We start from the raw sequence: 101,650 nt of genomic DNA, 5'->3' as shown, positions 1-101,650 counted from the left end.
GTAGAGGTTTCACTATGTTGCCAGGCTGATCTTGAACTCCTGAGCTCAAGCAATCCCCCTCAACATTGGCCTCCCAGAGTGCTGGGGTTACAGGTGTGAGCCACCACACCCAGCCAACTGTAGTAAGTCTTGACGGCAGAGGTAGCTGGCAGTCAGAGGGCTTTTCATATCTTTTCACATGGGGGATTTAATGTAGAAAAGAGAAGGTGAGGCCTGGGTGGAGGGGAGTTCAGCAGGTGGAGAGGATTCTAGACAGGATGAACAGTGTGCAAAGGTCCTGTGGCAGGAGGGGCAGAGCCCCACGGCTACAAAGGACCCCCTGAGGCTGGAGTGCTGGGGGTGAGGGGTACATCTCCTGAGGGTAAAGAAGGGGCACCAGGCAGATCCTCTGCTGGGCCTCTGCCCCCTCCCAGGACCCTCGACCTGGCTCCCGTACATCTGTGTCATCCCAGATGCAATTAGTGCTTCCTAAGTGCTACACCTGGACACGAGGCCCCCGCCTTCTGCAAATGGTTCGCTCTTTCCCTTTGCTCTGGCTCATGGCTAAATCAGATTTATCAGGCTACAGCCCAATGCAAGGGACCCATGAGGTGGCACTAGGGTAGCCAGGGCACAACTGATTGGCTGCCAACTAAGGTGTCAGGTAGAATCTGCCCAAGATGCCCGTTTTCAGCCATGCTGGTTGCAAGTTGTGCCGCTGATTCCCAGTGGCAGGGAATGAAGCTGGAGAGGAGCTTCATCAAACCGGTGGGAAATGCCCAGCTCCCCTCAATTCACTTGAACCAAGCAGGGCTTCTTTCTGTGGTTGATCTCCGGCACCCCAGGCAGCCCTGGCATTGAGGGGAGTCAAGAAAGGAAGACCCGGCCCCCAAGGAAGGGTAGAGCCTCGTGTGGGATGGAGGTGAGGGGCTGGGTCTCCCTGAGTCTTTCTAAGCCTCACAGTGCACCCCCCAGGAGGAGAGGGCTGAGTCCTCCTAATAATTGGCAGCTAAGATTCTATGCATATGTTTGTTCCAACCACTTACTGTATGCTGAGGCTTTGCACAAGTATCTCTTTTAATCCTAAAACCATCTGGAGGGGTTCATGCTATTACTATTTTACTGATGAGAGTTGGTGAGTGAAGGAGCTCTCCCAAGTGTTCACTGCTAATAGAGCCAGAATTTGAACTTTGGCTGCATTAACCCTATTCTGCCGGGCCCTGTCCCCTCCAGCTGCCTCTCGGATGAGGACTTACATCCCAGAAGGGCTCCTCAGCAGAGCGCAGACGGATCAGTTCATCTCAGTGTTTGACTAATCGCCCTTGAGGAGTCTTATGCAGTCCCGCCCCATCTCCGCAACATCTCTCTGGACCACGAGAGATCTCCGCTGAATTCCAGAGGCTATAATCTGGGTCTCCTCTGAGACATTCCACATTCTCACCTTTGCATTACGGTAATTTGTGGGAGGTCTGTAGGGACTGTGGCTGCTCCTGGACCACATTTCCCAGTGTCCAGCACACTGTTGTTGTCTGTTAAGCAAACGAACAGATAAATATATAAAAATTCACAGAGCAACAGCTGCCCATGGAAGACGCTACCCTGCTGTGCCGGCCAATATGGCAGCCACAGGCCACATGTATTTACTCAAATTATGAATTAAAATTAAATTAGAATTTAAAACTCCATTCTTCAGTCACACTAGCCATATTTCAGGTGTTCTATAGCTACATGTGGCTAGTGGGTGGCTGCTGTACCAGACAGCACAGATACAGAACATCCTCTTTGTCACAGAAAGTTCCACTGAACTGTGCTGCCTCATAGCATCCAGAGGGAATTGAGTTTATTATACAAGCCCTGCCCTCAAGAAACTTCCAATCTGGCTAACGAGGAAAAAAAAATAAGGTTGCAGGAAAACATAAATAGAAAAACAAAAGACCGTAGGGCGGGTAGAATTTCTATATGAGCCAGTGATATAGTTCGAATATTTGTCCCTGCCCAAATCTCATGTAGAATTGTAATCCCCACTGTTGGAGGTGAGGTCTGGTGGGAAGTGATTGGATCATGGAGGCCAATTTCTTTTTCTTTTTTTTTTTTTTTTTGAGATGGAGTCTCGCTCTGTTGCCCAGACTGGAGTGCAGTGGCATGATCTCGGCTCACTGCAAGCTCCACATGGAGGCCAATTTCTAATGAGTGGTTTAGCACCATCCTCTTGGTGCTAGCCTTGTGACAGTGAGTGAGTTCTCACGAGATCTGGTTGTTGTAAATGCTGGCATCTTCTTCCTACTTTCTCTGTCTTGCTCCTGCTTTTACCATGTAATGCACAATACATGGTAAAAGCAGGAGCAAGAGAGAGAAAGTAGGAAGAAGGCATCTTCTTTTGCCTTCCACCATGATTGGAAGCTTCTTGAGGCCTCCCTAGAAGGGGATGCTGGCACCATGCTTCCCGTATAGCCTGCAGAACCATGAGCCAATTAGACTTCTTTTCTTATAAGTTACCCAGTGTCAGGGATTTCTTTATAGCAATGCAAGAATGGCCTAATACAGCCAGTGACCAGTGACTGAAACCCCACTCAAAGAATGGTTTGCAAATACAGTAAATGGGAATGAAGCGGCATATGTAAAGAACACTCAAGGTCAACAGCTGGCTTTGGACACAGCTGGCGCCAGGGTGTCCGATGATGCTTTCGAGACACTCAGCCTTCTTCACCTCTTGGGTTTGCTGTCGTTTATACCAGTTAATTCTCAGACAGATTGTCCCCATTTGTTGGCAAAATGGTCACAAGACAAACACTGTCTCAGCCAGCAACCCCTGCACAAGAGAGACCCTCTCGCCAGGCGGTTCTAGCAAAGTCTCAGGGTGGAATCCCATTGGCTTGGATAGGATTGCAAACTCACCAAGGGTGGAGGCAGCCCACCCGGGCTTATGGCCTGAGGACACAATGCACGCACGGATTTTCCGCTCTTAAGAGGTGAGAGAACAGCAGCCCAAGAGCGCCCTGCGGCTCTTAGGACGTGCGAAGCCAGTGGATCCTCTCAAGTGGCCCGGCAGGGGCCTCCTCTTTCCCAACACAGGCTTCCTCTCCCCTGCAGGTGGGGCTGGGCAGGCAGACTCCAGGGGAGAGGAGCCCCCTGATATTCAGACAGGAGAAAAAACTTAAGACCAAGCACCCAGCAGCTCACATAAGTGCCAGAAACAGAACTGAGAATTCAGGGACATCCAACCTTGAAATGGGGACTAATAAGCACCAATGCTGATTGGACCATCACACTGTCTTTTACGCCAGCATTTCTCAGTGAGCACTACTGACATTCTGGGCCAGTTTTTGTTTTGTTTTGTTTTAATTTTTGTAGAGACAGGATCTCTCTTTGTTGCCCAGGTTGGTCTTGAATTCCTGCGCTCAGGCAATCCTCCCACCTTGGCCTCCCAAAGTGCTGGGATTACAGGCATGAGCCACCGCACCAAGCCCAGATCATTCTTATAGGATGTTTAGCAGTATCCCTGGCCTCTACTCACTAGATGCCAGTAACAACATCTGTCTACCTAGTCAGGACAACTCAAAATCTCTCCAGACATTGCCAAATGTCCCCGGGGGAACTAAATCATCCCTGATTGAGAATCACAGCTGTATGTGTTTTTGCTCATTTAGTCTCCACAACAATCTCGGGTAAGCATTGTTTTCCTCATTGGTCAGATGGGAAACTGAGGCACGGAGTGTTCCATAGATTTCCCAGTGTCCCACCCTAGTGAGTGGCAGCTAGGACCTCAGCCTCAGCAGACTGGCTGTCTGCGGAGTCTGGGCTCGAACCCACTGGGCCATTACAGCCTTGGCCCTAAAGCTGGCTGGTCACACCCAGCTGTTTACAGTAAAATTTCCTGAAGCCAGATGTCCCCAGGGCGGAAAAGACCTCCTCATTATTAAGTACTGCACGGTTGGAAGCTGGATCCACCCCCTCTGCCTGGAAGAATATTGCTCTGTAAATTATAGGCTTAAAGGGTAAAGACAGCCCCATCAGCCCCGTGAGCTCCTGACTTAAAACAAGGTAATAATTTAGGGACTTAGAAAGGTCTGGTTCAGTGAGTACTTATAATAGCTAATCTTGCACCACACCTGCATCATCACCACCTTTTTTAAATTTTTAAATTTTATTTATTTATTTTTATTTATTTATTTTCTTGAGACAGAGTCTTGTTCTGGCGCCCAGGCTGGAGTGCAGTGGTGCAATCTCGGCTCACTGCAACCTCCGCCTCCCAGGTTCAAGCAATTCTCCAGTCTCAGCTTTCCAAGTAGCTGTGACTACAAACACGCGATACCACGCCCAGCTAGTTTTTGTATTTTTAGTAGAGACGGGGTTTCACCATATTGATCAGGCTGGTCTTGAACTCCTGACCTCAGGTGATCTACCCACCTCAGCCTCCCAAAGTGCTGGGATTACAGGCCATCATTTTTTAAAAATAGACAATAGGAAACAACCAGGACATTTTGGAAACTTGCCCACGTCCAAATTGGGCAAGTGATTCGGGCCCGGCCACTAATACAGCACATTAGCGGCGGTGCCTGGCAGCAGCTGGGTGTGCCAGCCTTCCTCCCCTTCTAACCAAGGTTGGAGCTGAAAGACCTGGTGGGGCTGACTGTCTGTCACCCAGGCTCTGCCACATACACCAGGCTGTGTGACGTGGGGCCAACTCCTTACCCTGTCTGAGCCTCGTGGAGTCGAAGCGGATGTTCTCTGAGGTCTTTTCCCGGCTCTGAAGTGGTAGGTTGGGTGAGGAATGGAGGTGTGGGCCGGGTGGACAAACCAGGAGGGGTCCCTGTTCTTCCATGTCCCACCTCAAATCCTAGATAAGGAAGAAAAAGAATGGACACCCTCCCATCACCATGACGCCACATGGCCGTCGCCAGCCACCACCACTCCACACACTCACAGGGACCCGCCTGCCTGCGCCCCAGGAGCGGCCCGGGACCTCCCAGTGGGGGTCCGCCTCGAGCCTTGTGGTTTGGATTTCATGGGAAATTCCTGGGTGGGAACCAATCAGGATGGAGAGGGGAAAGCATCTCTGCTGAGACCTCTGATTGATTGGCTGGCCTCAGGGAACTGCTCCGCCCCCACTCCGTGAAGTTCTTGGAGGCGGGGGTGCTGCTGATCTTAGTGCCCTTAGGATCCTGCTGCCCCCACCTCACCCCCAACCCCGCCTTCAGGGAAGTCTCAGGATCCTGGCTGGACCAATCCAGCCCTGCAGCCCTGGCCCATGATGAAAGGCCCGGGAGTAGACTCCAAACCTGAGAGGTGAAAATCAGAACCCTTTCCGACAGGGCTCAGAATTGCAGGTGGCGGTGAGCTGCCGCTTTTTTTTTGGATCTTAAGCTGTACGACGAGTCCCAGAGCTGCAGGCTGCCCCATCCCACCCACAAGGAGATGCCTAGAGAACGGGGCCCAGCCAGAGTCGGATGCCTAGATGGGGGAGGGGGGCAAGGACAACTGATCTATTCTCAGATCCAGTTGTCTCCAAGGCCACGTCCACCCCTGCTTTCTGAGGTTTGGTTGTGACGCACTAAGCACCACCACCCTACCATTCCCATTTCTCTGTGTCTTAGTTTGCTAGGGCTGCCATAATCAAGAGCCACAGGCCACGGTGTTTGCACGACAGACATGGACCCGCCTATGGTCCTGGAGGCTGGAAATCCAACCTCAGGGTGCCAGCAGGGTTGGCTTCTTCTGAGGCCCCTCTCCTTGTCTTGCAAACGGCCATCTTCTCCTTGTGGTCCATCCACGGTTGCCTCTCTATGTATGTGTGTGTCCAAATCGCCTCTTCTTATAAGGCAGTAGTCATGTTGGATTAGGGCCCACCCATCTGACCTCATTTGAACTTAATTACCTCTTTAAAGATCTGATCTCCAAATACACCCTTAGGTACTCCACATCTGAATTTTGAGGGTATGCAATTCAGCGCGTAAGAGTCTCACACACTACCCCCATCACCAGCTAAAGACAACTAGAATTGGATTCCACATGCTTGACTGGAGAAGATTCCCAGGTAAATGACCTACTGTCCACTGGCCTTGACACTGAGGTGACTCCCACCCTTTCTCCCAGCAACTACATACCACACACATGCACACACACAACTCTCGCCTGCATTTTAAGGACTCTATCTGCATTACACAGAACAACTTGGAAGCATGAAAGAATCCTAAATGCTTCTGTTTTTTTAATTGACCCAGTCTTGCTGCTAGAGATGAGTAACCAAGTGCCCCCATTTTTCCTGGAAAAAGACAAGGAGTTACTATTATTCTTTATTATTTTCTCTTCTTTTCTCCATTTCTCCCTGTTCTTCACTTCCTACTTAGCTCTTTAGAAATGCAGTTATAGCCTTTTACCTCCTCTTCCCCACACACTCCCTACAGGGCAAGTTCACCTAATCATGTGCTTAGAAGCTCCAAAGCAAAACTCTCACCCACCAGGAGGTTTCCTCGATAGATAACAGTTGATTGATGACCCAAAGTATGCCCATGAAGATGCCAACTCGAGTCCCAGTAAATAAGGCATCAAGATAGCATGTGAAACCCCCCTGCTCACTTCCACCCCTGTGTAGGCCCCTTTTAAAAACACTCCCCTTCTGCTCCAAAGGCAAGGCGGAACCCTTAAGGCAGGAAGCCTGTACTTCTTTCCCTATGTTAGCTTTGGAATAAAAAGTCACTTTCTTTATACCAAACCTAGCTCTTGTTAATTAGACTCTGCAAGTGGCGAGGAACTGAGTCTGCATTTTGGTTACAATGTCGTCCCCTTGAGCCTGTGAGAGTTGCAGAGTCAGAAGCCAGGCTGCTTTTGTGGGCAAGTTATGGCTCTGTGTCTCCTCACTGCCATGCCACCATCTGGACACCCCAGGACCATTGCCCCTCTTTTGGTTTCTTCACAGGGTTTCCACGTGGCTCTTTTCTGGCCAGGTTCCTCTCCAGGACAACGCCGGTTCTAGCTCAGGATAGAGATCAACCCAGCGCCAAGAGGATGGAGCCAACACCACCCTGACAGCACAGAGCCCTGGTACACTTGCTGCAAGATGCTCTTCCAGGAGCCTCTCAGAGATAGATGGGCATGCAACTGGCGTCCCCAAACAACTAGAGCAAGTCTTATCAAAGTTGCTTCCATCATTTATTCACTCAACAAACACTTGCTGGGTGTGTGTGCCTTATGCCAGCACTATGTGAAATAGATCTACTGACAAAACAGTCTCTGGCCTAAAATAATGCACACATACATATATATCATGTCAGCAGGTGCTGTGAAGAAAAGAAACACAAAGCAAGAGTGAAAGACTCCAGGAGACACGTGTTAGGTGGGCAGGTTCATTTGGTTTTGTGGTCACTTAACCCAACAAACTCCAGCATCGAGGTCACCAGAGGCTTCAGACTGGCTTGCTAAAAATGGCAACTTTGCTGACACCGTCTTGGTGACACAAGAGTGAAGGCCCTGGGGTGGAGTCCTCACTCACAGGAAAGCCAGTCCATGTCACTGACATCAGTCTCCAAACCCAAGCAGAAAGTTCCTCTGTGGCTGGGTTCCCCAAGACCACCCTGACTATTCCAACCACATCCACAACCAGCTCTACTATTATTGGCATAATAGCTGCCTATTTTAAATCGGGCCAGACCTGACATCACTGCCTGTGTCTGTGTAACCACAGGCCTAAGACGCTGGCTCTTTTTTCTAATACATAGATGTGGGTACAGATATGTGTGCCTCTATGTGCCAAGTATGCACATAAATATACAAATAAATATTCCTGCAAATGCTCACCTGCATGTCCCCCAAATCAGGTCACACTTCATGAGGGACATAAGTGCCACAGTTGGGAACCACTGCTTTATGGCACCCAACAGATTCCTCATGCAGCATCGGCCTGCAGGCTCCTGTGGCTGTGAGCTCACTGTACCATGAGTCTGCCTGTGCCCTTCTTAGTTCCAATTGCTCATGGGGACTTCCTATCACTCTGCTTCCTGGTCCCTCTTCCACGTTGACCCTCTGTTATTTGTTTTGTTTTGGGGAGACAGAGTCTTGCTCTGTCACCCAGGCTGGAGTGCAGTGGCACGATCTTGGCTCACTGCAACCTCCGCCTCCTGGGTTCAAGTGATTCTCATGCCTCAGCCTCCTGAGTAGCTGGGATGACAGGCATGAGCCACCACACCCGGCTAATTTTTGTATTTTTAGTAGAGACAGGGTTTCGCCATGTTGGCCAGACTGGGCTCGAACTCCTGACTTCAGGTGATCTGCCCGCCTCGGCCTCCCAAAGTGCTGGGATTACAGGTGTGAGCCACCGCGCCCGGCCTGTTATTTTTTTTAAGCAGCGTAAATGCCTCCCTCCCAAAACATCTTCTTCCCCCAACCCCATTACAGACCCTCAAGCCTTCTCCATGCCCCTTGTCCTTCTTCCATGGTCTCCCCTTCCATCTCTTCCTTCTCTGGACAATCCTCTCATAAATACATCCCTGAATAAGGACACCATGCTCCCAAATAGACCCAAGCAGTGGAATTGTAATGAAGGGCCCAATTCCCAAGGGTCAGGCCCTGTGCCCTTTACCTGAGATCTAATTGAGTCCTTGCTGTAATCCTGGCAGACAGGTACTCTTATCCCCACTTTACAGAGGCAGGAAAAAGTTAAGACACTGGCCCCGGGTCACATAACTAGTAGTATCAAAAGTAGGGATTCGAACCCAGATGTTTTTAACTGCTATCCTCCCTTAACCTGGACTTTATGCTCCTAGTAATACGATCGAATATTGTATCAGCTTTTAAAATAATCTACATCCCACAGTTGCCTCATTTATCTTGTGGGCAGCTGAATGGGTGGTGTTCAAGTCAAGCTGCTCATGAGAGTCATTGGAGTACTCTTGTTAAAAGTTCCGATTTCTAGGTCCTTCTCCAAAGCCAATAATTTAGGGTTTTGAGATAGGGCCTAGGGAATCTACACGCTAAAGCTAAAATGCTTATTTCCAGGCCTCGGGATTTCTGATTCACTAGGTGTGGGGTGAGTCTGGAGCCTACGTAGTTTTTAAACTTCCTTTGGTGATTCTGTGGCATGACCAGGGGCCTGGGACCAACCGCCCTGGTATATATGGCTCCACTATAGGCAGCGCCTGGGCCATTATAGCTCGCAGTCCCAGAACTCGCCACTAGATGGCAGGACAATACGCCCCTCACCAGCCTAGCCCAGCTCAGCTCAAGAAGGACCAAAGCAGCCTAGGCCACTCAGAGATCCAGGCCCAGTAGACAAAGTTTCAGGTGGGCAGGACCCCCCACCATCCCTGCCAGCTGTCTGCAATCCCAAAGGGTGGCTTTTGGTGGGGAAATGGCTTTTGTTTTCTTTCCTCCACAGGATGCCAGAAACATCAGTGGGGTCGGCAAAATTTGAAAGCTGGCCTCAGGACAAATAAAACCTGTTAAGCCACCCAGATTCCCTTCCAGCCAGGAGGCCCAGATCCTGAGCCCAGCACGCTGTGAGGATGATAGACCACCCAGCAGGAGATGAGCTGAGGAATGGCGTGATGCCACGCATGAGGTCTTCCTCTGTGCATGCAGCTCCAACGTGAAACGGCAGCTTTTTCCCTTCCTCTGAGGGGTGGCAGGCAGGTGGCCTCCTGGAGTAAAACCACGGGACCACAGGACCACGTGGGCAGCCCCAGGGAGTCAGACACACACGTGGGAACCTCGAAGCAAGACCCTGAACATCACTTTGTCCAGCTGCCTGCCTCCTCTTCATGTTCCTACACGATTAATGAGCCTTCCTCCTGGCCCCTGGGCATATGGGGAGTGCCTCCTCCTCTGGGTGCCAGGACCCCCCCTGCCAGGGACAATCAGGCAGCCAGGTGTGGCCTGTGAGAAAGGGGAGGCCCTTGGGTCACATGAAAACTGATTCAAGGAAGGACTCCATGGTCACCAGAATGATGGGTCCCCAGAGGCCCACACTCTGGTTCCTAGAACCCATGATTGTGATACTTTACATGGCAGAGGGAGCTAAGGTTGCAGGTGAGATGAGTGCTGCTCATCAGTTGACCTAAAAATAGGAAGAATATCTAGATTAGATTATCCAGGGGGCCCTATGTAGCCACAGGGATCCTTAACGCTGGGTGAAGGAGGAGAAAGAAGTGGGTCAGAGGTAAGTGTGGCTACTGAAAAGGTCAGAACGATGCAACGTGAGAAAGACTCAACTTCCATTCCTGGCTGTGGAGATGGAGGAAGGCGCCACAGACCAAGGAGTGCCGGTGGCCTCTCAGTGCTGGAAAGGACAAGAAATCGGATTCTCCCTAGAGCCTCCCGAAAGGGACACAGCCCTGCTGACACCTTGATTTTAGCCCAGTGAGTCCCATGTCATATTTCTGGCCACAGAACCGTGCAAGAATAAGCCACCAAGTTTGTGGCAATCTCCTACAGCAGCCACGGGAAACTCACACACTGGGCAAGGTGGCTCATCAAGGTAGGTAACATTTGATCCTCAGGGAAGAGGCTGGGCGAGATAGAGCAATGTGTGGGACTCACACTGCTGGTGTTAAAAGATAAATGGTGGCACGTTAAAAAGTTAAAGAGTTTATTTGAGCAAACAGCAATTCATGAACCGGGCAGCACCAAATCGAAGGTGGTTCAGGGCTCCTCCAGAGGAGTTTGAAGGAAGGGCTTTGATAGAGTAAATGAGGAAAATCAGATAAATTAAATAAGGAATGTGGAAAATAAAGAAATTATTTGATTGGTTAAGGTTTGGGCAGTTGCCTTATTTAGATGATCCTGGTGGAAAGTTCCTGATTATGTAATTAATGCTTAGCTGGTCTTTTATGATTGGCTAAGGTTAAGCTTCACCTTGTTTATATAGAATTCCAGGGCATGGGAGCCACCTCAGCCTAATGGCTCCCATTTTATTTTAACACTAGGTAAGAGAAACAGCTCACATTAGGCCAGACATGGCAGTTCATGCTTGTAATCCCAGCACTTTGGGAGGCCAAGGCAGGAGGATCACTTGAGGCTAGGAATTCAAGATCCAATAATAAAATTTTTTAAAAGTTGGCATCAAACTTGGTTCTTTCTAATGCCCATGATCTCAAGGTGTTGTGCCCCCAACAGACCAGGCAGCTTCTAAATGGCTCCCAATGACCCCACCTTTTGTGAAGTCTTCTCTCCTTGATCATGTCTTGCTTCTAAGAATAGAATCCAGTAAAAATGATGGGCTGTCACTCCTGAGATTAGGTTATGAAAGACTGTGACCTCCATCTTGCTTGTGTATGTGTGGGCATGCTTGCTCTCTGTCTCTCTCACTGTGTGTGTGTGTGTGTGTGTGTGTGTGTGTGTGTGTGTGTCTCCTTATTTGCTTGCATTGATAAGGCCAGCTGCTAAGTTGTAAGCCATCCCATAAAGAGACCCATTTGACCAGGAACTAAAGTGGTCTCTGGCCAACAGCCTGCAAGGAGCTGAGTTCTACCAACAACCACGTGGGTGAGCCTGGAAGCAGGTCCCTCCCCAGTTGACCCTCAGGATAATGCAGCCTGTCTGGCATCTTGACTACAGCCTGTGCCAGACCTTGAACCAGGAGCACCAGCTTTCATCCTGACTCACAGAACCTATGAAATAATACATACTGTTTTTCACAGAACCACTACGTTTTGGCATAATTTGTAACATGGGAATAGATAACTAATATGCCAAGGGAACAACAATTTGCAGAAACATTGCCCTTCCTCCCCCAGAGTGTGCAGTTGGCTCTTAAGAGTGTGTTGAAAACCAGAGTAGGGGCCACCCCCATGCAACTGATTCCAGACAACTAGTAAGTTAATGAGATGAATAATAGTGACAACATTGATAATAGTAATAGTTAACCTTGTGTAGTGCTTACTAGGTGACAGGCATTATTCTAAGTTCATTAAATATAATGAAATGTATTCAGTCCTCACAGCAACCCTACAAGGCAGGTGTTGCTATTTTCACTCTTTTACAGACGCAGAAACTGAGGCACAGAAGGGTTAAGCTGTATATAATAAAGCAAATCGTTTTGGTTTGGTTTTTCTAGAAACAAGGTCTTACTATGTTGCCCAGGCTAGATTTGAACTCCTGGGCTCAAGCAATCCTCCCGCCTCAGCCTCCCGAGTAGCTAGGACTATAGGCGTGTGCCACTGTGCCCCGCAAATGTGAGAGTTTTGTTGGGTAGAATGCAAAGGTGGCATGAATTTGTTCAAGATAAAATGCAATATCTCAAAGCAAGTCTGTGCCTGCCAGGGTGCAGCCCCAGCTAAGCACATCCCTGCTCTCAACTGCATCTCCCAAGGGCACCTGTCCCCTCTCTTTTCCCTGCTTTGGTCTGGGCAGGGACCAGATTGAGAAACAGCAGCTGGTTGGCTGCTGGGGCCTCTGGCCTGTCTGAGCAGGTGTCTGCACGAAGCCATTGCCCAGGATGGTGACCCCCAGCCCTCACAGCACAGCGCCCAGACACAGACACTCCGGGCCAACATTTGGGTTAAGAGGGAGATGTGAACATTTTTCCAACAACACAAGTTCTATTAACTCTGGAATCAGTTTTTACATTTTCCCATCTAAAATCTTAGATGAGTTACATAAGTGAAAACTTATTCATGTTGTGATAGTACTTTTTTTTTTTTTTCAAGACAGAGTCTTGCTCTGTCACCCAGGCTGGAGAGCAGTGATGAGATCTCGGCTCACTGCAACCTCTGCCTCCCGGGTTCAAGCGATACTCCTGCCTCAGCCTCCCGAGTAGCTGGGATTACAGGCACAGGCCACCACGTCCAGCTAATTTTTGTATTTTTAGTAGCGACGGGTTTTCACCATGTTGGCCAGGCTGGTTTCGAACTCCTGACCTCAGATGATCCACTGCTTTGGCCTCCCAAAGTGCTGAGATTACAGGCGTAAGCCACTGCACCCAGGCTACTTTCTACAATTATATGAGTTGAATAGATATTTGTGGGCTAAGTTGGAAAACCACCTTGGTTTTGATAACAGTGTCACTATAAGAAGAAGAAAAAAAAAATATATATATATATATATATATACACACACACACACATTTGTAGAGATGGGGTCTTTCTATGCCCAGGCTGGTCTCAAACTCCTGGCCTCAAGCTATCCTCCCCTCTCGGCCTCCCAAAGTGTGAGGTTACAGGCGTGACCAGCCACACCAGGCCAAGAAAATATATTTTAATTCCCAGGCACCCACCTATCAAGAAACTTTTGAAATGTAACCAGCTCCGGTGTGGACTGGCCAGCACCCACAAAACATCCCTGAATATTACAATCAGGGCATTCGCGTGCATTGTCAATTGAAATGCCATTGGGTAAATAAGGCCAGAATAACTTTTTCTCCCCCAGGCAGCCCTACTGTTAAAGAATCTCCATTTGTCTGTAGAACTGCATACCTGAGAGGAGAGAAATAATTTTTAACACAAGGGGCAAGGACTAGTTTTTTCCTCCAGGAATGAAAGATACTACTAATTTCATAGGAAAATGAGAACATCAAGAAATAAAACTGGGGTCCTTCTAAAGCGATCAGGGCAATTTTAAAGATTCTTAGACTCATACAAGAGACCTTGCATCAAGCTCCCCCTGCAGAATGGTCACGAGGTGCCTGAGATGTTTATTCTTTCAGCCCTCAGGTGACTAGCAGGTGATCTCAGGTGACCAGCAGGTCACTTCTGGTCAGGACCAGCCTTATCTGTTGACCTCAGGGTGCCAAGCAATTATGGGAAGTAAGGCCCTTGTGCAGAGACCCTCAAGCTATAAATGAGCAGGAGAATCACCTGGGTGGTGGCTGAAACTGCAGATAGCACACCCCAGCCCCAGTGAGCTAGCTGGTTTTTAGTACCAGAGTGATATGGTTTGGCTGTGTCCCCACCCAAATCTCAACTAGAATTGTAGTTTCCATAATCCCCACGTGCCATGGGAGGGACCCAGTGGGAGGTAATTGAATCATGGGAGCAGTTTCCCCCATACCGTTCTTATGATAGTAAATTTTCATGAGATCTGATGGTTTTATAAGGGTCTTTTCCCTTCGCTCGACTCTCATTCTCCTTCCTGCTGCCCTGTGAAGAAGGACGTGTTTGTTTCCCCTTCTGCCATGATTGTAAGTTTCCTAAGGCCTCCCCAGCCATGCTGTACTGTGAGTCAATTAAACCTCTTTCCTTTATAAATTACGCAGTCTTGGGTATGTCCTTATAGCAGCGTGAGAACGGACTAATATACAGAGCCAAGGCATGTTTGAAGTACCTGGAGAGTTTAAAAACCCTAATGTTAGAGTTCCTCTCCACCCCAGAAGGTTCCTATTCAATTGGTTTGAGGTGGGTCCCACAGTTATTCTTTAAAAGAAGCTCCTAACATGTGGACAAGATTGGATATCACTGCTTTCTCAGACCAACTGCTCACCCAAGGTAAGAGTTTCCTAAGACACCTTGACAGGTGCATCTGGCCCAGGTCTCAGATGTTTTCCCACCTTCCTGCTGCTGAGACCGGAGCAAGCACTGTGTTAATGCTGGCTGCCATTACTATTATTGTTGTTATCATTTTTATTGTCACCATTAGTATTGGATCATAGCTGCAAGTTCAGCCCACCTGTTCCCTCCCCGTATCCCACGTGGAACCCTGTGGTTTCAGTGAAGCATGGGAGCTTAGTGTTCCATTCTCCTGCCTGTCCCTGGAGATTGGGTCAGCAATGAGCATGTGACCTCATCAGAGCCAACACGATTCCATTCCAGGACTTATACTGAACTATTGGCCAAGAGAAATACTCTCTTTTCCCCTTGGCGGATGACAGCCTGGAGGAGCCAGAACCACCACAGTGAAAAAGAGAGGCTGCCTAAGAATAAGACAGTACAGAAGAGGCGAAGACAAGAGCTGGAGAGAGATCTCATCTAAGATGACACTGTTTGATGTCCCATTCTGGGCAGAGGGAACAGCAAATGCAAAGGCCCTGGGGTCAGAGGCCACTGGGGTCTGGGCTGAAGAACATTGAGGAGGACCTTTTGGCTGGAGTGAGGTGAGTGGGAGGGTGGTAGGAGCTGAGGTCAGAGAAGTGAGGCAGGCAGAGGGCATCAGTAGGGCATTATAGATTACCATAAGGACATTGACTTTTTTTTTTTTTTTTTGAGACGGAGTCTTGCTCTGTCCCCCAGGCTGGAGTGCAGTGGTACAATCTCAGCTCGCTGCAGCCTCTGCTTCCTGGGTTTAAGTGACTCTCCTGCCTCAGCCTCCCGAGTAGCTAGGATTACAGGCGCCTGCCACCACACCTGGCTAATTTTTTGTATTTTTAGTAGACACAGTGTTTCACCATGTTGGCCAGACTGGTCTTGAACTCCTGACCTCAAGTGATCTGCCCGCCCACCTTGGCCTCCCAAAGTGCTGGGATTACAGGCATGAGCCACTGTGCCCGGCCTCAAAATGGTCTCTTGAATGTTGAATAGAGTAAATATGACATCTGGCATCTACACATGGGCATAAAGATGGGAACAACAGACACTGGAGGCTATGAGGGAGGAGAGAGGGATGGGGGGCAAGGGTTGAAACCGACCTGTTAGGTACCATGCTCACTACCTGGGTGACGGGTTCGATCAAACCCCAAACCTCAGCATCACGCAATATACCTTTGTAACAAACCTGCACATGTACCTGCTGAATCTAAAAGTTGAAAAAAAGAATAAATTAAAAAAATAAAAGCTTGCATCCAAAAACCATGGAAGAATGGTTACTAGAAAACCCTAAACATTGAGGACAATGGCTCCAGTGCAGCCCAATTATTTCTGGGGAAGATCAATGCATCTAATTGTTCCTCCCAATTTACAGACAAAGCTGAAGGGGTGGGTTGCCCCTCCACACCTGTGGGTGGGGTGTTTCTCGTTAGGTGGAACGAGAGACTTGGAGAAGAAAGAGCCACAGAGACAAAGTATAGAGAAAGAATAAAGGGGGCCCAGGGGACCGGTGTTCAGCAGCCGGAGGATCCCCGCCGACCTCTGAGTTCCCTTAGTATTTATTCATCATTCTTGGGTGTTTCTCAGAGAGGGGGACGTGGCAGGGTCATAGGATAATAGTGGAGAGAAGTCAGCAGGTAAACACGTGAACAAAGGTCTCTGCATCATAGAGAAGGTAAAGAATTAAGTGCTGTGCTTTAGATATGTATACACATAAACACCTCAATGCCTTGAAGAGCAGTATTGCTGCCTGCCTGTCCCACCTCCAGCCCTAAGGCGGTTTTCCCCTATCTCAGTAGATGGAACATACAATCAGGTTTTATACTGAGACATTCCATTGCCCAGGGACGGGCAGGAGACAGATGCCTTCCTCTTGTCTCAACTGCAAAGAAGCGTTCCTTCCTCTTTTACTAATCCGCCTCAGCACAGACCCTTTACGGGTGTCGGGCTGGGGGACAGTCAGGTCTTTCCCTTCCCAGGAGGCCATATTTCAGACTATCACATGGGGAGAAACCTTGGACAATACCTGGCTTTCCTAGGCAGAGGTCCCTGCGGCCTTCCGCAGTGTTTTGTGTCCCTGGGTACCTGAGATTAGGGAGTGGTGATGACTCTTAACGAGCATGCTGCCTTCAAGCATCTGTTGAACAAAGCACATCTTGCACAGCCCTTAATCCATTTAACCCTGAGTTGACACAGCACATGTCTCAGGGAGCACAGGGTTGGGGGTAAGGTTACAGATTAACAGCATCTCAAGGCAGAAGAATTTCTCTTAGTACAGAACAAAATGGAGTCTCCTATGTCTACTTCTTTCTACACAGACACAGTAACAATCTGATCTCTCTTTCTTTTCCCCACACAAAGCCACTGGAAGCTAAGGCACTTGGTGTTCCTGACCCTGTCATTTACCAGCTGTGTGGCTTTGGAAGCATCACTTCCCTTCCCTGGACACCAGTTCCTACCTGTAAAATGGGAAGATTAGACTAGATCATCTCAGGTCAACAGGCACCATCGGGAAGGGAACCTTCTCCCAAGGCTCAGAAAACCTCTCATGCACATTTCCAGCAAAAGACCATATGACCTTTTTAAAAGGGGAAGTGCTGTTGGCAAGAGGGTTTGTTTGTTTATTTGTTTGTTTGTTTGTTTTTAAGATGGAGTCTCACTGTGTCGCCCAGGCTGGAGTGCAACAGGGCAATCTTGGCTCACTGCAACCTCCGCCTCGCAGGTTCAAGTGATTCTCCTGCCTCAGCCTCCCAAGTAGCTGGGATTACAGGCGCCTGCCACTGCGCCCAGCTGATTTTTGTATTTTTGGTGGAGACAGGCTTTCTCCATGTTGGCCAGACTGGTCTTGAACTCCTGACCTCAGGTGACCCACCCACCTTGGCCTACCAAAGTGTTGGAGTTACTGGCGTGAGCCACCACACCCACCTGGCAAGAGGGGTTTTTACATCTTCTGAATGTGGCTGCTGCAGCGTGGTGCCCTCTCTCTTCTTTCTGCCTCTCGGCTCCCATGCCTGGAGCCCAGAGCCTGGTCTAGAGTGGGTATGGGGTGGGGAGGTGAGGGACACACACTAGGTCCCTTTTCCCTCATCTTGGAGCATTTTCAAGTAGAATGACTACAAGGCTTGGAAACACTCCCGTGTGCATGCCTGGCAGAAATGAATGCTCCTGGGTGCCAAAGCCATGTGCACAAATGATCATAGCTGTTTTATTCATAATAGCCCCAAACTAGAAACAACCCTAAAGCTCATCAATGGGAGAATGAAACTATAAATTATGGTATATTCATACAATGGAGTATTACACAGCAACGAAGAAGAAGAATACAGCTATACACAACACCCTGGCTGGATCTCCCAGACTCAATGATGATGAAAGAAGCTAGACACAAAAGAATACATACTGCATGATTTCTGTTTATTTGAAGTTCAAAAATAGGCAAAATTAATTTATGGTGATGAAGGTTCAAGTTGAGGTTATTTTTAGGGGTTTTGACTGGAAGAGGATACAAGGGGAACCTTCTTTGGGTCAGGGAATGTTCTTGATTTTGATCCAGGCAGTGGCTATATGAGTATATACACATGTAAAAATTCATTGGCTGGGCACGGTGGTTCACGCCTGTAATCCCAGCACTTTGGGAGGCCAAGGTGGGTGGATCACCTGGGGTCAGGGGTTCCAGACCAGCCTGGCCAACATGGTGAAACCCTGTATCTACTAAAAATACAAAAATTAGGCAGGCTTGGTGGCACAGGCCTGTAATTCCAGCTACTCAGAAGGCTGAGGCAGAAGAATCGCTTGAAACTGGGAGGCAGAAGTTGCAGTGAGCCAAGATTGCGCCATTACACTCTAGCCTGGGCAACAAGAGCGAAACTCCATCTCAAAAAAAAAAAAAAAAATGATCAAGCCGTCCACCTGAGAGTTTTGCACCTCACTGAACATAAATTATGCATCAAGAAAAAGAAGAAACAAAAAATAAGAAAAAGGCCTAGAACCAGAGGACGGTTCCAGTGCACAGAGGTTCTCAGCCACCCATCATCAGGGAATTTCCACAAGACTGGGTGGCGGCTCCCACCTCCCCTGGCAGCCCACAAGGTCATTAACTCAGCACATCTGGCCATGGCTTCCTCCTCCTGAGCGACTGGGGCCCCAGCAGCCAGGAGGACACAGGGCAGAGCTGCTTGGGCTCCCCACTCATCTTCTACCTCTCCCCATCTTCCCACCCCCTTCCCGAGAGCCAAGGCCTCTAAGTAGCCTCCTCCTTCATCCTTTGCCCATCTCCTCCCACAGTTCATAATCCAAGGAGGGATGGAGAGGAAGTCTCAGCCTGGTGCCCTCCTCTTGGCCTTTACGCCTCTCTGGGTGAATCCCACAGAGCCTCCATGGTTGGTTCTCCAGCATCTGCAGAGACAGCGGAGAGTCTAGTTCAACTACCAGGACTGTGTCCTTGCCATTCAAACCACAGGTCTGCTGAGACCAACAACCCAATCCCTCACTCAAGAGCAGCAACCTCACCACTCCAACCTCTCCCTGACTCAGAACAGTCTCGCTTACGTTAGGAGCGTTTCTCCAATAACAACAATAAAAGCTTCCATCTATCTGTCTGTCTGTCTATCTATCTATCTATCTATCTATCTACCTACCTACCTACCTACCTACCTACCTACCTACCTACCTATTTATTTATTTGACACAGAGTCTTGTTCTGTCGCCGAGGCTGGAGTGCAGTGGTGTGATTTTGGCTCACTGCAACCTCTGTCTCCCGGGTTCAAATGATTCTCCTGCCTCAGCCTCCCAAGTGACTGGGATTACAGGTGCCCACCACCACGCCCAGCTAATTTTTGTATTTTTAGTAGAGACAAGTAGCTGGGATTACAGGCACCCGCCACCATGCCCGGCTAATTTTTGCATTTTTAGTAGAGACAGGGTTCACCATGTTGGCCAGCTGGTCTCGAACTCCTGACTTCAACTGATTCACCCACCTCGGCCTCCCAAAGTGCTGGGATTACAGGCATGAGCCACTCTGCCCAGCCGAAAGCTTCTTTTTAGAGAGCAACTTTTCATGAGCCAAGCATTGCTTTCTACATTTCACAGACATCTACTTGGTCAGGACTATTACTAACCCAATTTACAGATGAGGAAGTTGAGGCTCCAAAAGGTTAACTAACTCACCCAAGGGCCCACGGTCAGCAACCAGCAGAGCTGGGATGTGAACCCAGGCAGCTGAGCCACAGGACCGTGCACTTCAGCACCAAGCTGGGCTACCTCATATATGCAGGACTCAAAATGTAAGTACCAGCACTATCAATGGTGACCAGTATTAGCTAAAAGGTGATATAAGGTGAAATAAACAGTGACACTTCTAACAGGACAATATCATAATCCCAATTAGTGCAAATTTTTAAACTTTGAATTACATTGAATTAAAAACAAAAAAATTCTGGCTGGGCACTGTGGCTCATGCCTGTAATCCCAGCACTTTGGGAGGCCGAGACGGGTGGATCACCTGAGCTCAGGAGTTCGAGACCAGCCTGGCCAATATGATGGAACCTTGTCTCTACTAAAAATATAAAAATTAGCTGGGTGTGGTGGTACATGCCTGTAATCCCAGCTACTTGGGAAGCTGAGGCAGGAGAATTGCTTGAATCCAGGAGGCAAAGGTTGCAGTGAGCCGAGGTTGTACTACTGCACTCCAACCTAGGTGACAGAAAGACTCCATCTCAAAAAAAAAAAAACAAAAAAACAAAAAACCAAAACCAAAATAAAACAAAACAAAAAACCATTCTCCTTTCTGGTCAAATAAAGGGTCAGTAGGTCAATAGCGCCATCCAAATCAGTCCCAGGTGTAAGTGTCCAACAATATCACCCATAAGAGAACCTGAAAACATCAGACTGTGTCGGTCTGTGCCTGGGGCTGCACTGACTCAGCCACTGATCCCAGCCCCGCAGGCTGCACAGGGCCTGGAATACCAGCCTCCAAGCAAAGCCCGCTGGTGCACAGAGGTCTGGCCAGACAGATGGCTTATCAGGTGTTCCTGCCTACCAGGGGTGACAAAGGAATGCCTTCCTGCCGAGTACAAAGAGACAGCAGCTGTCAGGGGGCCCACTGACTAACAAGTTCATCTGTTGCTATCAGGGCCCTCTGATGTGGGATGGCCCAAGGGCCAGCTGGGCCAGGCTCTGCAGGTTGCTGAGCAGCAGAAAATCCAGGGTGGCCCTCAAGGCTCTGAATTCTAATTGGATTTTCCGAGAAATGGCTTTGTCCAGGTTGCAGGGAGGACTGCTGATTTACAAACTGACGGCCGCCAGCCTCTCCCCCGACCCTGTAACTAGATTTTCCAAGGCTGTGACTCAGCCTCTGGTCTTGTCCTTCCATTTTGAACCCTGCCCTTCTCCGGGGAGCTGATCTATCTGCTCCGGCTGGCTGGACTCTCCTGCTGGGGTTGAGGGAGGGCTGTCAAGGGTCAGGCTATTTCACAGTGTCAGTAACTGGAACCCTATCCACCCCAATCAGCTGGGGATGAGTGAGCCACCCTCAGAGGTAGACTTTAGGAAAAGCTCGACCAGTAAGTAGCCTTTCACTGTCACCTAGGTAAGGATTCCCACCAGTCCCTGCCCTGTGGAGATGCATAGGGACCTGGATTGTGGGAAGCAAGAAGGGGGGCTGTGAAACAAAGCCACGCCTTTGTGGGAAGTGAGTGGTGAAGAGGATGGGCTCCAGGTTCAAGTACCAGCTCTGCCCCCTCACTAGCTGTCAACTTCGGGCCAACAGCTAATCTCCCTGAGCCCCATTTCCTCTTTGACGTGGAAATGGGAGAGAATGGGTGTAAGTGCTTAGTGCAGTGTCCGGCGTGGGAAGAAAGATGATGAGGGTGATATATTTGAATTAATCAATGCGTTTTTCATTCCCAGTTTTCTCTATTGCCCCAACATCCTAAAATTCTGGCAGCTGTTAGCTTACTGCCTCCAGGAAGGGGTGAACAGCAGGAAAAGGGAAACAGAGAGTCCTGGTTTTTGATTTTAAACAGTCTAGAAGAGGAGGAGAAACAGAAAGGACTGGTGTAGGTAGACGATGGAACAGATGTGGCACTGCGGGGAAGGGGACACAGATGCCAGACCGGCAAGGCTTCAGCCTCTTGAGATCAAATAAAAGTTCCCGTATCAGGAGGATGAGGTCTGAAAGCAAGCAAGGCAAACCGAGAACGAGGTCCCTGGGCCGTGTCCCACGGTGACCCATTCCTGTGTGGAGCCCGGGGTGGGCATAGGAGGCAGCAAGACCCTAGACGGAAGGGCTATCCCTCGGCAGGTGGGTCTGAGATAGCATGGCAAAGTTTTTCTGTACCCCAGCAAGGAGCAGCAGGAGAAAAATGATCCCCAGAGACCCCAAAATGGGACAGAAGTGAGGAAGAGTGAGGGCTGCCACCTCAAGCTTCCATGTTGCCAGGTAGGTTTTGTAAAAGAGTGAATCCAGGCCGGGTGTGGTGGCTCACGCCTGTAATCCCAGTACTTTGGGAGGCCGAGCCTGGCGGATCACAAGGTCAGGAGTTCAAGACAAGCCTGACCAACATGGTGAAACCCCATCTCTACTAATAATACAAAAATTAGCTGGGTGTGGTGGCGCGTGCCTGTAGTCCCAGCTACTCAGGAGGCTGCAGCAGGAGAATCACTGAACCCGGGAAACAGTGGTTGCAGTGAGCCGAGATCGTGCCACTGCACTCCAGCCTGGGCGACAGAGTGAGACTCCATCTCAAAACATAACAAAAAAAGAGTGAATCCAGCCAAATGAAGGGGTCAGAAATGGTGGGGACTGTGATGAACCCACAAGGAGGCATGCCCAGGTTCAAGGGGCAGCTGCCACACAGTGAGGTCCAGCCGATTGCTGCCCCAGGGGACGTGTGCAAAGAGGACTAGCCCAGATATCTACACTCGTATGTGAAAATGCCCCATTTCAAATATTGGCAAGTAGTGATTTAAAATACTCTATGGGCCGAACAAAACACACGAGGACTGCATTTGAATTGCAGGACACCAAGTAGTGGCTTGTCTTCCTGCCAGGTTTCCGTCGAGCACAGCATGGTGTTGGGTTTGGGGTGATGGACAGCTTGGCAGGGGCTTGCACAGACCGAAGGCTGACAGCCAGCCTGGGAACAGGGACCAGGTGTCCCCCTGGGGGGGCCTTTGGCACTGCATAAGGCCCTCGGAACTTAGATGCCATTCCAGCCAAAGGAGGAGGGGAATATTTCCACCACCTGGCAGAATGGAGGCTTGTAAGATAAATTAGACTGAGTCATGGAAAACTAGTTCTATTTCCTGCCAGCTTGATTTGTGGTCTGAGTCTCAAACGTCCTCTGGTAATTTGGGGAATTTAACTTTTTCAACACTGCACATGCTTTTGATAATTTTTTGCCCATCTCCCTATGTATGATTTATTATGTGGGTTAAAAGTCTTTATTTTAAGGTAATTACAGATGCTAAGGAAACTGAAAAAGTTATATAGGGAGATCTTCTGTGCCCTTCACCCAGCCTCCCCCAGTGGTAACATCTTGTATAGCTATAGTGCAATATCACAGCCAGGAAACTGACATTGGTATAATCCACAGAGCTTATTCTATAACATTGGGTTCATGCTTCACCTATATTCATGTGTGTGTGATGCTATGCAGTTTATCATTTCTGCAGATCACATTCCTGTATGTGTGTGAGATTCTATACAGTTTTATCATTTGTGTAGGTTTGTGTAACCAGCATCACAGTCAAAACACAGAACTGGGCCAGGTGTGATGGCTCACGCCTGTAATCCCAGCATTTTGGGAGACCAAGGTGGGAGGACCACTTGAGGTCAGGAATTCAAGACCAGCCTGGCCAACATGGCAAAACCCTGTCTCTACTAAAAATACAAAAATTAGCTGGGCATGGTGGCAGGCGCCTGTAATCCCAGCTACTCGGGAGGCTGAGGCATGAGAATCACTTGAATCCGGGAGGCAGAGGTTGCAGTGAGCCGAGATTGCACCACTGCACTCCAGCCTGGGGGATAGAGCAGGACTCTGTCCCCATCCGCCCAAAAAAACAACACAAAACTAAGGAGAGAATATGGAGAATATGGAGAAAAGGGAACCCTCGTACACTGTTGGTAGGTATGTAAATTAGTATAGCCACAATGGAGAACAGTTTGCAGGTTCCTCAAAGAACTAAAATTAGAGCTACCACACGATCCAGCAATTCCACTCCTAGGTATATACACAAAAGAAAGGAAGTCAGTAGATTAAAGAGATATCTGCACTCCCTTGTTTTTGGAGGCACTATTCACAATAGCCAAGATTTAGAATCAACCTAAGTGTCCATCAACAGATGAATGGATAAAGAAAATGTGGTACATATACACAATGGAGTACTACTCAGCCATAAAAGAGGATGAGATCCTGGCCTTTGCCTGTTTTTGGATGGAACTGGAAGTCATTATGTTAAGTGAAATAAGTGAGGCACAGAAAGACAAACTTCACCTGTTCTCACTCATTTGTGGGAGCTAAAAATTAAAACAATTGAACTCATAGAGACAGAGAGCAGAATGATGGTTACCAGAGACTGGGCTGGGTAATGGGGAGTGAAGGGGAAGTGGGGTGGGTAATGGGTACAAAAATATAGTTAGAATGATTAAGATGAATGAATGAATAAGATCTAGTATTTGATAGCACAACAGGGTGACTACAGTCAACAATAATTTATAGTACATTTTAAAATAACTAAAAGATTAGAATTAGAATGTTCATAACACAAAGAAATGATACATGCTTGAGGTGGAGACCCCATTTACCCTGTGATTATTACACATTGTATGCATGTATCAACATATCTCATGTACCCCATAAATATATACACCTATTATATAACCATAAAATTAAAAATAAGACATTTTCAAAAAATATAGAACTGTTCCATCAACATGAGCTTCCTCAGGTGACCCCATTGTGGCCACCTCCATCCCCAACCCCTGGCAATGTTCTTCATCTATATAATTTATTCCAAGAATATTATATAAGTGGAATCATAGCGTATATAACCTTTTGAGATTGGTGTTTTTTTACTTAGCATAATTCCCTTCAAATCCATCCAGGTTGTTGCATATATCAATGATTTGGGGGTTTTGTCTTATTTTTTGAGACAGAGTCTTCCTCTGTTGCCCAGGCTGGAGTAGAGCGTCACGATCTCGGCTTACTGCAACCTCCACCTCCCAGGCTCAAGTGATTCTCAAGCCTCAGCCTCTCAAGAAGCTGGGATTACAGGTGTGCACCACCACTCCCAGCTAATTTTTTTGTATTTTTAGTAGAGATGGGGTTTTGCCATGTTGGCCAGGCTGGTCTTGAACTCCTGACCTCAAGTCATCCACTCCGTCCTCCATCTCCCCAAACGTTGGGATTACAGGCATGAGCCACCCTGCCCGGCTGATTTGGGGTTTTTTTTCCTGTGTAGTATTCCATGGTATAGATGCACTACAGTTTAACCATTTACCATTGAAAGACATTTGGTTTGTTCCCAGTTTTTGGCTATTACGAATCTTTATGATTTATAAAATTAATTTAGAAAATGTCAGCTAGTGGCTGTTGTTTTCTGAGTTTGAATGGGGTGCAATATTTCCTGTGACCCCTCAGTCATGGAAGTTCTTAGACTTTCTCATTTGAACCCTGCAGAAGCCCTGGGTGTGGGGGAGGCGGAGCGGAGATAGAGTTCTTCAGTCAACCCATCTGTATAGAGTACTTCCTATGTGCCCTGCGCTATTCTAGGTATTGGGGGTACTGCAGGGAGCAAAACAAATGAAAATCCCTCTCCTCATTTATTATTCCCCAATATACGTATAGGGAAACTGAAGCTCAGAAAAGCTATATGATTTGCTCAAAATCACACAAGACAGAAGTGATGGAACTAAAGCTTGAACCTAGGTCTTCTGACCTCGAGGCCACCGATTTTCTGACTAAATTTTGCTCTCTATCCTCCTAGACATCAATTCCAGAGCAAAAGCCGTATGCCGGGGATCCTGTGTTCAATGTTTTAAGCAACAGTTCTTTTGTTTGGTTGGTTGGTTTTTATTTTTTAGACAGGGTGTCACTCTGTCACCCAGGCTGGAGTGCAGCGGCGCCATCTCAGCTCACTACAGCCTCGACCTCCCGACTTCAAGCCATCCTCTCACCTCAGTTTTCCAAGTAGCTGAGACTACAGGCACCTGCTACCACACCCAGCTAGTTTTTGTTATTTTTTGTAGAGACTAGGTTTCACCATGCCCATGCTAGTCTTCAACCCCTGGCCTCAAGTGATCTGCCTGCCTCAGCCTCCCAAAGTGCTGGGATTACAGGCGTGAGCCACTGCACCCAGCTAAGCAACCATTATTAACTGGGGCTGATTCCTCTGCCACCAGGGGAAACAGTTGGCAATGTCTGGAGACATTTTGATTGTCACAGCTGGGGAAAGGGGTGCTACTGGCATCTGGAGAGTAGAGCCAGGGAAGCTGTTTGGCATCCTGCAATGCACCAGTCTCCCACGACAAAGAATTCCCAGCCCGAATGTCAATAGTGCCAAAACTGCAAAACTCTAATCTAAAGATCTCAGAGTCACAACGAAGACAACTGCTACCCAGACAACATTGTGTAATACTGAACTTCCACCCAAGTACACACAATGACAGGTAGGGTAAGAGCAGGTACACTATTGGTTGAGGGCTTATGGTCGTTATGAAGTAGGTACAAAGAACCATCCACTCTGCTGTGTCAATACTGGGAGGCTTTTCTGCAGAGGAGGGGATTGGGACAGTTTGGATGGTAGGAAGGAGAGACTGGTGGGCTGCTCACAAGAGGATGCAGAAAGGGCAGGAGGAATATTGTGACCTCCACTCTATGACTCTGCCACATCTGTTTCTCCTAAAGAACCCTGGTAACCTCCTCCTTTGTGTAGAAATGAGCAAGAAAGCAGAGCAGGACATGCAAAGCCCTTTGAGGAACAGCAGGGAAACCAGAAGGACCTTCGGTCACATCCTAAATGTGCAAGAAACACAACTTCCACTCTCAAAACTAGATTGAATTTCTATTTCAAGTCCCCATTTGGCTGGTAGAAAGACATCTAGCCATAATTAATCAGGGCCTCCCTACCTCTTGCCCTGGGTTGTGTCTAGATTTGTTTTTGGGGTAGAGGAGGCTCAGAAAGTGCCAAGGCCTGGGCAGAGGGCAGTGTCTGGTGTCCCCTGACATCTGCTGTGTTGGCCTCACTTCCATCTTCCTGATGGCAGATGCAGCTGCCTAGGCCTCCTGGAAGTCTCTGTGCCTGGCTTCTTTCTCCTCCTCTCAGCTTCTTCCTCCCTCCTCTGGGGCACACGGGAGATGTTGGCAGAGCTTGGTAAACCTCTGCAAGGCTGCGTCACCCCTCTGCCAATTACTCCCTCCCCCACTGCATCTGTGCCTTGGGAGGGGCGGAGCAGGCACTCTCCTGAGCTTGCCCGAAAGCCACACTTATGAAGCTAGTGTGGGACCGCTGCTTGGGCGCCACCCACCTCCCTAGCCCCACATCATCATGGCTCATCCACTCTCCTTAGATCCTCTGCCCAGACCCCTGGCCCAGGGCACTTGACCTCATCTCGGTCATGGGGAAACGACTTTTGCATCGTGCTCAGTCTTCAGGATGTCTTGTTAATGACACAAATTTTATTCCTAGAAGGCTCTGGGACTTCTGCTTTTGAAACTCAAAGCCCAGGCTCTTGTAATGCCAAAGTATTGGTTCTTGAAACTCAAAAGTGTCTCTGCTTTTCTGCTGGATGAGGCTTCCCCTAAAGGAAGAAGAGCCACTGTCTGGAAAGAACAAAAGGGGGGAAAAAAAACTTTCATCAAGTGAAATATTATCCCACTACAGCAGCATGGCGGAGTACGTGGGCAACCAGGACCATGGCAGGTGTGGAAGATACTGTCATTGCTTCTCCCTTTGGGCCCCTCTGTCCCCAGGTTTATGACCCATTCTCCAAACCTGGATCAAGGAGTCCCATCTGAAGGGTGTCACAAGCAACCAGTTCTATGAGAGCCAGGGTAGAGAAGCTGCAAGAACACAGCATCCAGGCAGCCTGGGTCCATGCCCAGACCCCAGCTTTGCCAGCTCGGTGTTCATGGTCAGGTCATTTAACCTCTCTGTTTCAGTTTCCCCATCTGTGAAAAGGGGAAATATAGTACCTTCCTCATGTGGTGACGAGCCTGATCAAATGCAGCAGGCCTTGTACAGTGTGTAGCAGACTGCCTGGCCCTGGTCAGCACTGTATGACGGTTGGCTGCTATTATTGTTGTCATTGGCTTATCCAAGGGGTGAGTGGATTTCCTTGGAATCCCATCACACAGGGCCCTTGAGCAGTTAGTTAACTAGCAGAAGGTCAGGGCACCCATGCCTGGCCTCTGGCATTACTCCTCAGCTGCTTGTCAAAGCTTCAAAGGGACTCTCTTAGTGTCCTTTTATTTCAAGAAACAGAAACTCATCAGGAAAGGAAATTCCTGGGAAAAACAGAACTGGAGGGCCAGCAGTAATCCAGGCCTCCTGGATTACACATTAAGAGTAAGTGGGGACTGGCGCGGTGGCTCACACCAGTGATCCTAGCACTTTGGGAGGCCAAGGCAGGTAGATCACTTAGGCCCAGGATTTTGAGACCAGCCTAGGTAACGTAGCAAGAACCCCATCTCTACAAAAATAAAAATAAAAATTAGCCAGGTGAGGTGGTGCATGCCTGTAGTCCCAGCTACTCAGGAGGCTGAGATGGAAGAATCACTTGAGCCCAGCAAGTGGAGGCTTGCTTCTTTCTCCTGCTCCCTCTGCAGTTGGCTTTCCTGCTTCAGTGTGTGCCAGTCCAACGTGGCAGGTTCCCTGGGCTTGAGGTTACCTGCTGCAGGGACCCACTGGGGTCTTCTGACAGCCATTGGCATTGTTTCTGTTGTCAAAGCCTCCATTTGGTTCAGGTGTCTTCACCAAACCCCAGGTGACTCCAGGTGAATCCTGAGAGTCTACGCCCATTTTGAGAGTCCTTGCCAGTGACAGGCATATGACCCAGTTCCGGCAAAGGAGGTATCAAGGAAGTTTACTGGGAGCTTCTGGGAAAGGTTTCGTCGCTGATGAAAAAGAGACCCACGGGAAGATGAGAGAGCATGGAGCCCAAGGGATGATGAGTAATGAGGCTGAGCTTGTGAGAAGGGCCCACCTCCTTAGGAAGTCCCACATGTCCTTGCAGAGAAGGCTGGACTGCATGAGGGGACAACGGGGACCCACTGAATTGCTGACTTTACAATACAGAGAATGGATTAAAGGGGGAGGGTTTGGGAGCAGGACACCAGTTAGGAAGCAGCCAGATGAACTGCAATCATGCTGAGGCTTAGAGGGAAGTTTCTACAAGCTGGAGCACAAGAGGAGATGGGGTGATAGGGAGGTAGAATTGCTAGCTGGCTGTTCTCAGGGGTCTCAAGAACTTGTACCCCAATGCTACGATGTCCTCAGAAGCTCCATTCTGGGCTGTCTACACAGGTCCAGTTACACTGGTAACTCAGATAGAAACACATTTCCAGAATCAACATTTTTCAGCAAACGGGACAAAACTGTTTTATTTAAACTAATGGTCCAACTATCCAATTTTGCTTTGTGCTATGTGAGCACAATTTGTCTGCCACACAGACCTGATTCAGCCTTCAGTGGGGCTGGGCCAGTATATCACCAGTGAAACCTACACGCAAGACACATCCCTTCCCGGTGGCTAAGTGCACCGTTTCAGGAAAAGGCCAGGTTGAAAGTGCACATACGTGATTTACTGCTGACTTTGGCAAGAGTTGTACAGCAGAGACACTGCTCAGCTCCTCACAGGTTTAGAAATAAGCCCACATTAAGAGTAAGTGGGGGCTGGGCGCGGTGGCTGACACCTGTGATCCTAGCAATTTGGGAGGCCAAGGCAGGTGGATCACTTAAGCCCAGGATTTTGAGACCAGCCTGGGTAACGCAGCAAGACCCTCATCTCTACAAAAAAAAATTTAAAAATTAGCCAGGTGTGGTGGTGCATGCCTGTAGTCCCAGCTACTCAGGAGGCTGAGATGGAAGAATCACTTGAGTCCGGGAAGTGGAGGCTGCAGTAAGCAGAGATTATGCCATTGCACCCCAGCCTGGGTGACAGAGAAAGATTCTGTCTCAAAAAAAAAGTCAGTGGGAAGAGAGAGTGACCTGCTCAGAACCAAGCAAGGGTAAAGAGTGACAGATGGCAGAGAACAGAGCAAGCAAGGGAGGATACAGGGACAGATAATAGGAGGATTTGCTCCTGGTGGACAATACAGGTGGTTCCCAGCCAACTTTATTATTAACACATTCTCACTGAAAAATAAAATTACCTCCCCAACACACACACACACCCCTCAGTTTCTAAGGGTAACCTGTTTGGATTGATTCCTCCCATAGTCTTTCTGTACATAATCAAATATATGTATGTGTGTCTACATCTTTTTAAAAAGTCATTTGTGAGCCAGGCATGGTGGCTCATGCCTGTAATCCCAGCACTTTGGGAGGCTGAGGCGGGTAGATCACTTGAGGTCAGGAGTTCAAGACCAGCCTGGCCAACATTGTGAAACCCCATCTCTACTAAAAATACAAAAAATTAGCTGGGCTTGGTGGTGTACGCCTGTAATCTCAGCTACTCGAGAGGCTGAGGCAGGAAAATTGCTTGAACCCAGAAGTCGGAGGTTGCAGTGCAACCTCTGCACCACTGCATTCCAGCCTAGGTGACAGACACTCTGTCTCAAAAAAAATAAAAAATAAAAAAAGTGGTTTGTGTAGTATCATCATATTTAGTGCCTTTCTCGGTGAATGATACAACTTGGACATTCTTCCATGTCAGATAGCTCTACCTCATTCTTTCTGGTGACTTCATAGTGTGCCAGCATGAGTCTATGCCACAATTTACTTAGCATAGCTCCTAGTGCTGGGCATTGAGGTTGGTGACCATTTTTCACCATTACAATTAATCAGCAATGAAAACCCTTGGACTTTCTGTTCCTGAGCACATGTGTGAGTTGTTCTGCATGATGATCTATTTCTATAAGCTGATTTTCCAGCCTCACTTTCATTGATGTGCCTGGAAAGTCAGTAGCATGACAGACTGGGGTCTTGGTCACTGACCAGGGACAGTCGAATATTTTTAAACTGTCGTTATTTACCCATTCAGCCAGAAAGAATAAAAATGTAATGCCACGGGAATTCTCAGAACAGTATCCTCTCCTCTTTGAATTCAGGCTTTCAGAACTAGACAGGCTAATGCTCCCACAACTCAGGTTCAGGCCACACTGGGTACTTTGTCACATACTAGTTCACCTGATCCCCGAGTTGGTCCTGGAAAATAGGTATTATTAGCATAGAAATGCTAATAATTTTTTTGACACATGAGGAAACTGAGGCTCAGAGAAGACAAGACATCTGCCCAGGGTCACACAACTCATAAATGGCAGAGGATTCAGAAACCAAAGACAAAGGTGATGGAATCCTGCCTTCTTTCTAAATCCGTGATGTAGGCTAGATCATGGTGCCTCTTCAGAAGTTTACAGTGGACAGTTAGCCAAAAAAGCAGGTGAAGTGAACATCTGCCTAGGTGACTGAGTTTTCAGGATATATTAGTTTTCTCCCGCTGCTGTGACAAATTGTCCCAAACTTCATGGCTTAGAACAACACAGTGAACTATCTTCTTACAGTTCTGGAGGTCAGATGTCCAAAACAGATCTGCAAATGCCTTCCCACCTCCAAATCATAAGGCAGACCCAAACTTGCCTTTTTGTGGATGCCAAGAGCTCCTTCTGGATGCTCTGGCTGAGACTCCATTCCTTTCCTTTTATAGCTCCTAGAGGCTGCCCACATTCCTTGGCTACTGACCCTTGTCCAGCAACTGTATCATTCTGATCTCTACTTCTATCATCACATCTCCCTCTCTAACTCTGACCCTCCCGCTTCCCTCTTGTAGGAACCCTTTTGACAACATTGGACCCACCAGGAAAATCAAGGATAACCTCCCCGTCCCAACATCTTTAACTTGATCCCATCTGCAAAGTCCCTTTTGCCACGTAAAGTAACCAGTTCTGGGGATCAGGTTGTGAACATCTTTGGGCAGCCATTATTCTGCCTATCACAGAAGGGGGTTCCTAGCTTAGTGATTTAGAGCAAGGGCCCTGCAAAGACCCCAGATTCAAATACTTTGTCACTTGCTAGCAGATCCAGGTACCTAACTTCTCGGAGTTTTAACAGCCTCATCTGAAAAACTAGAATAATAGAATCTTCCTTCTAGGGCTGTTTTGAAAACCAAATAACACAATGTATGCAGTGCACGTGAAACACAGGGTTCAATAAATGGTAGGGAAGATTCAGAGAAACTAACCATGTAGAGGGAGAGGGCTGTGGAGGAGAGGAGGATAAGGAGAGACATGCTTCCTTTGGTAGCTTCTTCAGTTTTGCCTGGGCCTCAGCTTTGCCTGAGAATTTCGTCAGTCTCTCCCCAGATCAGCCAGGGTGAGCCTGCTTAAATGGAACACTCTGAAGATGATATCCTGTGATAAACAAGACCTGCCCAGTTGGGTCTGCAGCAGAGTGGGGCGGGTCTGGGATGATCCTGGCATGGAAAAGTACAGCAGCTCTTTGCCTTCAGATTACGAGCTGGGACAGCTGTTCTGACATGATCACCCCCCCCCCGCCCCCACCCCAGGTCTCTCCAAAGTCCATCTTGCAGAGTCAAATGAAAACCAGATTCCTGGTCTTATCTGAGAGCTACGTGACTGTTTCCTGTCACTCCTTTGGAGCCTGGGAAGGTCCCCACATGCATTGTCTAAACTTTGGGATGAATACACACAGCTCTTAAATGGGAGCATATTATTATAGGTACCTGCCTACACAAAGGGTCCTCCCCATTCACTAAAATCATGGGTTATTATTTAGGGCTTTCATTCATCCAACAAATATTTATTCAGCATTTGCAGGTGGCCAGGCAAGGTGAACATTCTCTCAGGGTGGAGAGTATGTGCAGACAGGAGGAATTATGCTATGGGAGGGAGAGCAGAAGCTCTGGAGTGGATCATCTTGGGTCTAGATCCTGATACTTCCCAGCTGTGTTTTCAGTGGGCAAAATGACCTCACCTCCTTAAGCCTCAGCCTTCTCTTCTATAAAGTGGGCATAACAAATAACCGCCTCCTAGGTTATGAGGATTAAATGAGATGGTTCAGGGGATGTGGGTGGTAACCCCGCGCCTGGTTCATAGCAAGGATGAGGAATAGCAGTTGCTGTCATAGACATGGAGACTGTTTCCCCAAATGCCTTCCCACCCCCAAATCATAAGGCAGACCCAAACTTGCCTTTTTGTGGACGCCAAGGTTCTGTCGAGCTGTTAGGGTGCAAGTAAAGAAGCCAGAATGGCGGGGTGGGGGGAGAAATTTCCGCATGTTACAACTCTGCAGGTATACACACGTGGACACCATATGTACCCATGAATTCCGCCTTTGGAAGTGAACTTGATTGCAGCCTATTTTCGTCTGGAGGCGGTGGATTCCCGGTAGGAGGCGCCTTCAGTCCTCGGCTCGATCCTGTGACGCCAGCCAGCTGCCTATCGGCTTCTCAGTGTTTGAACTTCAAAGGGCTGGACGCTCACCCAAGAAGGGGACCCCGGCCTGACCTCTCTCGGAATTCAAAAAAATCTAAGGCTGAGAGAGGGAATGGGAGCTGGCTCTTCTCTCTGTGTTTAGCATCCACGTTTTTTGGCGGTCTGGCTGTAACCAGCCCACCCTAGTTCGGGCGCCAGAGCAACGCGGTTCCGAGGGCAAATCTCCAAGGGGCGGAGGCAGAGCCGCGGGTAAGAGGCGTCCGCGCCGACTTCGGGTTTGCACTCCCCGGAGCCAGGACTCGGCGGCGGCTCCGGGCCTCCGTGGATCCGAGCAGAGACTGGCTGCCCGCCTGCCACTCGCAGGCTGGGAAAACGCCAGCCGGTGCCTCGCCGGGAAAGTTCTCGGCAAAGCTGGGGATGAGCCCTCAGCAGGGCAGGCTCCCGGTGCAGCGCGCCCCCATCCATTGCCCGGCGCAAGAACCCGGAATGGGCCCCACCTGGGCCGGGACTCGGGCGTGCGATCCCGAGGGTGCCTTGGGGACCAGGCATCGGGTGGGGACCCTGGCCGAGGGCGTGAGCTGACTCAGTTTTTAAAAACTCGCTTCCTCCTTCCCTACTTGTGCCGGTCACTCACCTCGCTGGGAACCAGCCCCCGGCAGAAGGGGGAGAGGGAGGCGGTGGCCTCCCCAGGAAGGAGGAGAGGTGAGTGTCCCGCCAGGTAAAGGCGGGGCGGCTGGCGGAACTGTGCCTCGGCGTCTGCGCCTGGTGTGGGAGGAAAGCGGGTCTCCCAGCTCCACTTAAACCCCTAAAACCTGGGACTTCTGGCTTGAGACATTCCCCGACCACCACCCGTCACACACACGCGCGCGCGCGCACACGCATGCACACCGATTCTCTGGGCCCTAGGCAGGAGGGGGGATCAGGGCTCTATTTTCTCCCGACCCCCTCTTATCCAACTCGGCTGGCAAGGGTTGGGGAGAACTTAGGCCCAGCCCCCGGCACACACTCAGCGCACTCCAGCGGCTTACGCTGGGGAGTGGGTGCCCGCCCCGCTCAGCTGCGATCCCTCGCCTCGGGCCCGGGGGTGGTGCCGAGGGCCGGGAGGGAGGGTCGGCCGGTGGGCGGTGCTTCTCCGGACTGGAGGCCGCTCCTGGCCGGCGCCGCCCTCCGCCTCCCGCGGTCCCTCCCTCCCGCACGCCGGCGCTCCCAGGCCGCGCTTCCTGCGTCCCCAACCCGGTCCCTGAGAGGGCAGTGCGCCCTCTCCACCACTGCGTTCCCTCGGCTGAGAATCCCCCGAACCCCAGCCCCGCGATCGCGGCGCCCCCCGAGGAGGCCGCCCGGGTGGGGCGCGGGGGTCGCGAAGCCCGCAGCCCCGGACCGCCCAGCCGAGACGGAGCCGGACCCGCCGCCTCCCGGGTGAGTCTCAGCCGCCGCGCCTTGCGCCCGCTGCTTCCCGCGGAGCGCTGTGGGTTCCCCACAGGGCCGTGTAAGGGGGCTGAGGCCCGTCTGGGTCTCCTGTCCGTCCGTCTGTCCGCCGAGCGCTTCCCGCCTGGGGTCGACCACCGGGAGGACTCCGCACCCCGCACCCTCTGCGGCCGCGCCCCGCCGGTGCGGGACGCTCCCGCCTCCCGGGCACCGCGCCTGGCCAGCTGGCCTCGGCTGGGGAAGGCAGCTGGCCTTGGGGGCCCCCTGTTGGCAGGAACAGGTGCTATCCGCCCGGCGGGCTTCGAACCCTTGGCTTCGCCAGAAGCGCTTTCAGCGCGTGGTTAGAAGCAGAACTTCTCAGTAGGTCCCAGGAAACCACCTTGGCGCTTTGCTCGCGCATCCCTTACTCTATGGAAGTCGGGGCCTTTTAGGGACTTAGATTCGTGTGTCTGTGTGTGTGTGTGTGTGTGTGTGTGTGTGTGTGTGTGTGTCGCTCTACAAGCAAACACGGGGGTAAAGAATCGGGCATGAGCAAAGTGGATTGAAACTCGAGTCCTTCCCTGAGCGCATCGGTTTCTTCATCTGTGAAACTGACATGACAACGTCCCAGGGTGCGGCGGGGCATTCATGCCCAGCACCCAGCAAGCACTCAGCGGTAAGTTAGGTTACCGGGCCTAGGGGAGAGCAGAGTACAAATCAGATCTCAAATCAGCGCACAAACGGGAGGCGCTTGGCCCGGCGCGCCAGGTCTGCATTACAGGATAATGGTCTCTTTCCCAACCAGGGGTGGGGGCGAGAGACCTGGCCCCTCCCCCACGGTTTCCCCAGGGAGCAGCCCGTGGGGTGTCCTGCGCAGCGCTCCGAGGTGCCTGTGACGGTGCATGGGACTGCGGGTCCTTCCCAACAGCAGGGGAGGTCTGGCTGCTGGGAACCCGGGAGCTGCCGGAGTGGGGTGGGCGGGGATGAGGTGGGCGGGGCAGGGACCCGAAGCGGGAGGTAAGGCAGCGGGTGGAAGGCTTGCCCCTCTAGGACCGGCCGGCTTCTGGCTTTCCTTTTGAACGGGTTACCCGGAGAACAGCTTGTCTAGGGAACTGTTGGCCCTGGGACCGTGAACAGCTTTCACACCCCGGAAACCTGTCACAAGAGGATCCTGACCTATTGGGACAGAGCCCCTGCCCCTCCAAATATCTCACTCCACCAATTGAGAGGTACCCCCAGACTAGGAGAAAAGGCCAAAGAAAGAGAGAGGAGGCTGGTGGTGAACCTGCTCCTCATGGCTTCGGAGCTGACAGCTCTCTGATGGGGTGTCTGGGGCCTGCCCCAGTGACCCAGAGCCCAGAAGCCTCAGGGAGCCCCCAGCCTAGTGAGGGAGTCAGGGATACTCATGACAAGTGTTGCAGAATTGGCGATACAGTCAGGCCACACCACTTGCTGGCTGTGTGACCTGACCTCTCTGAGCCTCAGCTTCTTCATCTGTAAAATGGGATGATGATCTCCAAGGGTGAGGTGGGGTATTTATGCCTAGCACATGAAGTATTCTATAGTAAGTTATGTCACAGGGCTTAGACAAGAACAGAAGAAAGGAAATAACTCAGGAGGTCCTTCTAAGAAAAGAGTATTGGAATATTCATCAGGGAACTGGAGTCCCCCCAGGGAACAGGGGAGGAAGGGTGTCTGGGCAAATCGAACAGCACAGGCAAAGGCACAGCGACAGGAGAGTGCCTGGGGTGTGCTGGGCTGGGGAAGGTGCTCAGGCAGTGGAGGGTGTGGAAAAGTAAGGGGAATGGAAGGTCCGGAGTGAGCTGGACTGGACAGGTGGGGGCTTTCTTGGAATCATTCAACATATGTTGGCTGAGCACCTTCTGTGGGCCAGGCGCTGTTCTAGGTGCTCAACAAAGATGAACAACATGGAGAAAGATGTCCCTTTCATTCAAGTTCTCTAAGCAGGGAAGTCGTCTGATCCCATCCATATGTTAAGAAGATAATCCTGGCTGCCTGGAAGTTGGCGAGGATCCTAGAGAAGACTCCTAGGAGAGAGAGGCTGGCCTGTGGGTTGGTGGGGGCAGTGGGAATGAATGGGGGAGCTGGATGAGAGGCCCATACAGGAAGCAGAGAGTAATGTGTGGCCTTCACTCATGACTGTTGGTCAAGGGTAAGATTCTGGGGTTCTACATGAGGCCCAAACTGCCAGCCTGGTCTTCTGCCACAGAAAAGTAGTGAGTGAGTGTCTGGGATATTGGCAGGACCCAAGCCCCTCCAGCTGCGACTCTCCGGCTCTCTGGCTCCAGATGTCACGAGGCCTGGGAGTTTCTCTGTCTGCGTGAGGGATGGGAAAGCTGGAGGCAGAGGCCAGCTGGAGCTTCTGGGGCTCCCGTTTTAATAGGTTGTGTTTCTGGTCAACGTTCCTCCCTCCCTCTGCAGGCCTGGCTGTAAACCCCTCAGACTTCTTGGGCTGGAAGAGGCCAGAGTGTGAGGAGCTTTAGTGTGGATTCTCTTCCCCCAGCCCCAAATTAAGGTGGGAGTCATGCAAAAGAGAAGCATTGTCTCCCTGGGTGCTGGGAAAGTTTCAGAAGCTCAGGTGTCTTCTGACCTGGGATGTGGTATGGGGGCTGCTGACTTTGCTTTCACTTTTGTTTCTGCTCTGAAGCTGGGAGGAATCCTCCTCTTGCAGCGAAAGCTGTGAGAATATCCTTCTCCATGCTTCAAGTCTCCCTTTGCTTGGAGGGAAAAGGAAGGTCCTAGAATGTCTCAGGTGGAGGGGACCTTCAGGTCATCAGAGACATCATTCTCATTTGACAAACAAAACTCAGAGAGGGGATGGGACTTACCCAAGGACACACAACAGTTCAGCAGAACTGGGACTGGAACCCAGCCCTCCTGACTCCCTTCTAGGGCCCTTTACTTTAACCCAGGAGACCTGGCCACATTCGGGACCAAGACTGTTTTGGGCCCCAGGTTTCTCAACCTCTCAGTCTTTCAAGCGGCTTCATAGAGTTGAGCTCCTCCCCAGCCTGGACAGGTGGTGCAGCCTCCCCTGCCAATGTTTTATTCTCCCTTCCTCTGGATTGAGCCCTCGCTGCCATGGCCACCCCTCCTGGGAGCTCTTGCTCCTGAGAAAGAAAACAGGCCGTTTGTCTGGAAGAAACAAGCCACCTGTTTGGTTTCCCAATACCAGGCCACACAGCCCTGTCCCTCCCAGACAGCCCCAAGATGCTGACCAGAGATAGCCCTCTGAGGGTCTCTGCTGAGCTCCCCTGACTCTCGACTCCTCCCCTCAGCTCCCGTCTCAAGACTGCTGGTTGGTCCTCACCTTCTATCTGTAGTGTTTACTTGGGCGGAGCAACCTAAAGTCTCCACATTCTCTCTTGCCCTGGATTTATCAGACTTAGCAGCCCTTAAACCTGAATGCGTAGCTTCAGATCTTAGAATATCGGGGCCAGAGGGATCTTAGCCATCAGAAAATCCACTCTGCTTATTTGACAACTGGGAAGACCAAGACCCAGGGAAGAGGAGATTTGCCTGAGATCACAGCCAGGACCAGAACCCGAGGTTCCAGAGTTTGTCTTGAATGATTTTGAGGATGATTCTTGAAAAACAAAACAGGGCACCCTCCCCCTCCAAGATCCCCTTTCTGTCTGCACTTCACACTACCAGGTGTTTTTGTGGCATCCGTGGTGACATGGTCAGGAGGAGTGAGGGCCAAGGGTCCTGAAAGATGAGGTGTGCACATTGAGGAGTGTGTCTGCGCATTTCCAGGTCCTGTCTGTTCAAACTCGCATTAACACCACGGCATGAGCTAGTGAGTGCATTTATCTGGCACTCCCTTAGCCAGACTTGATAATGTGTCTTTGGATGGCAGGCTTTTAAAGTTGTCTTCGTCCACAGATTACAAAAGAAGTATGTGCTCCTTGTAAAAATGAGCAGATGACATCGTGAAGGCTGGCGACCACTGTTAATATGGTGGCGTTTTATTCAGGTTTTTGTTTGCTGAGCTGTTTCATGTCCTGGTTTGCTGTTGCTGCTTTTGAAAAAATAGAGACAAGGTCTCTGTGTGTTGCCCAGGTTAGTCTTGAACTCCTGGGCTCAAGTGATCCTCCCACCTCAGCCTCCCAAAGTGCTGGGATTCCAGGCAAGAGCCACTATGCCCAGCCCGTATCCTGGTTTTTCAACTCGTCATTACAGTGCCTGTTATCTTCATGAGATAATGTGAGTGACTTCACGCAGGATCTAACCTGTGGGTCTCACGTGCTTCCACCCCTTGATGGCTAGCAGGTATTCCCTTGGCCAAAACCCTGTGACGCTGTGCAAAGTGCAAAGACGTTTCCAATTCACCACTGTGGGAGTCCAGAGGGCCGTTTTTCTGCATCGCCGTGGGGTTTGGGAAAGCAATTCTCTCTGAACTCTTAGAAATGGAAGCCACGGGCCATCTGGGCGTGATGCGTGTGACCCAAATTCATACAGAGGGAGGGAGACAGCTTTGTTTCTTCTGACTTTTATGTGTTTATTTTTGCTGTGTTTGTTTTAACCCATCCAAGTGCCGCCACCCCACCATCACTGCCCCTTGCCCCAAATCTCCCTGGGATTAGGCATGGGGTTAGGCAAGTTGCAGGTCTCTAGAAAAATCGGTATTTGGCATGCTCATCTCCAAACCCTGGCTCTTGCAGAGTAGGCGTTTCAATAGCAAAGATGTGCAGAGAATTTGTTTCCTAATCGGTGATTCAGGTAAGACACCCCACCCTGGGAACAGGATGGGGCGGGGTCTCTGTCTCTCTCTACCAGGATCACAGCTTTGTTAATGCCATAAATCATCAGTACTGGAAGTACTTGTATCTTGGGGATTTTCTAAGCTCATGTTCACAGAATGGACAGCCACTTACTAGTGGATTTGATCATCGTTGAGTGGTTTTCCGCTGGATTTTTAAAAGTGAAGTAGAAGACAGTGGACTAGAAAATAGCATGCATTTCCTGTCGCGAGAAATATTCCTTAGTAAAACTTTCAGTTATCTGTTTGTGGATGTGCACTGAGTCACTAGGTAAAAACGTCTCTCCTCCTGCATGGTAAGAACCTTGCGCAATGTAGCTCCGGTTCACTGGCTTTTATACTGTGATCCTGGGAAACCTTGGATGGGTCCTAGAAGCAACTCAGGGGTTTGCAGGGACAGAGCTGAGTGGTGGAGGCAGGGCCGACAGGAAGGAAGCTCGGCTTATGCTAAGGATACAAAACATCCACTTTTAAAACTCTGTGACTTTAAAAATAAAACAGAAAGTTGGAAGCCGTTGTTCGTCTAGCCTCCTCAATTCCTAGAAGAAACTGAGGCCACAAAACAGAGAGGCTGGGGCCTTTGCTGCAGGGGAGGTAGCACTCAGGCCTCACATTGAGGAGAATCTGCAGATGTGGACCCTTGACCCCTCCACAAATGAGCGACTCAAAACACACGTTCACGGTGCAGCCTGTGACCCCCATAGGACACACTGTTGCGTGCACTAGGAATTCATGTTTATCCTAAAGCCTGTCACTCTCGTGCCAACAACCCAATTTATATTGCTGAGATGCACAAAGCATTAATTTTTTCAATGCCACATTTCAAACAAAGAAGAGTTAATAACCCTGTTCTGGCATTTCTTTTTTTGTTTTGTTTTGTTTTTTGAGACAGAGTCTCGCTCTGTTGCTAGGCTGGAGGGCAGTGGTGCAATCTTGGCTCACAGCAACCTACACCTCCCAGGTTCAAGCGATTCTCCTACCTCAGCCTCCCTAGTAGCTGGGACTACAGGCATGCGCCACCACACCCAGCTAATTTTTGTATTTTTAGTAGCGATGGGATTTCACCATGTTGGCCAGGATGGTCTCGATCTCTTGACCTCGTGATCCGCCCGCCTCGGCCTAGGCATGAACCACCACACCTAGCCTTCTTCTTTTTTTAATGTCCCCAGAGCTTTACCAATGGAAGCTTCCCAGGCCCATCCCCTGGCCTGAGAGGCCTTTGGGATGATAAGCCCAGGGTCACCAAATCCTGGCAGAACCTGGCAGAACGAGAACTCACCACAGGGGGCAAGTTCTTTTTTTTAAGATCGTGGACTCACATGATATGCAGTTCTAGATGTCTCCAGGAGGTTTTGCTATTTCCTCAACAGGTAAAATTAGGTGGCTCTAAATCTTGGGCAATTTTATGTCTTTTCCATGTTTTTCTCCTCACATGTGGTCTAGGGAGGGGTGTAGAGAAGCAGGTGGAATTTACTTGCCTTACCTTATCCTACCTTTTCCTGGAACCCACAGGTTGGGCCTGTGCTGGTTAGGGTGTGGGGCATGATTTGTTGATATTTGGTGAGGGAAAATGACTTGATTTTATTTTATTTATTTATTTTGAGACAGAGTCTCACTCTGTTGCCCAGGCTGGAGTGCAGTGGTGCAATCTTGGCTCACTGCAACCTCTGCCTCCTGGATTCAAGCGATTCTCTTGCCTCAGCCTCCTGAGTAGCTGGGATTACAGGCGCATGCCACCACGCCCGGCCAATTTTTGTATTTTTAATAGAGATAGGGTTTCACCATGTTGGCCAAGCTGGTCTTGAACTCCTGACCTCAAGTGATCCACCTGCCTCGGCCTCTCAAAGTGCTAAGATTACAGGCGTGAGCCACCACTCCCAGCCAGAACATGATTTTAAAAAACAAAACAAACACTCAAACTTTCTTAAGTTACCATAAGAGACCTCACATACAGCTTCCTTAAAACTGCCTGCAATTTGGAGAGAAGCAGTTAGGTACTGGAACTGCCTGTGGGTAATTATTGTTTTCAAACAGTGACAGATGCAAATTCTCTTCTTTTGGGGGAAATTGCCTGTAGCTAAACACAGGCGCCATCACTTTAAACAAATCTCCTGATACAATGGTGTGCCAGGCGCTGAGCCCAGGAACGAGGGAGAGTCAGCCCCCGCCCCCCGCCCCGATGGAGCTGATCCCCCACGGGAGGCAGCAGGGATTGTACCTTAACAACATGTGAATAAAGATGAGGAAGCACAGCCCGTGAAGGAGGAGGCTTAACCCAAACTTGGAGAGTCAGGAAGGATTTTCAGAAAGAGTGCAGTCTGAGCTGAAATGGGGAGCGGGGAGGGCAGGTGCAGCCGCCGCCGCCAAAGGTCTTCCTGGTGGAGGCAACTGCCTGTGCAAAGGCCTCAAGGTGTAAAAGAGCTTCGTTAACACAGGCCAATACTGAGTGTAGAAACGCTGCACTCAGGGCAGATGCTGAAGGCAGAGGTGGAAAAAGTATTTTATATAGTTTCTTCTTAAAAGTCATTTTGGGGGCTGGGCATGGTGGCTCATACCTGTAATCCCAGCACTTTGGGAGGCCAAGGCAGGTGGATTACTTGAGGTCAGGAGTTCACGACTAGCCTGGCCAACATGGTGAAACCCCGTCTCTACTAAAAATAGAAAAATTACCCGGTATGGTGGCAGGTGCCTGTAATCCCAGCTACTCAGGAGGCTGACCACAAGAATCGCTTGAACCTGGAAAGCAGAGGTTGCAGTGAGCCGAGATCGTGCCACTGCACTCCAGCCTGGGCAACAGAGTGAGACTCATCTCAAAAAAACAAAAGTCATTTTTCTCAAAAAATTAAAATCGAATAACCGTAGGATCCAGCAGTTTCACTTCTGGGTGCATACTTGTCTTAGTCCATTTGTGTTGCTGTAAAGAAATACCTGAGATTGGGTAATTTATAAAGAAAAGAGATTTATTGGCCGGGTGCAGTGGCTCACGCCGGTAATCCCAGCACTTTGGGAAACCGAGGCAGGCAGATCACGAGATCGAGACCATCCTGGCCAACATGGTGAAACCCAGTCTTTACTAAAAATACAAAAATTAGCCAGGCATGGTGGCGGGCACCTGTAGTCCCAGCTACTCAGGAGGCTGAGGCAGAAGAATGGCTTGAATCCGGGAGGCGGAGGTTGCAGTGAGCCGAGATGGAGCCACTGCACTCCAGCCTAGCGACAGAGCAAGACTCCATCTCAAAAAAGAGAGAAAGAGGTTTATTTAGCCCATGGATATACAGGGCTGTACAAGAAGCATGGCATCAGCATCTGCTTCTAGTGAGGGCCTCAGGCAGAAGGACAGCAGGCGTCATGTGGTGAGAGAGAAGAGGAGAGAAGGAGTGGGGAGCAGACTCTTTAACAACCAGATCTTTGGGCACCAAGCCATTCAAGAGGGATCCACTCCCAACAACCAAACACCCACTAGGCCCCACCTCCAACATTGGGGATCAAATTTCTCTTCTTTTTTTGAGATAGAGTCTTACTCTGTTGCCCAGACTGGAGTGCAGTGGCACAATCTTGGCTCACTGCAAACTCTGCCTCCTGGGTTCATGCGATTCTCATGCCTCAGCTTCCCGAGTAGCTGGGATTACAGGCATGTGCCACCATGTCCAGCTAATTTTTGTATTTTTAGTAGAGATGGGGTTTCACCATGTTGGCCAGGCTGGTCTTGAACTCCTGGCCTCGAGTGATCCACCTGCCTCGGCTTCCCAAATTGCTGGGATTACAGGCGTGGCCACCGCATCCAGCCTGGGGATCAAATTTCAACATGAGATTTGGAGAGGACCAATATCCAAACTATATCAATGCTCAAAAGAATTGAAAACAGGTTTTTGAAGCGATATTTGTACCCCCATGTTTATATGAGCATTCCTCATAATAGCTAAAATATGAAAACAACCCCAGTATCCATCAAAGGATGAGTGAATAAACAAAATGTGGTCTATCCATACAGTGGAATATTATTCAGCCTCCATGTGGAAGGAAATTCTACCACCATGCTGCAACATGGACGAACCTTGAGGACATCATGCTAAGTGAAATAAGCCAGTCACAAAAAGACAAATACTATATGACTCTACTTGTATGAGGAATCTAGACATCATAGAAATGGAAAGTAGAATGTTGGTTGCCAGGGGCTGGGGGAAGAGGAATGGGGAGTTAGGGTTTAATGGGTAAGGAGTTTCAGTTTTGTAAAATGAAAGCGTTCTGTGAATGCATGATGGTGATGGTTGCACAGCAGTATGAATGTACTTAATGCCACTGAACTGTTCATGGAAAAATGGTTAAGATAGTCAACTTAATGTTATGTGCATTTTATCACACTAAAAAGTTGGTGGGTGGGGCAGTCATTTTGGAAACAAGACTCAGATAGTCATTCGGCCATATCATTGCGTTCTCTCTACAGACCAGGTGTTCTTCCAGGCTTCGGGGGGAAACGGTGCCTAAGACAGGCTCAGTTCCTGCCCTCTTGGAGCTTACACCTTATTAGGCAGCAGGGAGGAGTCAGTCAAGTAGGAAACCAACAAGTAAAATAACAAATCAGTAACATGTCAAATGCACTGATCTGAAATCTTTGCCACTTCCCTATGCTGGCGAGATCAAGCCAAGGCTAAGCTCTTTAACTTTCAACACTATAAAGCCCGGACTTCTTAGAGTCGGCCTCGGTTAATCTTTCCAGACCTATTACTGCTGCCTTACCCCCACTTCAACTGCATCAGTCACAAGGAACTACTTTCCACCCCCACCTACCTCGTACCCCTGCTCAAAGCCAGGAACTTTGGCGGCTTTTTTCCTTCCTGTTCTTTCTGCTTTTCTTTCTAGACTGCCCAGAGGCTTTAGAAAACACCATAATTTCAATTCCAGAAGTTTATCCTAAGAAAACAATTAATGAGTATAAGGAGTTCGTTTCGAGACTGTCATTTTTTGTAATAATAGCAACAAAATTAGAAACCCGTTTTGTTTTTAATCTGTCCAGAGATGGTCCTAGCCACGACCCTTTAAATAAATTTTTGTTTAATTTTTGAATAATTTTAGATTTATAGAAAAGTTGCAAAGGTAATATGGGGCATTTTTGTCTACCCTTCACCCAACTTCTCCTAATGTTGGCTTTTTTTTGGGGGGGGGGGAGGGGGGAGGGGACAGAGTCTCACTCTGTTACCCAGGCTGGAGTACAGTGGCGCGGTCTCGGCTCACTGCAACCTCCACCTCCCGGGGTCAAGCGATTCTCCTGCCTCAGCCTCCCGAGTAGCTGGGATTACAGGAATGCACCACCATGCCTGGCTAATTTTTGTATTTTTAGTGGAGACAGGGTTTCACCATGTTGGCCAGGCTGGTCTTGAACTCCTGACCTCAGGTGATCCGCCCACCTCGGCCTCCCAAAGTGCTGGGATTACAGGCGTGAGCCACCACGCCCGGCCTAATGTTGGCATCTTACATAATCGTATTATACTTATCAAAGCTAAGAAATTGACATCACAACTAACTAAACTACAGACTTTATTTTGATTTCGCTGGATTTCCCACTGCATTTTTATTCACCAGGATCCAATTCAAGATGCCACATTGCATTTGGTCATCTTGTCTCCTTAGTATCTTCCGAACTGTGACACTTTCTCAGTCTTTTCTTAAATTTCATGACCTTGAGAACTTTGAAGAGTACTGGTTAGTGTTTTGTAGAACTTCCCTGAATTTGGGTTTGCCTGATGTCTTCTCGTGACTGGACTGGGCCTTTGGGTTTTGGGAAAGAATCCTACAAAGGTGAAGTGTGCTTCTCACTGAATCATGTTAGGATGGAGATAATATCAGTGTAACTTCTTATTGATGACATCAGCCTTGGTCACTTGGTTAAGGTGGTGTCTGCCACATTTCTCCGCTGTAAAGTTACTACAGCCCCTTTTTGGAAGGGCCTTTTTTAACATGAGAGTGAAAGGCAACATTATAAAAGATTATTGAAATGATTTTTAGATTAGGCTCCTAAAATTTAAAAACTTTGATATGTCAAATGATAAACTGGGGACAATATTTGCAACACAGAACAGACAAAGAGTTGTGTTCTGAATACATGCGGGAGCTTTGCTTTTTTTTTTTTTTTTTCCTTTTTTTTTTTTTTTGAGACGGAGTCTCCCTCTGTCACCAGGTCAGAGTGCAGTGGCACAATCTCGGCTCACTGCAACCTCTGCCTCCTGGGTTCAAGCGATTCTTCTGCCTCAGCCTCCCGAGTAGCTGGGACTACAGGTGCGCGCCACCACACCCAGCTAATTTTTGTATTTATAGTAGAGACGAGGTTTCACCATGTTGGCCAGGATGGTTTCCACCTCTTGACCTTGTGATCCGCCCACCTCGACCTCCCAAAGTGCCGGGATTACAGGCATGAGCCACCACGCCCAGCCTGCTTTTCTAGTTAGTAAGGAAAAGCTGAGTGCCCTAGTTGAGAAATGGGCTAAAGAAGAAATGCTGAGGCCGGGCACAGTGGCTGACACCTGCAATCCCAACGTTTTGGGAGGCTGAGGTGGGAGGATTACAGGAGCCCAGGAGGTAGAGGCTACAGTGAGCCGTGACTATGCCACTGCAGTCCAGCCTGGGTGACCCTGTCTCAAAAAAAAGAAGAAGAAATGCTGGTGGCCAATTAGTACATGGGAAAAAAAAGAATCAGTATTCAGCCTCATTGTATTAAAGGAAATGCCAATTAAAACAATGCCATCTTTCACACAGGAAATCTAAAATGTTTTAAAAGTTTTAAAATTTTAATTTAAATAATGCTAACTGGGAGGTAGTGCTTTCAGGAGCTCAGCGTAGAAGTGTAAACTGGAGAACAGTCTGAAAACGCAGGCCCAAACCTTTAAAGCACTTAGCTTTAAAACACTTTTAATTCCAAGATTTTAACCTTGTTATTAATATCTTCAATACCAAGATTTTATCCCAAGGTAACAATTTATGGTTGTATACGGAGTTAATTTCAACAGTATTTTTTATAATAGCAATAAAACTAAAAATCAAATATATTTGCAGCAACAGGGAATTGGTGACATAAATTGCAGCTCTTTCATATACTGAAGTGGTCCTCAACCACTAAAAATTCCAGTACTGATGAATACTGATGATATGAAAGATTGTTCATTATACATCAACTTTTTCAAAATTAAGGTTATACCGGGAGGTGGAGGTTGCGGTGAGCCGAGATTGCGCCACTGCACTCCAGCCTGGGTGACAGAGTGAGATTTCGTCTCAAAAAAAAAGTTAGGGTTATAAAACATATTGCAGCAATATCCCATTTTTGTAAAAAACAAAAAAGTATTTTGTTTACACAGCACACAAGAAAGCATGGAGACCATCATAGATATTTATCAGCAGTTATGGATGGGGGTAGCCATGGGGGGTTTCAACATTCTTTCTGCTAATCTATATTTAAGTAATTTTTATTTCTTAAACAAGCATTGTTTTCATAACAAAACTGTTATTGATAACACCTTCTCCTCCCATCTGGAACTTTAATGACCTGTGCTGAAGACCCATAGGCTTGTTATGCATCCCACAGGGATTACTGCCAGGCAAGGTGCTTTGGGAACTGTAGAGAGCTTTGAAGACATCGGCTGCCACTCCTGGTGGTTGGTTTACCCTTCAAACTTCGAGTATCTGGGCCTCCCTTCTTAGACTTAGGAAGCTGAGATAGGAGCATGGTGGAAGCCACAGCAGCCGACTCATAGGCAACTGTGAGAAAATACTCACCCAAGGCTGGGCGCGGTGGCTCACGCTGTAATCCCAGCACTTTGGGAGGCCAAGGCAGGCGGATCACTTGAGGAAGGAATTTGAGACCAGCCTGACCAACGTGGTGAAACCCCGTCTCTACTAAAAATACAAAATTAGCTGGGCGTGGTGGCAGGTACCTGTAATCCCAGATACTCGGGAGGCTAAGGCAGGAGAACCCCTTGAACCCAGGAGGCGGAGGTTGTAGTGAGCCAAGATCAGAGCACTACACTCTAGTCTGGATGACAGAGTGAGACTCTGTCTCAAAAAAAAAAAAAAAGAAAAGAAAATACTCGCCCAGCATTGTATTTTATATGTACGTACGTAATTTTCAATTTGAACACAGTTTGATGAGTTTTGACACACAAGCAGTCATGTAACCCCCAGCACAATCAAGATGTAGCAAAGTTCCATCACCCCCCAAAATTCTCTCCTGCTGCTTCTTTGTAGTCTTTCCTGTCTCCACCCAGCAGCCCACTGATCTTTTTTCTGTCCTTATAGTTTTGCCCTTTCCAGGATATCACGTAAATAGAATCATACAGTATGGTGCCTTTGGAGTCTGGCTGCTTCTACTCAGTAGAATACATTTGAGATGGCTGGGTGCGGTGGCTCACGCCTGTAATCCCAGCACTTTGGGAGGCCGAGGCGGGTGGATCACGAGGTCAGGAGATTGAGACCATCCTGGCTAACACGGTTAAACCCCGTCTCTCCTAAAAATACAAAAAATTAGCCGGGCATGGTGGCGGGCGCCTGTAGTCCCAGCTACTCGGGAAGCTGAGGCAGGAGAATGGCATGAACCCGGGAAGCGCAGCTTGCAGTGAGCCGAGATGACGCCACTGCACTCCAGCCTGGGCGACAGAGCGAGACTCCATCTCAAAAAAAAAAAAAAAAAAAAAAAGAATACATTTGAGATTTCCCCATACTGCATTTATTCCATGGTATGAATGTGCAGGACCACAGTTTACTTATCTCTTCACCTGTTAAAAGGATATTTGGATTGTGTCTACTTTTTTGTGATTACGATTAAAGCCGCTATAAACATTCAGAGGTTTTAGTATCAACATATGTTTTCATTTCTCTTGGGGAAATACCTAGGAGTGGAATTATTGGGTTTGTATGTGAGTGTATGTTTATCTTTATATGAAATGACTAAACTTAGGAGGTTAGGGCCAGTTCCTCCAGCCAGCACCAGGGCTATGCAGGGACCTAATGAAACATTGATAATATCCTCCCCTCCCATTTGGAACTTCAGTGACCTATGTTGAAGACCCGGTGAAACCATCTGTCTTTTCTGGAGTGATGCTTTCACTTTGCCAGCTGATGTGGGTTTCACCCTGCCGGTAGGAGGTTGACCACCTCCCCATTGATGACTCTCCCTTTCCCATATCACAGGCATGGAAATGATAATGAGTAGTGATAGTTCTTAACTTAAATAACTTTTTCATTAACTCTTTTTCTTTAATTAGGAAACTAATATATGCACATGGTATAAAAAAATCAAATGGTGTAAAAGGATGTCCAATGAAAAAATATACATCTCCCTCTCATTCCAGGCTCCCAGTCCCTTATACGAGAGTAGCCACCATCTGCTATTTCTTGTATATACTTCTAGAAATTGTCTCTGCATATAATGATGCTTTTAGATGCTGCTTTTAGATGTTTGCCTGGTCATCAAAGCAATAAAGTATTATAGTGGTCAGGATCATTATGAAATTGTTGGGTAATTTCAAACTTGTAATAACTCCTATGAGGGTCCTCAATCACCTTTAAGGACCCACTAACCACCTGAAATGGTCTGTCAAGCATTCTCTGTCAAGTATTCTATCTCTGCATTTTTCTGTGGCAGGTCAGTAGCTTTCATCAGATTCTCAAAGGGGTCTATGCACCAAAAGAAAGAAGGGGAATGGGGAAGAAAAGAAGGAAGGAAGGACTGTAGAGGCAATCTTTTACAGACAAATGGTAGATAAATGTATAATGAGCTTGGATACATCTGCAATTAGCTGTAACTCAGAATGTATAAGTTCCAATTTTATGTATTATTGCCCCTTGGTTTTATGATTGGAAGCTGGTAGAACCACTGATTTAACAGCATAGGCTGTTTTATCTTGGGCTAAGAGGCACTGTGCCTGGCTGAGCCAAGAGAGACGAAGGCCATGGAGTTCTTCAACCTTGCCTGTGTGTTTGTACTGACTCACTGCATCTGAGGAAGTCTGTTTGTAGCTTAGAACACGCGTACTGTCTCTCCCAGGGTGAGCCAGTGACTGGGAACGTCTCACAGAAAGGAGCAGACAAACTTGCTTCCCACAAGAGGGCTTCAGGCTGAAAAATATTCAAAAAGAGTTTAGGGGAATTCCTGGGAGTCAGAGCCATATCCGGCTCATGATAAAAGTTACAGATATTTGGGGACTACCCTTATTAGAGTCAATATCTGGAGGTGGAGTGGGGAGCAACTAAGCTTTCCCATCACTCTTAAGTCATTTGATGCTCAAAATAGTTCTATGTTGGGGAAACCGAGGCAGGAGTATGCTAGCTACATACAGTGCAAACTACCCCACATCTGAAGGACTTAAGGCACTCCAGTTACATTTTCATATATTGTGTGGGAAGGTGGGGTCTTGGCTCCACACAGTCATTCAGGGACCCAGGCTTCTATCTTCAGCACTTCCTCTCCAAGGGTTTAGTGAGCTAATAACAGGGCCCACAGCTAGAAAGTGAGGGAGTCGGGATTTGAACCCAGCCAGTCTCATTCTGAACTATGATGCTATGGTGAGAAACAATAGTACTGGCATCTAACTAGATCTACCTGGCATGTAACTTCAGAACTGGGAAGTGGGAGATAACTTGGGATTCTGAGAACATTTGTTCCTTGTTGCCAAGGAATCAAGCTCTTCTTTTTAAGGAGTGAGATGGGTAAATCTGAGAGACTTTTTTTTTACTTTGTCTTCAGGTGAGAATTTTCAGATTCAACACATAAAAATGAGAGCCTTTTCCCCCCAAAAGTTTGCCCCTGAAATAAACGTGCATGAGACTATGTTGCCTGGTGCTTGGGTCCTTTCATTAGCAAATATCAACCCCCAAAAGCTGATCGCCCTTCCACCATGTTACTGCTCATTGCAGGGAGGAAGTTTGAGACATTTCAGCAACCTGATTAAAAGATTTTTTCCCAGTTGAAATGTCTTCTTGTAGAAACAACCCAAATGTCCCATATAAAAGCCTGTGGTTTCTACAAGGTTATACAAGGGGAACACCACATGGCCATTCAACATGGCAATGACACAGAAGGCTCTGAAAGACATAGAAAGATGAGTCTAATTTGCTAATGTAAAAAGGCAGATTACGAAGCTGTCCATTTTTTATTTCAAAATTCCCTAATACACAAAGAATAAAAATTTGACTATTTACTATAATGTTTCCAATGTTTATTCCTAACAGATTACAAGTAATTTTTATTCCCTCTCTCCCTGTCTTCTCTTTTCTAACCTGTACTTTCTGAGTTTCCCACAGAGAAACATGTATGACTTTGTATTAAAGTAACCGCTTTAAGTTCAAATGGTCCTAATAATCTGGGTGACCTTGAGCCATGGCTCACTTTCTCAAAATGGGGAGAATAGTTTTAGGATTTTGTGAAGATTCAACTATAAATGTACTTAAAACAGTACATGCTCAATACATTTTTAGGTGTTACTGTCATAATTATTTTTGAAAATCTTTCCATTCTAGTAAGTCCATTCCAAATCCAAGCCAAGCACACCTGAGAGTCGTGGGGCTTTATCTCAGAATGCCTGGGAGTACAGACCCATGAACAAGCCAACTTCCTCCTTTCCCTCCTCTCCCCCAGCCCTCTGCTGCAGGGCAAGGTAAAGCTAGGTGCCTGGGATACTGCTGGGTTTTTTTTTATCTTTTTTTTTTTTGAGATGGAGTCACTGCAACCTCCGCCTTCCAGTTTCAAGCGATTCTCCTGCCTCAGCCTCCTGAGTAGCTGGGATTACAGGTGCGCGCCACCACGCCCGGCTAATTTTTGTATTTTTTGGTAGAAACGGGGTTTTGCCATGTTGCCCAGACTGGTATCAAACTCCCAGGCTCAAGTGATCTGCCCACCTCAGGCTCCCAAAGTGCTGGGATTATAGGCGTGAGTCACCACCACACCTGGCCTATTTTAACCAATTTTAAGTGTACAATTCTGGGACATTAAGCATATTTACAGTGCTGTGTGACCATCGCCACTGTCTTTTTCCAGAACTACTACATCATCCCAAACTGAAATGGAGGCAGGTTTTCTTTTTTTGAGACGGAGTCTCGCTCTGTCGCCCAGGCTGGAGTGCAGTGTTGCGATCTCGGCTCACTGCAAGCTCCGCCTCCCGGGTTCATGCCATTCTCCTGCCTCAGCCTCCCAAGTAGCTGGGACTACAGGCGCCCGCCACCACGCCTGGCTAATTTTTTGTATTTTTAGTAGAGACGGGGTTTAACCGTGTTAATCAGGATGGTCTCGATCTCCTGACCTCGTGATCCGCCCGCCTCGGCCTCCCTAGAGGCAGGTTTTCTAAATGCTTGCATGAGTGTTTCTCCATCTTCAGCTTGTGTTAGAATCCTCTGGGGTGGGGGGCTTGTTAAAACATAGATTGCTGGGTCTTCCCTCCTCCTCCACCCCCTGCCACATCCCCCACCCCCAACTGCTGATTCAGTAGGTCTGAGTGGGTCCCCAGGATTTGCATTTCTAACCAGCTCCTGGGTGACGCTGATGCTGTTGATCTGGGGCCACGCCTGGAAGACCGCTGTTTTAGATCAAAAGGTTTGCAGGTCAGAGTGGATGACGGCATCCTTCCAGGTCAATGAGAGAAGCCAAACTTCTATGACCTATGGGATAAGGGGTTTGTTATAGGAATTAGATCTTATGCATTCATAGGGGGGCAGAAGAAAGGAAGGTGGAAGAGTTGCCGGGGACCAGGGGCATCGCCACCTGGCCCTGGGTACACGGGTAAACTGGTGGAGAAGTCTACAGCCAGCCGTTGTCTGGTCCATCCCCAGCCAAGTGTCCGCGGGGGGGCCTCGGCTGCTGTTGGTTAACAGGACCAGCAGTCAGGAGAAAGATCTGGATGCAGAATGGAGGACACGCTCGAATGTGCTGGAACCCACGGGGCTGTCTCTCACCTCATCCAATCATGATGACCTCTAAAGTGTAATGGCCGCTGCTTCACTTCCATCTCCCAGCTTTCCACAGATTCCTCTTTTGACCAATTATAACCCAGAACCAGTCAGAGAAGGGTATTCTGGGAAAAGTAGTTCCAGCATAACAGAGCCGGCACAGCAGGAACTACCACAGCTGATGAATCAGTCCTTGCCGCGGAACCTCCTCCTTGAACCCACAGGTGGTTTCTGGGGCTTTGCTGGGTGTTCCCTGACTCTCTTGACAGGACCTTCTAGTAGAAACAGATGTGGTCCATCCCAACAACCCCTTGCTCAGATCATCAGCTGAGAACTTAATAAAAACAGATTCCCAGGCCCCAGCCCAGGCCTGCCGAGTCAGACTTCAGCAGTGGGACTCAGGAATCAGATTTTCAAACAAGCTCTCTAGCTGGTTAAGATACCTAGCCAGGTTTGGAACTTCTGATGTATGGAAAAGAAAGTGGACTCTGTCCAGGCACAGTGGCTCACACCTGTAATCCCAGCACTTTGGGAGGCTGAGGCAGGTGGATCGCTTGAGCCCAGGAGTGCAAGACCAGCCTGGGCAACATGGCAAAACTCCATTTCTGCAAAAAAGAAAAAAATACCAAAATTAGTGGAGCATGGTGACACGTGCCTGTAGTCCCAGCTACTTGGAAGGCTGAGGTGGTAGGGTCACCTGACCCTGGGAGGTCAAGGCTGCAGTGAGCCAAGATTGTGCCACTGCACTCCAGCCTGGGCAACAGAGTGAGTGAGACCCTGTTTCAAAAAAAAAAGGAAGGAAGGAGGAGGGAGGGAGGAAGGAAAAGAAAGGAAAGGAAGGAAGGAGAGAGAGAAAGAAGAAAAAAAGAAAAAAGAGAAGAAGGAGAGAGAGAGAGACAGAGACAGAAGAAAAAGGAAAAGAGAAAGTAAGTGAACTCTGGGGCTAGACAGCCATGGGTTAGAATTCTGGTTCCACCAAGTGCCAGCTTTGTGATCTTGAGCAAGTGACTTAACCCTTTATGATCCTATATTGTCTACAAGAGTTCCTCCTTTTCTATCATTTCACTCTCCACTGTTTCAGTTACCCATAGCCAACTACAATCTGAAAATATTAAATGGAAAATTCCGGAAAGATATGATTCATAAGTTTTAAATTGCATGCCATTCTGAGTAGTGTGATGAAATCTCACACTGTCCCACTCTGTCCTGCTCCAGACGTGAATCGTCTCTTTGTTCAGCAGATCGGTGCTGTCGACACTACCTGCTCATTGGTCACTTAGGAGCGGTCTGGGTTAGCAGATCAGAAAACGTCGTATGTGTAAGGTCGGGTGCTGTCTGTTGTTTCAGGCATCCACTGCGGGTCTTGGAACGTATCCCCGAGGATATGTACTCAGCTATTAAATGGGCTCAATGCCTACCTTTTTCATGGAGGGTTGTGGGAACCAAATGAGGCCATGTGTAACAAACTTCTGGCAGGTGAAATATTGTTGTGCTTAATCCAGTTAATAGTTGTGCCTAGACATGCCTAGGGAGTAGGTCAGATGGGCCCAGCATCTCCTCTTTCTGCTTAGGAATCTGGGGTTTAACCTGATCATATTCTTTTTTTGAGCGAAACGGAGTTTCGCTCTTTTGCCTAGGCTGGAGTGCAGTGGCGCAATCTCGGCTCACTACAACCTCTGCCTCCCAGGTTCAAGCGATTCTCCCACCTCAGCCTTCCGAGTAGCTGGGATTACAAGCGCACACCACCACACACGGCTAATTTTTTGTATTTTCAGTAGAGACGGGGTTTCACCATGTTGGCCAGGCTGGTCTCGAACTCCTGACCTCAAATGATCCACCCACCTCAGCCTCCCAAAGTGCTGGGATTACAGGCGTGAGCTACTGCGCCTGGCCAAACTGATAGTATTCTTAACACAGATTGTTTTCCTGCCATCATGAAAACTAGACTTGCTTTAAAGTCTTTAGAGTCTCAGTTCATATTCCAGGCATTGTTTTATATAAATATCATCTGTTTATTTTTTCTTTAAGCAAATTTCACAAACTCCATCTAAAAAAAAACACACACAAACAAAATTCATCTGTCAAAGAAGAGCCTTTCAACTTCTAGTTCTGTTTATCTAAAAACACCCTTTCTTCAACCTGGAATCTTGGACATTTTGCCACATGCTGAACGTTTCTATGAATTTCTTTTTGTGTCTGTCACCTTGACGTTAGTTGTCACCTTAACTAGGTAAGACTTAGGTTGTGGTCTGCATGAGTAGAACAAGCTAGTTTTTCAAGAAAGCAAGTTGGAAGGTTTCATAACATCTGCTCTTCAATGGGTTAAGGCAGTGCTCCGGGGCCAGGCCATCTGATAAAGGGAGTGGTAACTTTGAAGTGTGGCTTATAAAGAAGCTGTTATTTCCACAGCAAGCGAAAGCAGCAGTAAAGAAAATAGGGTTTTGCAGTTCTGCTGGAAGGAGGATGGGGAAGGTCAGAAATCAGGGCGGGAACTTCGAGAGCAGCTGTCAGCACTGGGCAAAGGCTGAGACAGGTGAGCATTGGGCATCTCTGAATGACATGCAGGGTTCTGTGCCTTAGACACACTTCTGTAGCCTTCGTTGATAGAATCCCATCATTTTCCTTTTTCTTTTTCTGATGGATTTCACTCTCTTGTCCAGGCTGGAGTACAGTGGCTTGATCGTGGCTCACTACAGCCTCCACCTCCTGGACTCAAGCAATCCTCCCACCTCAGCCTCCTGAGTAGCTGGGACTATGGACACGCTGCCACCACGCACAGCTATTCTTTAGTTTTTGTAGAAACCGGGTCTTGCTGTGTTGCCCAGGCTGGTCTCAAATTCTGGAGTCACGTGATCCTCCTGCCTTAGCCTTCCAAAGTGCTGGGGATTACTGACATGAGTCACCACAACCAACCCCCTCATTTTCCTATATCGGTCTCAACTCTGAAGTGTTTCAACCTGGAGACCTAGGTAAATTTCATTCATTATTTGAGATTTTCCTATATCAGTAAAGGGCTCAGGTTGCCATACAAATATCATACACTGGGTGGCTTACACAATAGAAATTTATTTTCTTGAAGTTCTGGGGGGTGTAGTTTAAGACCCAGCAGTGTTCAATTTCTGGCGAGGGCTCTCTTCCTGGCTTGCAGATGGCCGCCTCCTCACTGTGCCCTCACATGAACTTTCCTTGATGCATGTGTGCAGAGAGAGCTCTCTGGAATCTCTTTTATAAGGGCACTAATCCCATTTGACCACCTTCATGACCTCATCTAACCTGAATTACCTACCCAAAGGCCTGTCTCCTAATATGTTGGGAGTTAGAGCTTCATATGAATTTTGGATGGACACAGATATTCAGTCTGGACAGCATCCTACCATCCTTTTGGTCGCTGACACTAAAATCCTCTGTCCCCTTCATCTCTCCTGCCCAAATCAAACTCATCACAAGTTCTTCTCCATTGGTCAACTTTGACTCTAAACTAGGGCCGTAGGCTGGGTGCAGTGGCTCACGCCTATAATCCCAGCACTTTGGGAGGCCGAGGCGGGTGGATCATCTGAGGTCAGGAGTTCAAGACCAGCCTGGCCAACATGGCAAAACCCCATCTCTACTAAAAATACAAAAATTAGCTGGATGTTGTGGCGAGTGCCTGTAATCCCAGCTATTTGGGAGGCTGAGGAAGGAGAATAGCTTGAACCTGGGAGGCAGAGGTTGCAGTGAGCCGAGACCATGCCACTGTACTCCAGTCTGGGCAATAAGAGCGAAACTCCATCTCAACAAATAAATAAATAAAATAAAATAAAATAAACTAGGGCTGTAAGCTCCTAAGTGGTTTTCTGTTCCCCTTCTATCTTGCCCATCCTCCAAGGTGATTTCTGCCTCAGGGCCTTTGCACTGGCTACCTCTGTGTATTAGTCTGTTCTCATGTGGCTAATAAAGACATACCCGAGACTGGGTAATTTACAAAGGAAAGAGGTTTAATTGACTCACAGTTCCACATGGCTGGGGAGGCCTCACTGTCATGGCAGAAGGTGAATGAGGAGCAAAGTCATGTCTTACACGGTGGCAGGCAAGAGACAGAGCTTGTGCAGGGGAACTGCCATTTATAAAACCATCAGATCTCATGAGACTTATTCACTACCAGGAGAACAGCATGGGGGAAACTGCCCCCATGATTCAGTTATCTTCACCTGGCCCCGCCCTTGACACATGGGAATCATTACAATTCAAGGTGAGATTTGGGTGGGCTCACAGCCAAACCATATCACTCTGCCTGGGACTTCCCCACCTCCCCAGTCTGCTGCCACCTTGTCAGTCTCAGTGAAAATGTTGTCCTCTCTGAAAGCCCTTTCTTGATCACTCTGTCAAAAGAACCCATCTTCCACCTTGACTCTTACATTCTTCTGTTTTCTTTTCCGGACATCTTGTGATAGGTTATCCCTTTACTTGTTTGTCTCTTTCAGGAAAAGAGAAGCTTTGTGAAAACAGGCCTTTGGCTTGTTCACTTCTGTGTTCGTAGTGCCCAACAACCCAGTGGTTGCTCAGTCAATGTTTATTGAAATGAATGAATGAAGTCAACAGAGATTTGTTGAGGCTTCCTGTGAACAGTCCTATGCCCAGTGTTAGAGGAGTCCCAGATAAATATAAAAAGCCCCAGAGGCAGCAGTGAGAACACAGGTGTTCAGCCCTGCGTGTTAAACTTTAGTTAGAGAGAGAAAGCGGGAATGAAACCAGCACCCTCAAGACGACTCTAAATGGCCGGTAGCAATCGGCTGATACAAACAACCTGCATGAACAGAACTTGAGAGCCACTCCCCGCTGGCCATGGCAGGAGGCTTCTGGAAGAAAGGGGAATAGAACCGGATGTGGAAGGAGAGGCCTTCAGGATGGGGTAGGGGAGGAGAGAAAGGCAAGACACAGAGAGTGGAGGGCTGCAGAGGCTGGAAGATAGACCCAGGACCGTTTCCCTCCTTGGACATGTTCAGGACATTACTCTGGTCTTCCCCTGAGAGAGAACATGTTTTTCTCCACCCTGCATCATTGGTGCCTGGTACAGGGCCCTGCACAAAGTGCGTGTTCAAGGAATTAAAGAATTCAGGTTGGATGAGGTAGTTCACAGCCTCCCTGGGGAGCTGGGGCTTTATCCTGTGGGCTGTGAGGGACACTGAAGTTCTGATAGACACAGTGACTGGAGGGTTGGCATGGCTGGGCCTGAAAGCCAGGGAAGACTTAGAGGAGTCAGTTATCACCATCAGCCAGGCCTGAGAAGTGAGAAGGAGATGGATGAGGCAGGAAGAATCACTGAAAAGGACTTTGACAAAAAGAAGCAACATATTTGGGAGCCAACTGAACGTGGATATGGGCGGGAGTTGCCGATGTCTGAAAGGAGCCAGTGGGGGATATTAAGGAGAGAGTCTGGCCAGATGGGAGGCAGCAGGGAGTAGTGGGGATTGTGGCAAAGTGGGGTGCCAGGCCCCTTCCCTAGGACAGAGCCATGACTCAGCACCACGTGAGAATTTAGGCCAGAGACGCCAGATTTTCAAGTTTTGCATGCGAGATCACCCATGTTCTCAATATTGGCAATTACTCCATATTACATAAAATAAATAACAAAAACACTTCACAGGCCAAAGAAGACACTTCCATGGGCCAGATATAGTCCTGGAGCTGCCAGTTTGAAACCAGAGAGTGTGTGTATGTTAGAGGGGTGGAGTCGGGGAAGGGAGAGAATGCCCAAGGTCACTGAGATTTCAAGCCCAGGCCACCAGGAAAGTGATATGTCCTTGCACTGGAATGGGGAAGTCGGGAGGAACCAGGGGCCGGGGAGGATGGGCAGGGAGTGGACGATGCTGCAGCAATGGGGATGGTCATTTGACAAAAGAGGACACAGACTGAGAGCAGCTCATCCCGAGCAAGCAGCTGGATCCCAAATGCAGTTGGTCACAGACTGGAGGGGGGGCCTGTCTCTGTGGTTAATTGGCGATGGGCGTGCAGTGTCTCTCTGGACCTTCTTTATGCTTCTCTTAAGCATTTGATTGTTTTAGCTTTGGGGGATTTTTAAATTTGATTGATTGATTGATTGATTGATTAAGATTGCATGATTTGCACCCTTGTATGAAGCAACTATAAGAACTCCGGTGTTAAGCCTCAGAGAATGGGTTGCAGAGTATTTCTCAGGTTATCAGTGGTCACCAACCCCATCCCCATCCCTAAAGAGGAAGCGCGATAAGCCCAGCGCTGTAGCATAACAACCGCGCATGGCATGCCTAACGTCATGTGAAGTCTTCTAACCCATACGCGCTGATGAATCCTGGCAACTCCATTAGGGAGACACCACTTATCCAACCCTTTTCATGGCCCAGCTGAAATAACACACTGAAGTTCACCCAGCCAGGAAGGAAGTAACACAGCTGGGAGTCAAACCTAGAACCAGAACCTTTGACCCTGGCTCAATAATGCCTGCCTTGCACAGGCATTTAGCACTTTGCTGAGTTGACCCATCAGGCCACATGAGGTCCTTGTGGCTGGAGACCTGTGTGGCCAGGCTGGAGCCTTGCTAGGTGAGCAGGGGTGGAGGAGGGATTCCCTGGGGCAGAGCCAGGAGACAGTCCTGGTGGAGGAGTAAAGCAGTCCCTTGGGTTGCCCATGGTGGCTCTTCCAAGCCTTAACTCCCTTCCTGGTCCTCCCACCCCACCTGTCTCTCTATCCTTGAGCTCAGCTGATTCCTCAGAGTCCTCTTGGGTCCGCACCCCAGGATGAGGGCTCTGAGGCTTTAGTGAGCATCAGGATCACTTGGCTAATTAAAAGCAGATCCCGGGCCTTACCTCACATTCTGATTCTGTAAGTCCTTCATCTGGCCCAAGAATCTGCATGTTTAGCAGACCGCAAGGTAGCGCTTCCGGGGTCTTCAGATAACGGCCGGGTCTCAAACTGCTGCTCCCTTTGCTTCCTGACCCCCATCTGCTGCTCACCTACCATCTCCTTTTATATACCTCATATACTCCAGTATCATGAGTTAGTACTGGTGGTGTGCCCATTTTACAGATGAGGACATTGAGGCTCAGAAAGTTGAAGCAACTTGCCTAAAACCATCCAGACAGACCTGGATTTTTATCTCCACTGACTCTAACCACCTTGCTCTACTGCCTCTGCTAGACCTGCATTGGTCCCCTGGAGGTCCCTTAGCAGAGAGTTTAGGGGAAGGACTGAGAATGGTGCAATTTAGCAGCGTGTTCAATGGGCATGAAACCTGGTTGATGCCTTGGCAATCGGAACTTTCCTTGTGTTATCTCCATGGGCTTTTAGCCCTCATATGAACAGCTGACATCATTAGTCAGAACAAACCACCCAGAATCGCTTCAACTTTCAAAGCTAAATGGGAATCAAAATGTGGAATGACTCAGGGACTGCTCGTTAGGAAAACTGATTCCTCTGTGACTCAGAGCAGATCTTGTAACCTCCAGGGGCTTGGCATCTGGACATGGGGCTTAAAAGAGAACAGACTGGGGAATCGCACCCCAACTGGGCAGCTGTGGCACCTGGACAGGTGATTAAAATAACTCTTCTACCTGTGACCCAGCAATTGCACTTCTGGGTATTTATAGAGAGAAAGGCAAACATCCTGCCTTTTTCACACAGACTGGTACACAGAGGTTCACAGCAGCATTATGCCTGACATTATGCATTTCCTCTAGTGGAGGAAACATCCCAGCTGTCCATCAGCAGGCCAACAGCTAAACAAACTGATACAGCCACACAGCTGACGGCTACTCAGCAAGTTAAAGGAAGGAAAAGAACCGGGATACAGGCCACACCATGGATGAGCAAAGGAAGGCAAACAGAAGAGTACTTTCTGGGTGATTCCACTTCTATAAACTTCTGGCCGGTGCAATAGCTCATGCCTGTAATCCCAGCACTTTGGGAGGCCAAGGTAGGAGGATCACTTGGGCCCAGGAGTTCAAGACCAGCCTGGGCAACATGGCAAAACCCTGTCTCTACAAAAAATATAAAAATTAGTGGGCGTGGTGGCGCACGCCTGTAACCTCAGCTACTTGGGAGGCTGAAACGGGAAGGATGGCTTGAGCCCAGGAGTTGAAGCTGCAGTGAGCCAAGATCATGCCATTGTACTCCAGCCTGGGTGACAGAGCACGACCCTGTCTCAAAAAGCAACACAAACAAATGCAAAACCTTCTAATATAAGCAAAACTAACGGCTGTTAAAATAAGGCAGAAAGGTAGACTGAAAGAAGGTATGCACATATGAGGGAACTTTCTGGGATCATGGAAATGTCTTCTATCTGGGCAATGGTTACATGGATATATACAGTTCTCAAAAGTGCATCTAAGTGTACACTAAGATCTGTGCATTTTACTATATATAAACTGCATCTTAAGTAAATAAATAAGTAAAGGGCAGATGCCTCCGCCCCAGCCCTGGCAACTGAGTCAGCAGACCTAGGGTGTGGCCCACGAGCATCTCCATGCTCAGCAAGTGCTGAGTGTTGATGCCCAGCCTGCGGTGGGCACCACCAGACACTAATTGCTAAAGTCTCTTCTGGCTTTAGCAGGATGGCTGAGTCTTTGCAGTTGTTGAGCATTTACCATTAGTCTGTTTTTAAGCATAAACCTAATTGCGGTCAAAGTCTGGTCCCAGGGCTGTCTCCTGATCGTCAGCAAGACCAGCTCTAAGCCATGGACAAAGGCTCCTCAGTCACCGGGCAGATCCTGGCCATGTGCCGGGCATCACAGGGCCCGCTGTGCTGGGAACAGAGGCCAGCACTCACTTGCAGGGCTGCAGACATACATCAGGCATTGGGCGTCGGGCAGAACCAGACAGGCACTCTCTGATCAGTTTCTGCCTCCCTGGAAGCCCTCCAGATAATGATTTTTGGCTGTGTGCTGAGGAGCTATTGTGTTATAGACACTATGCTGATTGTTTTGGGGGCGTGTTTAATTATATGAGCGGATGCATTGTGTAGTTCTTAGAGGCTGGAGCTAAGAGCCCCCACTTCTCCATGATTGCCTGTGTTTCTCTGTATAAGTGACCTAACCTCTCTGAGGCTCAGCTCCTCTTCTGTAAAACGAAGACAGTGGCCGTACTTCTTCCCTCACAGAGCCTTTAGCATGGGGAGCATTTAGCAAATGTTGGCTATTATTATCTAATTTAATCCTTATAATAACCCTATAGGCAAGGTGCTATTCTTATCTGCAGAGCAAAAACCAAGGCTCAGAAAGGTCAAGTCCCTCGCCCAAGATCATACAGCTAGAAAATGGAGGAGCTGGGATTGAAACTTGGGTCTGCTCAACTCCTGCCTCTGTTCACTGCACCATGCTGTCATCAGCTTTGTGGGATGGGGATCAATGCAGAAGACCCCCTGCAGACTGGACGGAGAATCCATCGCTGGCTGAGTGAGAGCCTGTCCTTCCGGAAGGCTGTGTGCACTGGTTCCAAGAGTGATTTCACATCCCTCTTCTACCAGCTGTGGGACCTTGGACAAGTTACTTAATGCCTCAAGCCTCAGTTTCTTCATCTTTAAAATGGGAGTGCTAATACCAGCCTTAACAGGCTACAGTGAGGATGGAATGAGTCAATAGGTGTAAGGCGTATAGAACGGCACCCTGAACACTGTAAACCTTTCGTACTTGTCAGCTGATATTTGCTGTCATCTGCGAGGTCACACACACCTGTCTAGGTTTGTAACTGAGCTGGGTGGGGCTCCAGGTTGCAGTAGGATGGGAAGTTGTCCTTCATGCCTTTGAGGAAGTGACAGGATAGCCTCCAGGTGGCATGTGGCAACAGGTGTAGCAAAAAGCCTTTTTGAACTACATCCAGGGACTCATAAGCGCTCAAATTAAACCGTCTTTTGGATTCTCTCATTTTTAAAAACTCAAAGCCTCATTCCCAGGCTTCAGTTCCTAACCATCTTTCTTTACTCCCTTGCAAGAGATTCGGGCTGATGGTTACCGTCATGTCTAAGTAAACGATGAGCTTCCCACCCCACAGCCCTGGCTCTCAGGTCATGGCAGCAGGTTCTCGACCAGACGGGGCTCAAGGTGAACAAACAACCTTTCTGTTTATTTATTTTGTATGCTTGCTTTAGTGTTTTGCCTGTGTTGTGGGAACCACAGCATGGGTTTCTCAAGCTGCTCTGTTTTCTTTGGGTTGAAAACAAAAATAAAAGGTGAACCATCAAACCGTGACGTCTGGCTGCCTGCATGAAACTCCATGAGGGCTGGTTTATAAATTTAAAATGTGTGACTGTCTGGGAGTGGTGGCTCACGCCTGTTAATCCTAGCACTTTGGGAGGCCAAAGTGGGTGGATTATCTGAGGCCAGGAGTTCAAGACCAGCCTGACCAATATGGCAAAACCTTGTCTCTACTAAAAATACAAAAATTAGCTGGGCGTGGTGGTGGGCGCCTGTAATCCCAGCTACTCGGGAGGCTGAGGCAAGAGAATCGCTTGAACCCAGGAGGTGGAGGTGGCAGTTAGCCGAGATTGCGCCATTGCACTCCAACCCGGGCAACAGAAGCAAAACTCCATCTTAAATAAATAAATAAATAAATAAATAAATAAATGACTGCACTAGGCTGAAAGCAGAATGGCAGTACATAATAAGAGCATCCCTTCTGGAGTCAAATCCCCGCTCTCTTCTTGGCTGCATGACCTTGAGAATGTGACACTCTTCCTCTGTGAGCCTCAGTCTCCTCATCTGTAAAATGGACATAGTCATGGCGCCTGCCCAATCGGACTGTTGTAAGATCAAGCAGGCAAGCTTTTGGCACAGCGTCAGCAAGCCTCAGCTTATGTGATCATCAGTATACCAGGACCACTCTGAGTTGAGCTGTTCAAGCTCTGGGTCTCTCGCCAACTGGCAGTGTGACCTTGAGCAAATAATTCACCTCTCTGAGCTTCGGGTTCCTCATTTGCAAAATTGAGGCCCCATGTTCTATCTAAATGGATTGTCCTGCATATTAAATTCTGGAAATAAGTACCTTAGGCAGTTGGGAGCAAGAAAGAGGACAGGCAAGAAGGGCCATAGAAGGAAAGTACTGGATCCCCAAAGCTAAAAGATTATTTACCTGGTGGCTGTGAGGAGGGAAGGCCAGCCTGACAGAGGACACAGAAATATCCACTGTTTCTTTTTTTGGGGGGCACAGAATCTCACTCTGTCACCCAGGCTGGAGTACAGTGGCGTGATCTCATCCCACTGCAACCTCTGCCTCCTGGGCTCAACTGATTCTCCTACCGCAGCCTCCATAGTAGCTGGGATTGCAGGCACCTGCCACCACACCCAGCTAATTTTTGTGTTTTTAGTAGAGATGGAGCTTCACCATGTTGGCCAGGCTGGTCTCAAACTCCTGACCTCAAGTGATCCTCCCGCCTCAACCTTCCAAAGTACTAGGATAACAGATGTGAGCCACCACGCCCAGCCAATGGCTTCTAAATTTGAGTGGCCCCAGCATCTTCCCTGTTGGACTTGTTTTATGTCTGCTGGTAGAATCAACACTCTTTGGGAACATGTGGATCTATGGACTTTGCTTAAACAGATTCTGAATCCAAGATGTCATTTACCAAAAAAGCACACAAGGGATAAATATCCCCCAACAGCAGAATTCTTTATTTTATAGAAGCATTCACTAGGAAATTCCTTTCAATGTTATGCATCCCTCATGTGCGTAATATGCTACTTGATTTACAAATAAGGCAGTATCGTGCAGAGGTAAAGGGTACAGTTATGGGAGCAAGATCACTCCCCACCTAGCCCCAGGTACCCCGATTCTGCCAATTACCAGCTGCAAAACTTTATGTCCCTTTGCCTCCATTTCCTCATTTATAAAAGGGAGATTATCGTACACGGTATCTATCTCGCCTATAGGTTGCATGAAGAATAAACAAGATAACTATAGATTGCATGAAGATAATTCTTGTAAGGAAAACTTACTACCACATAGTAAAGGCACAATATATGTAGCTAATATTCCTTCCAATACTATTTTCTGAGTGCCTTCTGTGTGTTTGGTGCCATCTGCCCTGTGTCTGCCTTCATAGAGCTTACACCAGGGATGTGGGCTATGGACACAGAAACAGGCAAGGCAACAAATAACATAAATAAACAAGATGATTACATGTTGTGGTCATAGCTATGTCCAAAACCAGCAAGACGCTGAGACAGAGAACTGCATGGACAACTACTTGCAAATGTCCGGTTTGGAAAGCCTCACTGTGGAGGTCACATTTAAGTGACAGATGAGAAGAAGCCAGTGAGAAGGACAGTGGGGCTGCAGCCACTCATTTCAAACATGAAGGTGCACGTGCCTCCTGCAAGATCCAACTCAGCAGGTCCGGGGCGGCCCTGAGTGTCTGCATTTCTTTCTTTCCTTCTTTCCTTCCTTCCTTCCGCCTTTCTTTCTTTTTTTTTTTTTTTTTTTTTTTTGACGGAGTCTCGCTTTGTCACCAGGCTGGAGTGCAGTGGCACGATCTCAGTTCACTGCAACTTCTGCCTCCCAGGTTCAAGTGATTCTGCCCAGCCTCCCGAGTAGCTGGGACTACAGGCGTGCACCACGACACCAGGATAATATTTGTATTTTTAGTAGAGACAGGGTTTCACCATGTTGGCCAGGATGATCTTGATCTCTTGACCTCGTGATCCTCCCGCCTCGGCCTCCCAAAATTCTGGGATTACAGGTGTGAACCACCACGCCTGGCCTTGCCTTTCTAACCAGCTCTCAGGGCTGTTGACACTGCAGGACCACACTGTGAGTGGCCAGGGACTAGCAGAGGACAGGGGGCAGAGGGTGGATCCAGGTCCAGACGACAGAGTACCTTGAAGGCAAGTGGGGAGTTTGGATTTTATTCTCAGGATAGTAGGAAGCCAGGCAGAGGAGTGACATGACTGAAGGATGCTTCTAGAAGCTCATTTTGGCTGCTGCGTAAAGACTTGCTGGGGCCAGGGCAGCCACAGAGAGACCAGGTTGGAAACTGATATCGTTGTCCAGGTGACAGTGGCTTAGACAAAGGTGGTAGTGATGGCAGAAGCAGGAAGTAGGTGGATTTGAAACCTTTGGACAGGTAAAATCAACCACACTTGCTGAGGTGTTAAATAAAGCCATCCATCATCATATAAGATATGTGCTTATCTTAATTTTTTAAAACTCAATAGTATAGAGTATAGAGCTCTCAAGCAGGGGTGATCTTGCCCTCTCGTGGGACATTTGGCAATGTCTAGAAACATTTTTGGTTGCCCCAGCTGGGGAGATGCTATTGGTATCTAGTAGGTAGAGACCAGAGATGCTGTTATACAACCTACATTGCACAGCACAGCACTCCCAACAAAGAATTATCTGCCAGTATGTCAGTGGAGCCAGGGGAAAGAAACCTTGCATAGAAGTACAGGAAGGCAGAAATGTCCTGCCTGCCCCACCCCCATCTGACCCCCACACCCCAAAGATAACTACTGTTCCCAGTGTGCTTGATGGTCCAGACTTTGTTCTGTGTGTATACGCAGATTTCCCATAAGCCGCCTCACCGGTGAAGTAATGCTTGGGAAATGCTCAAAACTTAGGAGCCCTGAGCCCACCATAGGAAAAGACTGTTCATTTTGTCAAATCTGTTCTATTCCTACCCCATGGGGAAGGTTACTGCCACACTGCCCAAAATTGTATTCATTCTATCAGTTGTGATATTTTTTCTTTTTCTCCAAAGAACTTTCCAAAAATTGCTATCCTTGTGACCTAGGCAGCCTTCTCTAACTGGGACTAACTCACGAAACCTGAGAATTTCAGTGCAGGAAGAAATGTTGGGATAATATAGTCCTACCGAAGTTCTTACTGTACAGGTGGGAAAACTGAGGCCCAATACTTCTTGGAAGTGGGGAAATCCCCTTATAATAAGTAGTCTCTTCTTCATTTACTGGGATATTAATTTCAGATTTTCAGCTTAATACACAGTTATGGCTTATGTTTCTGATTTATTTTTCTTGGTCGTGTCTATATGTGAGGTTGGTTACAATGGGAGACAAAAGGGACATTCTTAGCCTTGTACTTCCAAAGTGCTGTGACAGGTGGTCTCCAAAAGATGGGAGGAATTTTACCAGTCTGTGAACTTGAGCTCTGTAGTCTGGGAAGACCGGTTGAATCTTTTTCACTGGCTGAACTGAGCGTCATCTTCACGTGCCCATCTGTGGGTACCACAGCTGTGCAGAGGTCAGTTTTGAGTTCAGGCTCACACGTGGAATGGTGCAGCCTGTGGCCATCCTCCCATTATCCTTGCTGTCATCCCTTTAAACGTCCACAGAGACCTCCAAGTGGAAAGAACCATGTCTACCCCATTAGAACCCCAAGCAAGGACTCTGCAGGTCAGAGAGGCTGACTCCATGGCAGCAATGAGGGCTCCAACAGCTGGAATCCAGTCCTGTCCTCCAGCTACCTGTGTCCTGAGCCCAAGGGAGGGACCCTGCCCCCTCCTCCCACTCAGCCAGTAGAGAGAGGCGGGAGCCTCTTGAGAGGCTTAGGAAGGCACCCTGGGAAGCCTCCCTACTTGTTTTCCCAGACCCCTCAGGTTGGGGGTAAATGGTGTGAAGGAGTCTGGTCTTTGATTCTTTGGCACTGGGGAGCCACTGAAAGTTCTTGAGCAGGAAGTAACCGGATAGAAAATGGCTATTCCAGGAGGATCAAAATGGCAGCAGTGTGCTGGGTGAATTGGATGGACAGGAAAGACGGTGAAGGAAGCCTGGTGGGTACAGTGAGGAATAACAGTCTACCCCAGAATGGCAGCAGTGAAAACAGAAAAGGGGGAAGAGATGGGCATTTGTGACTAATGGATGTTTGTGACTTGCCCCTGAATGAGGGAGAGCCGGGGGTCATGGATGACCTTGGTTTTGACCCCAGATGAGGAAAATGGTGACTCTGCCGATATGGGAAATGGGCAAAGTTTACTTAGCCTCTCCCAGCCTCACTTAAGACATCTGTAGAATGGGGTTGTGTATTGAGTGGTGGGAAGATTAAATGAAATTGTGCATGGAAATTAACCCAGGCCTGAGGGGAGTGGCAGGCACTAGGACCATGAAGAGCCTTATGAGCAGGGCTTTATTCTGCGAGGCCATAGGGAGCCATGGAGGGATGTTGCCTGAGGGTGGGATGGTCACATTTGCCTTTTGGAAGGACCTCTCTGAGAGCAGTGGAGAGAGGGCAGGCCAGGGGGCAGGAAGACCACAGGGGAGGCCTTTGCAGTCTGTATCCAGGTGAGGTGTGGGGTTGGTCCAGACCAAGCAGAAAGTAGGGGGCAGTCCTGAAGCAGGCAGGCTGCCTTGTGTGCCTCCTCCCCTTTGTGCTTGGGGAAACCACTGGGAGGAATGGGAGGTGGCCAGCTTGTGTCCCGGCAACCCCACTGTCGGGGGGTATGTGTGACTGATGGGCCATCTCTACACAAACCCTGCACTGGGCCGGGCCCTCCAGCAGCTGCAGGACATCAGAGGCTGAGCTGTTTGACCAGAGAGGCCACAGCTATCCAGTGGGAGTGTGCGGCCCCAGGCAGAGTCACCCTCCTTCCAACACAGCACCCCCATCTCCCAACCCCCATCCACCCTTCCCCGAGTCAGATCCCCATCCCCCACTGACTCCTTGGGGACTGGATCTTAATTCGCCCTGTTCCCACCACTCTGCCCTCATCTCTTCCTCCCCTGCGCTTCCACGGGTCGCCTGCACTTCTGCTCGCTTTTCCCTCATCTGTGCTGTCCATGCCTCTCTGTTCCTTCCTGCCCTTGGCCCCTAGCATGTGGTCTCACTGGGGCTTCTTCTCTCTTTGTCCATCTTGTGCATGCAGGAGGCTGAGGGCAGAGGGTGGTGATGCCTGTAGGTCCTAGCACCATGCCCGGCCCATGGGGGGAGATGGAGCCCCAGGGGCTGTCTGCCTGCTCTGTCAATCCATCTCTGCTTCCTTTCTTTTCTCCTGTATCTGTTTGCTGGATGTGCATCATAACCTTGACAGTAACGTTTTCAAGGGCAGGCCTGGTTCTTCCACACTCTATTTCCTGCTACCCAGAGGCATTCCCACCACAGTGATTTATGACCCTCTCTATGGAGTGGCGTCTTCTAGGGCAGTGGCCTAGGAGACATTTTCCAACTTGCAGCCCTGGGACTCTGTCCTTCTTCCCTCACTGCTGGGGCCACAGCCCTCTCTCAGTGAGTGACCTTAGCAGCCATCCTCAAAACACCCCGGCCAAGGAAAGAGCTCTGATAAAACCCTCAGAGCCTGACTCTCAGCCCCCATTCCCGAGCCCCCACTTTGCAGCTGCCAGCGACCTGACTGTGCAAGCTGAGAGGATGCATGGGCACAGGTGGCATTAGCTGCTCACACTGTTGGCACCAAGCTGGCCTCAGAAAGGGGGGGGGTGGGTTTTGTTTTACTGTTTTGGTCACTTATTTCATTTAAAAAAATATATTAGATGAGAGTGTTTTTGGCTCATACAACGGAAACAATCCTAGGTCCAGCTGGATTTCTGGGTCCAGTGGTACCCTCTGGAGTTTCACTGAATCTCCACCTCGGCTCGCGTTAGCTCCCTGCTGGTCCCCTCCTCAGGCAGCCTCTCCCCTTGCGATGACAAGACGGCCACCAGCAGCTGCAGGCTGCATCCCGTCCTTCCTGCAAACCCAGAGGGACAGGGAAGTCTCAGTGTTTCCCCCAAAGCAAAGAACTGAGCCTCACTGGTGCTGCCTGGGCCACAGCCCCGCCCCCTGGGACACAGAAGAACTGATTGGCTAGGCCTGACCACGCCCAGCCTTAAAACCTGCAAGGAAGAGGCCCTGCCTGGTAGGCAAGCACATGGCATGGCCACCACATCACCTGAGTGCTCAGCAAGGTAACCCTGGGCAGCCCAGCTCACCCAGCCCAGCATGGCCATACCCCAGGGCCCAAAGACCCTTGTTGGGAATCACTTGTGCAACAGGCTCGGATAGCTTTACACTCCAGAAAGACAGTAGCATTCTACTTGAAGGGTCTCTGCAGTGACTTCTTTTCTGATAACAAGAAGCATTCCTCAGTTTACCTGTTTGGGACATTCCTATTTGGTGTTAGGCTTTTGTAAAGAGAGGGTGTACCTGTGGGGGACCTGGCACTGGGTCATTTCCCCAAGATGCCACTGCCGTGTCCCCCAGCACCTGGGTGACTGCTACATCACTGCCTGTGACCTCAACTCTGTTCCTTCCTCTTATAGCAGGGATGAGATCACAGCCAGGAAGTGTTGGGATGATTCCATTACAAAGATAATGTTTTTTGAATGGATGTCTGGAGAGAGTAGCCAGAGGTCAGCAGCTTTGCTCCTGCCTCTCCAGGGTCCACCCTCACTGGGCAGTACCATCCTACCATCCATGCCCAGCTCATAGAGGGCACTCAGGAAATAGCAGCTGATATTTGGTCATTATATATTTTTTTGGAGACAGAATCTCACTGTGTTGCCCAGGCTGGAGTACAGTGGCGTGGTCTAGGCTCACTGCCACCTCCGCCTCCCAGGTCAAGTGATTCTCCCACCTCAGCCTCCCGAGCAACTGGGATTACACGCACCCTTCACCACACCCGGCTAATTTTTCCTTTTTTTTTTTTTTTTTTTTTTTTAGTAGAGACAGGGTTTCACCATGTTAGCCAGGCTAGTCTCGAACTCCTGACCTCAGGTGATCCACCTGCCTCGGCCTCCCAAAGTGCTGGGATTACAGGCGTGAGCTACCACGCCCAGCCATTGTCATTACTATTGTTATTGTGCTGGTTGTTCAGCCTGGAAGTTTCTCCAGGCTCAGGAAGCAGTCTTGACCCTTGCTGGCCTTCACCTCTCTGGCTGCCTCCATTCCATGCCTAAACATTTGGAGTTACAATTCCTTAGCTCATCTTTTGGATCTAAACACCCCAGAGGGTAGAGATGATGCTGGTGTAGCTCCTGGCCTGAGGGAACACTCACCGATCTACCAGAGGCTGGGACACCCACCGTGGGGCTTTCAGGAGGATAATCTGGTTTTGAATCTGCACAGTGCTGGTTATGAGCCTGTGATCTCCACTCCCTTCCCTCCTCTTACAGCAGGGACAAGACAGCAGCCAGGGAGTGTTGGGATGATTCCATTTACAAAGATGACATGCAAAATGTCCAGCTCAGTGGCTGATACCGGGGCAGGGCTCTAGGCCTGTGGGTTGAGATTCATCTGTGAAGCCCAGAGAGGGCAAAGTTCCTGGACATAAGGCCTCAGGCAGCCCTGTGAGCCCTGGATAGCAGGGGCTAACACAAGGTGGCAGAGAGGCCCTTTCGGCATTCAGCCTTGACCCCTGTCTTCCAAGGCAGGTTGCTTAAGATATTGGTATTTGTCTTTGCTACTGACGGCCTGGGACAACCCCTCATCCCCTTCCCTCTCTCTGTCATTAGCAAACCTCTGCTTCTGACCTTAGATAAAGGAGTGCTTTGTTCATGGAACTGATGTGTAGATTAAAAACTCCTTCTTTTAGAGCAGGGCTTGGGGGCAGGCGAGAGACAGGATTTTAGAGGGGTTGAGAGGATGGACTCTGGACTCATTATCTGTCTCACAGCCGTGCTCTGCTACTTATTAACATGAGGCTTTGGGCAGGTTAAGGAACCTCTCTGGGCTCGAGTGTCTGTGACTCTAGCATGGGATTGGCAGTGGTGGCTGCTTCGTGATGACATGAGGTCATTCGGGCTCAGAGGAAGCATTCAGTGTATGTGAGCTCTTCTGAGCACAATGTGAAGATGCATCTTTTAAAAACGAAACGCCCACTGATAAAATGTGTACTCCTCCCAATTTGGAACCTGACACACATTGTCTAGATCCACCTGAAGCTGCAAGAGCCCTGCTGCCAGATACCAGGGCAGGAAATCTTATCCTGGGGGACAGTCCAGGAAAAGCCAGTGACTTCCCTTTAAATTATACAGGATTGTGCCTATGGCCCTTGTGGTAGGCTAAATAATGCTCCCCTACCCTACCCCCAAAAGATCTACATCCTAATCTTAGAATCTGTGACTATTTACGTTACATGGTAAAAGGGCCTTTGCAGGTGTGATTAAGTTAGGGCTCTTGAGACAGGAACATGATCCCAGGTTATCCAAGTGAGCATGATGTAGTCCCAAGAGTTTTTTTGTTTTGTTTTTGGTTTTTGGTTGTTTTGTTTTTGTTTTTGTTTTTTGAGACACAGTCTCACTCTGTCGCCCAAGCTGGAGTGCAGTGGCGCTATTTTGGTTCACTGCGACCTCCACCTCCCGGGTTCAAGCAATTCTCCTGCCTCAGCCTCCCCAGAAGATGGAATTATAGGCACGTGCCACCACACCAGGCTAATTTTTTGTATTTTTAGTAGAGATGGGGTTTCACCGTGCTAGCCAGGATGGTCTTGATCTCCTGACCTGGTGATCTGCCAGCCTCGGCCTCCCAAAGTGCTGGGATTACAGGCGTGAGCCACTGCGCCCGGCCCCACAAGAGTTCTTATAAGGAGGAGGCAGGCAGGCCGGAGTCAGAGAAGGAGGTGTGGTGACCAAAGCAGAAGCCGGACGGATGTGCTTTGAAGGTGGAAGAAGGTTCCAGCAGCCAACAAAGGCAGGTAGCCTCTAGAAGCTGGAAGAGGCAAGGAAATGGATTTCTTCCCTGAAGCCTCCAGAAGGAACACAGCCGTTGGTCACCTTGATTGTAGACCTCTGACCTTCAGAACGACAAGAGAATACCTTTGTGTTGCTTGAAGCCACTAAGTTGGTGGCAGTTTGCTATATCAGAAGTGGCTGGGGAAGCAACATGAAATTAACACAGCCCTTCTTGGGGAGGTGGGTAGCCGTTTATCAGGTTTTCACCCACGTCGAGTCAGCTGAGGAACAGTCACTGGTCCAAGTCGCCCCACCTGGGCCCCAGAGGCCCCTGCTGGGAAGGGCAGCCACCACTGCCATTCCCATGCTACAGGCACAGACACTCAGGCCCAGAGAGTTTCCTTCATCTGCCCAAAGCCTCACTTTAATAAGTAGCAGAGCACGGCTGTGAGATGACTGCTATTTTCTCTTCCTCCTCCTCAGCCTCCGTGTTCCTAGATCACTCATCCCAAATGCAAATATATTTTTCAGTAGTAATTGCTTCTCTGGGGAGGAATTTTTTTTTTTTTTTTGAAGTTTGCAAATCTTTTTATTTCCAGCTGTTGAGACAATATTTTTGAGAGCTGATGTTACTCTAGTGGCCAAACCAGTGCCAGCTATTGAACAGCCAGAAAGCTACAGTAATTGACTACGTGACCATTTCTCTTTGAGCACGTTGTTTGTTCTCCTTTTCCAGAAGTTGTAGGCGTCTATTTAGTTTGATTATGTGTCGTCTTAGTGAAGCTGCATCTACAACAGTCGGGTCATCCGATGTTCCTTCAGTTGTTGCGTCTGTATTTGAAATGCCATACGTGATGTTGTCATGATGAGGATTAGAAGTGGCCGGAGCAGACCTGCCACGCGACACAGGGAGAGAATCATTTCTGACCAGCTGTCCGTTTTGATGAACAGCATTTTCACTCATAGACCGTGCCCTCTTTAGTCTGCCAGCTGCAAAGATTTCTTCATTTTCAGGGGTTGTAAGAGATCTTTCTAAATCCAGAAAATCTGGTGGTCTTTCACTTAGCGTAAGTACACGGGTGGTGTTTTTAGCACCAGGGGTTTGAAGGGAGTTGATTGAATAAGGTCAAGATCTACTGGTCTTGAAAGTGGAATATCTTCATTATTTCTTACAACACCAACCCTCTCCAGAACCTGCACACTAGTGTCTGGAACTCCTTCTTGGAATCCTTGCTCCAGGTCAGCGTTTCGCAGTGCTACTTTTTTTCTTTCTTCCTTTTCTTTTCCTTTTTTTTTTGTTTAATGACAGAATCTTGCTCTGTCGCCCAGGCTGGAGTGCAGTGGCATGATCTCCTGGCTCACTGCTACCTCCATCTCCCGGGTTCAAGCAATTCTCTGCCTCAGCCTCCCGAGTAGCTGGAATTACAGGTGCCCACCACCACACCCGGCTACTTTTTGTATTTTTAGTAGAGACAGGTTTCACCATCGTGGTCAGGCTGGTCTTGAACTCCTGACCTCGTGATCCACCCACCTCGGCCTCCCAAAGTGCTGGGATGGGATTACAGGTGTGAGCCACTGCGCCTGGCCGGTAGTGCTACTTTTAACTTTTCTGGGATCCTCACTTAATGACTAATGCCTTCAGTCTATTCCATTTCTTACTGAATTCAACTGATTTCTGCCATCTCAGCAGCAGTGGGAGAAGGAAATGCTGCCCCACTCACAAATGTGTACTTGCTATTGGCACGATTTGCTTCTACGCTTCATAGTAAATCCTTTGACTTGCTTCAATGTGCATGTGCTAGATTGAGAGCCACTTTTGTCCCCCTGGGCCCACAGGAGGATCCCAGTGAGGGCTGCCGTCCGCCGGTTCCCGGGGGCGTTGGGGCAGGTGCTCTTAGAGGCTGTTGGCCGAGAGCACGGAGGCGCCCAGGCACAGCACCGGCGTAGCAGCCCACAGAGGGCCCCTCTGGGGAGGAGTCTGAGAAGCCCACAGAACAGCCTGCGCTGTCACTCTGGGGGTTTCTAAATTAGAGCCATTCCAGGTGACCCATGGAGGTACCTCTCCTAGTCCCCAGTTGCACCGGCTGCCGGCCCTAGGCCTCCCTCTCCAGGCTGCCACTGCCTGTCTTTGTGGGGAAACTGGCTGTAGTTCCTGCAGTGGGATGGATATGGGCCCTTCTGTCTTGGAATAAACCTCTCAGCAGCTGCTTGAGATCACAGGCCGGCACCTAACTTGGAGTTATCATTCACACACCCAGAAAGGCAACAGCCCTGTGGCACTGTTCTCTGGCCTCCCCAGGTTTCCCACAGCAAATGACAACAACAGCTTGCAGTGTGCCTGTCCTATGCCGGACCTGGACTCTCAGAAGTGTCTGGGGAAGTAGACAGCATTTTCTTTTTCTTTTCTTTCTTTTTTTTTTTTTTTTTTTTGAGACAGAGTCTCACTCTGTCGCCCAAGCTGGAGTGCAGTGGCACGATCTCGGCTCACTGCAACCTCCATCTCCTGGGTTCAAGTGATTCAGGATTACAGGTGCATGCCACCACGCCCAACTAATTTTTGTATTTTTATTTAGTAGAGACAGGGTTTCACCATGTTGGCCAGGCTGGTCTCAAACTCCTGACCTCAGGTGATCCAACTGCCTTGGCCTCCCAAAGTGCTGGGATTACAGGCGTGAGCCACTGCGCCTGGCCAGCATTTTCTTTTTAACAGATGAGGAGGTGAAGTGCATTGCCAGGGGTGTACAGAATTAAACCTACATCCCACAGACTCCAAAATCCATCTATATTCCACTCTACTGCTAAGCCAACTACTGATTCACTCAACAAATTCCACTATACCACCATGCTGTGCTATTCCTTCATTCAACAAACATCTATTAAGCTCCTCTGGCCTGTGCCAGGCTTGTTCTTGGACTAGAGAGAGCAGAGAACAAAAATGACAAAAATTCACACCCTTGAAAGCTTACCTCCTGCAGCCACACTTTCCAACAGAAATAGAATTCAAGGCCCATATAAATTTCCTGGTAACCACACCTTTTTTAAAAAGGACAAAGAAACAGGCAAAATTAATTTTAATAATATATTTAGCTCGACATGTTCAAAATATGTCATTTCAACATGAAATTAATATAAAAATGTTAGTGAGGTATTCTTTTTGGCCTCCTAAGCCTCAGAAACTTGATGAAAGCTAGTTCCCTCTGGCCACCCGACAGCAAGCTGGGTGTGATTATCATTGGGTCACCTGGAGCTCAGCCCGCATTCTGTCCATCAGTCCGTTCCTGCTATGTGCCCCTTGGGACTGCACTGGCCATAGCAGTGGGCTCCGTGGCTCCCTGTTGCTGTGGAATTGGGGAGCCACCATTTCTCTGGATTTAGAGGGGTGCTGGGCCTCAGCTCAGAGGGCTAGGTTAATGCACCTCTCAGTTTGTAACTTGTCGTTGTTACTGGGCCCTACAGAGCCGCTTCCAATCTTTTCGTTGTTATTCTCTTATTCCTCTTTTCTCCCCTCTCCCATTCCATCCAGGGCACCCATCCTAACATGTTTAACGTGCCTCTTGTTGGCTGTGGTCTTGTACATTGTGTCTTTCTCATTTCTGTGGATGATATTGGGTTCTGTCTCATTCTGATTGGTTATCCCCTACCTTATGTTTTTCAGCCAGCAATTTTATTTTCCTGGCCATAAATTCAAGAGCTCACCTGCAGCAACACTAGCCAATGGAAAGAGAATTCAAGCCCCATATATAATTTTACTTTTTTTTTTTTTTTTTTTTTTGAGACAGGGTCTTGCGAGTGTCACCCAGGCTGGAGTGCAATGGCACGATCTCATCTCACTGCAACCTCCACTGCCCAGGCTCAAGTGATCCTCCCACTTCAGCCTCCCAAGTAGCTGGGACTACAGGCACTCACCACCGTGCCCAGTTAGTTTTTTTGTGTGTGTATTTTTTGTAGAGATGGGGTTTCGTCATGTTGCCCAGGCTGGTCTCGAATTCCTGAGCTCAAGCAATCTGCCTACCTCGGCCTCCCAAAGTGCTGGGATTACAAGCGTGAGCCACTGCACCGGCCTGCCCCATATATAATCTTAAATTTCCTGGCAACCACATCTTTTTATAAAAGGACAAAGAAACAGGAAAATTAATTTTAATAATAGATTTTACTTGATATATCCAAAATCTGTCATCTCAACACGTAATTAATATAAAAATGTTAGTGAGATTTTCTTTTTGTCCTGATAAGCCTTGGCAATCTAGTGTGTGTTTTACACTTGAATAGCACATCCCAATGCAGACTGGCCACATCTTGAGTCCCATAGAGTTTATTGGGACTCTCTTGTCCCCATAGTTTGTTCCCATGAGTCCCCCACCCTCGCTCATCTTCTCTAGGCTACCTCAAAGGAACCGGTTTGCCCTCATTCTCTAGGATGTTCTAGCTCCTTCTCTGAGTCTCTTGACTCATCGATTCTTCCTTGAGTTCTGAGATTACTACCAGCTAGGGCTTGCTATATGACATGTCACTTTGTCCTCACATCACCCCCATTCTGAGACTAAGGGAAGAGCTGGCCCAGGGTTGCACACCTAGTGGGTACTGAGCCTGATTCCAGACTCCAGCAGCCTGAGCACAGAGCCCAGCTCCTAACGAGCATCTCCTGCCTAACTGACTGCCCTCGGCCTTGACCCAGCAGGATTCCCAGGAGACGTGGCTTGTGGGAAAGAAGCCCAAGCAGTTCTGGCTGAACTTCTTTTTCTGAGATGTGTTGAGAGTATCAATTATGTGTGGGTCCTCAGAGACATGCAACTCCGTGGCTTACTCAAGGCAAAAAGTTCCCTCCCCATCACTTAAAAGATGGAGGCAGTCCTCAGCCCTGAGTTTTTATTCCTGCGACTTTGCTGTGTGTGCATCTCACTCACTGCATCTGACAATTGCACGGCACTGCATGGTGTGCGCCTAGCTCATCCACCCATCCATCCCCCACCCAGAGACACCCAGACTGCTGCAGTGGACAGCCTCACCCACGGGCCCTGCGTGGGATGTGAACTCAGGTAGAGACCTGCCGTGCTGTGCCAGAGTGAGCTTGGACCACTTTACAACAGCCAGTCGTGCACATCTCCTCCCTACTCCGAGTTCAGTGACATCGTGTCAGTAGCTCGATAGCGCGGTGATGGGAATATTTACACCACAGCAATGGGCCATGGCAATCACTACAAATCTGGGCTGTGTGTGTGTGTGCATGTGTGTGTGTATGTGTGTGTGCATGTGTGTGTATGTGTGTGTGTGTACGTGCGTGTGCACGCACCCACGTGAAAGAGAGAGGGGGAGGGAGAGAGAGCTAGTTTACCAGCATACCACTGTGATGGAGTATGTGGAGACTTTGTTTTCTAGAGACATGGTCTCACTCTGTTACCCAGGCTGGATCGCAGTGGTGTGATGATAACTCACTGCAGCCTCAAACTCTTGGTTTCAAGTGATTCTCCCACCTCAGCTTCCTGAGTAGCTGGGACTACAAATGTGTGCACCAGCACACACAGCAAGAGACAGGGTCTTTCTGTGTTGCCTGGGCTGGTCTCAAACTCCTGACCTCAAGCAGTCCTCCCACTTCAGCCTTGCAAAGCACTGGCATTACAGGCATGAACCATTGTACCCAGCCCTTTAATTTTATTGAATTAAGTGCTTCCAGACTGGTACCAGAATGACCATCCAATTTTACATGTCATTTCAAAAAAATTGTTTTCCCAGTTTCCAATTTAAAAAGACTTATGAACAAGTATGTGCATTAAACAACAGTGACAACATAATTTCAAGTCACTTATTAATTCAGCTAGTTGGCCCTGGGATGTAGTGCAGAATTCTAAAGATAAGTGTTGACTAGAATTCAGTTTCTAGTTTTGGCATTCTAGGACTCTTTCAAATGCAGGAGACAGAAAACTCAGTGTAATGAATGAGCTCTTATCACTCAGCCCTCCAGGGGTTCTTCAGACACAGCGGGATCCAGGTTTGCAAACAGTGCCATGAGGACTCACTCCCTGCCATTTGGTTCTGCTTTTTGCTGTGTTCATTCATTCCCAGGCAGGCTTTCTCTGCCCAATGCTCTGAGCTGCCTATGCAATGGAGGAGCGTCTCTTTCTCAGCAATTCCAGGGAAAGTTGAAATTTGAAACTCATTGGCCCAGTGTGGGTTACGTGTCCGTCTTGAAATTATCACTGTGCCCCAGAGTGTGGGATGCCCTGATTGGCCAGGCCTGGGCATGTGCCTGCCCCTTGAGCCAGAATCAAAGTCATGTGGACTGAGAATGGGGAGGGCCCTAGAGAAGGAAAACCAGGCACTGTTCCCAGCAGGTTAGGAGTGCCTGCTGGGCAGGTAAAACAACAGCATCCTCTCAACTTCTCTGGGGCGCTTGAGACTGACTGGTGCCCCTCCCTGTTGGACACCTCCTCCTGTGACCTTTGGACCCTGCGTTTTCAGGGCTTCCCGGCCTCTCTGACTGAAGAGGCCTTCTCTGCATCTTTACCCAGGCCATCTTCTTACCCTGCTTCTGGCTGAGGCTCTCTCCAAAAGCCCCGTACTGAATCACTCACCTCATTCCTGCTAAGCGTGTGTTGTGACCAGTGCTCCGATTATGGGCATAGGCTCTGTGTACTCTCTTGTCGGGATGGTATCATTGTTGCCATTTTACAGATGAGGAAACCGAGGCTCTCAGCGGTGGAAGGAGCAGCTAGTGAAGCAGATGCACACCAGGGTCCTTGTCTTCAGCTGCCGTAGCCCTCCACTTCCCTGATCTCGCTGTGTCTGTCACCAGGGCCCTCCAGCTCTGAAACTATGTCCCTTTCCTTGTGGTATCTGCACCTAGCCAGCCGCCACCTTTCCTCCCACAACTGTGAGCCTCTCAGCCTGTGTGGACAGGCGTAGCTTTGGCTATACATGACAAAAAAAAAAAAGCAGATTCAAAAAGATAAACTTTTATTTTTCTCTTATGTAAACAGAGTCCAGAGGTCAGCAGTGCAGGGCTGAAAAGGCAGCACCGTGATCCTCAGGGACCTAGGCTCCTTCTATCTTGCTGCTCTGCCAGTCTCTACCTCACATCCCAGTATGGCTGCTTGAGCTCCAACCATCACATCTGCACTAGAACCAATAGGAAGTGGGAAGCAGGGGGAGACATGTCTCCTCATTTAAGAATGCTTTCCTTCCTGAATGTGCCCCACCCCCTGTACACACCCTGCTTATATCCCATTGGCCAGAACTTAGTCACATGCAACCACTAGTGAGCTGCCTAAGAGGCTGGGTACTGCTATCTTTATTCTAGGAAGCCACGGAAAGCCGAGCATCAGCTTACTATGGAGGAAGGGGAACACATATAGGGAACCACAAATAGGCAAAATTAGTATTACTATTATTTTTTGAAACAGAGTCTCACTGTGTTGCCCAGGCTGGAGTGCAGTAGCATGATCTCAGCTCACTACAACCTCTGCCTCCCGGGTTCAAGTGATTCTTGGTGCCTCAGCCTCCCGAGTAGCTGGGACTACAGGTGTCCGCCACCACGCCTGGCTAATTTTTGTATTTTCAGTAGAGACGGGGTTTCACCATGTTGACCAGGGTGGTCTTGAACTCCTGACCTCAAGTGATCCGCCTGCCTCGGCCTCCCAAAGTGCTGGGATCACAGGCGTGAGCCACCCCACCTGGCCAACCGGCAAAACTAAACCACCCTGCCGACCAAATGAAAACATCAGACCAGTGAATTGGCATGCTCTCTTTTCTTTCCCTCCAGCACAGGGAGAAGGAGGAAAGAGCAGCAGGCTCACTGTGCTTGGAGGTGAGCTGTGCCGGGCAGGTGACATCTCACCTTGGCCAGATCTCTCTGGTGCATTCCTCAGGAGGTCAGCCCCGTTTCCGGCCCTTAGCTGGGACCTGCTTGGTGTTTACAGATTGACGTGGCAGAGGGGAAAAACACCCAAGATGTGCCCACTGAGCCCTGTGAAATCGTTTTCCAGCATGGAAGTTTCACCAGGGCTTCTCTATAGACAGTGAGGCCACTTCTGAATGCCATGCTGGCTGTGAAGAAAGTCGATTGTGTCTTTTTTCAGTTCACGGAGACTTTTTTTTTTTTTTTTGAGACGAAGTTTCACTCTTGTTGCCCAGGCTGGAGTGCAACGGCGCAATCTCAGCTCACTGCAACCTCCGCCTCCTGGGTTCAAGCAATTCTCCTGCCTCAGCCTCCCGAGTAGCTGGGATTACAGGCTCACGCCACCATGCCCGGCTAATTTTTTATATTGTAAGTAGAGATGGGGTCCCACCGTGTTGGCCAGGCTGGTCTCAAACTCCTGACTTTTAGCTGATCCACCCTCCTTGCCCTCCCAAAGTGCTGGGATTACAGGCATGAGCCACCACACCCAGCCAGTTCACAGAGATTTTAAAACCCAGGGGGGCAGGTGGTTGTGAGGGTGGGCTAGCCACGGGTTGGGGGAATCATAATGCCAGCTTTCCCTGCAGCATCATGTCTTGGCAACACCAAACACAGAAGAGGAAACTGAGATTCTGAGAGGCGTAAGGAGCAGCTACTGAAGCAGATGCATGCCAGGGTCCTTGCCTTCAGCTGCCATAGTCTCCCATCTCCCCAGTCTCCATGTTTCTCTGTCACCAGGGCCCTCCAGCTCTGAAATGATATACCTTTCCGTGTGGTACCTGCACACAGCCAGCCAAACACTCTGCTGGATAACCCTCCACGTGGATAACACGCTCACCCCTCAACCCTATGAGACCAATATTGTATCCTAGCTGCTGCTGGGCAGAGGTGGGATTTAGTTCCCTCCTGTGAGCTGTTGTGCCCTGACTTCTCTGCGAAGTGGGGACCGTAGCACTTCCTTCCCGGGGCTGCTGGGAGATGATGTGTGAAACATATTAGCAATACCGTGGAGGTTGTGAGCACTCGGTCCAGGGTAGATCTTTTTTATTACCCAGTGGGAAAGAGGGGCTAAGCGAAGCAAACGTGGGCTGGATTGCGTCCCCCGCCAAATTCCTTTGTTGAAGCCCCCTGTCCCCAGTACTCAGAATGGGATTGCATTTGGAGATAAGGCCTTTACATAGGGGATCAAGGTGAAGTAAAGTCATATGAGTGGGCCCTAATCCAATATCACTGGTGTCCTTGTGAGAAGAGGATCTCCTGAGCCCAGGATTTCAAGACCAGCCTGGGCCATACTGGGAGATTCCATCTTTACAAAAAAATGCCAGGCTTGGTGGCATGCACCTATAGTCCCCAGCTACTCAGAAGGCTAAGGCAGAAGGATTGCCTGAGCCTGGGATATCGAGACTGCAGTGAACTGTGATCATGCCACTGTACTCCAGCCTGGGCAACAGAGCGAGACTCTGTCTCAAAAAAAAAAAAAAGAGAGAGATTAGGACAGAGACACACACGGAGGGACAACCGCGTGAGGACAGAGGGAACAGGTGGCCATCTACAGGCCACAGAGAGAGGCCTCAGAAGGAACCAACCTTGCTCAGAAGGAACCAACCTTGATCTTGGACTTCCAGCCTATAGAATTGTGAAAAAATAGATTTCTGTTGTTTCAGCCACCCTGACTGTGGTACTGGTTATATCAGCCCCAGCAAACTAATACAAGCTCTTAATCTCTCTTCCCCTCCCCTTCCCTGCAAGCTGTCCCCTTTTAACCTTAATTCCAGTTTTATGATTAAACATCTCAGCGTCAATTATTTACAACACATCCAGATGAGTATCAGAGCTGCAGGGGACTGAATGACTCACACTGGGGAAGCTGGTTTTTATGAAGGGAAAAACGGCACTAAGAAAAACAGGGAATTGTATCTCCTGACCACAGAGACTGAAACTGACCTAGGGAAAGTTTCTGTCAGCCGCAGCACAGGGAGGGTCTCTTCGTGGGAGTGGGGGGCCCGGGAGGCACCAGGCAGTGGAGTGTGCCACAGGTGCCTCACACCTGTATATGGCACCTGCCAGCACGCAGGCTGTTTACTTACCCAATAGTTGGTTTGACTGGGCACAATTCCTTCATCCAGATAAAACTAATCACTCGGAGTGAGTCGTGTCTAGTTTGAATCTTTGCTGCACCATTCACTGTGTGACTTTGAGCAAGTTTCTTAACTTCCCTAACTACAGGCTCCTCTTCTGTGAAATGGGGCTTATTCTAGAAACTTTTTCATCAGCTTGGGAAGTTTAAGCATGGTAATAAATAACTGAAAAATTAGACTGTGATTATATTAAGTAAATAATATTCGTAATAGGTCGTTAAGAAAAATAAATATATTAAAATTTTATAAATAAAAACAAAACAGAATACATAAAATTAATAAAGAAAAGTAAATATATAATGAATATTAAAATTGTATAAATAAAATTTAAAAATGGAATACATAAAATTAATAGTAATAATAAGTAATAAATAATAATAAAGGCATGTAAGGCACCCAGCACTGGCATTTCATAGGAGCTTAGGAGAATGTTCACTGTAGTTGCCACAATTCCGAAATGTAACAGTTGGAAAAAGAATCAAGTGTGACAAGTGACTTCCTAAAAATCGAAGGCAGGAAGGAAACCCAGGACTCGAGAAAGCAGCTCTGGCTAAAATGCTTCGAGTAGGAAAGTCAGGTATAAAGTGGAGATGAGGGAACGGGGAATGGCGAGGGGAGGGGGACAAGCTCGGCTCAATACCAAAAGAGCTCTTGGCAGCAGGTTTGGGAACCACTTCTACAGAGACAGCATTGCTGTGGCTAAAAAAGAAAATGTCCAGATATGGGCAGGACAAACTTTCTCAAACGGTGTCCTAATCTCCAGAATCAGAGCTGGTCTAAGAAAAGTCTGGGAACGCAGAGGGCTTGCTTCTGCAGGACTCGTGGGCCTGCAGAGGGCTGGCTGTCTGCTTCACGTACCTCGACTTTTGGCTTAAAAGCCCTCATGTAATGAGTACTTAAAATAAACGTCAGTCTTGTCCTGTCGTCAGCACTTTGGAACTGCAGTTTTGAGCCCCCAGGAAGTGGGGTGCCTGCTGACTCAAGCACGAGAATACCTTTATCAAGTTTGTTGGTCCCAGCAATGTTAGAACAAGTGTAAACTTGGCTCGTTAGCAGAATCCTGGGTTAAAATGTAAACTTGGTAGAGGAGCACCGCCATGCTGAGCCTCCCTCCAACCTGGCCACACGAGGAAAGGGCGCATAATTCACCAAGCGATTGGTTTTATCAGGATTGAGAAACTGTGCCTAATCAAATCAGCTATTGAGTAGGTAAACAGTCTGTGCTGGCAGGCACCATACACAGGTGTGAACTGGAATGCCACCTGCAGGAGTTGCCTGGGTCTGCCATAACAAATTACCCCAAACTTCATGGCTGAAAACAACACACATTTATTGTCTTGCAATAAATGTGTTCTGGAGGCCAGAAGTCCAACCTCAGTTTCACGGGCTAACATCACAATGTGGGCAGGGCTGGTTCCTCCAGAGGCTCTAGAAGAGCATGCGTCTTCTTGCCTTTTCCAGCTCCTGGAGGCACCTGCATCCCTGGACTTGTGACTCTCTCCTCACATCCTCCTGCTTCCACGATTCCATCTCCTGCTTCCTCCTTTGACCTTTATGCTTCCCTCTTATAAGGATACTACTCATCAAATTGGGCCCACCTGGATGATCCAACGTAATCTCCCCATCTCAAGATTCTTAACTTAATCATGTCCAAAAAGGCACTTTTTCCATATAGGCTAAAAGTTACAAATTTTGATTAGGACCCGGATATCGTTGAAGACCACGATTCAGCCTCCCATGTGCCTGTTCCCAAATTCCAAGAAACACAGGGTGTTGAGCAGCAAAGAACCTTGTGCAGGAGCCCGCTTCTTCTCTGCCTCTAACTTGAATGGCCTTGAGTTAGTCTCTGACCCCTTCTGGGCCTCTGTAAAGATGAATGGACGCCCACCTGCCTCCATAGGCCTGTAAAGGATTTCTGGCACAATTAGAGCAGCTACTGTCTGCAGGGCATTGGGTCAAGGCCCTCAATGTATTCACTCATGGATTCTTCAGCTTTATGGTCCCTGAAAAGTGCTGGGCAGGCTCCTGACTTAGAGCCTTGGCTCTGTGGTTCCCTCCTCTGCCTGGAATGTTCTTCCCCAGGTATTCATGTGATTCCTCCCTCGCATCCTTCAAATCTCTGCTCAGATATCATTTTCTTGGTGACTGTGTACCTGGCCACCGTTTTTTGTTTTTTTGTTTTTGAGACAGAGTCTCGCTCTGTCACCCAGGCTGGAGTGCAGTGGCATGATCTCGGCTCACTTGCAACCTCTGCCTCCCTGGTTCAAGCCATTCTCCTGCCTCAGCCTCCCAAGTAGCTGGGATTACAGGTGTGCGCCACCCCTCCTGGCTAATTTTTGTATTTTTTTTTTTTAGTAGAGACAGAGTTTCACCATGTTGGTCAGGCTGGTCTCGAACTCCTGACCTCATGATCCACCCGCATCGGCTTCCCAAGGTGCTTGGATTATAGACATGAGCCACCACACCTGGCCTGTTTTTAAAATCACTACCCACGGCTCTGTTATTTTCTTTTAGCTTGTATTACCTGCTACCATACCACAGACTCTAATGTGAGCTCTATGGGGACAAGGCCTTCTGTCTGTTTTGATTGTTTCTATGTCCTCAGTGCTTAGATCAGGACTTGGTCCATAGTAGGTGCTCAGTTAATATTGTGTTAGGTAAATGAATAAACACCCGTAATCAAAACTCTGAGCTCGTCACTTATAAACCCAGTGAGGTAGATCCCAGTAAAATTTACTTTGTACAGATGACAGAGCTGAGACTGAGAGCCCTAAGAATTGTCTTGTCTAGGTAATTACTAAGTTACAGAGCTGAGATACAAACCCGGCCTCTGATCTGGAGCCCAGGCTCCCAGTCCCACGGCATAACAGGTGGAGTGGATACTCACCAGCACCCTCTGCAGTCCCTGATTTGATAAATTCTCATCTGTGACTTCTCTCCTTTTTTCTGCAAAATGCCCCTTGGGGAAGACAAACCAAATGAATCCAGTCAGTGTCCAGAACTGCCTGTCACACAAGGACAAATGCTGAGTCCAGATGGCACTGAGGTTCACACAAGCCTGGCTGGCCGCCAGGAACACTGACCACAGGCAGCAACGTGCGACAAGCTCCAGCTTCTCTTCCAGGCCCTCAATCCTCCCACTCTTCAGATTCCAGGGCTAAGCCTCCAAAGTTGTCCACCTAGGCTGGCTGCGGTGGCTCACGCCTGTAATCCCAGCACTTTGGGAGGCCGAGGCGGATGGATCACCTGAGGTCAGGAGTTTAAGACTAGCCTGGCCAGCGTGGTGAAACCTCATCTCTACTAAAAATACAAAAAATTAACCGGGCGTACTGGCGGGCGCCTGTGGTCCCAGCTACTCGGGAGGCTGAGGCAGGAGAATGGCGTGAACCCGGGAGGCGGAGCTTGCAGTGAGCTGAGATTGCGCCACTGCACTCCAGCCTGGGCGACAGAGCCAGACTCCGTCTCAAAAAAAAAAAAAAAAAAAAAAATTAGCCGGGTGTGGTGGCGCACGCCTGTAATCCCAGCTAGTTGGGAGGCTGAGTCAAGGAGAATCACTTGAACCTGGAAGGCAGAGGTTGCAGTGAGCCAAGATCGCGCCACTGCACTCCAGCCTGGGTGAGAGAGCGAGACCTCATTGATGGGAACTCTGCCCTGCCTTGGTGGAAAGGCTGGCTTTTCTGCTGCTCCGTGAATGAGGACGGCCTAAACAAGGGGCTTTGTGGACAGGCGCTGCCACTTACTAAACTGAGACTTTGGGCAAGTTTCTCCACCTCTGTGCCTCAGCGTATTCCTTGATAAAATGGACAGAGGTGGGGATAACAGTACCTCCCTTATATGATTGTTGGGTGGGATAAATGAGCTAAATTGTGTGAAGTGCCTGGGGTGTCAGTGCCCTAACTATGTGCTGGGGGTTGGGGGAATAGAGTACTAGGGGTCTGGCTGTTGGTCAGAGCCTGTGCTTAGCCTTGTTTGCCGGGGTCGGGGGGCTGCTGCTGTCGTCCCCAGAGACACCGATGGCCAGAACCTGGAGAAGGTTCGAGGTGTCAGACTCACATTGGGCTGACGGGGACAGGAGATCTGCATCCCTCAGTGCTATCCTGGCAGAGGAAGACTCTGAAATGTGAGATGTCACATTTCCCAAGAAATACTGAATGTGACTGGGTCCCCCGTGCCAGCCTTCTAAATAAGGCTGGACACCAGCCACCTGCTTAGAGAAAGACACTATGTCAAGCGCCTCAAGAAAAGATGTATGGTTCATGAACTCGCTGCTTCTGCTTCTGGTCCCCGGAGTCTTCAAGATGAACTTGTCTTCCTTAATTTCTCCACCACTTACATAGATTAGCAAGGACCCTGGTGATGTGAGGTTTTATACAATTCACCGACATCTTGTGTTTGGAGTCGGGGAGGGAAGCTGCCTCTTTTCTCTGCAAGCCATGACATATTCTGGAAGATGCCCACTTTCCCATCGCTGTGGGATTACTGAGGCTGAGCCCTCACCCTGGAATATCCTGATCTCTTACCCCCAAATTCCACCCACAGGAAGACCACAGAGGCCTCAAGGCCCTGCAGAGCTGCATGTGTATCTTCCTTCTCCCTGCCCTCCTCAAATTGAATCCGTCATTCTTTTTGGAAGCTCTTCAGACATGCTCCATTTTGGCAGTGCTACTTGGTGTTTAAAAGCATGGGTTTTAGGATCAGGCGTACCCTACCGCTGCCTTGTACTCACTGTGTGACCTTAGAAAAATTACTTTCCCTCTCGGAACCTGTGTCCTTATCTATAAAATAGAACCAATAACTATTAAATGATGATGCACATAAAGAGCTCCACAGAGGGCCTGGCACAGAATTGGCATTCAACACACATTGACGCTTTCTCTGACGCTGACTTCCCTTCTGTTAGGCAGAATCGCCTGTCTTCCTGCTGGATTGTAAAAGTCTGTCTCATGTATCTCGGTATCCCCCAAAGCTCCTGGCATACAGTAGGGGAACCGGGAATTGTTTAAATCAAAGTCTTCAACAAGTCATTTTAAAAGAAATGTTCAGGTCCAGTAGCTCATGCCTGGTAATCCCAGCACTTTGGGAGGCTGAGGCAGGCAGATCGCTTGAGCCCAGGAAATCGAGACCAGCCTGGGCAACAGAGCGAGACCCTTTCTCTACAAAGACACAAAAAATAGCTGGACATGGTGGTGTGTGCCTGTAGTCCCAGCTCCTCGGGGGCCGAGGTGGGAGGATTGCTTAAGCCTGGGAGGTCAAGGGTACAGTAAGCCATGATCATGCCACTGCAGCCTGGATGACAGAGTGAGACCCTGTCAAAAAAAAAAGAGAGAGAGAGAGAGAGAAGAAAGGGAAGAGGAGGGGAGGGGAAGGAAGGGAACATTTACCTGTCACCCCCTCACACTTTTGTCCTGAAACACCTCTGGGAAGAAGGAAGGAAGGAAGGAAGGAAGGAGGGAGGGAAGGAGGGAGGGTAGGGAGGGAAACATTTACCTGTCACTCCCTCACACTTTTGTCCTGAAACACCTCTGGGAACCTCGGTGCCTTGCCCAGAAAGTGGCCCCCAGGGACTCAGCTTTGTGGGAACCCGCACAGTGCAGGCACAGGTGGACTTCACAGTCAGCTGGATTTGATTATGAGTCGACTGTGCCACTTACCGGCTGTGTGGCCCAGGGCAAATTACTTACCCTGTCCAAGACTCCGAGATGGTGGGGCGGATCATTCCTTGAAGGGTGGCCGTGAGGATCGGGTGAGTTTAGGAATGCACCTGATTCATGCTGAGTATCAGCTGCTGCTGATTTCATGATAGCTGCTGCGGAGACTGCTATTCTTGTTACCATTATTCTTCTTACCCTGCCTTGTGTATTACTTAACATCCTTTCTTCTTTTTCCCATCAGCTCTCTCCAGCTGGGCAGCCCTCCTCCCAGCTACCCTGCCTCTATGCCTCATTTGCACATTGCTTTTTGTTTTTCCCTAGTGCACAGTCTAAAAGATCCCTGGTGCTCTGTTGAAACAGGAACCTGACACCCTTTGACCTTGGTCCGTGGGGAGGTGGCCTGAAACTCCCTCCCAGGCAAGACAGGAGCAGGGGCTCAGCACCTTTCTTCCTACCCCCACTGCATGGGACTGGAAATTGTGACAAAAGTGATTGTGGGCTGAAACTTGGCAGAGAGAACCCCACTGAATTCCTCCTTTGTGATGTGAATGTGGCACAGCCCGGTGGAACCGGGGATCCCTTTCCCAATTATGCAGCTTGGCAGGAAGAGGTCGGTGCAGGGAGAATGCTCAAGGAGCCCCTTTGTCACGGGGGTTGGTAGCACCGCCAGCCGCCTCCGACTGGCAGGACCTCCTCCCATTAAAGCCAGCTGGGCTGGGCACTTCTGCAACTGCACCTTCCGGGGCCACAGCACAGAACTCAGTGGTCACGTGAGGGTCTACATCCGATTCCCAGTTTCTAAACTGTGTCCTGGAGAGTTTCTGCAATTCAGCGAGAAGAGGCAGCAGAAGGCCCAGCCATCAATGCTTGGGCCCTTTACCCCGTTTCAGCCGGGGCAGCGCTGCTTTCCATTGTCCCATCTTATTTCAGTCGTTGTCTTCACGTTCAAGTTCATGGAGACTCAATCCAGATGTGCCTGGCTGTGATGGCCCCACTCAGGTCTCAGCCACTCTGATGTCTGGAGCTGGGTCTACCTCCCTGGCCCCGACTCCTCCACACCCACTGCACAGCCCCTCCCTGCCGGCTCTGGTTGGCCAAGGGTGTGCACAGGAGTGGAAGGAGCCTCTGCCCAGCGTGGAGCGGTGAGGCTAAAGGCTTCCATGTTCCCTGCTGACTTCCACCTGCAAAGGCCAGGCAACCGCTGAAAACTCCAGCCCCACCAGGGAATACTGATACAGTCACTTTTTCAGGTCACAACGGAAATCACATTTATTCTGCATATTTTTCTCATGTTGCCGGCAAATTATTTGCATACGGATACAAGATTTGGGTATCTGGATCTTCCTGCAAGTTAGCTTTTATCAATCCTCTCCCCTCCAGGCTTGGACTGGGAATTTCCCCTCATTGATATGAGACATTGGTTCAACTTTTAAACTTGCCAGGTATTCATTTGTTTGTTCTATAAATATCTACTAAGTACCTGTTAAGTTCCTGGCATGCGGTGCTGGGGCCTGGAGCAGGCAGTGGACAAGACAGACAAGAACCGTGTTTCAGAGAGTTCATACTCCAGTGGGGGAGACAGGGAGCCAACAAGAAAGCAAAATGAGATTACTACTGACTGCAATGTGTTATCATCACCTATGGGAAGGAAAGGCAAGGAACTCAGCAGGGGACCCAAGTGTAGCTGTGTGAGGGAGGAGGCATTTCCATTGGGTGGTCAGAGAGGTGCTCACTGAGGAGGTGGCATTTGAGCTGAGAGACAGAGGTCTCTACTAAAAAGTAGCCAGATAGCCAGGCATGGTGGCTCATGCCTGCAATCCCAGCACTTTGGTAAGGCCGAAGCAGGAGGATCACTTGAGGCCAGGAGTTCAAGACCAGCCTGGGCAACACAGCAAGATTCCATCTCTACAAAAAGATTAAAAATTAAAAATTAAAACATTAGCTGGGTGTGATGGTGTGCACCTGTAATCCCAGGTACTTGGGAGGCTGAGGTGAGAGGATCACTTGAGCCCAGGAGTTCGGGGCTGCAGTGAGCTATGGGTGACAAAGAAATATGCTGTCTCTAAAAATAATTTTTAAAAAAATTTTAAATACAGAAATAAATAAATAAGTAGCCAGACAAAAGAGACAGGTGGAAGGGTGTTTTCAAGCAGTAGGTATAGCAAGTGCCAAGGCCCTGTGGTAGGAAGTAGTTGGTGCCAATGAGGAGCAGAATGGAAACCACTGAGGGCTGGTGAGCAGGAGATACGAGCTGTGACAGCAAGACAGGAGCCTCGTCCAGGCTGGTGGGGCTTGAGGGTCATGGCCAAGGAGTTTGGATTTTATGCTAAAAGTAATAAAAACACATTGATGGGCTTTTGGACATTCTTGTTACAAACTATTTCAGTCATTCAAAAGAGTATATATAAGATATATGTGAATTGTAATGAATAGTATAATAAAACGCTCATGTACCCTTCACTGTTCGCCTCCCCAGTACCCATTCTTCACTCTTCATTTCTCCAGGAGGTAGTGTGTGTGTGTGTGTTTGTTTGTTTCTTTGTTTGTTGAGACAGGGTCTCATTCTGTCACCCAGGCTATAGTGCAGTGGCGTGCTCAAGGCTCACTGCAGGCTTTACCTCCTAGGCTCAAGCAGATCCTCCCACCTCAACCTCCCAAGTAGCTGGGACTACAGGTGTGAGCCACACACTGGGCTCATTATTATTATTATTATTATTATTGTAGAGACATGGTCTCACTATAGTGCCCAGGCTAGTCTCGAACTCCTGAGCTCAAGCGATCCTCCCACCTTGGCCTCCCAAAGTGCTGGCATTACAGGTGTGAGCTACTGTGCCTGGCCAGAAGGTAGCCTGAATTGGTCCTGAATTTTAGTTTATAGTCTTTGCGTTTCTTCCTAATACTACAAAAATAGAGCAACATATTGTTTGGTTTTGAACTTCATTTAAGTGGATTTCTGCAGTGTGTATTCTTCTGCAGTTTGCTTTTCTGTTCAACATTATGTTTGTCAGGATCATCCTCACTGGTGCACACAGCTGCAGTTTACTCACCTTCACTGCTGCATACGTAATACTCCACAGAGTGACACGTTGTGGTTTATCCTTTCTCCTGGGACCAGTTTCTAATGTTGAACCAAACCCTGCATTCTTGGGATAAACCCAACTTGATTATGAGGTGTTATCTTTTTAAAAAATATGGTTGGGCTGGGTGCTCCCTTCTGTAATGCCAGCACTTTGGGAGGCCAAGGCAAGAGGATCTCCTGAGGTCAGGAGTTCGGACCAGCATGGCCAACATGGTGAAACCCCGTCTCTACTAAAAATACAAAAATTAGCCAGGTGTGGGGGTGTGCGCCTGTAGTCCCAGCTACTTGGGAAGCTAAGGCAGGAGAATTGTATGAACCCAGGAGGCGGAGGTTGCAGTGAGCTGAGATCATACCACTGCATTCCAGCCTGGGCAAAAAAGTAAGACTCAGGAAGGAAGGAAGGAAGGGAGGAAGGGAGGGAGAGGGGGAGGGAAGGAGGGAAGCATGGATTCCATTTGCTGATTTTTGTTTAGGCTGGTGGGTCAGACTGGCCTGTCATTTTCCTCTCCTGCCTTGTTCTTTTCTAGTTTTGGTGTCAAGGTATATACATTCCTTATAAGATGACCTGAGAGTATTTCCTCTGATATTCTCTGGAGCACATGTCTAAGATGGATAATACCATGAAAGAGTTTGATAAATGTTAGCTACCATGTTGTCATCCTTCTGCAACTCATATTTTTTGTACAGAATTCTGGCTTCTTCTGGTACCACTTGTCTTGCATAGATACCTACCCTAACCCTTGCCCTTTTCCCCCTAAAAAACAAAGAAAACACGTGGCTCCCCAACATGTAACTCCAATTGCAATGCTCACAGCTTGCTTAGAAAGCTGCATCTCTGTGGTTTTTTTATAGGTGGATCTTTAACTCAAGACTCTAGCATGAAGAGTTGCCTTCTGGCCTGCCCTGAGTCTCCTCAAATAACAACAGGTAGATACCTCTCTAACTGGTTAATAATTTTTCTTTAAAAACTCAGATATAGAATCATTCATATCTCCCTTAGGGCCTCCTCAGACATAAGCAGTGATGGGGCCAACCCCAGGGTCTAGAGGTTGAGTTTGGCCAAGCCAGGACCCCAGACTGCCCACCAAGCCTCCTGTGTTTTAGGGACATATTGGAAGCCATGTGGTCCAAATCCTCTAAGCATAAAATTAGCTTCTTTCCATATTTTTGAAAGGAAAAGAACACCATGCTAAATATAGCTCGGGTGCTGTCCAGGGTCAACAAGCCAGGAACAGGACAAACAGCTGACCAGATGCCCCGCTGGGAGCTGGGTTTCTACAGACCCCATAGACCCATCAAGATCACAGTCCCCAAAGAGAGGGCTGAACTTGAAGAACAAATTTACGCCACCGTTGCACACATAACCCTGCCATGAACCCAAAAAACCAAAACTATTTTATGAAAGCAACACATAGATATTTCTGTTTTCTAATTCTTATTCTCCCAGTAAGAAAAAGAAAATGAAAATCATGGTTAATCCCATCACACACAGAAAATAACTATAAACATCATAATATATAATCTGAGTGTTGTGAAACTTAGTATGATACATTCAACAGTGTTTCTCAACCTTTTCTGCCACCTTGCCCTCCCTGAGAAGTCTTTTTAGACATTCTTTTTGGAATACTTGAAAATTTAATGCCAAGGATGCCCTGTGTATCTATTTATATTCTGTGGCCCTGTGGAGGGCCACAAACCATTGTAATATCCAAGATTTTTTTCACCCCGTCCCCAAGAAACAATTTTTGCCCCTTGTGGGTGATTTTACCCCATTGAGAATACAAGCTCTAATTAACATTAAATACCAATTTTTTTTGTCTGTTTAAGAACTTACTGTTGTGCTGGTCACATACTGTTCTTGGTGCTTTATGTATATTATTTATTTATCATAACTCCCCTATGAGGTAGGTACTAGAGAGTTTTTGTCTCCCTTTTACAGCTGTGGAGACTGAAGCACAGAGAGGTTAAGTAACTTGCCCGAGGTCACACAGCTGTGAAGGAATAGAGTGAGGATCTGAGCCCAGGAAGCCTGGGTCCCAAGCTCACTCTTAACCACTCAGCTATGCTACCTTGCAGCAATACAATCAGACTGTGAAAATTCAAAAGAGAGAAATAGAAAGTAAAGGGTACACTTTCCGAGTTTCCTTCGTCCCCAGAAGCAATCACTGGTACAAGTCTGAAAGGTGACCCCCCCCCCCCCGGGATTTTTACATACGTGTGTATATATAAAAATACACTGTCTCTTTCATTTCAATGTAAGTACAATCATCCAGGCTTTTTCCCATATATTCATCTGTGTATGGAGAATTTTTTAAAAATTAGAATCACGTTGAACATACTGTTGTTTCAACCTTGTTGTTTGATTTAAAAATATATTAGCTGCTTTGAGACCATAATTTCGTTAACTGCGTGAACCATAATTTATTACCCTGATCTGGATTATTGGCTATTGAAGTAATTTCTAGCTTCTCACCACTATAAAGCTGTGATGATATCTCTGTACATAATTCTTAGAAGTTGGAATTATAGAGCCAAAGGGTATAAACATTTTTGAAACTTTTGTTCTATAAATGCCAAAACTTGCCATCTAAAAAAATGCCATGAAATTGCCATCCCAACACCTTTCCCCACACGTGAGTATTATCACCTGTTTTTAATCATTGACAGTTTATCAGACAAAAAGAATGTATTAATCCCGACATTTTTATCTCTGCCCATGACTCACATCTGGAGCCTGTCTTTCTCTCGTGCAGCATAAGGCAAAGCTGGAATGGAGAACGAATGAGGGCAGGCAGTGAGGAGGTTAAAGCGGCTCAAATCACTAGTCTGCTAACCACACTCTCAGCGTCCCACGTACAAGGCCTGCCTGTCAGGCACTTAGCATGTGCTCAGAACGTGGTATTTTCATCACTCCTGCTTCCAGCACAACCCCCTGGCTGTGTACTTCTCCACCCTCCGAGTCTGACCTTGTCCCAGATCCATTTGGTAGAACCGGTGCATTCCTAAGGCTGCCAGAGCCCCCATCCTTCCTTTTGCCAGCCATGAGTGATACTGTAAGAAATAAATATCCTTGTGTACGGTCCCATCTGGTCCTACCGCAGCTGTCTGCAGTGGGATCCCTGTTCAACGCCCTGCACGCCACACACATGCCCATCCTACCTGTTCATATTCCATACATATGCATGCATATGTACATAGGTGCTCGCACGCATGCACATGTGCTCACGTGTGCATAAACATATATGCACACATGTTCATGCCCCAGTGTGCCTTGGTGCTTCTTCTTAACTCCTTCAAGAGCAGAGCCAGTGCGTTCACGCACGTGCACACATACCGTGCTGTGCATTCAGGGTTCAGGCCCAATTAGGCCAGTGGGAATCCTCTCCCACATAGACTTTCTGTATGTCCCACAGCCCTGAGCTAGGACACCCTGCTGTCTAATCCCACAGTTCCTGTACTTCCTTCTTACTTTATTGGTATTCCCTATAGATCATTTTCCTGCTGGCCTAGAAGCTCTACTAATCCTTAACTTGCTCAGTGCTGTTTCTCCAGTGCCTAACACACTGCTTAGGAGGTAGTGAGATGCACAAGAAATATTTGTTGAGTGAAAAAAAGAAGGAACAGACTTCAAGCTGGTAAAGGATGTTGTTCCAAATATTTTTAGAGTCTCTTTTAACAAAGTGGCCAATTTCAGATAAACTCATGGTTTCACAAGAAAATATCTTCGCAGCATCAGATTTCAAGCAGCCTGGTCAGTCATCCTTTCGGAGAGACTGGAAAGAATGCAGAGTTGAAAACAGGTCCTTGCCCAGCTAAACATCTTGTAAATTTTACTGTTCTGCAAAAGTTCCTGTCACAGGAATAACGTATGGGGGAGAGGTTTAGCGAGGGGCATTGCTTGCTCCTCCTCCTTAGTCCTTGAAAATGTTCTAAACTAAAGCCTTAAGTGACTGCTTCTCTGGCTCGCTCTCAACCAACAAATGCTGTGGAATCCCAGGACCGCTGGCTGCTCCCTTTAGCGCAGGGTCTCTGAGCTGCTTTGTGGAAAGAAGGTTTATTTTGTCCAGCTGGGCACAGGAGCTGAGAGGAAGAATGTGCAGGCCTGTGTCCCCTTTAACAAAGGGAGAGCTCGATGTGGTTTCAGAGAAGCTTGTCTTGCTGGGTGACTTCATGTGGCCTCCATTCATTTCATCCCACATTGACTCTGCAAACTTTTTTCTTTCTTTTTTTTTTTTGAGACGGAGTCTTGCTCTGTCACCCAGGCTGGAGTGCAGTGGCACAATCTCGGCTCACTGCAACCTCCACCTCCCAGGTTCAAGCAATTCTCCTGCCTCAGCCTCCCAAATAGTTGGGATTACTGGCACGTGCCACAGCATCCAGACTTTTTTTTTTTTTGTATTTTTAGTAGAGACGGGGTTTTACCATGTTGGCCAGGATGGTCTTGATCTCTTGACCTCGTGATCCATCCACCTCAGCCTCCCCAAGTGCTAGGATTACAGGCGTGAACTCTGCAAACATTTTTTGAGTCCCTGCTGTGTGCCAGGCTTAGAGATGATGACGATGTGGTCATGGGAAGAGAGAGACTCACCATGGTGGTTGCTGGAGGATTTGGGGAGCACATGAAAGGGGCATCTGAGCTATGGGTGACCAGAGAAATGTTCTGGAGGGTGGTTGGGGGTGGGTAGTGCAAAGAAAGGCAGGCTGAGACATGCAGCAGGAGAGGCAGGAGCCAGGCTAAGGCCACCATGAGCAGCATCATTCTAAGAAGCTGGATTTTCTCCTGCAGGAAATAGGGAGCCATTGAGGGTGGTGAACAGATGACAGTAGGCTGTTTGGCCTGGTCATACCATTGGCTGAGGCTCTGTCCCCCAGGTGAGTCTGTTACAACCATCGATTGTGGCCCATTCATCCCATCGCTCACTCTCCTAGCAGCCTCCAGCAAGAGCTGCGATTTTACTGCACTTCATTAAATTCCACACAATGTTTTAATGACCTGAGCTCCGACCTTTCTGGCCTCCAGCAGGGAAAGGTCTGGCTTTTCCTTTTCAGGGAGTAGCGGGCTGGGCAGACCGGCCTCCCTTCTCGCAGCCTTGCACAAGGAGCCTGGGCACGTAAGACATCTGGAATGCATCAAAGGCGAGGCCCAGCCGGAGCCGGCGTGCTCGGTGCTGCTGCTTAACTCCTTCAAGAGCAGAGCCGCCACATTCACAAAGCGTCTGGAATCGGAACTGATCGTCCTCTCTGCTCTTTCTGCTTTCCTTCCAGGCCCTTCCGCCGCAGCCATCCACACGGGAGGCCTCGCGATTGCTCGGAACCATCCCGCAGGAGTTCAGCTGATATTTTCTAGTGTGGGGCGAGAGATTTTGTGGAGCGCATTTAAGGGGTTTTTGTTGTGACTGCTGCTTTGTATATATTTATTTTCTTTCTTGGAACTGGGCCTCGCCCTCCTCCCACTGACATGATGGCCCAGTCCAAGGCCAACGGCTCGCACTATGCGCTGACCGCCATCGGCCTGGGGATGCTGGTCCTTGGGGTGATCATGGCCATGTGGAACCTGGTACCCGGCTTCAGCGCGGCCGAGAAGCCAACAGCTCAGGGCAGCAACAAGACCGAGGTGGGTGGCGGCATCCTCAAGAGCAAGACCTTCTCTGTGGCCTATGTGCTGGTCGGGGCCGGGGTGATGCTGCTGCTGCTTTCCATCTGCCTGAGTATCAGGGACAAGAGGAAGCAGCGGCAGGGCGAGGACCTGGCCCATGTCCAGCACCCGACAGGCGCTGGGCCTCACGCCCAGGAGGAAGACAGGTGAGGCCTGACTGTCCCCTTCCCTCCCCGGATCGGGGATGGGCACGCACGCATGCACACACATGTTCACACCTTTCTGTGGTGAAAAGACTGTCATCTACAGGCTTTATTGTCCCATGTTCGCCCATGAAGCCTCTGTCAAAACAGTTTATCATTTTACAAATAACTTTAGACTTTTCTACCAGAGCTTCCCAAATAGCATGGTACAAATGGATTACAGGTAAACCAAGATTTTTTAAAAATTTTATTACAATAGATTTTTACACCATGGAATACTATTCAGCCGTAAAAAGGAACAAAATACTGTCTTTTGGGCCAGGTGCAGTGGCTCACTCCTGTAATCCCAGAACTTTGGGAGGCCGAGGCGGGTGGATCACTTGAGGTCAGGAGTTTGAGACCAGCCTGGCCAACATGGTGAAACCCTGTCTCTACTAAGAATACAAAAATTAGCTGGGCATGGTGGCACATGCCTATAGTCCCAGCTACTCGGGAGGCTGAGGCATGAGAATCGCTTGAACCCGGGGGAGTGGAGATTGCAGTGAGTGAGCTGAGATAGCGCCACTGCACTCCAGCCTGGGTGACAGAGTGAGACTCTGTCTCAAAAAAAAAAAAATACAAAAACAAAAAACTGTCTTTTGCAGCAACTTGGATGGAGCTGGAGGCCATTACTCTTAAGTGAACCAGCATTTTGACTCGCCCAGGGTCACTGAACAGGGCCTGGGGTGGCCAGCATATTTGCTTGTCCCTTCACCCCAGCATGCTGTGTGTATGCTTTAATTTGAAATGGCTGGGAAGCAATTTTCCATTTGAGCAAAAATGCCACCAACAAATTTAAAAGATAAGTGATACATTGGGGAACATATGATAATAGTTGATAGCCCTATTATAAAAAGAGCTCTTAGAAATGAATATGTAAGATGAATATACCAATAGGAAACAGACAAAGGTTATGAATATTCCATAGATGTTCAACCAATAGATGTTCAACTTCATTAGTCATGAAATGCAAGCAAAAAGATGTCTTTTCTTTTTTTTTGCCTATCATATTGATCAAGATAGACAGCCCCTACTGTTGGAGAGTTGTAGGGAAGATGGATTGCTGATGAAATGTTGACTGATAGAAACTTTCTTAAGAGTTTCACCATAAGGGGCAGTACTGAAGATGTGCGTATTGATCCTATTTATAAGAGTTTATCCCTGGGAGACAGTCCCACAGGTGCAAAGGAGTTTGTACCAGTATATTTATCAGATCATTGTTTAGGATAACAAAAACTTGGAAACAACCTAAAAAACCACCTACTGAGTTAAATGACGTACCTATTCAATGGAGTTCTATGCAGCCACTGTTGATCTATATTTGTTCATGTGGGACCATATCCACAACAATGAGAAAAGGAAGATATAATACAGCATCTTTGGTCAGGTTATGGTCCCACCAAATGTTGTGGCTGTGGGATTGGAGAGGGGTAGGAAAGGTATACACCAGAATGTTACAGTGGTTTGTCTCCAGGTAGAAGGATTCGGGATGTTTTTCTTTTCTTCATTAGCTGTTTCTGTGTTGTTTGAATTTTCTACAAGCATTCCTTATCTTTATAATGGGAAGGGAATTGTTCTTAATTTAATATGGATTAAAGGGAACCCTTGGTACACTAATGGTGGGAATGTAAATTAGTGCAACCACTATGGAGAAGTTTAGAGGTTCTTCAAAAAACTCAAAATCGAGCTGCCAAATGATTCAGCAATGCCACTTGTGGGTATACACCAAAAGAAAAAAAAATCTTGTTATATTGAAGGGATTTCTGCCCTCCAGTGTTACCAGTTACCACCCCTTTCCATGGTAATGACCTGGAAGTTACCATCCCTTTCCTAGAATGTTCTAAATAGCTTGCCCTTCAATTTACATTAACCCACTTCTTACTTTTGCACATAATTGAAAGTGGGTGTAAGTGGGTACAAATACAATTTCCAAATTAAACTCATTTTCTGATAGCAAAGAATAATATATGCTGTATTGGTCAGGGTTCTCCAGAGACACAGAACCAGGGGGATATATATTTTTTTAAATGGAGATTTATTATGAGGAATTAGTTCCTGGGATTATGGAAGCCAAAAAGTCCCACAATTTTCCATCTGTAAGCTGCAGACCCAGGAAAGCAAGGGGTATAATTCATTCTGAGTTTGAAGGCCTGATTGAGAACGAGGAGAGGTGAGGGTATAGATCCTAGTCTGAGAGCAGGAGAAGATGAAATGAGATGTCCCAGCTCAAGCAGTGAGGCAGGGAGAAATGAGTCAAATTCCTGCTTGCTCTGACTTTTGATCTAGGGCCTCCATGGGTTGGATGGTGCCACCACACTGAGGAGGGGAATCTGCCTTACAGAGCCCACCGAGCTGAATGCTAGTATCTTCCAGAAACACCCTCACTCTCACAGTGTTTAATCTGGGCAACTGTGGCCAGTCAGGTTGACACCTAAAATTAACCATCACACATGCTTATTCTAGAAAACTTGAGAAATATAGAAAAGAACAAATATCAATCACTCATCATTCCCCACCCTAGCTGTGAGCACATTTGAGTTCATTCCTAAAGGAGGGTGGGAGGAAAACCAAGGCAGACTTTGAGGTTTCTGATGTTGGCCATGATCACCCCACAGGTTCAAGTATAGAGTCCTGGAAAGTGGCTATTGGCGTTAATTCCGACAAATGTGTAGAAAATCTCCTGACTTTTTGGTTTTCTCTTTCAACAGTCAAATGGGAATACGGCTGAGAGGACCTGATCTTTTTGAGTCTTGGGATAAACTTGGAAGATAAAATTACAGAATAATTTGAGACACACATAAATGTTATATTTCAGATATTCTTTCTCTACTGAAAGTTGGTAGCAACTTTGTACATTTCTGTGTTGCCTTTGACCAAAGGACCCAGCTGAGCATTGGAATAGCTCACCCAGCATGTCGCTAAGTGGGAAAGGCTTAAAGGCAAAGGAGGTTTAACACCCAGATAACATGGTGGAGTAGTTGAGAGTACAGTGTTCACTTCCTGCCCTCCCATTTCCCGAAGGTCTGACCAAGTCACTTAATCTTGATGTATCTCAGTCCGTCTATAAATTGGGTATTATAATAATAGTGAGATAGAAAACAGGCAGGACTTGTTTTCGGATCATAACCCTGCTGACCAAAACAGGATGTGGTCCAGATGAGATAAGGTTTAAAAAAACACTAGCCAAAGCCAGCAAACGGGAACGAGGGTGATCCCTGGCTGCCCTCATTGCTCATCAGCATGGGACACTCTCACCAGTGCCATGACAGTTTACAATTGCCATGACAACGACCTGGCAGTTACCATCCCTTTCCATGGTAATGACCCAGAAGTTACCTTTCCTAGGAAGTCTTAAATAGCTTGCCCCTCAATTTGCATTAACCCACCCCTTAATTTGCATGTGACTAAAAGTGGGTATAAATACAATTTCCAAGAGCGCCTATGTGGCCAACTCAGGGTGTACTGCCTATGAGTTAGCCCTGCTCCACAAGAAGCAGTGCCCTTCAATAAAGAATTGTGGTCTAACACCACTGGCTCACCCTTGAATTCCTTCCCTGATGAAGCCAAGAACCCTCCCAGGCTAAGCCCCAGTTTGGGGGACTCACCTGTCCTGCATGACTAGTACTTAACTCATAGTGTTGTCAGGAATCTGAAATTGGTTCATATTTGCTAAAATACTTAGAAGGGAGCCCAGCTCATAGTAAACACTTGAAGTGTTCACTTTTATTGCCTCTAAGACCCATTTGTTATTTACAAGGCTGCTGTGTGTGGACTCTTTGGAGCCCATCTCTTTGGGATTTTGAATGACTTGAGCACAGGCTAACACTCTTCCTGTCTGTGTGTCTTGCAGCCAGGAGGAAGAAGAGGAGGATGAGGAGGCTGCCTCAAGGTACTATGTTCCCAGCTACGAGGAAGTGATGAACACAAACTACTCAGAAGCAAGGGGAGAGGAGCAGAACCCGAGGTTGAGCATCTCTCTCCCATCCTATGAGTCACTGACGGGGCTCGACGAGACCACCCCCACATCCACCAGGGCTGACGTGGAGGCCAGCCCTGGGAACCCCCCTGACAGGCAGAACTCTAAGTTGGCCAAACGACTGAAACCGCTGAAAGTTCGAAGGATTAAATCTGAAAAGCTTCACCTCAAAGACTTTAGGATCAACCTCCCAGACAAAAACGTCCCTCCTCCCTCGATAGAGCCTTTGACTCCTCCACCGCAGTATGATGAAGTCCAAGAGAAGACCCCCGACACCCGGCCGCCTGACTGAATGGCCCCACTTGAGCCACGCTCCCTCCTGTCTCTCACACCTTTCACCCCCAAGACTCTAACAAAGCCACATGAGCCACGGTTGAGAAGCGGAGGGGCCAGCTGTGCATGGAGCCATTTGGATGGCGGTGGGGGGATTCTGTGTATCAGGAGTGACTTTGTTGCCCCACACAGCCTCCTGCTGCAGGTGCTTTGGAAAGAGATGCTGCCTTGGAGCTGGTGAATCTGTGGACCACATTCAAGGGTGTGGCACAGGCATCTTCCCATCCTCTTCACTCCGAATCGCTGGCGACACATTCTCCTTTCCAGCTAGGAAAGGTTTCCTCGCGGCTGGTTTAGATTGTGGTTGTTTGTTTTGCTTCTACTAAGACTGTTTTGTTTCAAAAAGGAAACAAGTTTTGTGTTTGCTGTCTACGCTGGAGTCCTGAACTGTGGGTAGAAAACACGACCTGGCTTTGTAGAAAGGACACAGGACTGTTTTATGAACTAAGCGGTGAGGCTCAGGTGGCGGCTCTCACAGAGCCCCTGATGCTGTTGTTCTTTGAGGGCTTAAGGCCTGATGAACTTAGGCATATGATGCATAATAGTCTTAAATGATACACTTAACTAGTCTCTTCTGTGTAACAGCAAAAAAAAAAAAAAAAAGAAAAAAGAAAGAAAACTGTAGGAAATGTTCTTTTTGAAATGCCATGCAATGGAGCTTTTTGTAATAAAATATTTTATATGTAGTACATTTGGGTGCTGAGTTACTTTAGCAGCTCTTCCAATACTGACTTTCTTAGGGGAAAATGGCAATAATAATAGCTAATACGTACTGAATACTTATGCCCAGTGTTGTGCTAAGCATTTCACACATCACCCCATTTTGTCTGGACCCAAGTCTGGTAATAATGCCATTCTGTGGTCAGCTCACAGAGGCTTTAGGTTAATGTAAGTGCCCTGTGTCACACTGCTAGTCAGCAGTAGAGCTGGGGTTTGAGCCCAGGTTGCCTGGCTCCAAGGCCTGAGTTCTTACACACCCCCCAGGTTGCCTGGCTCCAACGCCTGAGTTTTTACACACCTCCCATACAGCTCAGTGTAAAGAG

General features: G+C 48.5%; 1 protein-coding gene and 1 pseudogene across 4 annotated transcripts; one reads left to right on the top strand and one right to left on the bottom strand.

Moving 5' to 3' along the window:
* The first annotated feature begins 33,123 nt into the window (after positions 1-33,123).
* Positions 33,124-101,296, top strand: TMEM51 (transmembrane protein 51). Of its 4 annotated transcripts, XM_004024714.5 has the most exons (4): positions 34,047-34,450; positions 91,313-91,387; positions 95,726-96,262; positions 100,149-101,296. In XM_004024714.5, exons 3-4 carry the CDS (start codon positions 95,919-95,921, stop codon positions 100,564-100,566), a joined length of 762 nt encoding a protein of 253 aa, XP_004024763.3. In that variant the 5' UTR covers positions 34,047-34,450; positions 91,313-91,387; positions 95,726-95,918; the 3' UTR covers positions 100,567-101,296. The 4 variants fall into 4 exon arrangements, with proteins under 4 accessions (XP_055241234.1, XP_055241210.1, XP_004024763.3 ...); XM_055385259.2 differs by lacking the exons at positions 34,047-34,450; positions 91,313-91,387 and adding an exon at positions 33,124-33,283; XM_004024712.5 differs by lacking the exon at positions 91,313-91,387.
* On the bottom strand, positions 72,286-73,383 carry LOC109028352 (mitochondrial fission factor-like; annotated as a pseudogene).
* Positions 101,297-101,650: the final 354 nt, after the last annotated feature.

The sequence above is a fragment of the Gorilla gorilla genome, chromosome 1 (assembly GCF_029281585.2).
Source record: "Gorilla gorilla gorilla isolate KB3781 chromosome 1, NHGRI_mGorGor1-v2.1_pri, whole genome shotgun sequence".
Classification (NCBI taxonomy): Eukaryota; Metazoa; Chordata; class Mammalia; order Primates; family Hominidae; genus Gorilla; species Gorilla gorilla.
Note: the sequence above shows the minus strand (reverse complement) of the source record. Positions and strands in the feature narration are given on the sequence as shown.

Excerpts from the sequence above, each read along its gene's own strand:
- TMEM51 (XM_055385235.2), top strand. The coding sequence starts at position 33,915 with ATGCACACCGATTCTCTGGGCCCTAGGCAGGAGGGGGGATCAGGGCTC. Across the intron at positions 34,451-100,148 it reads CCGGACCCGCCGCCTCCCGG|CCAGGAGGAAGAAGAGGAGG; the intron begins GTGAGTCTCAGC and ends TGTGTCTTGCAG.